The 121,896-nt window shown below is 41.9% G+C and overlaps 4 protein-coding genes across 7 annotated transcripts; 1 reads left to right on the top strand and 3 right to left on the bottom strand.

Moving 5' to 3' along the window:
* Positions 1-2,424: 2,424 nt before the first annotated feature.
* On the bottom strand, positions 2,425-28,317 carry LOC121624531 (signal transducer and activator of transcription 5B-like). The gene is made up of 19 exons (XM_041962277.1): positions 28,185-28,317; positions 23,614-23,748; positions 22,741-22,897; positions 20,868-20,957; positions 20,480-20,657; positions 19,923-20,053; positions 18,036-18,187; positions 17,562-17,717; positions 14,382-14,561; positions 13,966-14,053; positions 12,936-13,058; positions 12,650-12,742; positions 11,676-11,882; positions 11,350-11,444; positions 9,551-9,693; positions 9,181-9,336; positions 8,958-9,009; positions 7,345-7,452; positions 2,425-6,711 (listed from the first exon to the last, which is right to left on the bottom strand). Exons 2-19 carry the CDS (start codon positions 23,739-23,741, stop codon positions 6,588-6,590), a joined length of 2,361 nt encoding a protein of 786 aa, XP_041818211.1. The 5' UTR covers positions 23,742-23,748; positions 28,185-28,317; the 3' UTR covers positions 2,425-6,587.
* Positions 28,318-32,326: 4,009 nt separating this feature from the next.
* LOC121625121 (caveolae-associated protein 1-like) lies at positions 32,327-63,432 on the bottom strand. Its single transcript, XM_041963178.1, has 2 exons — positions 62,625-63,432; positions 32,327-36,951 (listed from the first exon to the last, which is right to left on the bottom strand). Exons 1-2 carry the CDS (start codon positions 63,153-63,155, stop codon positions 36,076-36,078), a joined length of 1,407 nt encoding a protein of 468 aa, XP_041819112.1. The 5' UTR covers positions 63,156-63,432; the 3' UTR covers positions 32,327-36,075.
* Positions 63,433-68,828: 5,396 nt separating this feature from the next.
* On the top strand, positions 68,829-95,400 carry atp6v0a1b (ATPase H+ transporting V0 subunit a1b). Of its 4 annotated transcripts, none has more exons than XM_041962024.1 (21): positions 68,829-68,948; positions 69,150-69,228; positions 69,489-69,586; positions 70,260-70,388; positions 70,495-70,577; positions 70,991-71,117; positions 71,312-71,394; positions 72,163-72,256; positions 73,056-73,268; positions 74,126-74,276; positions 75,611-75,750; positions 76,061-76,224; positions 76,867-76,957; positions 77,538-77,656; positions 77,886-78,102; positions 78,761-78,868; positions 80,002-80,109; positions 82,722-82,739; positions 85,788-85,905; positions 86,111-86,282; positions 94,136-95,400. In XM_041962024.1, exons 1-21 carry the CDS (start codon positions 68,832-68,834, stop codon positions 94,227-94,229), a joined length of 2,523 nt encoding a protein of 840 aa, XP_041817958.1. In that variant the 5' UTR covers positions 68,829-68,831; the 3' UTR covers positions 94,230-95,400. The 4 variants fall into 4 exon arrangements, with proteins under 4 accessions (XP_041817958.1, XP_041817956.1, XP_041817959.1 ...); XM_041962022.1 differs by having other exon boundaries at positions 79,909-80,109; XM_041962025.1 differs by lacking the exon at positions 82,722-82,739.
* Positions 95,401-98,956: 3,556 nt separating this feature from the next.
* On the bottom strand, positions 98,957-104,547 carry LOC121625329 (1-phosphatidylinositol 4,5-bisphosphate phosphodiesterase delta-3-A-like). The gene is made up of 7 exons (XM_041963412.1): positions 104,542-104,547; positions 102,037-102,180; positions 101,669-101,855; positions 101,282-101,460; positions 100,127-100,262; positions 99,328-99,477; positions 98,957-99,242 (listed from the first exon to the last, which is right to left on the bottom strand). Exons 1-7 carry the CDS (start codon positions 104,545-104,547, stop codon positions 99,082-99,084), a joined length of 963 nt encoding a protein of 320 aa, XP_041819346.1. The 3' UTR covers positions 98,957-99,081.
* Between the last annotated feature and the right edge of the window lie 17,349 nt (positions 104,548-121,896).

The raw sequence follows: 121,896 nt of genomic DNA, 5'->3' as shown, positions 1-121,896 counted from the left end.
TGACTTCCATGATTAATAAGACTACATTTAGACTATGACAGTAGCTCAGTCCATACGGACTTGTGGACTGTGGACAGGTAGTGGATTGGTGATGGGGTGCTGTGTGATGCAGCAGATCCATCGCTCTGATGTCTCTCCACATTAGTTGCATTTGTGCAGGTTTCTGTGTGTGTTCAGGCCAGGGTATAAAATTACTAACAGGGTGAAGAAATTAATTTCCTCGAGGGGACAAATGAAATTGTTATCTGTATCTGTAATGTATTCACATTCATCGCTAATGTTTCTGCACTGAGTGACTAAAGTAAAAGTCATGGCTGCAGAACTTCAGCACTGGGACAACCAAGATGCAATGAAAACAGAGTGGTGGGCACAACATCTGATGAGGTTGTAGTAAAGCTTAACACTGATGTCTGAAACCACAAATCCGTCAGCCAGAAAGACCGCGTGGCCTCTGAGCAGCAGCGGTAATCCTGCCGGATCACACATGGTGCAGAATGTTCTGACAGATCCAGCTGTGAAGCAGCGGAACGTTTCAAATCGCAGAACGACCAACTGCCCTCAACCTTTATTATCTCTGAACATTATTTTACATCATACACACACATCTTCAGCTCTTCAGTCTTGATCCAGAGGTCTGCAGACAGATGAAGTCACACTAACCTGAACCCAAAGTGGAGAATAAGGAACTGGAGAGGTGTGGGCCGGTATCATCTAAGGACAGCATGGATATATCCTACTAGCCTATCAGCTCATTTTTTCCTTCCCGAGTCTGTTTAACTCATTTAATTGATTGAATGATTAGTCTTTTGCCCTGATGCCCAGGTCGGACGACCGATTTGCACATCAGGACCACTGCGGGCCTCCTAGTAGGTGACTCATAGAGCCCCCTGTTCTTCTCTCCCTCTCCATCTGGATGTATTCCTGTCCCACCAAGGCATGTTTCTAACTTGGCTTCTTCCCCTGGAGCAGGCATGTCCAAACTATTCCATAAAGGGCCATGTGGCTGCAGGTTTTTGTTACAACCAGCCAAGAGGTCACCGAATTATCAGCTGAAGACTGAGATCAGCTGATGAAATGAGTCCAGCCTGGTGCGCTCCTCCTTGGTTGGAATGAAAACCTGCAGCCACACGGCCCTTAAGGAATAGTCTGAACATGCCTGCCCTGGAGTCTTTGTGCTTTCTCATCTCGCAGGTCCACATGGAGAGCGGCAGAACCTGGACTATTGATTACAGCTGCATCTCCTGCAGCATCCACTGCAACCTCTTTTACCATTAACTATACTACACTATTTATCTAATAATGGTAGTATAGCTCGTTGCAGTGAATGTAGAGAGGGTGTCTGCTTCCCGGACAACAAAGAACAACAGAATCAGCAGCCTGAAGAGTCTGAAACGAGTGGAATGAGCCTATAAAATGCTCACCAGCTTCTAACTGTGAAATCTTAACATGCAGTGAGTTATTAAAACCCTGAGATTCCTAGAAGAGATACTGAGAACACATCTATGGCTGTGGTGGGGTTAGAGGTTGGGGTTACCTCTCAGGACCTCACCTGTGAAAATACAGAAGTATTCAAAGCTAAATGTATCAAAGCTCAAAAAGTGCTTGTTATAGAGATAGCATGTTATGGCCCCTGTCAGTTTGATATCATTATGCATTATGTAAAATATTGGATTATAATTATTGGTGTATTAATTGCTAATCAGTATTGTAATGTTGGCTGGGTAGGATTAAGATCATTTAACTATTGTACATGTTGGAGCTGTTCACTGTTTTGTAATATTTAATTAAGTATCAATTATTTATTTTGTTGCTGTTTTGTTTGAAGATGAGTTAGTTTGATTACAACATTAGTATCAATTCAATACTATTCTTCAGCGTGGTTGACATTGCTACCATTATTATGAAAAACAAGCGCTGTGTATCTTAGTGTGTTAAAGACACACAACAACTTCCCACAATACTTTATATATTTTTCTCCAAAACAACAAACGGGAAAGGTCTCTGGAGAGTTTGGCTCTCACTGCATGGTGGGAAGTCTGCACATATGTCCATCATTTTGTTTGAAACTCAATGAGTTGAGTGAACCCTCAGCTAATGTGTAAAGTAACTAGCTGCTGGAGTGAAAACTGATATATCTCTCTTAAGCTGTAGTGGTGAAAGTATTCAAGTGAAGTAGTGGAAGTAGTAGCAGTACTTTGGTGCAGTAGTTAGACCAAGTGCAGTAGTTACATTTCACCACTGCAGATGACTTCTTCTCATGCAAGTGCAAAATACACATGAAGAAGGTGCCTGCTGTGTTATGTGAGGAGAAAAAAAAATACAATGAAGTAAATATCAGATCAGACTCTGAGGAGACACTCAACAATGCAATACTTGGAAGATAATCAAATTATAAATCAATGGCAAACCACAACTGAATATGATTCATTAGAAAAAAAACTTTATTTTCATGTCTCCAATGCAAACATCAGACTTCCAGTAAATAAGAAGCTGCCAAAGAGGCCCATAGACTGAACAGAAGCCAGCAAACACACAGCTGCAGCAAGCGGGACGACTGAATTTTACTCAAGACAAACATACAAGCATGAAGTTGGTTCAAAGACAAACAGCTGCAGGTCCAGATGTACAGAGGTGCTGTATTAGCGACAACATCAAATAACTGCTGGTGTGAGCATCAAAGTGCTTGTTTGCATTTGCTGATCTAGTGCACCATCAAAGTTTGTGTTTTTATTAACAATCTAACAAAAATAATGAGAGACAAAAGTAGCTGGAGGGCTAGAAAAATATCCACTCTACACTCGAGTCATCAGGTGTTATTTGGTTGCTTTGAATCGACCTGTTTTCCACAGTGACTTTTCCTGAGATTTCTGAGTTAACTTTTATTCTGGCTGAGTTATGTTTTCTAAAAGGGATTACACATTCCTTTTGCTGAGACTGGCAGTGGTGTTCATGACAATGGCTTTAAAAAATCCTGCATGGACAGTACTGTCCCTTGACAATCAACACGGAACAAACAGACCAACAGAGCCTCTGTGTCTCCACACAGAAGAAACATTACAGGATGAACATTAATGCAGGTTTTTACTTCAGGATAACTGAGAATCTAGGAAAAGCTTCATATGCAGAACAGGATTCCGCTCGTGAATTCATCTATTGTGAGGGTGCAGATCTGACATAATGACTGTACTCTGGCAGTTTCAGAAGCAGTGCTGAACACATGGGCAACCCTGCAGGAAGTATTACAAAGTATGAGGTATGAGTATCCTCTCAAAGCAATCCATTGACAGATAGCATAGGCACAACACACCTGCTGAAAGATTTCTGGTTAAGTGGGTGAGCGCCTCAGCGTACCTGCTGGGTCGAGGATCGGCTGCTCAGGACTGGATTCAAATGTTCTATTAGAAATTGTTCGGGTTTGGATTTCTAATTTTGCCATCCTGATGTTGGTCTATTCCGCACACACCTCTTACATATTCTTGACTTCAAGTCATTCTGTTAAATTCTGATTAATGGCTTATGATGTTTGGTTAGAGTGCAGTTCTGGAAACCCTGCGGAACTCCAGTGATTTTTGTGAGGGCGACTCAGCTTTACTGAGTCTGCAGGTGGCCATGAAGTGGAGAAAATATAGGAGTGGAAATCCATGGCAACGAATTGTTGCAGTGAAACTGAGCACACATGTATAAATCCTAATTTGTTCAGTATTGTTAATGTTGAGCAAAATGTCTGGAATTTAGAAGAAAGAAGAAGGACAGGTGTTATAGTAATCTGTGCTATTATTGGGTATAAATAACAAATTACACTACTTAAACACTAACTAATCCCTCACACTTTTTATTCTGAAGGTCAGAAATCTTGCATTCATTGCGGATGCAATGAATGCATTTTCACTGTGAGCTCCTCCAAATATAATTTCCCAACTGTTGGTTTAGCAACCTATGTGCATGCATACAAATTTATAGCAGAGACACGCAGTTTGACAGACAGGGGTGAGCCAGAGAGGCAGAGGCTACTGAGTTACATTATGGGAGGGCTCGGTTCCAGTGTTTGTGGAACTTGGTCTATATCAGAGATTAAGGGAAGCTTATTTTGTCCTCTGCTGCTTCCATGTTCAGAACTTCATGAAATTGAAAAACTAATTCACTTGATTGTCCTTTAATATGAATCTGTACTTTCTAAATACTTTGAGCTACTTGTGACTGTCAGGGATTCCTTTCCATATTTCCAGCCTCAAAATTTAAACCACCAAAACAAATCTCTACAATGTTGGACAAACGTTTACCAAGGCACAGAGCACTCACTGCAGACTACAGACTACAACATCTGTATTTAGTAAACTCGGGCACAGCAACATGTACCTGAACTGAAATTTGCCCATATGTAAAATTGACAACAATTTTGTTATTTGCCATTTTAAGCCCAGTTTGATGAGGCTGGTCCACCCCAAGGACACATTTCTGGTTCTCGTGGATATTAGGACATTATCTAAGGTTAAAATAAAGTCCAAATAATAATTAAACTCATCGTTTCACCGACAAAGTGGCACAACATCAAAGTGTTAAAAGCAATAAGCAGTTATTAACTTCATGAGACCAAATTATCGCACCAAAGACCCTTTGACATTTTGCTGTAAGGCTGTGTAGTACAGGAGCATCAGAGAATAGCTGTAATACATGCAATTAAGAAAAATATTATACAAAAAGCACAGAATAATAACGGCTACAGATTTACAATTCAATTGTACAATTCAATAAAACCAGACCATGAAACCTTTGGAAAGGAGAAATAAAAAAACAACAACATTCTCTCACAAAAAGCTTAATTCCTAAGTAATAAACTCAGCCTTGTTCAGTTCAATACACTCAGGGGTTTGCTGCTACAGTCTTACTTGGTCCAGTATGACCAGTAGCTTATGGTGGCTAATGTTAGCAAACTATGAGCTCTACTTGGTTAAACCACCAAAATGTTTTCTGTAACAAGGTAAACACGGCGAACCTGATTGCTGTATCAAAAGGATTATTAACAGAAGCTCAGCGTAACACTGCTGGAAATTCATTATTATCAGAACAGAAATTAGCTGTGTGATTTTACAGCCTCAGCTCATTTCTGACTGAAATAGCACTGGAACAGCAAACAGTGTTTTATTTGTCTATGTACATCATATAGTTAAATAATTAGCTTGTACAATAATACTTCTGTCTCTTTAGAATTGAATCCTTGTTCTGTGAAACATATTGATGTATATTAAGGTTGAGGTGGGAATTGATCGTACAATCAATCAGGGATTTAATTTTCCTCAGACTAATAGTCTCAGGTGACTGAACAAATCACCTGGCTCACCTGACACCATGTGCTGCCACATCGATCAGCACATGCTTTCTGTAACTGAGCTCCCCAGTTTGATGAACCTTCTGTTGAGAGAAACACAATGAATGATTTCTGAAAGCCCAGTTCTGCACCCTGAGGCTGAAGGTTAAGCTTGGCCTGTGGTCCAGTTAAGCCCTGCTGTCTCCTGCCCTCCTGCCACCTAAACACCACTGATCCTGAGGTTAAACTGAAACCTGTTCACAAAGGGTTTCACTGAAGTTTAACTTAAAGCTATCCTGTGGAGTGCACACTCATGCACAAGAACAAACAAAACGGGGGCCCCTTCATTCATTCACTCACCCTCAGGATACAGAATCGGGGTTTAAATAACCACTCATTTTGTTTCTGACAACACAGATTTAATCCTGTTTTAAGTCCTAAGCAACAGCTCAGGTAATAACAATGCACCTGACTGAGAAACATGCTGCTGTGATGTGCTTTGACATGTTTCCTGCTTGTCCCACCCACTCACTCTCAGTCAGGTGGTCTAATGAGGACATCCTCAATTCAACTGACTCAGGAGAATCTTGGAAAATGAAGGAAAATTAAATTTGTCATCTTCCTGTAAGAACAACTTGTGGTCACAGTGGCTGATTTTCAGCAAAAGTTAGTCTCACTTTAAGTCTTTTTTAAAAGGATTTTCTGGATTTATAAGACATAATTATTATTGACAAGCATTTTTCCATATCCTGAATCTGCCAGCATTTAGTCACATTAATCCATGGTCACTGTGTAGATGAAAGGAAACCTTTCAAAGAATGAAGTGAAGCTAGTTTATCTACTTTCTGCAGTTCTAGCTAAAAGCTCATCAGGCACATATGAATGCAAAAAAACATAAAACATTCATAAAAAACAAACTTATGTCTCACTTTTGTATCAAAATTCCATTGACTCTGCATGACAGTCCTGAGAAACTACGGTAAGAGGAAGAGGACATCTACACCAGCCTCTGTCACACCAGTAACACTGACTCTTGTTCGGCTGACTTCCTTTACAGAGACACTTGGGTCTGGTGATGAATGGCCGTCTACTTGCCCGTTCTCTTCCCAAACTCCTGTGGACGGCTAAAAACGAAGGTGAATAGTGAATTGTGATGTGGATCTGCCAGAGTGGCAGGACAGTTTTTGCCGTGGCTGCAGTCCAGTACAAAGACAAGTGTGGGTGCTTCTGTTAGAAAAGATGGAGGAGACCTGAATGTGTGCCGCAGGTTCAGGTTTCAGGTTTAGGACTGCTGACTGCTCCACTGGTTGGCCATAGGTCTACGGAGCAGCTCCTCCACATGGCGGGCCACGTCCATCGAGTCGTCCAGGTCGAAGTCTCCATCTGCATCCAAAATGGTGTCACTTCTGAGAGGACAACAGAGAGAGGCACAAGACTTCCATGAGGGCGGTTCATGAGAAAATGATTCGAATGACCAATGACACCTACATACAACATATTATACATAGTCAGGCAAAATAAATTCAAAATAACAAATAAAAGTACATTTATGACCCGGCCACCACTCCCTCAAACCTACGTTAGTCAAATATGATCATGGTGGGTACATTTCATTGTTAATGGACCCAAGGATCTCCTTTCACCCCCCCCCCCACAAAAAAACTATCACAGCATCATTAAACAGGATGGAGGAGTCATCCAACTCCCAGGAAAAGACCAAGTTTTAGCACGACAGAGAGATTAATAACAGAGGCCTGGTCAAATTAACAGGACCCAAAAGGAATATACCTGTATACCTTTGAAGTCGAGGCAGTGATCAGTTTCCAAGCTGTCCCTGAAATATTACACCTAAACATAAATCTGTGTCTCACAGTTAACGCCTTTGACTCTTTCCAGTTGTTAAGTAGAGACTTTCTTGGGAAAGTGTTCTCCAGAAAGAGAGCCGAGAGGACCTGCAGATTCACCTGGTTCCTCATTTCCATTTCAGTGAGTGAACAAGAGCTTTTCCTGAGTGAACACAGGAAATGAAGTGTGCTTACATAGAAGGGTAGACACCAAAGTTGTTGGGGTGGTTCACAGAGGGAGACGCTGTCTGGTCCATGAATGTGGGCGCTCCTCCACTGGGTTCAGGGTTCGGGGTGGTGAATCTATCAGAGACATACAGGACCAGTAAAAGTCTGCACACTCCTTGTCATTCAATGGCTTGTCTTGATTTTTCATCATTATTCTATATGAATAGGGAAGGCACTAAAACAATGAAATGACACATGAAATTATGTAGCAACTGTAATCAAAGCAAAATCTGTTTTATATTTGAGCTTCAAACCTTTTGCTTTAATGTCAGCTTTGTGCACTATTTGCATTTGGACCATGAAGGTCTCATTCACGCAGTCTCCTCTGAACAGTTGCTACTTTTATGTTGATGTGGGCTCTAATCCGAGGTGCCGTTCACTGGGTGGACTGACTCTCATGTCATGATGGGCTGTTGTTCCTCTTTACTTAGTTGAGCAGTTTCTGCCATAATTACTGCAGTAGTTGAATAGAGCTATTGACTATACACCAATACTACCTTGGCATGGCACAACTCATGATCTCAAATGTACCGATAAGGCAAGAAACACCACAAATGAACTTTTGACAAGGCTCACATGTTAATCACATGTCAACCGCCTCATGAAGCTGGTTGACAGAAAGCAAGATTGTGCAAACCTGTCTTCAAAGCAAAAGGTGGCTGCTTCCAAGAATCTAAACCACAAAACAGATTTTGTTTTATTTACAGACATTTTGTTTTTAACACCAGTACGTGTGTTTCAGTGTTTAAAGTCACTTTTCTAGCCCCTTCCTATCAGCCCTCAGTGATCCTGCACAGTTTGATAACATCCCATCTGTATGTGTTGCTACAGTAACACGACACATGCAAGACAATCATTGTGTGTCTTGAAAGAATACGAGACATCCATCTATTAATAAGGCTGGGTGGTATGATGGTAGAGATTTGGCAATATCGTTTCCACTGTGGGAGCTATGCCTTAAACAGTACACTGGCATTCAGTGTATGCACTGCCACGCTGCTGCACAGCGAGTGGACTAGTTAATGACATTGCACAGAGTGTAGCTGGTTCTTACTATTTTCTGTTTGCCTGTATATTGTTATCCACTCTTTGTTTGAAAATTCAGATATGTCCAAATATACGTAATATTGATATCAAAGCAAAAACAGCCATTGTTATGGATGAGCCCCCCCCCTTACATTTGAAACAGTTAGTTTTACTGTGTTGTCTTATGTGAGGCAGTAGTTTTTGTTCATATGGATGTTCCAAATTAAAGAAGAAAGTATGTGATGTAGTATATGATATGGTTATTTGAAAACATTATTCATTTAATTTATATAACAGTTACTATACCATGATAAATACTGCTACCATGATCCGAAATTACATATGCCCTGATAAAAGATTTTGGCCATATCTCCCACCCTTATCTTTCATATGTGAAAGTGGTTTCTATCCAGATGGCAGTGTGCTGCATTGTCTTTTTGGGATTCAAATACCAAATCCGCAGTAAACTTCAGGTATTTGCTACTTATTCAGTCCATTTGAAGCAATTTAGTTTTCCTGTGGAAGATTTAGAAACGAGAAAAAGGACAACTTACTCTGGCACAACCTGTTTGATCTGTGGTTTTACGTATCCATCCACTGCCTTTGCTGCAAGAGAGACATACTGCCTTCAATAATTTTAACATAACCGTATCATCCACAGGCGTTTAAAGGCTGCCGCTGAGTTCTATAAAAATAAGTATATATAAAATCGAGGAAACGCATGCTATTTGCAGTGATGTGTTGACGTAAATATAAGTAAGCATTGCTGATACATACAGAGTGGAGGGGTGTAGTACTTGGCGAAGACTTCGTCTTTGGGCCGGTCAGGGTAGAGAAACAGAAGGTGGTTCAAGTCGCTGATGCGGTCAGCCAGGGATCGAATGGAGAAGTCCTTGGTTGTATAAGGCAACAGATTCCAGACGAGCCTCTCACCTAAACAAACACAGGAAGACCCAAGATTTACAATCACTGTATTTACCAAGGCTCACAATTAAATACTGTTGCAGAGGTTAAGAGAACACATATGGTACCTTGCTCGTGCATATATGAACACATAAGCACACAAGTGGAGCAAGGGACTGATACTGACAGGAGGAAGTCGTACTAAGAACAAACCAAATGAATGAAGAATTAGTTAATGTAAAACCTGGTTTGTTTGGGTTCTCAGCCACCCAGGCGATGGTGATGCCTCCGATCTCTGAGTCACTGAAGCGCAGCAGGAAGGTGCCGTTGGGTTTGGACAGCAGCATGTCCTGTGCCTGCTGCTTGTTTACGAAGCCCAGGATGGCCCTATACACACATATTCACATACCATGTGAGCCAGTGCATCAAAGCCACAACTTTTCTTTTCTAGCTTCTTCTTCTAGATTAAATTGTTCCTTTTTAACATAAACACAAGCTTTCACCTGTTCATTAAATGCACCATAATCTCTGGTGAAAGTGATTTTGTTTCAGCATTTATTATTATTTGAAGGGGAATTACACCCATTTTATACATCAAAGTGTGTTCCAGGTGTTGGGGAGTAATACTGCAAACGTGAAGTAAGTAGAATAAAGTGAGCTATGTGAAGTCTAAAATAAGATAACACTTAATAATCCCCCGCTAGGGAAATTAAACTGTTACATGCAGCAAGCGAAAAAAAGATAGGACATCAGAGGATCAAAATACTCAATAAGAAATATACAGAATAAAAAATAGAACAAACAGCTTTGTATCTGTACATTATATAGAGGATTTTAAGAATACTGGTGCCACAAGAGTACAAAAAATATGTTGCCTTCCTTCAGACAAAAATGGAAAATAAATACAGTGTTAATAGTATTGCACAGTAGATGAAAAAATATAAAAACAGTTAAAAAAAAAGAAATATAGCACAAAAAGTAAAGGATTCAGGACAAAAAACATCAGTACATTAGTGCAGAACAGTAGGTTTATGATGCTGTGATGGAAAACAACATCAGCTCAGTCTTATGTTAAGTGATGCTGAAGTTGAATAATCTGACAGCTGTTGGTGTGAAGGACCTGCAGTAGCCTTCCTTAGTACAGGGTGGATGCAGCAGTCTGTTACTGAAGGAGCTGCTCACAACCCCCACTGACTCATGCAGGGGGTGGGAGGGGTTGTCCATGTGTGATGTCAGCTTTACTAACATCCTTCTGTTGCCCACCTCCTCGATTGTGGCCAGAGGGCAGCCCAAGACAGAGCCAGCTCTCCTGACCAGTTTGTACAGTCTCTTTCTGTCGCTCTCAGAGCTTCCAGCCCCAGCAGACCACTGCGTAGAAGACTGCAGATGCCACCAGAGTCATAAAAAGTTTTTAACAGTGTTCTTCATACCCCAAAGGACCTCAGACTTCTCATCAGATGGAGACGACTTTGTCAATTAAACTTGACAGAATGTGTTAATTATAGGCCTCTGTTCCTTTTGAAGGTCCAGTGTGTAAAATTTAGGCTGATCTATTGGAAAACGATGAAAGAAATGTAATATAATATTTGTATGTTTTCATTTTGTGTATAATCACATGAAAATACGTCTTCGAGAGTCCACTATGTTACCCCGCCATGTTTCTACAGTTGTCCAGAATGGACAAACCAAACATTGACTCTAGGGAGGAATTTTCATGTTTTTAGTGGCTTGTGTTACAGTGTGACTACACGTGCTGTTGGCTTGAGTTGTCCATATGATACTTACCTCCCACATCTACCTGTGGACTGTCTTATTATCTTCTGTGCGTACCTTCTTTCTTACCAGTGTGTTGCCATGATTTTACTTACGTTCATTTTTACTGTTCCTTATTTCAGGTTCACACTCCTTCATATTAAATCTGTCTAAAACAACTACTACCTGTTCGTTGGAAAAATGGTATGAGGAGGAGTTTAGCTGGCTTTCAAAACTCATTATAGGCTATCCAGGAGAGGACTGGGGAAAAACAGTACATTTGTACATTACCCATCATTCCAGTGAGGCTTGAGATGTTTCTTCATGAGCTCTACAACTCCATCAAACCACTGCCAGAAGGTGAAGTTGCGTCCTGGTAAGCTTTCCTGTACAAATGAAATATACTCCATCAGTATGTTTCCATGCACACAAGAAGACAGATTAGGCTGGTTAATAACTATATTTTTCTAGCCTTTAGTCTTTCTGTTTTTATGCACATTTGCTCACATGTCATAGCATTTGTAATGTGCATTGGGAGAAAGGATTCTTTAGTGAGAGCACAGCCTTTCCACAGTGTAAATGTGAAATGTGAAGCAATGTAAATGAGCTGGCCTCACCCGGTTGAACTGGGCCCAGGATATGGTCATGTTGCGGTAGTCCTCAGGGTTGTTGCTGCTGCTTGTAAAAGCCTTCTGAGCCAGGAAGACCAGGTTATCCTCTGACAGGCCACGCCCACTGTGCATCTCTGCCTTGTACTTCATGTCGAGAGCCTCACACAGCTGGGGCCACAGCACCTTGTCCGGCACAATGAATGGCACCCTGCCCTGAGAAGACAAAGACGTGTGGTGGATACAGGAATGAAACAAGGCAGTGGAGTTCAAATTCTGAATCTCTCAGTTTATTTGTTCACTTGTCTCTCACCACATTAACCATTATTGCTAGGACAAAATATGGGACAATTACACTGAATGGCCCAATGGGGGGCACTACAGGCCAAAACGAAGAAGTAAGTACATTGAGAGTAATGAAATACATTTAATGCAATAAATGAAAAAAGTCATGAAGCAGATATGTGGCACCAGATTTTGACTGTGGCTTTAAAGAACAACTCTGATATTATCTATTATGTCTTTTTGTCAACAAAAAGACCAAAACAATGTGTGAGTCAGTCTCTCAAATATAGCAGCAATGATTAGAAATTAAATGCCAAAACATTTACTGATTCCAAATTCTCGAATTTCAAGATTTGACACATTTGCCAAACATGACAATAATGTATGTTTGTAGTTTTGGATGGTTGGTTGGACAAAGCAAAAGATCTGAGGATGTCACTGCAGGGTATGAGGAAATGGAACTGGCATTTGGCATTGACGCACGCACACACGCACACATGCAACTCTGCAGGACAAATTCATTGATGAGTTTGCTCTGCACATGGAATTGTTTGATAAGAAAATATAGAATATAACTAAAATGATCCTTTAACAGCATATTAACCTAATACCTGACAAACATTACTTGGTATGGTCACCACCTGACATGGTCAAAAATTAGTGTACAAAAAGACCACTGTGGAAAACAGTCAACTAACCGGCTCAGCAAAGGCGTTGTCCCACAGCACCGTTGCCGTGGCATTGTTGTCCTGACTACCATGAACGATCACTACCACAGGCAGCGATAAGGTCTGCAGGTTAAAAACACAAGATGGTGTCAGATTAAAAATTAAGAGCCTTCTGGATTCATTCAGATGCATTATTAGGTGCTTCATGCTGAAAAGTAAGTAAAGCTGATCATTAAATTATCAAGCAAGAGGCCCAGTGCTGTTCAGCTGTGTAGATCAAAGTGTAAATCAAACAGCAAATGTCCCATCTGATTACTTTGACATGGAAGACCAGCTCATTGCCCGCTACGCTGAACTGTGATTCAAACAGAACTGTGAACTTCTCCTCCGTCACTGACTCTGCACCTCGACGGTCCGAACGCTTGATCCGCTTCAGTGACTGTAAACACACACACGCACACACACAGATACACAGTGGAGACATGAGAAGTGATTAATAATAATAATAATAAACTTTATGTATGTGGCATAATTCATGCATAAAATGCAACACAAAGTGTTTAAAATAGAAACTCATAATAATAACATGTGTGATAAAACAATAAAAAGAAGGAAATGAAAATAAAAGATAAAACAGCCGTCAGGCAAAAAGAAAAGACACTTCATGAGAAAGTGATGTTAAAAAATGTGTCTTAAGATTTCGTTTTAGGGTGTCAACAGGTCAAAGGTCTGCCTCTGGCAATATTCCTTAAATAATAGAAGCACACTTCATCCGCATTTCTAGAGTGATGATCAAACTTTAGGTCTCCTTAACTACTAATAATCGGTATCCGCCCTGAAAAACCCATATCGGTCGTTCTCTAGTTTGGATGGGAGGGATTGTATTATATTTGAGGACTAAATATGACCATATTATTCACAACATTAGATGTAATTTCTGAATGGAAAGAGTCATCTACAGAAAGTGTTGCATCATGGCTTGTTTGTAGCCTTAATGTTGTAAGGCTAGCGAGCTTCTTCAAGTCAGGTTACAGCGAGTCTGCTGGTTTTTCGTCCCTACAAGTAAAACATCTTACCTGCAGTAACAAGTCAGGGTTCAAATCATTAGACAAGAATTGTCGTGTCATAGATGATGACGATAACAAAATGATTATTCTGACCACTTGACCATGTGACTAACGTGTCAGCTAAGGTTGAGAAAAAGCAACATTTTGAAAAGTTATTAAGTCGGTACAAGCCAAAAAAAAAAAAAAAAGTTAAAATGTTGGTTGGCTACTAATAACTAATAAGTAGTATCAGTAATATATCACACTTACACTCCTAAAAAGATAACCAATAGCGCTCACCATGTTTCTGAAGTGTGCACTGAGGGTGCCAGTGGTCTGGTGATACTCCATAACACAGTTGTTGTTGAGGATTTCTCCACTGCTTTCACTAACAGGACAAAAGAAAGCAGTTAAAAAGGATTACCACATTCTCAGTGACTGTAGCTGGAGACATCTTCACTGAAGTAGGATTATACATTTAAAATACTGATCTCACATGATTACTAAACCACCACGAAACTATTACTTCTACTTGTTTAGTATCTACCAATTAACATTTTCATTGGCTTTTAAAACCTGCTTTAGTACCTGCTATAATCACACATTATTTTTGCCTTGTATCATTCATGTGTCTACCAATGTGTTTTACCAATTAATTTACTGTTTTATCATTATTATCAATATCACAAGTCTGCATGCTGGCATGTGCCCCTCACCTGTGTGTGCTCTCATTCTTCAGCAGAGCTTTGGCCTGCTGCTCGCTAACAATGACAGCCTTGACCTGAGGTGGGTTCATGTGGACGTTGAGCTTCCCACCCACCAGAAGGCGCACTGTGGCTGCAAACTTGGTCTGGGTTTTTAACACCTGGGGTGGCTGTTTTTCAATGATGAAGGTACTGAAGAGAAGAGGGGACAATGATGGATCTGTCAACATTTTCTCTCATGACAGGATCTGATCATGGACATTAGCTGAGACTGAATATGACTTATTTGTGGACCATTCAATTTTACTTACAATGATATTAATTCAGGGGAAGGTGGGAGCTATTCAGTTCATTATCTGATGAATATTTAAGCAAGTTAAAGAATTACTACTTCAAATAGTCCATTATTTGAGCATTTTAAGTTTTTACCAAGTGAATGTAAGGTTGTAGTTGTGGTCAACATGTTCCTGATTTGACAAAAACTCAAAAGGATGCCTGCATTGGGATAAATAGGGCTTTCCACGAGGATATTGAGTAGCCAGCTGTATTCAATACAGCAGTACTTCTACGGTAGTTTTCCCAAGTAGCATGTCTCATGTGCACATACACACACATTCATATAGAGCATGTCAGAGAGGGACTAAAAAAACAAAACGCAACACACAAGAGCGATGTAGGAAACACTGCACTAGCAGCTGTACTGCTGAATGGGTCACACAAACATTAGATGACTTGGGATGAAAATGGCAAGATACTGTCCTAGTCAAGTGACACTCACTGGAAAGAGAAACAGAAAGTGAATATGTTTAGGCGAGCACGAGAGAGAGGTGGGAGAGTTAACTTTACTCAGTAATTGTGCAATGTAATGCTAGTGTAATTCTGTGGTTAAGCAGCAGTGTAGATGGAACTACACTGCTGACTGAGTCGCTGATAAATGTGACAAGCAGAGTTTAGAGAGATAGTATGTGTGTGTGGCCTGTATGAAAGGGGTAAAAAGATATTGGGTGTTTGAGAGGTGACCAATAGGACACATACAGATGGGTGACAAATGAAAGGAAAAACCATTAACGTAAGGTATTGGGCCACCACATGCTGCCAGAAGAGCTTCAATGCCCCTTGGCACTGATTCTACATGTCTCTGGAACTCTACTGGTGGGATGGGACACCATTTGACAAAAGATATCCCCTCATTTGATGCTGTGAGGATAGTGGTGGAGAGACAACTCAAATCAGGATAGAAATGTTTTATCATAGGTATCAAGGTGATCAGCCAGAACAACTTTGTACTGATTTACAGTGACACTTCCCTCTAAGGAAACAAGTGGACCCAAACCATCCCAGCAAAATGCCCCCCACTGCCCCTATTTAGCTTGATAGTGCTATGGCTTGTTCAAATTTCAAAGCTTTACAAATACTTGACTCCTCAAACCTTGTTACTGTTTGCTGGGACAGAAGGCTGTAAGAAGATAGCACAGCGCTGTCAGGTAGCCATTCCCTCAGTTTGTAATGTACACTGGAGGTCAGGTTGAGGACTGGAAGACTAAGAAAACTTTCTGAGGAGAACTGCTCATAGGATTGCTGGAAAGGCACCTTTCCTGCATCCTGACCACAAAATTCAGTGTCAGTAATAAAGTGTTTTTTCTTTTTCCAGAATACATCAGGAAACAAGTCCTGTGGAATGATGAAGTTCTCCAACTGCAAAAGCACGGTGGTGGAATGATCATGCTTTGGGCTTGTGTTGCAGACATAGGCATGAGGAACATTTCACTGGTAGATGGAAGAATGGATTCAATTAAAAAACAGCTAATTCTCCACGCAAACAACAGATGGCTGTGGCTTTGGGCAAGATACTGAACCCCAAATTGCTCCCTGTGCTGTGTCATCAGTGTGTGAGTGTCCAACTGTCTAACTCAAGGATGAACTGATGAGACTTTGGTGGTCAAAGGTCACTGTGACTACACAAAATACATTTTTGAGCATAACTGAAGCATTAAGACCCTAATTTTGACAAAATTTCACACATACACTTCATAGGACAAAATGAGGAAGTGATGACATGTCATTTCCAAAAGGTCAAAGATCAACTTTACATTATAATGTTTGGCAAAACTACTTTTCTGGCCATTATTCAATGACAAGTGACCTTTGACCAACAAAATCTAACCAGTTCATCCTTGAGTTCAACTCCAACCTCTGTTACAAATTTGAATTTCCTAAGTTGTTCCTGAGAAAATGGGACGGATCAATGGACAACCCAGAAACACAATGCCTCTGGCCACGGCTGTCGCTGGTGCGGAGGCATACATAAAAATGTGCTGAGGATTATAAATGAATCTCGGCAAACAGGCATCTTCCCCGATGCGTTTAAAACAGCTGTTGTAAAACCATTACTAAAGAAAGCCAACCTAGATAGTAATGCACTCACTGACCACACGCCCATATCCAACCTTCCCTTCATCTGAAAGATACCGGAAAAGATAGTTTCAGTGCAAATGAACTCCTTTTTTAAAGAAAATAACATTGTAGAGGAATTTCAGTCAGGCTTTAGAACAGACCACAGCACTGAAACTGCTCTGACTAAAATAATCAGTGACCTCAGTCTAAATTCTGATGAAAATAAGCTCTCAGTTCTTGTCCTCTTTGATTTAAGTGCAGCGTTTGATACGACTGACCATGATATCTTAATCAATGGTCTTGAACAGTTGGGTTGGTCTTTCTGACTGTGTGTTAAACTGGTTTAAAACATTCATCAAAGGGAGGAAGTTTGACGTCAGTCTTGGAGCTCATCTGTCTGAGAAACATGACATCTGTTTTGTTGGTTGCAGGGAGCTGTGCCCGGTGACATCATTAGATCATAGTTACGCAGATGACACACAGCTGTACATTGTACATACTGTGCTGAACCAAATGAAGCTACAGCTATAGACTCCATTAATAACTGTCTTGACAATAAGTAAATGGATGAGAACACTTCATTTCTTGAAGTTTAATGAGGACAAAACTGAAATCCTACTTGTCAGCCCAAAAGCAGCCCAATCCAATTCCACAAAGTAGATGTAGACTGGACAGGCAAATTTCCCATGACCACACCAGAAACTTCACAAGAGTAAAGACCTAGTGCCTGTTGCACAATCAGAACAGACTGCGTTGGGGCCTCCATAAAACACTGAAGAGGTAAAGTCTATTTCTCACCTGGTAACCAAGGCGGAAATGATATCAGTGATGTCAGCATTGAGTTTGCTCAGTAGCTCTTCCATGGGGCCTGGCAGAGGAAGTTGCTGGGTTAGATGTTCACAGCGCCGGATCTGCTGTCGGTTCTGCCAGATCAGGTCAGCCAGTTTCTCACACCTGGTGGACAGGGTGAGGATGTGGAGACACCACCACAGTGTGAAGGGGAAGAGAAGAAAATGAAGCTGAGTTCTTTTATGTGAGTATATTTGTGGATATATGTGTATGTATATCCTATTTATTTTCTGTTCTTAATAAATATATAGGAAATATGCTTTATTACAGTTAACGCCTCAACTGAAAGAAAAAAAAATCAAAACTTTCTACATCACAAAAAATAATGCATTTGCTTGAAGTTGGTAAAATGATTTAATAAAATCTCCACCTTATAATATAATATGCTAGTTGAAATAATTAATTAGCATGTCCAGTATATACCAGGACTGGAGGACATCGAGCCCCCCCTCATGAGGACCCCCGTTGCCAGCCAGCTGCTGCCTCCTCTTCCACTGAATAAGCTCTTCATCCAGGATCAGAGTCTGCTGCTTCCTCAGCAGTGCCAGGGTCTTCTGGTGTTGTTCTGACAGGTCCTGCAAACACATCGGCAACAACATGCTGAGAAACATTTGCATGAGTACCAGTCAGTATGTTAACACACACAAACAAATACAGGGAAAAATTGGGTTGGCCGGAAACTGGGCAGCATGTTTACGTGCACTGTAGTAACCTTATTGCAAAATCCACTTTTATGTGATGCTGTGTTTACTGTCAGTACTGCCACAAATTGCCATCAGAGAAAACTGCTATTTTGGGCGGCCGTGGCTCAGGAGGTAGAACAGTTTGTCCACTAATCAGAATGTCAGTGGTTTGATCCCCTGCTGATCCAGTCAACATCTTGAAATGTCCTTGGACAAGATATCGATTTATCGATATCGATTTAGAACAGTCACTACTGCTGTCATTACTCCTCCAATGCTTAAGTCCCACCCATGGCATTGATTGGCTCTTCATGTCATGATGCCAGACGAATCAGTCAACTCGATGAAGTTCACGCATTCAAAGATCTGAACCCAGACAGTCGCTGTTTTTCTGTCTGTTTGTTGAAAACTGTGTAGCAGATTTCTGATTCTCTCAGATCGTAAGGTTCAGAGAGACATGTGATTATGAATTAGTATGACCAGGAATTATACACAAGTGCACTTAATTTATTGCATTTTAATGAAATACAATAAATTCAAAATAAGAAATAAAGGACGTTTAATGAAATGGATAGGAATTAATGAATAGAAGCACTATTGTTACCATTTATGACGCAAGATACGATACGATTGTGACAGATACAGCAGCAGATTGATGTTACACAACTATTTTTTAATTATTTTTTTCGGTTGCACTCATTAAAAGACCCACACCATCTGCCTCTGGCTGCAGGTGCTGTGAGTTAACATTGTGACAACATAATATGATCTCCATGCCTTCATTTGATGAGGTATTGTTATCATGTCTCACTGTGACTGGCTCAGCCGTTTCAGGGCTATGAGAGTGCATTTACTGATCAGCACACCCTCAAATTACATATATATATATATATATATATATATATATATATATATTCCAGTTCATCCACACTTGCACTTTGCGCTGCTGCCCAGACTACATGAACCAAAACAACAGTTGGAGACAGCCCGAGGCTGACCACTCTGTGCTTGCCTGATTAAAACAGGCTACTCTCTGTGTCAGTTTTAGGTGAATTTCGGGAGAGAAATCGATACAATTCACTGTTGCATTCAAACACTGGAACACCACACGTGACTGATCTGATAAGGTCCTGTTAATATCTACAAACTATGATTACTTCGGCAAGATTTAAGACAACTAACTACAAGTAATCACACCCCATAGCCTGCAGAAGCTAGAGTTATCTGATGTATGGAATGCCTTTTGAAGGTTGATTAAAACAATGCCTGTATATAACTGACTGTCCACAGCTGATTCTGTCAGGTGACAATAAGATTGTTCAGAGAATTATTAATATCACATTCAGTAACTGGTGAGAGTGTAAAAAACCCTATTGAGCAAGTTGAGGGGTCTTGTAAATACCTTTCTTTTCCTGGAAATACTACAAAGTGCTAAAATCACTCACCAAATCTATTTTGGTGGCTGTTTATATAGCTGCACGCCGGCGCCAAAGTTAAGTCTCTGTGTCAGACACACTGCCTAAATCATCGGTGTGTATACAATACTGTATGTGCCAGCCTTTATTATCGCAGAGCTAGAGTTTGTGTGTGCGGGTGTGTGTGAAATGTGGGTGCCGTGTCTTCATACAAGCCTGTATTTCTGTAGCGTGCTGGCCTCTCTGGTGAGCCAAGCCTCCACAGTGGCCCTCTTGCTCTGTAGGGTGGTCTCCCGCTGGGAGCGCTCAGCTGGAGGCAGTGACGACAGGCTGCTCAACTGGCCTAACAAAGCAGAAGACAGGCAGGGCATTACAAACACCAGCCAAGTCATATGGTCTTGGTAACTTTTAACCAGCCCCTGGCTGCCGATTGTTTTCTGCAATACGACATGTCAGTCAAACAGGCTGGTGGTCGGTCCTCCTGGGAGGCCAGAGACACAAACCACCAAAGTGGAGCTATAACAGCTGAAACAAAATCAGAGGGCTATCAGATCTTCAGTTGATCTTCTTTGGTTTAAACAGGAGTGGAAAATTAGATTGTGTTGCATTTTGTATTAGGTGAATTTACTTCAAGATATGAGCCAACAATTGGTTCGAGGGGCTCTTAGCATAGCCATAGACTGGGGGTTGTAATGGTGTGTGTATTTAACTACATGGCTTTCTACCCCTAAGCATGTCTTAATGTTTGTGTGTGTGTGTCTGTCTTTACCCTGGATGCGCATGTTCTCCTGGTACTGGATGATGAAGTACTCCTGACTGTGTTGCAGCTTTCTCAGTTCATTCTCAGTCTCCTGTGTGGCCAAGCGGAGCTCCTCAAAGGCCTGGTTGATCTGCTGGTGGCGCTGGGACAGACTGTCCATGGCTTGTCCTCCACTCCCACAGCTGGCCTACACAAAACATTTTAAAAGGTCCAGATGTTGCCTTTTTTTAAAAAAAAATCACGTTTTTTTCTCTTGGTCCCTTCACTTTGGTTCTACCAACACCATGACACTAATACATGTCATTTATTTTTGTGGATAATGGCCACTAGGATTTTTTCATCTTCTTCCAGATGTGTAATTCTCTCCCTTATCCCTGAAAATCCCTTCAGTACTTACATTAGTAGCTTCTTGAACCAGCCTCTGCTCTGAGTGGAGGATGTGTTTTATGCAGCGCACCAGCTCCAAAGGACAGCGGTCATAAGTGCTCTATTAACATATCACAGACAGACAGACAGACAGAGAGACAGACAGACAGACACACACACACACAAAAGATATTCATAAGATTAATATAAGATCAATTCAATGCAATAACACACCATTGCCAAGCTCTTGCTAGAGCTCTTTCTCTCCAGCTAATTTTCAATGCTCTGCTCTTTATAAAGTGAGACAGGACCGTGGACCACTACCAAAGAATGATTCCTTGGCAAAAAAGTAAAATAATAATGATCTAATTTTATAGAGTATTACTCCCTGTCACATCCCCAAAAACAAATTTTCAACATCAGTAAGCATAGGAACAGGCCAGTCATTTTTTTAGTAGGTAATCACAATGAAACAGGGACCAAATAATGTGTAAAGTTGCATTTTTTTAGTTTGTTTAAGTTTTTAGCTTGCTTGCTTGCTCTCTGACATTTTCTGTCTTGTATCAGGGCTTATTTTTGCGCTGGAAAGAGAGATATCATGACTGAACCAAAACTGACTGATCCGTGAACTGGTATGTCAACCTATGGAAAGATGTGATCTTTGTTCTCAATCTGTATCTTCTGGCATGCATGCTGAAGCACACTGGAACAATTCCACTCCCCTGCCAGTTAGCTGTCAATATAAAAATGCGATACGGTGAAAAAAACACCCTTTTTAATGTCAACATTTATGGGCCACGCTATGTATTAACATCATGAACAACATCATAAACTGCAACAATACAAGGCAATATTTTATGTTTTGACAATTAAATGATGTAAATTCTTTCAGTCTCAAAAAACAAAACAAAACCACAGACATTCAATTATGGAAATTAATATTTGAAGAGTTTCATTATCCAACATAATTCAATCATTTAACGTTTGGTTAAAACGCTGCTTCTCTGATGTCTACCTTCTCTCTTTCAAATCCAACTCAGTGAATTAAGTGTTTATTTCAACCAATGAACAATGAAGTTGGTGGTGACTGTTGGAACGGTGAAAGACGAACCAAAAAGGTTTTGGTGAGTTTCACTTTGTTTCTGTCAAGTTTGAATGAAGTGTGTTCTACGATTACGAAATTACCGTTTCTGTCAGTGAAGTCTGGTGGCTTTGGTGAGAACAAACAACAGCTGTTTCTAGTTAAACAATAAATGACCTTTCTCTTAAGCAAATAATTATTTCTGGTCATCTTTCCATAATGTTGCCAGACACCTAGAATAACAACATCAGAGCCTGTCAGAGGCAAAAACTTTAAGTGGATGTACTTTGACAGTGCGTACATGGAGAGATAACATTGCAGCCCGATGTGCAGCTGACAGCAGCTACGCTCTCGCTCAATGCTGAGAAAAACTTTAAAAAATATTATCTCCTATTAGTCAATTGGACACAAAAACATAGGAAAATAGGGTCCATAATCAGGCAATAACTGACCACAATCCCTCCCACTGAAATCTTCAGGACAGGCAACAATTTACAATAACAGATTGGCAAAAGCCCTTTTCCATTGTAGTAAGATGTTACAGAAAGTCTTTAGGAATCTTGACACTGATAGAACTCTTTGAGACTTTTGTTTTGTTGTTGTTTGCATCTTATGGCTCAAGAATAATAAAAAGACACTGAGGTGGGTCAGTGTTTGTGATGCCTAGAAAATGCTTTCACTGTCTATGGGATTTTTTTGTGTGTGTGTTTCAGTGGGCATCACATGAGTTGCAATTCTAACTGCATCAAATTCAGCATGATGATTCCTTGACTGGTAAACAAGGTTTTGGGGCAGGGTCATTTTCCCAGTAGCTGACTGGTACCTTGAGCTGGTTTGCATAGTGGCCCAGCTTGATCTTAAGCAGAAAGCCATCCTCTCCTCCCTGAAGCTGGGCTTTCCTCTGCAGCTCTGCCACCAGGTTGTCCAGCAGACGCTTGGCTTTGGCCTCCTCGGCTGGGTTGTCCAACTCCACTGAATCCCTGTGATTGGCAGGAATAGATTTTTAGATTTTTAATCAACCCAATGGCAATGTCAAGATCAGAGCTTCTTCACTAAGACTAGCTGTTGACAGTCACTTTGGCTGTCACAGGACCAAATAATTTACATAAACTTTGCCAGTTAAACATCTGAAATGAAAATTTAACTTCTAGCGTATGACAGGATGTTAGGATAATAGTGGGACTTTGCACAGGGGCTCATAATCTCTGCAATGCAACCAGGTACAAGGCTGGTCACCATGTTTCCAAATGCAGCTCTTAAATGGACAAGATCTTATGGTCAAATACAAAAAGCTATGGCTCAAGATGTGAAAGGATGGGCAGATTAGGTCAATGTAACAAATATACACTTCAGTTTACTTGGCACCCCTATCTCAAATGAATGCAGTCTAATGCAAACACTCTTCTTACAGAGGTGTTGATTTGAATGATGTCACTTGTGGTGCTGTTGAATTGCATTGTGTTATACTGACAACTGCTTATGAAATTTGTAGTTCATTTGATTTAAATGCTGCATGAGATTTTAGGCTAAGACAGGAATACTATTCTGGAGCAATTATTTAAGATATTTTTTGGTGATTATAAGGGATTATTTCTATGATATTATAGTACCTTGTTTTTTGACAAAGAAAGACCAAAAAAAGATGGATTCTGCCATTGAAAAAACAAAATAAAAAAGATCAAGGTCTACTGCATACCAGAGCTGGCTCTCAATCCACTGGGCCAGGTAGTGTCGCACCTCGATGGGGAAGTGCTGGCCGTACAGTGCCTGCATCTGGTGCAACGCCTCACCCTGCAGCTGCTGGGCCTGGATCCACATTGCCATGGTGCTCCTGTGGAAGCAGGAGCATGGCAGGAGAAGAAGCCAGGGAAAGGGTGAGGGGGAGGGAAAAGCAATAATAAGTAGAGTAAAGAGTTTTAGAGTTATCACAATGTTACAATGAGAACAGCACTGATAAAATGCCTTTCAGTCCAAAGAACGTCTTCAAGATAGAGGAAACACAAAAACGCAAACCAAAATGTGCCAAACTGTTGAGCAGTCACGGGTCAGTCAGGTCATGTAAGGGTTGTAGGGGTCATCTGATATGGTTTGTTCAGATATTGATAACGATTATTGGTAATCAAGGGGGCCAATAGATGTTTGGAACTAATATGCATTTGCAGGGGTGTTTGAATACCACAAACTCTAAAGTGAACAAAGAACTTTTCAATCGAATCTTAAACCAAAAAATGCAGGGAGCCCCCAACAGCATTACTTATTAAGATGAGTAAAGACTAACTGAAGTTAACAAAGTAAAAAAACAAATAAAAAACTTAATTTCATAAAACTAAAACTAAATAAAACTATGTCTAAAATCTTGAACAACAATATCAAGCAACTCTCTACAAGAAACAGGTTGTCACACCGTGGTCAGCTTTGTCTCATCTTGGTTTTCGGTCTTGTCATTTCCTGTTTTATTTTGAAAGTCTAACTCAGGTTATCACCTGGAGGCTAATGGCCAGACCAAACGCCTCAACAAACAGCTGGAAACCGGCCTCCGGTGCCTAGTGTCCCAGAACCCCTCTAAATGGAGCAAACACCTGGTCTTGGTTGAGTATGCTCATAATTCACTACCCACTTCAGCTACTGGTTTTTTCCCTTTCAAATGTGTTTATGGTCATGACCCCCCCAGTATTCGCCGACCAAGAGCCCGAAGTCCTGGACGGTCTGGTAGCCGGTCCTAGAGGGGGGGATTCTGTCACAGCGTGGTGAGGTTTGTCTCGTCTCGGTTTTCTGTCTTGTCATTTCCTGTTTTATTTTGAAAGCCTAACTCTCCTCTCGTTTCGGAGCACTTGTCCTTCCTCATGTGTCACCGGTGTGTCCGCCCTGATTACCCATTGTCTCCACCTGTTCCTCATTACCCTCCACGTGTTAAATAGTCTGCTTCTCCCTTGTCTTGTGTGAGAGTGTCTTTGTCCGCTGGTCGATTCACCCGAGCCTGTCCATGTTCCTTGTCCACAGCCACAGAGTTTTGCCTTCATAAGCCTTTGTTCCTCTTTGTGAGTGTTTTTTGTTTGTAAGTTTAATAGTCTAGTTTTTGCCTTCCTGTCTTTGTTTGATCATAGCCGTTTTGTTTTTTGTTTGATGGTATTAGAGATTCAGTGATTGCAGTCCTCCTTGTTTAAGGAGTGAATTTTGTTTTGTTAACTTTTCTAGTGAGGTTCTTTCCTTTGTTATGTTTGTCATTTTCATAGCCTTTGGTGTTCTTCCTCCCTTGGGAGCGATTTTTGTTCATTAAGTTTTATAGCCATTGTTGTTCTTGTCTTCTCCTCCTTACGGAGCAATTTTTGCTATATTGTTCTTTTCATTGATTTGTATTGTTAATCTTTCATTAACCCTAGGTTAATTTCATAGCCTTTGCTTTAGACTCAGCGAAGAGGTCTTTGGATTGCGTTTAAATAAACCTGTGTTATTTGACATCTCTGCATCCGAGTCCTCCTTTGAGTCCCGGCCTGACAGAGTCAGTGACAGCTTTGGACACACTTTAATAACGTTACTAGTAACAGCTGGTCATGAGTTGAGACTGTGTATGCAAGGCTCTGGTTAGTATTATCAATTAACCTTATAGCCTTTTTCAACCCTACAAGAGTGACTATAATCGTACGTTATTATCAGCATCAGAATCAGCCATGACGCTGGTTTGAGTTTCCATTTATGTTTTCACATAAGCTTTTCTCGTGTCTGGCAAAGTATTAGTGAGAGTATTTTATATTCTACATTTAGTGATTGTAATGGTCTCCAGTATCAATCAAAAGATGATCTTTGTCTGGTTTGGGAAGCAGTGTTATTATACACTGCTTTACAGTTACAGTAATTTTTCAGGGTTTTAACAGGGTATAAAGGCTCCCTTGGTCATATTAATATATAATTGGTATGTTTAATGGACAATTTTCTGATTTTAAATTTGAAGAATTCCCATTTTGTACACATAATCTTGAAAATGTCACCAGCAACTGCTCCCACTGATTGACAAAAGGTTTCATCTTTCAATAGATTTCAACACTTAACAATTAGCTTTCCAATAACCACATGGTTGATGTTTTTATTCTTGTAGACTAGCAAGGGTGATGACTATCACTTTGTGGTCTGAGAAAGGAGCGTAGCTGTTAAATGTTGCAGAAACAAACTGCAGCGTAGGGAACGAGGTGTACAGTATATTCTTTTTGGTAAGGATACATATAGAGCTAGACACCAATGACATTAAGTTGTTTGCATGAATGTGATATTGCTTTAAAGCCTGAGTTGGGGTATTCTTGGTGGTAATTGTTTAAGTCACTGCCAATAATGCAAATTGCATGTACACAACTTTAAGTAAATCTAATCTCCCTATTGCCTTCTCCAAAATTTGCCATTGTCCTCATGAGTCATCACCGAGCCTCCACAGAACCGAAACATAGCCCTCTTTTTCATAATATTACTAGAGAAACTGGTTTGAGGTGAATGAAATTAGTGGTTGCAATTAAAATTGTAAAGAAAGAAAAAACATTCATTCCTCATTACATTCAGTTAATGGAGGAGACATTGTTGGTGAGCCTAATTAATCTAACCTAACCTGTCTTGATCACATTAAAAGTTGTATTCAATTTGTCATAGATGTGAAATTGAAGAGCAAAGTGAAGCATAACTCTACCTAGCCTACATGAGACATGGTTTTCAATTTTGGAGCGGTATGTGTGTGCACCTTTGTCAACTGAAGCCAAACAAACTGTGTGCTTTGGGCTCTGGAAAGAAAAAAAAAAAGCCTACTGTTCAGACTTTGTCCTGTGTGCAGAGAAAGCAGGAAGCATCATGAAGGAGTGGCTTTGAGGCTTCCTCTTATTTGGTTTGAGATTTGTTTGGGCAGCATGAGTGCACAAAAATGTAAATTATGCTATATTACTAGATATCAGCATTGAGGTACAATTACATTCATTATTTTGCAAAGGCATACTAATGTAAAAAAACCCATTTATTTATGAGAAAGTTTCAGAGTGACAGACACAGAGCATCCCCGTAACCATAGTAACTCAGTCTCACCGCTGCCTGCCTGCACATGATGATGAGGAGAGGGGAAATGCCGTGCTCAGTTATGAAGATGCTTTTCACTGTGTGACAAACTGGACGTGTGGCACAGGAGTGTGTGAGAAACAGTCAATGACTGACTGCTGGAAGCCCTGTTTCAAGGTAAAACCACATACTTGACAACCCATTAGCTACCATTAGACAACAGCTAACATTCAACCTCTTCCACCTTTGATAGTATTACATGATACAATAGGAAAGGAGTAAATTAATTTTGATAAATATATAACATATATGTATATATATAACAATGCATATCATTCAAGTAACGGTAGCTAGAAAGTGGCTGAATACTAAGGCAGGCTGTTGTCTAACAGCAGCTATTGAGTTATCAAATACGTTGTTTAACCTTAAAATGTGGCTCAATGGCCCTCTGGATTCTCACTGTTCGTCTCAGTTGCTGATCAATCAGGAAGTGGTGAAATGACAGCAATTTGTCAGATTCCCTATGTTTACATCACTTGCAACCTAGAACAAAGTAGTAGGCCTACCACACTATACTACCAGTGACAGCATTGAGCTTCCCACCCTGAGCGTGACGTCAGAGAAAATGGCCACCGTGTGAATCTGGTCTATAATGACAGAATCCATTGAGTAATATGAAACTTACGGGGGGGGGTTCCACCCCAGTGCTAGCAATGTTTTCACAACTGTCAGACCTAACTGTTAGAAGTACAATTATTTTCTAAGATACGGTAAGGCTAATTAAGGAATTGCTTGGTGTGCTAAATTTCGAAACAATTATTCCAAAAACATGACCTGTATTTTCACATATGACATATGATATATAACATTGGTGTTACTTTCTTAGGCAACACAAGAAAGCGGTCTGCAGCAGGGAAGCCAGCTCTCTCAACAAGTTTGAGACATAACGTTACCTTAGCTTGCTAACATGACTGCTCCTTGTTAAGCAGATGTATGCAGCAAACTTGCAAGTGGAAATGTCCGACTATTGACGAACAGATGTACGGATGAGGTGGAGGGTGGCGAACGTGAGTTAGTTCAGTGGTAGAACACAGCGCAACGTTAGCTATATAACGAAGAGTTTATCTTCGTATTCTACTAGCTAGCATTATCGGAAAGCTCACCGATACAGTATAGCGCCCCACCAAAACTTCACTTTCATGAGCCACAAGTAGTTAACAACTAGCTACGTCTTAAACTCACCTTTTAAGAGTCCGTAGCACACCTTACAGAAGCACCATGGGCGAGCGGCAGATAGCGCACACACTCACACACACGACTGTTAAAGCTAACACAGGTTAGCTGACGTACATGTCACATTTCCAACTAACGCCACTTTATCGCCTTCTCGTTTCTGGTAAAGCAGCTGTTGTTGACAGGATCATCCCTGAATGAACGTTAAAGACAGCTTCCGATTTGAAATTTCAAAATAAAAATCTTCTTAAACCACAACGATGTGTCGAATCGGTTTATTGTCCGGTTGTCGTGTTTTTGTTGCTAGTTTACTATGTGTATAATAGGCTACATGTGAATGGTTGAAGGGACATTTTCTTCTAATTTTCGCCTAATAAATGTAAGGATAACTATTTTTACATTTTATTTTGTCACAGTAACTCTACACTTCCGGTCGTCTCATGCTATCTTCACACAGCTTCATACAGCCCAGTGCCGTTGAAAAAGAGAGTTGCGACACTACCATTGACCTCTGTTGGAATTTGGGAATGCGGTAATTGTCTGGGGGCAAAACACTGAGGAGCTCCAGCACTGAACTCCACTCACTTCGCAACTTTTCACCAGCTGCCTCAGTTGGTCCGTAATAATCTCAAATTATTTGTAGTTATTGGCTCTTGGTTGGCATGCAAAGTTTATCTTCACTCATTAGAGTTGTTGTCACAGTTAGCAACACTTAGTTAAGTACCCCTGATTGCAATTAATGGTAGGTAACTCAAGCAGACAACACGACTAACTTGTATCTAGCAAGGTTGTTGTTCAGTTCAGTCATTACACACATCCTTTGTTAGGCAGTGCATCAGTGATGGCTGCTAAGGTCAGCAGCATGTATGGGGATGGTCACTGTAAAAAGAAAACGTAACCGCACATGGTTAATTACTTATCTGTTTAATTAATGTTTTATTTTATTTTTTTTTTCTGTTTAAGAACTGAAATGTGAAACCATGGGAGACTGACTTTGCCTCCCGAGCCAGTCATGTAATTGCCAGAAACGGCCTCTCCTCCAAAATAATCACTACCTGAATCACCACCTCTGAACAACATAAACTAAACATTATAACCTTCACAAAGACAGAGTTTTTTGCAGGACTATTAGCCTGCAGTAGGTTCACCTCTGTGTATCTAATAAAATGGCATCTGTAAATGCTTATAGGCTTCATAGAAACATGCCAAAATAGTGTAGTAGTGCAAATACCAAATACCATAACACCTCTGAACATTGAAAGTGTTCTGTAAGAGAGGTTGGACTCACCAGTGTAAGATATTTCTCCCATCCATCAGCCCCTTGCATGTAAAGAAATGTAAACACCTGAAACTAAAATATCTTCAGGTAAACCGAGCAGTTCTGCTGAGGAGATAAAGATGTAGCCCAGCTTTAGTTAGAGTGATGAAAACAATGATGAAACAATTGTATTTGTACATAAAGATTTTGTTGACTGCTTACTGGACCGATATCACGTAAGTGTTTTTTGGATGACATTTACATTATCTCATGATAACGTCTGTCTCATCCAGGAGGTGATAGAGAGGCGTATAAGAGCTCTGACATGATTTCTACTTTTATGAAGTTTATAACGTTCAGTTTTTGCTGACAGAGTCGGAAATGTGTAAATTCAATTCTAAATGTATTACTGAGGTCGTCCTCTTTACATACATGAGGGGAGCAGAATATTAGAAACACCCCTGAACATAATGCAGCTTGGTACAACACCGTCAACTATGACCTTGATTCATATGACTGAATTAACAAACAAACCTGAACCACCACCTGCAACAAAAAAGCAGAATTTATGGCTGAGCTATTGTATTGATTACTTTAGACTGTACAGGTGTACCTAATAAAGTGGCCACTGAGCGTCATCCCTTCAGACTCAAATCAAGGATTCCCCTGTATGCTGGGATGTGTGGTTGGGAGTGTCATCACTCAAAGCAGTGAGCCGACCTGCCATCTAAATGACATCAAATCTCCACAGTGATGACCCACAGGATGAATTGTTTCTGTGTTGTTACTTTTGTTATTAGGATTAATGTTGCCAGGGATTAACCCCTGATTCCTGATGGCGAGGAACACACTCCATGTCCACAATGTCTGAACCCTTGTATATATGGAGGAAGGAGATGTTCAGGTGTTGGCCAAACCATATCTGGAAAATGACAATTTTTGGTTATTTTGCCTGTGTCCTTCAGCACATTGGATTTGTAATAAAGCAGTGTTCAGGAGTCTGGAGTGGAGACTTTCTGCTTTAGTGGGAGGGTATTTATTGTTTGGTCATCAAATTTAAAGAATCTGCAGCATAAGAGTACTGCGAAGTGTGTGACCATATTATTTAGGTTTATAGGAACTTCTCCAATAACTTGTCGTCCTCTGAAATTAACAGTCTGTCAAATGACGATAATTAGTACATGGTTCACTTGACGCATCTAAAAATACTTACAAATTTAAGATGACAGTTTGCACTTAAGCCATGGTCACTATTTAATTTCAGACCTAACTGTAGCACTACTTGTGGTGTGGAGTTTGAGTGCCTTTGCTATCACTGTATGAATAAGCATTTGACTGTGATTCTTACATGTGTGTCTGGAGATGTTTTGAGCGGTGACCATCCAGTGAGGTTCATTGAACAGTTCTCCTTTTCTTCCTGCTGTTGCAGTGGAAGAATGCTATGGCTCGTCTGCCTCTCCTGGCCTGCTGTCTGCCATCTTTCTCTCCCTGTTGCAGGTTGAATTAGTTTTTTTGAAGACTGACCACATTGACCAAACTGGTAGCTGGTGTTCATTGATATTCACTTGTTGTTTATGTGAATGCGTTAACAGTAGGATGCGAGTAATTATGACCATAGAAACACAGGAACCATATATACATACATATTGTAAATCAGTGGTGGAAGGAGTTCTCAGATTAACTTCAGGAAAAATGTCATAATTTTACTTAAGTCAAAGTACAAAAGTATTAGCGTAAAAGTAAAGTATAAAAAATAAAACTACTCATAGTGAGGAATGGCCCATTTCAGAATAATGTATTAAATTACTGCTGTATTAGTAGATGAACTTTAATATTGCAGCTGGTAAAGGTAAGGTTTTTTTACTGTATGCACTGCAGGGTAGTTTGTACGACACACATTATGCATTAATAATGACCACAAATTGCTGCAAATATAGTCTCAGGTGTTGTCTTTCAGAGACCAGAGAGTGCTGCAACTGTCTTTCTCAGCAGCGCTGGTACAGTCCTGCCAGCTCTCCTAAGTCCACCAAAGGCCCCCACCTCTGTGATGATGAATCAGACCAAAAGAGGGCAACAGGTTAGATGAAAAGATGAGTTATGAATAATAATAAAAAAGAGCAATAAGGACATTTGTATTTAATTTTTTGCATAATTATTATTATTGCTCTAATTTTACATTTTAGATCTTTGAATTTTATTTGTTGTGTTTTCTGCTTCTTTTTCTGCTTTAAATTAATTTGGGGCTTTGTCTGGCTCTCTATCTAATATGTGATATCATATATTCTAATTGCTGTGACCAGTGGCTAATCCCATTGTCCTCTGAATATGAATACACTGTTGATGTGGGTTGTGGACAGTGACTTTTTTTAGATTTTATGTGATTCTTGTGTGATTCTTCTACAGAAGCTGAGATGGCTGTACTTGCAATTTTTTTTTTAATGCTGTTAACTTAGATTACAAGTTAGTTATTTCATTATCACAAAATAACAACACTTGTTTTTCTCCTGGCAACAATCTAATTTATGTCCCTAACTCAAGAGAAGAAAAGGCAGATTTCTCAAGATAATTTATCCCAAGAAATCAACTTCAGGAGATTCGTAAGAGCGGACAATGACACACACTCACACTGCTCTGAGGGGCTGGTTTGGGAGTTTCAAAGCAAAGCATATAATCATTTTATGATACTTATTATAATTTGCCATGATTGACAAATATTATACAAATATGTATGTAATATAAGGAAAAACACTATAAAAAGACAGTTGTCAAACTAAACCTCACATAGCATGTTGCATTAGATCATACAGATCTGCAATAAATAAGTTTTGCATCAATATTTTTTGTGCGTCCAGTCCTTTTCTGCTAACATTCAATAAAAACACAGAAATTGTGAACCAAATAGCTTTTATTAATCAAATCATTAGTGGTTAAGCAATGAAACATTATACACAAATCAGTTACCAACAAAAGCAAGGAAACAGTTAAAGGTCCAGTATGCAGGAATTAGGTGACCTATTGATCTATTCAGAAATATGTTTTCATTACTGCAATTAAGAATCATGTTTTCATGTCTTTGTATCCACAGAGGGAGCGGGTGGTGGATTTATGAATCCTACTACAGTGAAGGGACGACCCGCCCTGTCTCTCTCGCTGCCTCACTCTGCCTCTCATTATCTTGTCCTGATATTCTTACCCCAACCCTAACCAATCATCACTCCTCGTGCCCAAACCTAACCAGCCCAACTAACTAAGGCAACAAGTAGTTGCCAATCAGAGGCTCAGTCGGGCGGGTCATCCCTTTGCCATAGTATGATGGCCTGTCAGGCTTTTCAAGGCCACAGAAGGGGAGGGTGAGGTGTGGGGTACTTAATTGGTTGCAATCTGCAGCCTCACTGCTAGATGTCACTAAAGCCTACACACTGGTCCTTTAAGTGTGAACTACATTTTGTGTTCCACTGACATAGCCTCAGCTGCATGTTGTTACTGCTTTGACAGACATGGCATTGTTAATCCCCTTTAAATGGCTGAGCATTAAATGTCTGAATGAATTCTCTTCCACAATTGTGCATCAAAAAGCTATAATGCTTTATGCTTGCTGTGTAAGAGTGTCGAATTTGTCATTTGCTGCACTGTGAAATCCGTGCAAGCATAAAATTACTTTGCCCAAGAAGCTAGTCTGAATGCAGAAGGGGTGCAGGTAGCAAAAGGCAAGAGGCTCTCTGAAAATTACATGAAAATGCATGATGATCTGCATTAGCAGTGATTTTACATATATATATAAAAAAAAACACAAGTAAAACTGTGAAAGCTTGAAGTTAAACTTTTACAGTACAAATACTATGGAAATCTAGTAAGCTTTGGCAACAGTTATGTGAAACTGTGTATGCTCTTCCTTTGGATTCACAAATGTATTTTATGTCTGTCTCTGTTAGCCCTTTCACAGACCGCTGCCCTGTTCAGTCTGTACACCCCTTCATTATGCCGGTACTGGTTCCAGCCCCTCTACCCTGCCCAGGACTGTTTGGAAAATGCATAGCTGGATGGAAATTTATTTTGAGTATGCAATAAAAATGCAGTCAGAGCACAATATTCAAGAATGAAAAAAGTTTGTTCTTGAATTCATTTATGCAAGGCACTAATGAAATACCACCCGTAATGGTGAATATATAAAACACATTTATACATCTTGTTACATACAAGTAAATGTGGACAAAAAAGGAAACTTATATGGAGATATTTGAATGAAATGGTCATTTTAAAGAGAACAGTTGGACAGTTGGAGGAATGCACCTTTAATCTAGAGAAAATTATAGTGAGATGACAGGACACTAGGGGTCAGTGTCAGACCACAGCAATAACACACACTCTTGTTTTGAAGCTTAGTCCTGGCAGTAGACAGGACCTGAGAGGACACAAGTACGCGTCGCTGATGAGACACTAAACTTCTTCTACTAGAGGTTTGTGAGACATGCTGAAAGCATTGGTCCTTATCTCAGTTTATTTATGAAACACATCTTTAAATAGCACAGAACATGTTTTTAAGAAGAAAATCATGAGAAAAATTATCAAAACGAATTCCATTAGCGAGTGAAATGTAATGGACCGATGAATGAGCTGTCTCTGCCTTGTGTTTTTTCATGGGTTCTGGTTATACTTTGGGAACACTGGCAGTATAAGTTTGCATAAGAGTATCACATGAAACAAGGTGTGCTCAAAGGACAACCATTAGGCTACATTCTGTCAATAATGAAAAGGAGAGGACATTAACTTCCTGTCAGTTGTGATCACATATAAAATCATACACACTTATTTAACTGTGAGCTCATCAAAGCTGAGAAATTCCAACAGAATCACTGCGCTTCTAACTAATGACTAAATTAAGCAGAGTAAGATAACACTTCAGGATTTAAACAGCTGAACAACAAATGGGGTGGAAGGAATAATTTTGTGTCTGTGATATGTAAAATATTTTTAAAACACAAGGAATTTCTGGATAAGCACGAATATATACTCAGTGTGTGAATGAATAATTTGGCCAGTGGGAATCTGCTACCCAACAGTCCATAAGATCATTTTCTTTGTGTTCAACAAATACCAAACTGAAATGGACAGGAGGCGAGTCATTTCCACACTCTCATCCCACTAGCTGTGAGTGGTTAGCGTCTTGAATTAGAAAATTAAATGCTGACGAATTAGATTTTCTAACAGTGGGAATGATGTGTCCCCTCCCTTATGATCTCTTTAGTTTCACCTCCCTAAGTTATTTTCTTCCTCTTCCCATTTTCTTTCTTTCAGTTTTCATGATCATCTACACCGTACATACACAAACGGGCTCTAAACAAACCTTGAAGCGCCTTCGCAAATGCGGAAATATTTCCATTCAATTTTCATCATGTTTTTAGAGAACACAACCTGTAGTCAAATAAGATCATAATAAATTGTTAAATGATAGTTCAGTTTTTTTCCAACTTGGGTCTTATTTTTGCAGTTTAGGCCATCATTCCTATTGACTGATGAGATCTGGAAATGCCACAACCCATGGTCAGATTAACCTGCAAGGAGGCCCCAGTGAAAAACAAGCTTGGCACTGGGCACCTGCCGACCCCCAGTTCCTCCCACTTTATGTGTAGTGTGTGGGCCTGTGGTTTTTCTTAGGTAGAATACCCCTGGCTTTGCTCTGTGGTCATTTTTTGGCCACTTAAGGGCAGCACAACAAGCTGTAAGCACAACACTGGCATATTATCACCATATAAAGTTGATATGGTGAATGCGTTAGCAAACAGTTTTCTGTTTAAGGTATAGGTCTAGCAACATTAGCATCCATGAAGAGTCATGTTTGTGTCCACCTGGAAAATGTTTAGCCTATTTTTGAGCTGTGTCAAGTTGCACAGAGCAGATTGAGGCAGGAACCGGCATAGAAGATCTAGTTAGTTTTCAAAATAAAACATCTGGTGCGATTGTAAAAGAAGACAAAAAAAAAAGTTGGTAGAAGCACTAAAATCAAGGAAAAATGACCAAATCAATAAAAGCAAGTCAGCAAAACTGGGATGACAAAGTGCTCCGCTTCTGAAACACTCCCTGTGAGGTATGAAGCCATGCAGAGGACAGAACAGAACTGCAGTGCAGATGTGGCCTCATGGACCACATAGATGGCCCATTCCTGGTAGAATAAAAGCTTTAGTCTAATTTCTCTTTCGTTTAAAATCTAGCTAGGTCTCCACCTATTTGTAATTACAATACCCGGCTATGTAGCTGTCAAATGCTCCACTATGTTACCAGCTAGTCTCTAACGGTGTCTGTGTGCTGTTTGATGCTGAGCAAGTAGTGTACAATGGGTTTATCTGAGCCTGCTGCCTGCTGCTGTTGGAGATGAGGTTGATGAGATTAATGAGACTGAACCCCGAAAGAATGACTTGAAAGATGCAAAAACTCTGAGGCAGTTAATAATTTATCTGTGAGCTCTTCACTACCAGCAAGAAACTGATAGGATGATGGCCATTACAAAAATGAGACCCAAGTTGTAACTAACTGTAATTCTTATTTAGAAATATCAATACCCAGAATTTATTCAGTTTTTACAAAGAACCTCAGGGTTGGTACAAAGGATTTTCTTAGGATCTTGGCAAATTCCCTATTTTTAGTCTAGTCGCTGTCTCTATCTCTGTCTTCATTCTCATGCAGGACATCTTGGCTGTCCTCCTCTTCATCCTCCTCAGCCTCCTCCTCATCCCCTCCGCCATTCATCATCTCCATCTCAAGCTCCACACCGCCCTCCTCAACCTCCCCATCCACTCCACTGAAGGCCTCTGCATCTTGGGACACTTCCACCATCTCTGTGCCTTGGACCACCTCGACGGCGCCCTCGCGGATTTTCTTGACATGGAAGGTGAAGGGGGGCACCTTGTATACGGCAGTCTTAGACCGGGCGTAAACGACGTGGTCTGGCGTGAAGGCCTTCTTCATCTTGTCGCGTGATGTCTGGATCTTCTGCTTCCGCTCAGGGTTGACGCTCATGCGTGTTCCCAGCTTTCCCATCTTCTTCTCAATGTTGTGACGTGTCCTCTCCAGGTTTTCCTTGGTCTTCTGTTTGGTCTTCTCTAAATTCTCCTTGGTTTTCTGCTTGGTCTTTTCCAGGTTCTCTTTTGTCTTCTGCTTTGTCTTCTCGAGGTTCTCCTTGGTTTTCTGCTTGGTCTTCTCCAGGTTCTCTTTGGTCTTTGCTCTGGTCTTATCCATCTTCTCCTTTGAGAAGACCGTCTTCAGGGTTTGTACACGCTGCAGGCTGCTGCGCTTAATGCGCTCGGCACGAGACTCCTCAATGGCCTCCTCAATCTCGAACCCTTCCTCATCTGACGAGAGGTCCACATGGGGCTTGTCTGCCTTTTCCTCTTCTCCTTCCTCTCCGGGCTCTTCCACACCTTCCTTGAGCTCTAGCAGGCTGCCTCCTCTGCTTCCCGACACCGACTCAGAAACCTTCATCGATTTAGAGACGCTGAGTTTTGAGGGAACCTTCACTTCATCCTACAGGGGGGAGAACATAGAGAACGTTAATGCTATTTACTGTGATACATGGGACTTCAGGCAGCATGAAGAGAGCGCTGTTGAAATTTTAGTTTTAGACATGAAATTATGGTCGAGAATGGCCATCAAAAACGTAGGCTGAGAGACATCTGTTTTGCAAACCACAAAAAGTTACAAATATAGTATACATTGTTGAACGAACTGGAAGATCACAGAGAAAAATCTTGAGATTTGACACAGCTAGAACATGATTAATGCTAATGTTGTGTGTTGAGTTGATGGACTTGTAAAGCTGACATGTTTGATGCTATAAGAATTTGGCTGAGCTGACGTAAATGCATCAAGCAGTCTGGCAGAAATGTAGCATCACCGTGGGCGTGTTTGCCAGTGTTATCATCTGGTTAGGCCAAAATGCCTTTACAGGGATATAAAAAGAAGAATTTACCAGTGCCCAACTGAGTTCACGACTAAAGCAGCAACAGGATTGGAACAACCATAAACATAACAATGACATATTATCACCTTATAAAGTTGATAGGGCTAACGTGTTAGCAAACAATTGCCTATTTATGCATCCAGCAGACATGGAGGATTATTGGCATTTATTTAGAGTCGTGTCTGTGACAACCTTATAAATCTAAGTTCAATTTTCACTCTACCTTTTGCTCTTGTTTGGCCTCCGTCAACTCCTGACAAAGAATTTTTGGCAGTGCAGCTGCTAAATGGTCTGCTGTGCGTGTTTGCTCTTTGGGTGGTGGGCAAGTAGTGTTCATTTGAGACTTCTCAATGATTCAGCTGCATGCTGCTGTTAGAGTGTCCTAAAATTGGTGGGATTCAGCCAAAAGAGAAAAGTTTTGGGCTGTGAAACGAACAATGATGGAAAAGATTATAAGAAGCTCTTTCGAGCTAAGGGTAACTGTAGAGTAAAACCTTTATGTTACAACCTACGTGGTCCTTTCATCAATAAAAAAGTTCGATTTGTGCAGCTTTAGAGTTAAAATTAGCTTTAGGCTCATCTAAAGGTAAATGCAGTCCTTAGGCCGAGGTTAAGCAGGAGCATTAGAATTAGGGTTTGGTTAGCTGAATGTTAGAAACTGGCATACGCAGTGTCTTTTGGATAGTGGTATTGGTAAAAATGAATGGAATGGAATGTCCTCACAGTTATTAGATGCTTGTGTGTTTATTTGTTCATGTTCCCTTTGTATTTCTATGTGCACATGAACACACAGGCCAACTGAGGTGAGGACCGGTGGTTAACTACACAATAGAGGCATGAGAGGATGGCCGAAACAGAGATACATTTGGCAGAAGGAAATCTGTAACAAGACTCCAGGGCTCACTCTTTTATGTCATACCAGACATGACAGAGAAAAATGTCTCAGAGACAAAGGAATGAAAACATGGAAATGGAAATAGGTTGGAGGGGTGGTGGTGGTGGTGGTGGTGGGGGGGGGGGGTCTTCTGTTAAAGCTGTAGGCGAAGTGTTGAAGTGTTATGCAACAAAATCACAGTTTGAGTGCACATTTGCACATACCCTTCTGCTCACATTAATAAGATATGCACACTTTAAGTGTGTGTATAAGTACACACACTTTAAACAGACTGTGTACACACACATACACACAGAAACACACACTGGCTCGATGAAGAGGGGGGGACAGAGCTCCAGGGGGTTCCTGTCAGGATCAGGGTGAGTTGAACTTTTGTTGTCTAATCATGTTTCTGTCTGTGTGCAGGCTGACACATGCTCAGAGTCTCCCTCACAGTGCATTCACCCAGAAACATTACCTGTTCACAGAGACACAACCACCGCAAGAGAGACATGTATGAGAGCCACAGGAAGAGAAACCAAATATGGGGAGAAGTAATTATTTTGCATACGCAAGTCTCAAGTGTTGCTTTACATTTCTGACTCAAGGTAGATATTAAGTCACTCCAATGTCAGCGTGACGGAACGAGTTACTGGTGTTAATGTGTAATGGTAATGTAATGGTCTTCTTATGTCAAGTCTGAAGATTCATGACAGTGAAGAGAAAACTCACAGACTGGATATCCACTGGAGATCTGACTCTTCATTGTAATGGCCAAGCCTGGTCCTATTGTATAACACCGCCAACATTTGGCCACATGATTCGTTCATAGATTCAAATAGATCTGGTACTTTGCCCATTGACTGCTGTTTCCCCTGGCTGGAGATATTGTCGACCAATTCAGTGCTTTATGAACAGGATTAAGAATGGCGATGTTATCCTCCTAAATGGCTAACAAGCTACCAAGTTGCATTACTAAAAAAGGCAACAGAAAAATGGCCTGTGAAAAGCATCGATTGATTGATTGATCAAAATGTTCTCAGAAAAATTCTGTAAAATTTCGTATAAAGGTTGCAGCAACAGGATGGACCCATTCCATTTCATGCACTCCATGAGTGCACCACTAGTACAACCCACAGAATGTTCACATTTCTAAACAAGATATCCATACAACTTGGTCAGGGGTTGAACCCTTTTGATTTTAATGACCTTATTACCTTTCCTCTCGCTCCCCCTCAGAACAAAGTACATGCAAGAAGCAGCTCCATCATTGTGGGTGTAATAAACCTTGCAGCCTCCAAGGCCTTCTTTGGCTTTGGATGTTCAGTTTTCTTACTTAAATGTTTTGCTCAGCACAGCAGTTTTTACATCTCCTGTACAAAACACCACACGCAAAACACAAGTATGAGCTGAATCCGTTCACTGCCCTGATAAAACATTCCTCATTGCACCACTTTATGCTCTTCTCCTTTTTCCATCATCCATTCCTTCACTTGATTGGCCCTTCTATCTCCCATTCGCATTTTCTCGCCTTTCCTGATTTGCATTCTGGATAAGAAAGATGTTTTTTCTCTTTCCCTCATGTGGCCCCGCCACCTTGTAAATACAATGCTGCAGCTTGTTAATGAAGGGATGGAAAGTGGGCTGAGAGGAGGGGGTCTTCCTCTTTCCATCAGGCAAATCCTCATCCAATTGGGCTCCTGAATGTCTGCACAATGGCCAAAACTTGTATGTATTGTCTTTTCATCTCCCTCTGTCCTGCGTTTATGATCAAAACAGGAACACAGCAGAGCCAGGACAAAGGACCACAGGGAAGGGGGGGGCTAAGGTGTGGAAAGGGCAGATATTTCTCTGCTGTCGCATGAATCGAGTAATAGCACAAGTGGGATGATGCTCCGGAGTCTTGGAAAACCATCTGTTCAGCAGGAAGATGATAGCATCAAAGTGTTGGCTGGAAGGTGGAGGTATGAGAGTTGAGGGTGGGTGGCTGGGGGGGGACCTCATGTCTATTGTGTTCTGTAGCAGTGTGATGGTGGTTTTATGAAGGTATTGTGCTGTAGTATCTTGGGTAAACTTGACCTTGGATGAGGGATCTTGGCTTTCCTGAACAGCTGTGTTGACAGGCGGGGGTGCTGGAAAATACCTGCCTCGCTCAAATTCTTTACATCTTGTTTCAATCTCATGGACAATGCCGTGGGTGTTGTAAATCAATTAAGCGATGTGTGGTCCAAGACTCTGACATGGCCTCCCAGCTTGTCACAAGAGCTCTTATTAAAGGTGGATATTAGGCTTCATTGTTTGCATGCAGCCTCTTCTGGTGAGAATATGTCATTTATTTTCAAGGATAACAGAGTTTCCTGTCAAGTCTTAAAGGGATATTTTGGAAGTTTGGCTTTTGCTGCTTATGTAACGGGTACCGTAGCAACGGCACCGTGGTTGACAGATATTCTCCTGTAACACTGGGATGCAGGAGAGAAACAAGGAGACAGCTAGTTATGTCCAAGGATCTTGCAGCAATTTATTAAAGTTTCTTTATGATCAACATGCTCAGTGTTCAATGTCCTTTAAACATTTCAATGAATTTCAGTGTCCATGTCAATACAAAACAAATTATGTCCTTCAGTACAAATCCCATAGCAAAATAAATCTCTTTATCAAATACATGTTCACTTACTGTTCGGCTTAGTAGTGTTTTTAACTATTTATCACAAATGAAATACATAGACAATGGTAATATTAACCAGCTTAATGTGAAAGTTACTTTTTAACTCCTTATGAAAGTATTTAACTTCGTTTTAAATCAAGACAGTACTGCATATCACCTCCAGAACTGTTAAGTGCTTAAAATAAACCAAATTTCATTTCAACAGTCACCTTTTTTCTTCCTGAACTCACTGAGCAATAAACCATTTTAAAACTAATGGTGGGGACCTTACAGACAGCAAAATAAACAGTACACATCAAAATTGTAAGTTTCAAAAGTACTACTGAAGTGTATGTTCATGTGGGAGAAGTGTGTGTGTGTGTGTTAAACTGGCTGATTCCTACTGCCATGCACGCCATGCGTGATCACTGCACTGTTGTTTTGCTAGGTTTTGCCTGTGTTTCAAACGTACATAAACACAATTATAAAACGTCTCATTCAAAGACTACTTAACTCAAACAGTTCACTACCATCCCAAATACATTTCAGCATGGCTAGTTTTCATATTTAGAGTGCTTTTGTACATTTACCGACCTGGGATGCAGGAGAGAAACAAGGAGACGGCTAGTTATGTCCAAGGATCTTGCAGCAATGAAGCAAGACGCATACAAGACGCTAAACCCATCACCCGCCCTCGCCCCCTGCTGGTAAATAGAAAACTCAAACCAGTGCACAAGTAAATGTAAAACTCTTGGGGTACTTATTCAAAAATAATATACAACAATTTGTATCCAAAATAAAAGACAATGATTTTTTTCTTATTCTTTCCACAACACAAATGTGACACTTTTGTGGTCGTCACACTTGCATTTCACTGCTGAGAGTGAGTTGGCCTACTTAGAATAAAGACTGGAAGCAGGGGGACACAGTTAGCCTGGTTCTCCTCCTCCTACACTATGGAACACCTCCAGAACCCAGCTCCCCCTCCAGAAAAATGTGCCCAGAGGCTGCACTGATCATTAAACTTATAATATGCAAGTCCTACATGGAAACAGGAAAATTGCAAATGTAATCAAAATGAGTCATTTTGTTTGGTGTTCGACAAGCCGATCAACTGGTTACAAAATCATGACAGATTATATGTAAAAGCATTGTGGATCGGATCTGAAGTTCAGCTGCACCCAGTCAATTGAAGCAAACTAAGTGGCTCAGTCATGTCTGGGTTTGGCTGCCTGTTGATACTGAGCCTTCTGTACATACCCTTTTTCTGCTGAATTCTCATTAACTACAGGTGGTGGTTCATTACATTAAATTGATGTCTGTTGTATTTTAGCAGTGCAAATTTTCAGTTTATCAAAATACCCATTGACATGTTGTGATTGTGGGACTTGGGGTCTGTGGCCATGGGGCTGTTGCCGGATTGCCCAGTCAGTAATCCAGCCTTGTCTCACATGGATCTTATTGGGAATAACAGGGGTCTCAGGGACAGATGTTAGAATGATGGCCACCTTGGACCACAGAGAAAAAAAACCCCTAAAATAAAAGAGCCTTGGCCAGACCAGGCTGGAGTCATTTTAGGCTAATGTAATATTTTCTAGCTAACACATAACCCAGAAAAAAAGGTAAATAATATAGCTGAATCCCATTCATTTTTAAAATCTAGTGTGGCCGGACTGTTCTCTTATCTTTGATGAACAAACAGGTCATGCAAAGGCCAGGCTGCCAGAGAGGAGTGCAGGAGGTCACAAGCTAATGTGTTTGCATAAGAAGGATACAACAGAAGCTGCTGCATAGCAAGGAATTCTGTGCTGTGTGCATGTGTGTGTACGTGTGTCCAAAGTACATGGAAAGACTGTATGGGGAAGTTCACGCATTCGCCTTGGTGTGTCGGCTTCCTGACCCTCCTAATTTAATGGGACATTGTTCTTCCACGAGGCTGCTGCACCAAAGACAGGAAGGTACACTCAGAGCCATGGAAAATAGAGGAACGAGGTATGTAATGGCTCTGAGTAGTGTGTGTGTGTGTGTGTGTGTGTGTGTTTGCATGTGTGTGGATGTGTAGTACTCATGTTGTGGGGACACACTGCGTGGACTTGCCTGCCTTATGGAACGCAAACCATTGGATTGGGTGAAGACATGGGTTAGGGTTAGTCAAGTAGCGGTTATGGTTATGGTTAGGGTAACTCTTCAGAAAATGAATGTAAGTCTATGTCTAATGTCCCCAAAAGTGATGGAAACATGAATCTCTCTCTCTCTCTCTCTCTCTCTTTCTCTCTCTCTGTGTGTGTGTGTGTGTGTGTGTGTGGCAGTGGGACTACATTTGGCCTTTACCACTTGCAAAACATAGATAAGGAGATAATTTTTATATCTGGTTTGCACTTCAGTTGCAAAATAACAGTCAAGAGGCAACTTAGTTGCAAAACTAACTAAATCACAATGTGAGTGTGTGTGTGTCTGTGTGTGTGTGTGAGAGAGAGAGAGAGAGAGAGAGAGACAGACAGACAGACAGAGAGAGACAAAGAGTCAGTGTGTCCTGGAGCAATGGCAGTAGTTGTCTCATGATTTGTTTCATCATAATATGTGGCTGCGCTCTTTATCTCTTGTTATGCCCTCATGTTGTTTTGAGTGTGTGTGTGTGTTCATGGTGCACTGGGTTTCTGTAACCGCTGCTGTGTTCCACTCTCCCACCACTAATAACACACGCGCACACACACACACACACACACACACACACACACACACACACACACACACACAAACATGCACACACACACAAGCTACACTGTTGCATTGTTGACATCAACTTTCCAACTTGTTCTTTCTTTCTTTCTTTCTTTCTTTCTTTCTTTCTTTCTTTCTTTCTTTCTTTTTTTCTTTCTTTCTTCTTTTCTTTCTTTCTTCCTTCCTTCCTTTCCCTCCCCAGCCTGTCAGCACTGGACATGCTGCATGCAGTGACTCATGGCTAGTGGAAAAGTCATTCATATGAGAGGTGTTTACAGTGCTTTTACTCTGGCTCTCTCCATACCACCTACCACCCACTATGCATGTGTGCACTGGCACTTGAAGACTCACATGTTTCAGCTTTCTGGCATAATACATTACAAGTTATATAAAAATCATTATATATATATATAATATATCATGGTTATTTTCCCTTAGGACTTGTCTTTACATGAAGTGCTGAGTACCTAAATTGTGAGCACATTAAAGAGCATGGTCACATCCAAGCTAGTATCCCAGTCTGGAGTCTTATTCCAACTGTTTTCCAACTAAATGATTGCTAAAAATCTGCCAAAATTGCTAAACAAATGCCCAAATATATATTATATATATATATATATATATATATATAATATAATTTATATATAATAAACAGACAATACAAATTAAGTCATGAATAATTGCAACATCGTGCTTCATCATAATTTTTCAGTGTAACATAATTAGAAAACAATAATTCATGTGTTCACAAGTACGCTAGAATGCAGGTAGGAGGCTACGTCGAACAAATGCAACTATTAAACTGTTCTCTATCTCTGCCCTCTGCCTTAGAAATAGGGAAATAACGATGAGACAGCTCAAATAAGAAAAATAATAGGTTTCATCTTGACACTATGTCAGACTTGTGGGTGGAAAACTGCCTGGCAGAATTGCCCCCGGTTGGTTTTGCCAGGTGACAATTCCAATAAAGTTTTTTCAAACATGACCACTGCTTCCTCAACAATGTTGACAAAACTATGGAACGGCTGAGATCAGCTGGCTGATGCTCTGTGTTGTCAGCACAACGCAGTGTCTCTCTTTTCATGATGAGTGTGCATGGTGACTTCTGTGCCGCTGTCCCCCCTGCTGCCACGCAGCACAGCACAAGCCATTAGGCCCGAGCCCCGACACTTTTCGTTGGAATACACCTCATTTCTGTTTGCCAGTGTAAAGGTTGTAGTTGTTTCTTGTATGTTAACAGGTGTCGAATAAAATAAAAAGAAGTGCAGCTTGTGTTGCTTTTTGCCACAGTGTCTTTCTTTGTATCACCACTAGGAGTTGTCTGCTGTTTTAAGGGCCATACAAGAAGTTTTGCATATCACATTTACAGAACAATAAATTGTGTATCACGTACAGCTTTCTCTGAATTTATTGGTCTCCATTCACTTCTCTACAGTATGAAACTTGCTCAGTTGTGTAAGCCATCAAAGTGAACATCAAGGCTGCATTCATTCTTCTCACAGCTGCATTGTTCTTAAAGGGTCATTCTTTGCAGACATTTCACATTAATGTGTACTTATACTGCATAACTATGCAACAATATTGTAACACTGCCAAAATGTAATGCAGAATTAATGTTCGCTAATGGATTGCAAAACTCAACAATACCAGACAGATGTTAATGGAAAGCAAAGGCTAGCATTCAAAAACAGTCAGCAAGAATGTAAAGTACACATGAAGTACTTGCTACCACATTGATCTGATTATTTAAACACGGCCTGTTTTGTTCTGTGGTAATCAGCCCATTGTATAAGGAGGCCTGCGGTGTCCTGATATATTAACAACAAGCAGAAAACAGCTGCCACCCTAGTTTGCATTTGGGCATTGTACATCTTCCCCTCGTCCATTATTTTTAATGTCATCATCCAGACCTTCATGAACATTATCGCTTACATATCACTCATCCTGTTTTCCTGTCTGTGCCTGTGTGTTTCCGTAAAAGTCTCCTTTCAGAGATGTTCAGGATATTTTAAATGGGCATATTTGCACTTCCTGGGTGTGGCCAGCGAGCCACTGTAACTATCAACCAGCACAGGGAAACCATGGTAGCAACAACAATGCCCGAGCAGTTACCTCAGCCAAGTGCATGTGTATACGTCCTGTCTCAGACTGACAGCTGTCGTGTATTGTGTCTCATGTATTGTGCACATACATAAATTGGTATTACAGTTTGGTTTCACTCCGGAAAGTATACATTTTTGGACTTGCATAAAGTCAGAACCAAATGTTTTCAATTTTACTGCCTCCACTTGCAGTAAAAACATTTTGTTGTACTCGTCTCTCCATGGTAACAGTGGTGAGACTGACTGGAACTATAATCTTTCCAGATGAAAGGAAAAAGACGTTTCATTAAAAAACAGACGAGTCATGGAGCAGGCCTGCTACTGCTGGAGGTATGTGTGTGTAAGTGTGCGTGTGTGTGCGTGTGTGTGTGTGTGCGTGTGTGTGTGTGTGCGCGTTGATACACTTGAGTAGGTATGATCATATGAACGTGTGCTTGTGTAATGACAGTCTTTCTATGTGTGTGTGTTTGCATATGTGCACTTCTTTAATTGTACCTTTGTGAATGCGTGCGTTTGTGAGTATGTCGTGTGTATGTGTGTGTCTGTGGGAAAAAGCTCACCATGGAAGCTTTCCACTCTAAGCTCACACTGCACCTACTCATCAGCCCTATGTACAGAGAGAGAGAGTGAGAGAGAGAGGAATCCCGCTGTAACACACCCCTCTCTGTTTCTATTTTCCTGTTTAGACTCAAACCACCAAGAACTCCCCTACTGCTGTGGAAAAGCCAGATGTGTGTGTGTGCGTGCACACACTGTACCTGTGTGAGCAACACACACTGTACTGTGCAGTGCTGTATGAGTGCACGTTCCATTACACACACAAACAGACAATGAGGGGATTTTCCAGTAAATGTCGGAAAGCAGGGAATCCTCATGATACAACCGCTGCTGCAGAGAGGAACCGAGGCGCTCAAAGAAGCAAATGAGGACATCGAATTTCCTTTTCTGGAGCCAGCTCACTTCAGTTGAGAAAACAATCTCACCACAAAGCCCGCTCGGAGCTGTTCTGCTCTTCTGATGCTCATCAGTTTATGGAGTTTGCCAAGTTGCCATGGAAACGTAGATGTAATATTTCCTCTCCAGGAACTTGAAGGACTTCAATGAATCAGTCGTGTGATGTAATATGATTGAAAGCTCCAGAACAGAACTGAGTGACTAACCTCAGGTCACTTAACTTGGGCACTTTCCCACTCACGCTACATGAGCTCCAGAAAGCACACAAACAAAAAATGACTGAATTGCCGCCTTCCCGTTGTATGCCTCCACCAGCCAGTCAATTTGCAGTTTACATCTGTCCAGACTCATGTAGTATACTGTATGTAGTGAAGACTTTTAAGGAGTTTAATAACATATATGGAGTGTGTTTCTGGTTATCACTAATATTGACGTGTATGACTCCAGTGAATAATGTCCAGTGATGTCGTCTTCACTTAGAGACTTATTTTTCCAGAGGGGCTCAGAGGACTGAGCTTCATCACATGGTGCAACAACAATCACCTGAAGTACCAGCAGAACCAATGAGCTTGTGGTGGACTACACTGCTTTACATGCCACGACTACAGGTAAGTGAAAAAATAAGCTTGTTTGTTGATGTTGATGTTTTTTTGTTATGTAGGTGGAGCAACCCCCTTAAACTGACTGGACACCACGCCTATCCAGCATGAACGCATTGTACCGGTCAGATTTAGGAGTACACCCAAACAGAATGTCTTTGCTGCTGTCTTTTGAAAATGTGACTCTCTTTCTGCCTTTAGTCGTTCATGCAGCTGCTACGCCATGATTGCCGGTCTTCACAGATTCATCACCTACATCATTTCATCATCATCATCATGTGGCTACAGCGCAGGGCAGACACCCCTCCATTCACCCCAAAATTCCTCTGTAGAGTTCAGCACCAAAGACTTTATGTGAACATTAATCACGTGTCATATGCTATAATGAACTTTTTTTTAAATATTGTTTTCTGTCTTTCCTGATTGACGTATTTATCACTCCAGTGAGCACACTCTGTCTGCATCATCAGTAACATTAGTAAAGGCCTTGCTGATAGGCCTGTTAAGTTAAATGATATCTTAACATCCATCATACAGTATAAGAGATGGTTTACTCTGACTGGTTGATGTTGTTTTCTAACTAAAGTCTGTATTATCCATCTGATATATCAGTCTAATCCTTATGCCCACCCAGTCACACCGGCTCTTTTAGGTGATGGATGTGTAGGCATGTATTGCTTTCAACAGTCAAGGGACTGTGTGTGTGTGTCTTTAGTACATTTCTCACGTGAATGCCATGGGAAAGAGTGTGATGGTCACACAGCATAAAACTCTGGGGAGAGAACTCCATGCTCTCCTCCTGTTTTCCACTCGTCCCCTTTAATCACAGACATGGGACCAGGCAGAGAGAGAGAGATTGCTATATAAAGTGATGGCATGCCGCAGGTCCCTGAGGGGGGAGAGAGAGGGATGAGTCACCAGGCCTCTCGTTGCACTGGAGCACAGCAGAAACACTCTCTTTCCTCCCTTCCCTTTTTCTTTTTTGTCCTTATGTTTTCTTTCTCTCTGCCTCGCTTTCATCTCCTTTCATTTTGTGCTCACTCCTTCCAGCCTTCATTCCTCGACTCCTTTCTTTGTTTCTCTCCACCTTCTGTGATGTCCTGACAGTCAGGGGCGGGAGAGTAAACTTAGACTCTCAGATCGCTGAGGAATGAGACAGATCAGCGTCATAGCTCCATGGCAACCAAACAAATATTCTGATGCCAGTTGTGTGCAAGATAATCTCACTGTTCTTTTACTCTGTTTCACTTGTTCCAAGAGGTTCACCAAAGAAAGCTGCTGGTTGCATGGCAACTAGTGGCAACTCGTGAGTGATGCAGGAAGTATGTTCGTCCATGCCGGTGCTGTTAGCTACGTCAGTGATTTTGGTGGACAAGTTGGCAGGTTAATGTGGAAGTGAGGTGGAAAAGCCACTCTGGAAAAAAATGTTGTATGTTTGAGAGGAAAATGAGGTTTCAGGAAAAATGGATCAACTTTTATTTCATCACCTCGGAGGAGAGATGAAGTGATCTGCCTTAACTGAAAACAGGGGAATCCTGTGCCAAGGAATTTAAGCGTCAACTCCATTATGAGACCAATCACAAATACGATGACCTGACTCCCTCAATTAGCATTCAGTCAGCCAAACTTTGAGAACCCCTGAAATAAAGACTTACAATGCTCAAAAATCTAAAACAAAGAACCTTTTGTCATTTTCACATTCCTGTTTGTGTACAAATCAAATAAATGAGAGATGAGATATGCCCTATGTGCAATCAGTAGGTTTTTTTATTTTTGAACTTCAGACAGGGCCAGGCTAGCTGCTTCTCCTTGCTCTCAGCCTTTATGCTAAGCTAGGATAACCAGGTAACCTAACCAAACTCCAGCACCATGAAATACTGAAGTATTCCCTCAAAGCACATTCATCACATCCATTGTTAATGCATCCATCACCTCCATCCTCTCCTCTGCTGGCCACATGTGTCTCCTTGCTATGTATTTCCTGCTACCTTCCTACCTAAAGGCAGCACGGCACGTTTCATTGTGTACTGCGGATGTGGAGCTTCAGACCACAGCAGTTTCGAAACCTCTCTTCTTTGTGAAGCTTTGTAGGGATACACACATGAATCTATCCTGAATGAGGATTCGCTGAAGTGTTTCCAAGGCTGCAGACACGCGTGTGCGAGGCAGCTCTGTGACGCTTTTATTCTCGCCTCTTTCAGCTCTCACAGCAAGACACAGCTTGCTGTTGTCGACTATCACTGCAGGTTGTTTTTATGACATACTTTTGTTCGTGGGTATTCTGATCATGTACTTTCATGCAGGAGCACAGAGACACACACACATATAGCCCGCCGGAGGATGCTGTTTTTAAGAAACCACTGTCCCACATCACCTACTGCATGACTGCGTGATACAATGTCCTTTCTGGAGTTAAAGCTCGAATTCTCCATATGTGGTTCAACAAACAAATTTTACAGTCATTGGCCTCTGATCAGTCCCAGTATGACTACCTTGGTGGAACAATTAATAGTAATGATATTAATAGATTAATAGTTGCAGCTGACTCTTATGTTTTGTGACCTTGACCTTACATACAGGCACTACACCTCTGCTCTTTTTTATGCTTTTTTATATTTTACACTAATGTACCTAATTCATGACTATTATTAGTGTTAACTTTTATGTGTTTATTATCATTATTATCATCATTGTTCCTCAACAGGGCAGGGGGGCAGGGGGCAGGGGCAGGTTGGACAAGTTCATTATTGGTACAGGTCATGCCACAGTATTGTATTGTCTCATGATGATTCCCAAAATGGCAATAAAATATATTTATTAAAAAAAGAAATGCAGCCCCACAGACAACACAATCCTTGTAGTGAGTAAACACAGAACGGCATCATTAATAACGCCTTCTGGATGGATGCTATGAACCGTTCCAATGGCATATCCAATGACAGCTTTCTGCAAACGCACACGATGAGCTAACTAATCTGAATTTTTACATTTTACTTGTACACTTTGAAGTTCCATCACAACCTTTGGCTCAATTCTACTAAAAAGGCTTTGGCTGTGGGACGAGCAGCTGAAGCTTTGCAGCTTCTCTGGCCCTCTCTGGGTCTATGTACAGTTCCCCACGCTTGACTAACAGGGATGACAGCGGTCGTTCCCATGGCCACCCCGTGTTACTCCTTCCAATAACAATGGAGGAGGTTGGTGTTTATGGACAGATTTATGGAGCTGCAGAAGAAATGGCTTCTTCCTCGGCTGTTTGCTCCTGTTCTCTCTCGGTACAATGTATCCTTTGAGCGAATAGGAATGTTAGACTGCTGAGGGGCTCATTCGTACACGTGTATGGAAACTAATACTGACCACTCATTTTAAAAGGGGTACGGTGATTTTGTATTGCACTTCACAGTGTTTGGGGACATGTGCAAGAGAAGGCTAAACGGAGACTGTGATATCCTGTCTTGACCGTGACTTTTTGAATCAATTTGATTTGAATTAGAACAGAGTTTAAGGTCCTCCTCCTTGTATACAAAGCCCTTAATGGACTAGGACCAGGCGACATTGTTAAATCCCTTGTTCACTGTTTGCCCTCAAGAACTCTGTGATCATCTGCTGCTGGTCTACTGGAGGTTTCCAGCAACAGTGAAAAGATAATTGGGATGCAGGAACACACTACCTACAGATATCAGGGAAGCAGCTCGCTACACATTTTTAAAACAAAGTTTTAAAAGTTGCAAGTTGCCACTTTTCCCAAAAACTGCTGAGGTGATTGTCAGAAAACCTACTGATAAACTGATGCTGCGACATGCACACCTGTTAGTGATCTGATCCACAGAGTCTCTTACAAAACCCCTGCAGAGGTTGATTAGATTCATTCAGCATTTTGGTAAATAAGCTTTTTCACTTTGTTTTCGAGAGTGAAACCAATACTGATATCAATCTCATGTCTATTTGTGAAGAACAGACCCGGAGTGACGTGGTTAGGTGCTGGAACTGTTTCTTGAAAAACAACAGCCAGGCACAGTGACTGCGTGTGAGGTATATGATCAGATTAAGTAAATACCAAATATATGTTAGATTAAGCATAATTGGGGTAAACTGATGTTTAAATGTAGATTACTTTTAGTTGTAGTATGTGAGACCACATAGGGTCAGAGCAGGGAAAGGGACACCAAAGGTGGTAAAGTTTATAGAGGGGCTATTAGGACGTAAACCTCTCAAAGAGATAGATATAGCTTGTCGCAAAGGAAAACATTCCTCAGTGGCACATATGCCCAGAACATGATCTGGTTATGAAATGAAAAGTATGGGTGGAGTAAGACGAAATGCCATGCTATATATTGTGTTGTCTTTATGTTAAGGGCAGAGTCTTCTGATCTGACCCTGAAGCTCTCTCGGATGGCCGGCATCTGATCTGATACTGCTTGTTAATAAAGGTCTCTTTAACTCAAGCTTGTATCAGCGGAGTTCTTCCTACATCATCTTCATACCACTGCTTGGCAGGACCTGGCTGATAAACTTCACGTGCAGCTTCCTGCAGCCTTGTTGTCACAGTGTCGTCACTGACCGGGCATGGAAACACGCTCTGAAGCCGGACATGCTGCACAGAAGGACTGTGTATTGCGTAACTTCTGTCAGCTATTGTTAGATTTAGTCTTAGTGCTGAAAAGTCCATAATAGATTTAGTCATACAACGTCAACCTCATCCTCCTTAAACTCTGGACATTTTAGTAAACCATGAACTTTACTATTGTAAAGACAGTCAACATTACTTTTCAACTAGTGAAAAAGTAATGTAGCATAATTATACATCTTGTTGCTAATGTTGCTTCACTTCCTGTGTGGTGTCTCCCTTGGCTTTAGTATTCTTCAGGCTTTTTTGTAGCTTCTTTTATCTTAACAACAATGTTACCATGAACTCACTCTTCCTCTCTGCTGCATTATATTTGAAGTGGGTCCAAATGTTGACCAGTTTTTTCCGACCAGGCCCAGTTTTTGCCATTGTGTACTTTCCCCATCACGGTGTCACGTTGGCTGCGCCCCTGCAACAGCGAGGTGCAGCCAGCTCCAGGTTTGAGCATCGCTGGCGGCAGCTGGTACGCAAAGTCACTGAGCCTGCTGCTGCGGGAAACAACGCCATAGAGCACTGACAGCAAATGAAAAAAGTAAAGCTGCAGCAGAAACTCAGCTCAAGCCTGATGATAAAGGGAACTGAACACAGTATAACTCATTGAAGAAAAATGCAACACCTCCAGAAACTTAACAAATTGGACGTTTTGGACTCACCAGTGGAACAAGTTAAAGACCTGAAAGAGCTTGTTAGAGCAAGCAAGGCAGAAACAAAACAGCTGAAAATGACTGTTTCCACTTTGGAATCCAAATTTAAAACACTGAAGAACTGACTGAAGGAAACCATTGTGATCCCAAGTGAGGCAGAGGGAATACAGAGACAATTCAAAGGAGAACAATAAATCAGTCCTCTGCAAAGATTTGGCCCGAAGCAAATTGTGCACAATGTACTATTTTCCATGTGCACAGCACCGGTAAAAAGAGTGCTCTGAAGTGACATTCACACATCACTGAGAGGCCTGGAGTATTGAGTGTTTCAAACACCAAAAGAGGACGACTCGAAAGGAAAACTTGTTCAACTTGTTGTTTACCTACTATTACCACCACTACTAATACATTACCACTACGTAATTTTGTGTGTACAGTCCAATCGGTGGTCTCTTAATTAACCATAAAGGCCATGAAATGTCTGGCCGAACAGGCCATTGATCTGTCAGCTATTGCTGCTGCCTGTCATTTGTTTGGGTGGATAGGCTATTTATGGATGGACATGGATTTTTCTTTTTTGATTATGTGTCTAATTATCTCATTATGTCATTACGACTGGAGTCTGCAGTCTATCTAAGTAAGTGAAAAACACACAGAGCTACACTTAATGTTACTGAGAGCATCATTTGTTACGCTTGAACGTTCTCGCTCGACCTCAGCACCAGGACTTTGGCCAAAACCGTTTTTTGTTTTTTTGTTTTTTTTGCATAGTTTTGTTGTTGTTGTTGTTTTCTTCTAGAGCTTTTACCTCCCTTGATAATTGTTCTCATATGACCAAACTATGGAGTTGAAGGCTCTGGAAAAAAAAATGTAGCAAGTAGACCTTGAGTTAAGGATCTTTTTTATCAAGTCAATTGTTATGTTGTGATCATAATGTATTTATTAAATGTAATTAATGGTTCGATAGCCACATATTTAAGATATTAAATCTTCCTCTGAAGTGAAATCCTGAGTTTCAAACAAAGTACGTAGGCTGAAAAGAGGCTGACTCAGATTTGTATGCAGTTATTGTGGCTCTCGTAGTCACTGCACATGGCATAAACTTAAGAAGTGTTGCAGATCAAAACTAAACAATAAAATTTGCACATGTGATCCACGTGAACATTCAAGTCATCATGGAACTAGATGGTTTGGTAATCTACCACAAAAGTTCCTCTGTTCAGCACCAATAATGTAACTAGCCATGAGAGGATTCTAAGCTGGAATCATATGACACAGTAGATCATATGAGGAAACAAACTAATGTTTTCAATAACCATGGCATTTGACTGTGAGTCATCGACGTCTGACTCGTGGAAAAGCTTCTACTTAGACATAAAAATGATTTGGGGTAAGACAAGGATCTGGAAGATAATTCCTCTATTGATGTCAAGTGAACAGTATTAGAGCAGATTTGTTATGCATCTCACCACAGCTGGAAAATTCTGGTGGTGCTTTTGCACAGATGAGTTTTAAAGATCAACTGAGTATGCAAAGGTATGAAAGCAGTGCAGTAAGACTGAAACCTGGAGGTGTCTGGCAGTGGTAGACTCTCCCTTTTTATAATGAATTATTACTGTGCTGAGGCAGTCTAGAGCCTAATGTGCAATCAAGCTCAAGAGATGGGAGCACTTAGTTCCATATGCTTTCATTTTCTTTTCATGAACCCTCTGTGATTGTCATCACTTTTTGTGGGGGAAGGTTGCGATGAGCAGAGTGGTGTTGTGTTTGCTAACAACCCTCCTGCATGGAGCTCAGGAGGAGACACAGCGAGGTGCAGAGCTGGAGCAAAACAGAGGAGGAGGAGGTTCTGTCAGTCATCACGGGAACAGTAGCTCTTTGGGGAATAAGATGGATGAGCTGTGTACGCTGATTGTTAAATTACTTCAAAAAGAAAGAATATTTCAAACTGAAAATGTGCAGCTCTGTAAATGATAGTGAAAAAATGTGAAAACTCTGCAATTCTCAAAAATATGTAGAATGTGCAGGTCAGTTCATCAGCTCAGCTCGTCGATAGACAGGATATCAGTTGAGCAGGCCAATTAGATTACTCAGACCATATTGATTACATATTCTCCCAGATGGGAAACTGCATTGTGCTGCATGTGATCCAGTTTTTTTGTCATCATTGATGTTGTTCGGTCACTTGTCCAGTCATCTGGAAAGGTGCTGCTGAAAAAATAAAAAAACCACTGCACAGAACAGAGCTGCCAGACTAGCTCTGTTCTGATGTATGTGAGAAGCACAGACGACTATCATGTGGGATAATAGATTGCACTAGTTCTGTGTGTTTTTTGATACTGTGTTAATGAGGACTTCAGGAAGACGAGTGACCACTTTGTGCAAGCTAATGAGGATTCATTATAGAATTAAGGATAAGGTTACAAAAGGAGAAACTAATGACGAACATTTGAACGTCACGCGTTCACAAACAGGCTGATGTTGTGGCCTGAATGTCAACACCACTTGTCTCAGCCTGGCCTCAGATTTTCTTCAAAACCAAACAGGAACACAGTCTCCTAAAGGCTCTTTCCTTCTCACAATCAATCAAGTATGTGATATGCTATTTTTAGACGGCTCTCTTCTTCTATTTCTCTGCCTCCATAAGCCCTCTGTTACCTCCCTCTCTGTCTCCTCTATTGTCTCTCCTTCCTCCTCTCACTTTCTCTTTCTCTTCCTCCCCATTCTGTCAAAAAGCTCTCAATAATGTCCTGACCCTGTTGCCTGACATGAACACCACCCTTACCTACTGTACCGCAGCCAAAAGCACCCACCAAAAAGCCCTGCTTCCAGCTGAATCATTGTTACACACAATGTGGGCTGCAAACGGAGCTGGGAGCGTTTCTGCCTCACATGTCCATATATGGACCTGGACCGACCTGTGAGAAGAATGGCTCCACTCTTCATGAATTATCATGCAAAACATTACTGAGAGTCTGATCGCTCGCAGTCTGTTGAAATGTGGTGAAATGTGCACTTTGCAGTGCTGCAGACCTGCTTTGAATGTTTTTGAACCAGATGAACTAGAACAGTAAGTATGGAGCAGGGAGGCCACAGGTTTCTCGGGTGGTGTTAGTGGAAGCGTAGAATGGAAGGATGAGCAAAATCCCTTCTGACAGATTGTTTGTAAGATTTTCTCTCCGCAGTCCAAGATCCTGATTCCTTTGAAGGTCAGCAGAAGTAGAAGAAAGAACGAAGCTGTGGTGGAGACTGATTTAAAGTTGTATTTTAAGCATCACCCCTCTCAAGATAGGTGGCGGCGGCCTCTTTGAAATAACGTTTGTATGCATCTGTGTATAAATGTGCCTGGCAAGGTGCAAAAGTAATGATACTGAGCATTTTTTTTACTGCAATGTATTTAATTTGTTTTCCACCAAAACAGACAGTCTTGCAATGTACTATCCACTCGTACTGACGATGGCATTATTCAGCTTTTTCATGCTTGTGTTTAGGCACTAGCAGCACTTTGCTAATGTTAGGGAAACATCATGGTCTATTTTAACACAGAAAAGGTCAAGAGCAATCACAGCCTTCCCCTAACCTTAGCCAACATGCTTTTGTTGCAGAAACCTGACCACAGTCCGGACAGGAAACCTGGACTCTGGTGTCACAGTCCTGCACCGTCCACCTGACCACCTCCCTGCAGCTCCAGCTCAGCACATAAAAATGTAGTGTTTCATTCTCTCAAAAAATGTCTCTGAACGTAATCTAGGCAGCAATTGCATTTTTTTCACCACAGCCTAATTATGAACACACATTAACTGAATATTAACATAATTTCTAGAGGAGGAGTGCAAGCTGTTGGCTGGTGAGATTATTCTGCAGGGAATGTTAGCGACAGAATGATGGAGTAATATACAAACTACCCAGTGCCTTCGCTAACCAGTCATCACAACTCATTCAAGAGTATTTGCATAGCTGCTGTCTTGTGACTGACAGCAAACTGTGCAGCACTTCTGTTGCAGCAGAACAGGTTTATATAAAACTGGAGGACTGCTCTCTCTGGGTCGGCACTGCCAAAATTAAAATGTAGTTATTGGTGTTAATTCATGTGTCGAAGTTGTACTCTGCAGGAAAGCCAGATTTACTCAGCCTCTGCCAGTGGATGTGCTGATTGTGCTTTCATCTAGCCGAGATCCTGAGGCAGCCATTGAGCACAAAATGTTTATGTCTGCAGAGGAAAGACTGGTACTGAGCTGTCCTCGCGCAGAGTCATGCCCCCTCACAACGTTTGCTGAAGCTGTTCTCTGCACTTGGCCTCTCCAAGAAGATCTGCTGGTTGCAGTGATTTAATTAAAATTGACAGATTTTGAAATCTGAAATTCTGCTTTTTTAAATTCTGGCGTGTTTCTTTTTTACCAGTGTTTAAGAGAGCAACACTGGAATAAGAACAACACTGGAGTAAGAGCCATTTTCCTACATCAACACAAGATTAAGAGTCCCTGTAAAAACAAATATTCCCCATGCTCATTACTTGCTCAAACCAAGGAAACATCCAAATGACTTTAATGACACCCTTTAAAAGAACACACTGATACTGCCATGCTATTGTTTTGCAGACTGGAACCCTCCTAGACTTTAAGTCGTTAACTGCAGGCAGCTATTTTCAAAATGCAGTTGTCAGAATTGCTTATCATGAACATGCTGACTGATATTTTCTTCTTGCAGATCTGTTTTGAATTTTATATTTCAATTCAACGAGATGACCCGATTCATCAAAAGGGCGAGTTGATGAACGGTAAAATAACTGAACAAAAAAGAAAAATAATCAAGCGAGAGGGGAGAGATTAAAATGAGGGAGTAGTGGTAGAGGAACAGGGATGGTGTGCAGGGCGGGGCGGGGTGAGGAGGACACGATGTGGAGTGAATTATCCTGGTGGGTGGAGGAGCAGGGGAGAGGGAGGAACGGGGCAGTGCCTAGTTCCACATGAGAAGGAGGCAGGAGGAGGTTAGCATGGAGAGCTGGGGATGCCTGTGCAATGAATCAGCTGTCTAAATATGGTCCCTGCTGTTCATTGCAACACACCCATCCACTCCCTGCACAAAGTGGATGGACATCTCCTCTTCCTCCGGTTTATCTTCTGCTCTTACTCTCCCATGTACATAACTACACCCTCCTCTCAGCAATGGAGGAAGCTTGTCAGGTCAAAGTGTCACATATTCTCACTGCACCACATGTGCTTCTTTCTGCTACAGGCTGTAGCAGCATGCACATCAACACATTCAGGACATGGGCACACACTTGCTCTTCACAGTCACTGTCTCTAGACGCCCATCGTAGCTTTGAGCATTAAAGCCTCAGCATAATACAATTAACCAAGTCATGACAACGTGACGTCCGACCACGACTAAAGGAAATGAATGTCAGCAGTTGTTCAAAATGGCTAATAACGAAGGCAGGTTGAACATGCTCGCCGGCATGAGGAAGATGCAATGAACTGAACAAACGTTGCTGAACACATTTTCAAACAGTCTCTCCTAGCAAACGTGTTAGCAAGCAGTTGTTCAGCAGACTCTGTGCAACATCAACACGCCTGCTGCATCTCCAATACATGCAATATGACACATATGCATTTGATCTACTGGTAGTACAAAAAACCTGGATAGTGCAGCTTTAAACATTACTCTGCCTCGCCCCCTGTAGTTCTCTCTCTTTCATACGCACACTGTGGCCAGGTAAGTGCAGTATGCTCTGTTCTCTGGCAGCACATGGCCTCAGCTGTCAAGGAACTGAACACAGACGTGAGGGAGTAAATCTCGGGCTTACCGGTGATTCAGGCTTAAATGAGCCAAAGGCATACACACCCCTGCAGACACACTCAAACAGAGTCTCAGAGGAGGACAGCTGTTAATGCTAAGAGGGTCACTTCCAAATGATGTGCCTGCAGAGCTGCCACTGAGGTGTCATACAGTAGCCTGAGCTTGTCCAGCATAGCAATGACATTATGAGGTATTGTTTGCATTATTGCACAGATGGTTTTGGTTTGCCTTTGACCGATACTAGTTTTTGACTGATCATGATGATTTGTGCCAGAATACAGTATAATGGAGTCTGAGTTCTGTAAGGCTTTAGTTCAAATCTATGCATGCTTGTGTGGAATCAGGTCACTAAATCATCCTATAGACCACCAGGACGTTTTAAAGCATATGCATTGAAATGCGTATGTACATATTTATCATATCTGAGGTTGATGAAACTGGTTTTTCATAAGAAAACAAGATTAACAAAGTCAGAAATCCCATCAGTGTAAGCCTTGTTAGGACCACACTTGTGCAGGGGGCCCAGGAGGGAGTGGAGCGAAGACTGGCGGGTCGACAGCCACTAATAAAGCAGAGATTAAACACCCTACGCTCCACTACAAAGCCCTCGTGCTGTGTCCCCCCCTGTGTGAGCTGGCCCTCTGTAACAGTAAACACCACTCAGTAACAGTGTGCTTTTATTATCAGCAGAGCAGTTTAAATCAGGCGTGTCCAAATCTAAACACTACATTTCCCACCTCATACAAACCGAAAAATGTCTGGAAGAGATCAGAAATCTAAACCGTATCTGTTGCTAGGTTACACGTGTCACAAAACTACAAATAGACTCACATAAGGTCACAGACTGCAGGGACCCCTATATGGGAATGGTGATGTTGATGTTGTGTTGGAAAGTCAACATCTACAGAGATCCCTGCTGTGCGAGTGAAAAATAAATTCAAGAGTTATTTCTGTGCATTCCTTAATAATAGCAGCTGAATTAAAACCATGCAAACTTAAACTAATCCTAGTTGTGCTGGTGGCTCCCTGGTGCAACATCAAGGCCTCTGAAGATCCTCAGACCATTCTGAGAACTTATGCTACAGCAAGAATGCTACTGGTGTAATGCTTTGTATCCCTGAAATCACTTGAATACCAGTGAGGAACAAGGCTGGGATCATTAAAGAAAGCTTAAAGAGCCATGGAGGAACACACTTTGACCAGCCACCTTACTGGTAGGTGACTCTGCTTATCCAAAAACAAAACATGCTAATCATTCACTTCCATTAAAACTAATGGGCAGGGTGAATGTATAAAACATTTTTTCAGCTTGCTAATTTGTTGAAACGGCATACGTGAGAACTACAGGCTGCTCTAAACACACTGCTTTGACCGCGATGACCTCTGAAAGGAAAATCCAATATGAATGACAAGCAAACCTTTGCAGTGTGACCTAAAAACATCCACATCTGCAGGACTGTGGGAATTTTTCACGTTGGTCTGTAGTGACGTGCAAATTAAGGCTCAGTGTCCTGCTCAAGGGCACTACAGCAGAACATAAATACTAGTTAAGAAGCCCTGACACACCACACTGGCAGTCAGCCAGTGGTAAGTACATTTCCTTAAGTACTTCTTGTATTTTATTTGAGTGTTTCCATTGTATTCTACTTTAACTTCTCTATGTATACCTTGCTCTTTGCTACATTGGCCTTTTGCTTGATGAAGACTACGTAGGTTTGAAACGAGCTTTGGTCTAATGTGCTACTTTATGCTTCTACTGTGCTGCATGCCAAACCCCACATTTATTTGACATCTATATAAGGTATATAAAGGACTAGCTGATTAACATTAACTCAGCATGTCTGATAACAGCATATCTGCCAATATTCATATTTTTTTGTCCAAGTACAAATACAGACTACTACTACTACCACTGCAACTACTGCTGCAGGTGTCTTTATACGTGTGTACTTGCTGTGAATGACATTGATGTGATTGTGCATGGGGGTGTAAGTCAGGAGCATTAATGAGGCCTGTGAAAGGAAACGTATTGAAGTGTTGACACACTGTCCAAGCAGCCATATAAACAGTGTTACAGTTCACCGTGGGGGTGTTGGTGGAGTCTCCCTCCGTCTACTGCTGATTTTGAAAGAATCTGCCCTGGAAAGGCAACAGAGGAGCACAGAAAATTGAAAACAGAACAACACATTGTGGTTTACTCTTTTAATGAAGATGAATCTGGCGTTATGTCACAGTTGGCAACGGTAAACAAAGCCAGTGTTTTGAGTTAGTGAGGGAGCCAGAGATAGGCATTTCAGGGGGGAGTTTATCTTGCCACGGGGCCCAGGCAGTTGGCTAACACTAGCAGAATCCCAACCAGTTTTGTTTTTCACTGTGTGGTATTTCAGGAAGATTGTACTGGAAACTTGCAACCCCCACTTCAAGACTTTATTAGATACTAATTAAAATGTTGATTTATGGCCCTTTTAGATTGAGAAACAGTTCAGTCATCGAATTCCTTCAGATGTGATGATGGAGATTAGCTTTTTGTTGCTGAGAGCTGTGCCGTGCTCATCTGTGGGTCATTAAACACAAAATCTTGTGCTGGTATGCCAGGATGAGGTAGCCATATATATATATTGTGTTAGCATGTTAGAATGACATTAATGCACAAGCATTCACAGTCAGGCAGTCTGGGTTGCCTAAGATGGAGCTCTCATTTGACTTCTGCCCAGCTGTTGGACAGAAACTGAGAGAAGCAGAGAGAGTGAGGCTGGCCCAGGCCGTGATGTCTGAGTCAAGGGTGGAAACTCTGAATGTTCTCGCACCACTGTGCAAAAAGCTGCAAGTTATTACACATCACAGTGCAGCCTCACAGGCTAAAAAAAGCAACAGGGCTCCCCTCTGTTTCAAATGAAACATCTGCTCTTCAGAGCTCTCCTCTCTCCTGTCCCCTCCTCATGCGACTGCTCCTCTGCCTCAACAGGACCTTCAGCGTGCTTGTGGTATTTTCCGTCTTTGTTTTAAAAAAAGAAAAGAGTGAAATGACTTTCCGAAGGGATTGACTGGGCAGCCAGCGAGTTTGGCTCACATGTGAAGGCTTGTATTTTTTAGTCCTATACATAGTGTTCTATTGAAGGGAAATATCTGGAAGCCAGCTGTAGTGAATGCTGAATACCAATGTACTGCAGGTTTGAAGTGGGGCAGAGATGGTGTAAAACAACATCTGGGAGGTTAACAGTCACAAACATACACCCATGATTACTGCTTCTGTATGTTTTCTCACAAAACAATAAATTGTGCCTGTATATGTTAACATTAAAATGAACAAAGAGCATGAGGTTATTTGTATTTAGGTACTATTTTATAAAATGTCATTTATGAATACTCAGAAATTGTAGCTCATACCAAACTGGGAAATGACTGGACACTTTGAGCTGTGAGTGATGTACCCAGTAACTGTTTCCATAGGCATAGATGTGCATCAGTGGCTTTCTGAAGTTATGCTGGATTATATATTTGTTTTTTACTGCACAAACATATTAGCAACTGTTCACACTGTACATGTCTGATGTGTACTCATGTTTTACATACTGTCAGATTTATTGTCCATTCTGTCCATTCGTTTGTCTTTAAAATGCAGTGTGGTCGGGGTGTATGGTTGGCATTCAAATCACAAGAGTTTGGCATGGGTAAGCAGGATTCATGTCCTCATCCTGTGTTTGAGCCCTTCAGTTAAGGGTTAGGGTATGCTTGGTTACAAATAAATAACCATAATGTGCATAAACATCGAAGCTGCAGCACGTAGACCATAAATGTATTGAATAATCTTGATTAGCAGCAAGCAAAGGAGTAAGGGGTACAGAGTACTTTTCTGTTTCTTAAATATTATGTGTCGGGGAAAAGCATTACTTTCTGAGGGGCATGTTTTTGGTAGTGTTGCTTCAGTGATGACAGATAGTACAGCCTCTTGAGCACTTGCCAGCAGCACTTTGAGGTAACCTTTAACCACTCCCTGAAATCCCCTGCACCTCAGCAAGTTGAGTAACATCTCTGGCAAACCAACACTTTCCAGTTCGCTCCTATCAACCCACCACTGAATCATTCTCAGCAGTGTTTTTTTTATGATGTGACAGTGATATGACTTTCATACACATTCAAGAACCCAACCATTTGTTTGGTTCACCAGCGAGCCACACCCATCCCCAAACCAATAAGGTGCCAAACACGTCCTCACCCCTCAAACACACAAACCTCATGCATACATGTATTCATGCACACACACACACTCTCTCACCTGGTAGATCATGACTTTAAAGTTGCGTCTCTTCAGCAGCTCCGCCTCGTTGCTCTCCAGCTTCTTGATCTGGCCTCCTTGCTTCTCCAAGGTGGCCCGAACGGTCTTGACGTTGACGCTCACCTTGCGCACCTTTTCCATCATCTTGTTGACGCTGTTGGACGTGGTGCTGTGGCTCTTGGACAGTTTCGTCAGCTCTCCCTGGATGCTGGTCACAGAACGTTCCATCTCCTGCTGCCTGGCCTCCAGCCCACTCTGGGTCTGCTGGATCTGGTCCACCGCCCCGATGATCTTGTCAAGCAAAGACAGAACCATGACCCCGTTCGCCTGCGGGTCAAGCTTCAGCGCCTCGCCCTTGTCTTCGGCGGCATCCCCCTCTGTGCCCATGGTGGACAGCTCTTTCTTGGCTGCGGCAAGGGCATCGTCTTCATCATCTGAGGGTGGAAGGTTTACCTCGTCGTCTGAGATCTCAGTGAGAGTTTGAGGCTCCAGCTGGGCATTTGAGGATTCCAGTGCTTCCATGGCTGCCATGTCAGTGGATCTGAAGTGCACAATCAGCTATTCAACTTGTCTTCAAGACTCCTTTTTCAACTGTTTGCTCACCTGTTCTCCCTGTCTTCTCTTCTCCAGACCTCTGTTCTTTCTCCCTTCTACTTCTAAACTCAGTTATCTCTCTCCAGCGTACATGCACTCTCTCTGTCTGTCTGTCTTGTCTACTTCAAATCCCTGGAATCAGGCCAGTGTGCAGGGAAAGCCAAGCGATGCTGGATGTTACCACATGAGCGTTAGGATGTGAATACCACACTAGGCAGAGAAACCCTCCAGTCAAGCTACAGCCAGCAGGGTTTTTTTTCTCTCCAGCTCTCCAGCCTCCACCCACCCCCCCATTTTTTCCACTGGATTCTCCCCCTCTCCTCAAACTCCTCCCTCATCTCCTCCCCAAATACAGACACACACATGTCCGTAAGTCTCCGCCTACAGCTGGTAGGTCCAGCCCCTCGCTGATTCAGTAACACACCCCTTTGGTCTAGCCCTGTCCCATCAGCATGGTTGGAATAGCTAAAGCCGAGCGCACTGATCTGCTTGTATACAAGCTCAGGCACAGCAGAGGGAGGAATGTCAGGCACAATCCGTCCGTTTCCACTCCTTTCTCCTTTCTATGCAGAGCATGTTCAGCTCATGGAGGGCAGGGCTGAATTTATTCTGGGTGAAAAACACCAGGAAGGAAAAGGACATAAAGAAGCTATGAAGTGCTGGAGTAATGTGTTTCACTTATGTGGTGCGGACTCTCTTGTGGCTGACTTTTAGTCACTGGTGTGGGTCCAGCTCACACAACACTGGATCCTACATTTCCCACAATGCAATTCAATGGCATCTTTTGTTATACCGTGCCTGTATAGTAATTCCCCCCAGGTTGTAAGACAGACTTTGTGTTAATATTCTGAATTTAAACCTGAAGGCATCACTGGGAATTCATCAGGATTATTCTCTCCGACTTGACAAAGCTCCTTCAGAGCCACAGAAGACGTTACAACTGTTCAGGCTCAGTGGTACTCTTCATGCTCAGGAAATGGGAAACAAGATGACCTAGCCAAGAATGAACAGAGATCTGCATCTATCAGCAGGACTACTGTGCTATCAACCGCTGTGTTGACTGAATAATTAATACGTACAGGTTTAAGAAACACAACATGGCTGAAAATCTTAAACAAACACCAATACAGTTACTATATAGTGAGCATGGCTAAACTAAATGAAGTAATGAGTAATAATAACAAATAATTAAATAAAGCACTGCAGTGTGGATACTATTGGTACCACAACCAGCTATGAAATCCACTGTTGTGTGCACACACTTGCAGTGTCTTACACTCAGGAATAATAGCAACATGACTGCCTCTGGGTAGGCGCTGCTGGGGAACCTGGCTGTCCTGATTCTGGTACCTTTTGGTCTTCATTAAAATGGAGGAAGTAGCAGGGTAGCATGGTAGCTCCTGGCCTATGATTTTTGATGCCGTGCATTTCATTTCGTCCAGATGTTTCCTGTCTTGTGTGGAGGTGTTTCCATAAAACGCTGTTATTCCAAGGGTGTGAATGCTCTGGATCCCCGCATGAAGACATGCAGAATATCTTCCTATGATAAGGGAAACGGCTGTCTGGAAAAGAAATGTCTTTGCTGCACTTTCTTCAGCACTGCTCTGGTATTTACTTCCCTTTTCGAAGGAGAGGGGTTACACCCAAGAGTCCATCTGCTGAGTTTCTGACCATTTATGACTAAAGATAGATGGTCAGTATGACTCGTACAGAAGTCCATCACTACATATTTTGATTTGGAAACAATCAATTTTAAGTTGTTGGCTGCACACCAGTCCACTAGGAATGAAACCTTGTTTGTGCAAATTGGTCGTCGAATGTGGTATCATCAGCGAATCAGCAGACTGGGACTGGGAAATTCAGTCATGTAAGTGGTATGTATGTATGTAAAGTGGGTATAACAGCAAAGACAAAAGGCCCATGCCCTGTGGGTGGACACTTGAAGACCTTCATCATTAAGTCTGACCACCTGCTTCCTACCTGTAAGGTGGCGAAGATCCACTGACAAAAGAACAGTTGGACTCCCGGTTTGAGCAGTTTATCATACAGCCAGCATAGTAGAATCATATGCTGAGCTGTAGTCAACAAGTGGCAGTGCCACGAGGTGTTGAGGTGCCAACATGCCACGTGCCTCTGTGCCACTGGATCAGAGACTTTCTCACCAACAGGCCTCAGGTGGTGAGAATAGGGAACATCACATCATCCCCTCTGGTCCTCAGCACGGGCACGCCACAGGGTTGTGTGCTCAGCCCAGCCCTCTTCACCCTGTTTACTCACGACTGTGCTGCCATCCATTAGGGCCAACCTAACACATCTGTTCATAGTCGCATCTGAGATTAAACCAGTGCCACAGCCTTTCTGCTGTTTTTCTATGGAACAACTTCCAACCTTGTGTTCAGAAATTAAAAATGGAGGCCTAGCAGGATCTAATGGAGAAAGAGAATGAGTCAGTCCCATTGCAGACTGTAAACTCGTCTGTTCAGACTGGCCCAGACTGGCCCTTTCTCCAGCTCTTATTGTTTCTAAATGTGACGCTTGAAGCTTCACGCTTTTTTGTAGCCAGGGGTCACGGCCCGACAGCTGCAAGAGAGACATATTTTCTGATAATATATGAAATAATCAATCTCTTCTTTGTAATCCACGCAAACCCATTTACCAAAGACCACCTTCTAGTCTCTACCTTCATATTTTGCTCTATATGTGTCTCAGTGGCACACTCTGCACACATGACAATCACAAATGCACACAATTTATGAAAACCACATGGCACGAAACAGGAAGCTATCTTTGAGAAGCTGCATCTCGTAGAAGTCTGCAGCAGTAATTTATGTACATTATGGGAGTTCCATGGTTCCAGAATTGCTCCCTGGCAGCCAGCCAGTGTCCTGGTTTAAACCCTGCACCATGTGGAACTGAGGGGGGGTGAAACTCTGTCGTGGCTGTTTGAAAGAAGAATTTCTACAACATCTTGTTAGTACTGACCCAACAGTTGGCCAGCTGTGGACTATTCCACCACATCTGGTTGACCTCTGGACATTTATTAGAGTGGTTTTGACTTTACTTGAAGTAGTATGAAATTAAGTGTCATAAATATCTTACTGGTACATGATAATCATTTCATCAGATATAGTCTGGACGACATAATGATGCTGAATGGTCCCTGGCTATAGGCTCAAAACATGGATGGTGCACTTCAGGGTCAGTGCTCTAAACCCCTAAGGACATGGCTAGTGACCTCCCACTTCGAAACTAAGCAGTGGTCTAATTGGACAGAACTGAAATGACCCTTGTTAGAGCACAGGGTCTTCAGTGCTGTCCCTCTACGGAAGCACTGAGCTGGAGTTTTTATGGGATAAATTCTCTTTAAAAAGAAAAAAAAAATCCTGGCTCACCCATATGAAATTGACGGAATTTTTATATGAGTTTCCTGTTGTGATTTCCATAATAAAATATTGATGCATGATTTAGAGCAATATAATGCACCATGGCTGATTATTAACAATGTAAAAGATCTTTTAAACATTAGTTTTAGTACCAGTTGTGCAGTCAATTTTAAAAAGAAAGTGCAACATATCCGTCATATAAATCCGACATACTCTTATTTTGAAATCCTGTATTTCCGGGCACGTCTTCGGCGGGTCTGTGTGTAACTTGACGCACCAGGCTGGACCTCAGCATCCAGCATCCACGGCGTTTGACGGGTCAGAGAGTGCTGGCTGTCTGCGGGCTACGCGGTGAGTAAAGACACATTTTGAAGGTCCTCAATGTGAAATTAGATCATTTCAGTGTTTCAGACTCCGTGTCAGACAGGGAATTAACCACAATCATAATGTTGGGCTTTGAGGACGGTGGTAATAGGACGGCTGGCTCGTTCGCAGGTGCCTAATGTTTGCAGATGACACATACACCGTTGGTGTGTAACGACAAAGCATGAATATAATAGCATTCATCGTTAAACGTGACGAACAGTGAGTTATTTCACGGAGCAGGTGACAGATGTGCACACGGAGCGCGGGCCTGCTGGTAGCATCATGGCGTCCTTGAACAGTGAAGGGCAGAGCTGCGGCAGAGGGGATGCTGCGACAGCGGCGATGCTCGGCGAGCTAACGCAGGAAGGCTCGGAAAGGTTGGATTTTAGAAAGCAGGCTGTTCTTACCGTGATTTTAATGACTTGCAGTTTAGCAGTCTGGTTTTTAGGCTTCGTCACTGCGTTGTGGACGAGTTGTTATCACGAAGGTTTGTCCATCGTTCGGTCCTTCCGCATTTCGCTTCAGCATCTTCTGGAGAATTCCACTAATCCGCCATATCAGTTACCAGTGTACGAATACAAGACTTTTCATCACATACTGAACATTTGTGGTTTGTTTTTCTGTTTTTACTCTCAGTGTTTAGAATGAGTTGACTTAAGTGATTTTTTTATTCCAAGATGTTTCAATAATGTATCTGTTGGGAATGATTCAAGCTGGCTGAGGCCTCTCAAACATCATTTCCTGGTTACATATCCATCCGTCCATCCATCCATCCATCCATCCTCCATCCATCCATCCATCCATCCCTCCACTCCTGTGGTGGAATACTTCCTGCCTGAGGCCACTCAGTTAGTGGTAATTTGGTTAAATTGGTTAAAAAAAATTATTTTATTATCACTCTTGCATCAATGTTCAAACAGCATTTTGTTCTTGTTGTTCGTTGAGCTGAAGCTGATTTTAACTGTTTTATATGGGACTGCAACAAATGGCTCTTTTCATTATGGATAACACTGGAATTGTTTTCTTGTTCACTGCATTTATTGTTTAGTTTAAGACAAGGAAAAACAAAAAACCCTCACATCTGAGAAGCTGAAATGATGAAATGTTTTTAGCCATGACTTGACCCCAAATTGTTACGTTGTTGGGTAGTTAAATATTTTGTATGTATCATTTTTTCAGAGTTCAATGTTTTGTATGTGAAATCTTAATTTGCAGTGCAACTGATAACTACAGCTGTTAGATGAATGCAGTGGAGAAAAAGCAGATTATTTCCATCTGAAATGTAGGGGATTAGAAGGACAACGCATTTAATGAAACCACAAACTCACTGTTAAGCAGTGAAAAAGGGTTTGTTGGGGCCTGAGAAGATCTAGTGCAGTGGAGCTGTTGTCTATAGTAGAAATGATGAGTTAATCAATTGATTTGTCCATCAATAGAAAATAAATCGACAGTTATTTGGATAATCAATTCATAAATCAATTTTCAAGCAGAAATTGCCAAGAATTCACTGATTTTTCTTTCAGATTTGAGGATTTGCTGCTGTTTTGTCCTCATATGCAACATTTAGCTGGGTTTTGGTCATTTGGTTTGCCAAAAACACTGTTTGTTGAGATTTTATGAAAACATTAATAAAAAAAAAAGATTTGCAGATTAATTGAGAATGAAAATAATTGTTATGTAGTATTAGTTCAGTGTAGTACAATAATATACCAGTGTATATAAAAAATAAATGTTGTACACTTCCTGTTACTTCCTTTTACTTGAGCCTTTGATGATATAATCTTGACTCTAATACTTTTCCGTGTCTTGCTGTCCTCGGTGCAGCGTTTCTTCACTCTAGCTGAGTTGGAGTGTGGTTCTCGTCATGGGGGAGCTGTTCAGGAGCGAGGAGATGACCCTGGCCCAGCTCTTTCTCCAGTCAGAGGCAGCCTACTGCTGCGTCAGCGAGCTGGGAGAACTAGGCATGGTCCAGTTTAGAGACGTACGTATGAATGTTCTCATGCTACGCCACTTCTCTGAAGGCAGAAATAATCTCACTGATCAAATTTAAGCCTGTGTAAACGGCGAGCGTTCAGAGATGACATGTTTCCTGTCTTTCGTGTGACATCACACATGTACAAGTGATAGTAATGAATTAAAATGTTGTCAAAATCTTCTTTTGCCCTCTTTTTTCCACGCACAGCTGAATCCGGACGTCAACGTTTTCCAGCGCAAGTTTGTGAATGAAGTGAGGAGATGTGAGGAGATGGACAGGAAACTAAGTAAGTAATGAGAGGAATGAACACTCAGGCCCAGCCAGAGGCACAGTGCACCTCTACCCATGATCCAGTTGAACATTTTTCAGAATAACAGGGGTGTCGACAGGCAATATGTCACCATTAGCCCAACCATTGTATAATATTTGTGCACATGTCTATTCTCTTCTGTTCATGTTGTTTAATTTCATCTGGTCTGGAACATTTGGAGGAACCTGATTTTCCTCTGGTAAGGTATCGAATGATGGATTGTCTCTGCTGAACAGGGTTTGTGGAGAAGGAGATTAAGAAAGCGAGCATCCCAACTGTGGACACTGGAGAAAATCCAGAGGTGCCTTTTCCCAGGGACATGATTGATCTAGAGGTAACCAATCTGCTGTCTGTAATCATTATCACTTATCAACAATCACATGTCAGGGATCACTGATGATAAATACACAGTTGTTAGATATATCATGAGTGTACCCATTCATACTGATTTGGTGGAAAGACAGAAAAAATTTCAAGGTAAACTGTCATATTTCACGAACACTCAGCATCACCCACAGTATGAGAAGGTGTGTGACGAGGTCAGGCCAAGGCACATCATGCCCCTTCTCAGGGCTGTGAATAGCTGAAGCACAAGTGCTACCTGAAGTGTCCAGAATAGGCTTACGTCTTACACATCAAAAGAACTAGAGTGAATTTGAAGAAGGGGATAATTCAAGAATGGAAATTTTTTTGTGTACTCCACCTCATCAGCTCTGTAAACTACATACAGTTAGATAGATTTTCACTTGGATTGTCTGAAAATGCCATCAAACCTCTCACAACTGAGGGATGCAAATACGACAATCCACCATCCCAAATTCAAAACTGTAAACGATTGTTGCTTTTGTCAGTGTTTGTGTCTGATTGCTGCATGTTGATAGGAGCTTTGGAAAATACCTACCATGCCTTCTTTAAAATCAGACATCACCTTAATGCCTAAACCTTGTAAAAGCAGTCTCTCGTAAATGCGTCCATAACAGTGAGCGTCTCTTGATTGTGACTGGCAGGCCACCTTTGAGAAGCTGGAGAACGAACTGAAGGAGATCAACACCAACCAGGAAGCGCTGAAGAAGAACTTTCTAGAGCTGACAGAGCTCAAACACATACTCCGTCGAACGCAGCAGTTCTTTGATGAGGTTTGCTCATTTCAGCCTCTCAGAAATACACACACCCAGAGGCACAAGAGGTGATGTGTATGCCTCTGGAAGTCAAGTAACTGAGATCTTCCTAATGTCTTTACAGATGGAGGATCCCAACCTGCTGGAGGAGTCATCAGCCCTGATGGAGGGCAGTGAAGGGGGCCGCGGGGCCCCGCTCAGACTGGGGTAAAGCACGAGGACTGCATCAGATTCTCTAAAACACGTTCTCCAGTTGTGCAATAATGAAGCAGTCATCTGAACTGCACATGAATACATAGTTTGGTGGGCAGCAGGCTTCAAATAAAGACATTTGTAGTCGTTTGTAGTTTTATATGTTTTTTTCTTTGCTTTCTCTCACAACGTAAAGAAAAAAGTTCAGTGTTGCCTTGATAGCTGGTAGCTTCACAAGTAAACTAGTTAGCTAGCCTGCTGACTGAGGACGATTAATGTCGGGAATGAGCATTAAAAGTTGTCATTGCCGTTTATATATCAGTATTTTTGACATGAAAACTTTGTGCCACTCAAAAGGCTGACTATGAACATGACTTGTGTCGTCTTATGTGCTGTCTGCTCTGAGCACTTGCTTGTTTTGTCTGTAGGTTCGTGGCTGGAGTGATCAGCAGGGAGAGGATTCCAACCTTTGAGAGGATGCTGTGGAGGGTGTGTCGCGGTAACGTCTTCTTAAGGAAAGCAGAGATCGAGGACCCTCTGGAGGACCCCACCACGGTCAGTACGCACAGCACGCAATCACAGGGTCTAGTAAAGAAACCTATTCTGAAGGAAAAGCCCAAAGAAGCATTAAAAAAACAGTCAGACCCATTTATAACACAGAATAATTAATATATTTACATTTTAGAAACTCATCTGTGTGCTGTGTGTGTGAGTGTAGGTTTCCTAACAACTTCTTCTCTTTCCAACAGGGAGACCAAGTCCACAAATCAGTGTTCATTATCTTCTTTCAAGGTGACCAGCTGAAGAACAGGGTGAAGAAGATCTGTGAGGGGTGGGTATTACTGAGGAAGACGCCATTATCACATCACGCAGACGGTCGCTATCACTGAGTGCCACATCAGGCTTTCCTTTCATCCCCAATAACTCTTCAAGACAGCCGGCACTTTGGAGCAGTTTTACTTTGTCTGGTGTAGCAGCTCACCACAAAACGTTCCTGCATGACATTGTCTCTCTTGGAGAGTGTGACACCTCGCATCTACTTTTCTTCTCTTGACAGTCGCCGTGATGCGTGTCGAGGTGACTGTCCAATCAGTGTGACCGCTACGTGCATGTTGCATTGCATGCATTTTGGAAATTGAGAAAATGTGGATCCAGTTTATAAAAATTAGGGTTTTCCCGGCGTTAAAAGCACTTTTTTCACAGTGCCAAAGCTCAATGGACAGGAAAAAGCTATGCTGTTGTGTATTGGTAGTATGGTAAAATGCTAGGCGATGGTAAACTATTGAGAGCGTGACGTTATATGGGAAAGACAGGTTTGAACTTTTTGAATAGAAATGTGCATGCAGCATTTTCTGTTAAGCTGTCACTCGCAAGTCCCCAACTTTATATACGTGCAGTCCTAAATCACTGCAGTACCTTTTTAAAAATCTGCACTATTTGAGCAACATTTTCTCGCTGTTTTTCAACTAATCCATGCAAGACCTGCACATGTGTGCATCAGAAACATGAGACAGGAAGAAGGAAGCAGGATGGAAACAAGGAGAAGGTACAGCGTGTGTTAAATGCTGTGAGTTGACTCTGTTGGTGGGTGTTTCTCCAGGTTCCGTGCCTCACTTTACCCATGTCCAGAGACCCCACAGGAGAGGAAGGAGATGCTCGCTGGAGTCAACAGCCGCATCGATGACCTCCAGATGGTATGTTTGTCACTCTAATGGACCTTTAGCTCTCTCATTAGTAGCATTGCACACATTAAAGAAAAGAACAGAGGAAAATAGAGTAAGGTGAGGTTCCAGAGAGGGGGTTGACCTTGGAGTGACATTACCATAGCATTACCATTATTCCTTTTTTAATCGAATACTTTCAAAGGGTCTTTGTACTCATTGTTACACTGCAGCTCACTGAACAACAAGAAATTAATCAGAAACTTTGCAGAACAGGATGTTTGTGTTCAGGCTCCTGCTCGCTTTTCCTTTCTAAAATTTATTTCCAATCAAATTACAAAAGCTCTCACAGTGTAGGCGAGTGTTTTCTTGTGCATTAGTTCTCATCTGTGAAAGACCTTTGTCCTGTCTCATAGTGTTGTGATTCCCAACACTTTGCCCATATTAAGCCTGGAAAAAAACCTGGTTTTGCTTGAGAGGTCTGCTCTAATCTGAACCTGCCAGCCACATACAATGTGTTGCACTCCTCTACAATAGAGCGTTTGAGTCAGGTTGACATAGAAAATCACTTTCTGTGCATGAGCGTGACTCGAGTCTGGGAGCCAGCACAGTCAGATCAGTCCAGTTGACCCATTTGTCAACATGTTTACATCACAAATAATGCACATTCTGTATTAACTCACATTATGTTCACATCACAAAACGATGACAATAAGCAACACGTGTAGTCTCAAAGGTGACTGGATATACGCCAAAACCATTCAAACCAACCAAGACCCAGCCTTGACCAGATCTACATCCTAAAACAAATACGTCCACACTGCTACTGTAGGTGTTGAACCAAACTGAGGACCACCGTCAGCGAGTGCTGCAGGCTGCCTCCAAGACCATGCGGGTGTGGTTCATCAAGGTGAGGAAGATGAAGGCCATCTACCACACGCTCAATCTTTGCAACATCGACGTCACCCAGAAGTGTCTGATTGCTGAGGTGTGGTGCCCCGTCTCCGACTTGGATTCCATCCAGTTCGCTTTGCGCAGAGGGACGGTGAGGTTTCGCTTGTTTATTTGTTAGTTTATTTACACTGATCACATGATGATAATTACAGATTTTGAGGTCTTAGGACGAAATGTTTTTTTCAAGCAGCTTAGTAAGAGAGTGACTATTTCAATTTGAAAATTTTAATCTTATATTTTGATCTTGGCTGGCTTTTAAACCAACAATTTTACTTCTACCTGAGTTAATTGTTCACTGAGCTCTGAGTGTGATATTATAAACCACTCACACTGTCATGCTTTGGCTGTTTGCGTTCTGTCAGTACATACACAGGTCACTGATGCTGGAGAAGTATCAGCATGCAGCCGAACATACCGAGTCTCTGCTGGTGTTTAGCTGTGTTAAAGTTTGGAGATTTGAATTTTCCTCACTTCTCCTATTAGGAAATATAAGCTGTAATGATCCTACAGCTGTTGTGCATATTCAGTCCACATTTTGCAAGAGGATAAAACTGCATTTGTTACAGCAACTGCAGTTTCCACATAATTGTGGTAACAGCATCTCCTCAGCGTGCCCCCCCACACACACACTCACACTGAAGTTATTATGTTGCCTTTATGAGTTCCCACTTGCTAAACTGTAATATGATCACACCAAAAACAATCACAGTATCGACAGCAGTCGTATAATATTCAGAGCTATCACTGCAGAAAAATGAGTAACGTTTCAAACTGCTAATTACAAGAGACAAAGACAAATCAAACACCAAACACATGCATAGAGAATTTCAATTGGACTTCAAACCTGACATGATTTTTCTTTAAGTAATGAGGTTTTGTGGGGGGGCTCTGTAAGTCATCTGTAAGTCACCCCTAGTGTGGCTAATAAGTGGGGGCTTTACCTGACAGGAGAGGAGCGGCTCGACAGTGCCGTCCATCCTCAACAGGATGCAGACCAAGCAAACTCCACCGACCTTCAACAAGACCAACAAGTTCACATCAGGCTTCCAGAACATCGTTGACGCCTATGGTATTGGGAACTACCGGGAAATCAACCCAGGTCAGACAAGAATTTATATTTATCTATATTTGAATTAATTACTCATCGTATTGTTTCATATTTTGATTAATGGTCACCAGAAACTGTAATAGTTCAGCAGACAATAAGTGGTCAGGTGGTCCTTAATTGATTTCAGCAGCAGGGAAAACCAGGTCTACCAGGAAAGTACTGCAGCGTTCTACAACTGCTGCTACATATTTCAGCATTATTTAGAATTCCTGTTATATGTTGGTTTCCCTGCCATTACAAGGCTTAGGTTTAACACTCAAGCCAAATGAATGTAAAATCAATGTGGAGGCAATTAAAACTACATAATTGACTTTTTCCAAGATCTGATGGTTGTAGTTGGTGCACAGTGGATTTCTTTAGCAAATTACCTTTAAGGTTCTTCGGCTGTCGTTTAGGAATTATCAGCTCTTGCTTTTCCAGATATGGTGAGCATAACAGTCCAAACTGATGTACAATTGCATATTTTTTTATCGAAAAATGTAAAAAAAATTTAGGGGCAATGCCACTATTTGCTAATCCTTTTTGACATGTACAAATAGACAACATATCTAATGTTTGACCTCATCAACTTCACTGATTTTTTGGAAGTAGATTCTTACTCTGAATCTGATGCAGCAACACGTTTCAAACTAGTTGAGACAGGAGCAGCTAAAGACTGGGAAAGTTGTGGAACGCTCCAAAAACACCTGTTTGGAACATTCCACAGGTGAACAGGTTGATTGATAACAGGTGATGGTGTCATTGTAGGGGATTCAGGACACAACACAGCACCACACCACAGCTCTCTTTGGATCTCTTTTCTTAGACTGAATGAGTCTGTAATGACACAGCATGCGACAGGGATGGCGTCAGTTCACTCCCTCTTCACAGACTACTGGTGATACATAAAATAATGCAAAACAAAAAGTAAGAGAAGTTGGCTCTGCCTCACATGTGTAATCCATCACAGTGTGAACACAGTGGCTCTACATGTGTGAACACACAACATTAGAAAAGCAACAGTGCCCCTCACATTCATTCTATACAAATACCACAGGAAAAAATACATTACCCATAATGCTTATCTGTCTTACATCAACCTGTCAGAACACGGTCACAGTACTGTTCATTAAATATTGGAATGAAATTTAGCTGCAGAATACACCTAATCCATAAATATTAAACAAAGTTATAAAAGTTATAATAAAAGTTATTATAAAAAAATAATCTGTCCAACCTGTTCATGCTTAAAATTCAGTCGTTTGCCAGAGAGTACGCACATGAGAGGCGGTGTCCTTGATCTGAGCTTGAGCCTCTTTGTTTCATGCTCCCCTCCTGTTTTACAGCTCCGTACACCATCATTACGTTCCCCTTCCTGTTTGCGGTGATGTTTGGTGACATGGGTCACGGCGTGCTGATGACCTGCGCTGCCCTCTACCTAGTCATCCGAGAGAGTCGCCTCCTCTCCCAGAAGAGTGACAACGAGGTACAGCAAGACGTACACAAGTAATAAAGTAACTAAAGGCTTTGCAGTTCAGGGCCGGCTGTGGCTCAGGAGAGAGCGGGTTCTCCACCAATCAGAAGCTCAGTTGTCCTTTGGCCAGATACTGAAGCCCAGCCTGCTTCTGATGCTGTGTCATCTTTGTGTGAATGGGTGAATGTGGCATGTGCTGTAAAGCCATTTGAGTGGTCAAAGTAGATTATAAAACCACTATTTAAAAGCAGTCCGTTTCCCATTCAAGCTTACAGTACATATATCAGAAACACATGACATATGTTGTTATGTGTCTCTGTAGATGTTCAACATGGTGTTTGCTGGTCGGTACATCATTCTGCTGATGGGGATCTTCTCCATCTACACCGGCGTCATTTACAACGACTGCTTCTCCAAGTCACTCAACATGTTCGGCTCTGGATGGAGCGTCAGGCCCATGTTTGGCCAGAAAGGAGCCAACTGGTCGTAAGTCAGCCTCCAACTCTGCTTGGACCGATCATGTCTGAGGTGTTCCACATCCCATATCTAGTTTCTTAAATCAGTAGAGGAAGTTGAGCGTCACACCTCATTTTTGTATTTTTGTAAATATTTCCCAAAAAATTATCAAGGAATAGTTTAAACTTTTCAAAAGTAAAAGTTGAAGTACTTATGTATTAGAAATAAAAGTAAGTGCCCCCCTGACTGTTATACTATTACATGTTATATCATTTTATTATCATTATTCATCATGTTAAATTATTTTAGATAGGATTAGGTTATTTTTTCCATTAATTTATTGATACATTTTGAACCATGATTATCCATTTATTCAGTATATTTAGTATATAGGAAACTGACCAAAGCATTTTAGATATTGTCAGGAAATGACATTTTGCATGACCTTTAAGGAGCCCTCTCACAGCAGTCAGATCCATTCAGGTATTATCCACGTCCTCTCAGTTCTGTCGTCACACAACACACTGAGAGTCATGTGGTTTTATTTTACTACTGTCCTGAATGGGTTGATTCACGTACTAAAATATACTTCTGTTCTCTCTAAAACCCACAGCATGTAAACAACCTGCTGCATTTCACTGCATTCATTTGTTTCCTGCTGGTCTGTCCTAGGTTTGAGACGCTGGATGGAAATGCAGTTCTACAGTTAGACCCTGCAGTTCCTGGTGTATTCAACGGGCCTTATCCACTCGGAATTGACCCGGTAAAACCTCTACATTCACTACAACACCTAATATTAACAGCTGGCAGTTATTTATTCTGGTTAGAATTACAGTGCAAACATTACCTCTGGCTTTTAAAGGGATGGGGCTGGAAATATTCTGTATTTTCTTATAGCACTGTTCGAGGAAAAGGTCCAAACTAACAATGAATGTATCGTACTAACAAGGATTATGAGTGTAATTCTGATTTATCTTCTCCCTCTGTGCTGTAGAGCTCCTGTAGAAACACATCAGTGAGCCACACTGTTGCACTGGGTCACATGTTCTTTCATCACTGTAAACACACACACAGTCGTTAATTAATCCGCCACTGAAAATAGTCCCCAACAAATGCATTCCTTTCTGTTTGAGTAATGTTTGTTAAGAACTACAGTGACCACTTGTTTTAGGATGTTACTAATGGACTAAATGACCAATAGAATTACCACAAAGGCATAAATAATAGAGAGTTTCCAGTGTATTTGGTTTACATTAGTGCACCTCTATGCAAAAAAGAAAGATAAGGAAGAATCACGCCTTGGTAGGTCTCAGACATTTGACTCTGTTGTGTCATCTCTGCAGATCTGGAACGTTGCCACCAACAAGCTGACCTTCCTAAACTCATTCAAGATGAAGATGTCTGTGATCCTGGGCGTCATCCACATGCTGTTTGGAGTGTCTCTCAGTCTGTTCAACCACCTGTAAGTGATCCGCTGATCATCAGTGCTGAAAATTGAGGCCTGAACATTTGGGTGTCGTTATATAGTCACTGCAGTCATTATATCTCTTAATTAGGCATGTCATACATGGACATTTTCAAAATAACTTAGCTTCATTTTTTTTTTATGTGTTTACATTTTGGAAGCAACAAATGCCACACTCGATTCTCCGTCACCAGCGATGGTGTTAACTGACCCCACTGCACTGCAGGTACTTCAAGAAGCCACTGAACATCTTCCTGGGCTTCATCCCGGAGATCGTCTTCATGTCGAGCCTGTTTGGCTACCTCGTCCTGTTGGTCTTCTACAAGTGGACGGCCTACGACGCCTACACCTCCAAGGACGCTCCCAGCCTTCTCATCCACTTCATCAACATGTGTCTGTTCAACTACAATGACCCCACGAACAAGCCCCTCTACGCGGGACAGGTGCTCCCTCCCTCATCCACCCCTCTGCCTCTCCCAGCTTCCTCCCCTCCCCTCATTCTTTAGTATGGTTGAACCCTACTATAGAGGTGCACAGCAGCTAATATCAGACAAACCAACAACAGTAATGAGGTATTCTTTATTTTGTTCTGGTCAGAGGTTAGTCTCAGCTACGGAGCAGCAGCACTGGACCTGGTACTGATCTGGGGTCATACTTCTGTAGGTGTTGCTCTTGCCGACATGCGACATCCAGTTCAAAGACAGTCTTTCACACTACTGTAGTAACATTTACTCTGCAAGCCGGAGATACAGTGTAAACACATAGTCTTAGGACAATAATGTGTTTTTCATTTTTTGGCTCTGCTCTAAACTTAGCATAGCTGTGGACTGAATCAGTTCCTGATACATCTGATAAATCTGTTAGACCCATTGATCAGCATATGACTATAGTTCGATGAAAGCGACAACCAACAGCTACAGGAGAGCAAAGCAAAGCTCGTATTTTGTCGATGAGCTTTATGTAGAAAATCAGCTGTGGTTTTTTTTTTGCTGCTCCAGCAGCGACGGTTAAGACTGAGTTGGGCCTCACAGAGATCTGTTCAGGGAATTAGTATCTTCTATCACCCACACCTTGTTAACCTCTCTCTGTTTGAATCTGTAGATGGGGATCCAGGTTTTGTTGGTGCTGATTGCCCTTGCATGTGTACCCTGTATGCTGATTGTGAAAACTATGGTGCTTCGGCGTCAGCACCTGTGGAGAAAGCACCTGGTATGTGACTCTGACCCCACCTATAACCTTACTGCCACCATTGATGAATAACAATTATAACCTTTGGTATGACTTTTTTTTTTTTCAATCCTATTCTGCCATTCATTTCAACGCACCTTGTATTGTGTAATGTGTTTGGTTGTGTTACCATGAAAAATGCTTAAAGCCTGCCTTGGAAACGCTCATATATTGGTGGGAAATGTATTAGTAGTACTTTACAGAATGAGGGCACCCTGACAGCTGATCATTTGCTTGTGTATTCCTGTTCTACATCTGTATTTGGCGAGTATCCAAAACACTACATATCCAACTAAAATTGATAAAGCAGCCTGTAGCTCTCATAGCTCTCACTGGTGGTCTTAAACCTCAAAGAAATGCAGTCTCATCAGAAGACATGAATATTATGTCTTCGAAGCTTTCTGTGGCTTACATCCACAGCCCTCGATAAAGTTATATTAACGTTAGCTCTTTATAGATGCTGGTGTGCTACATGCAAGCATTTGTAGTGTGTCCCAGGCATTTTGTTAACACTCTTTTGTCTAATTTTCAGTGGGACTGAAGGTGGTTTTAGTCCATAAATCTGAACTTTAACATGCTGCTTCCAACAGGCAAAGCCAACCAGCTTCTCAGTAAGATGGTGGTTGGTGCAGAATGTTGTTCTAAAGGTGTACTAGAAAATGTAGTTTTCACCTCTTTTTTGTTGAGCTTTAACTCAACCAGTGAGATTATTTTGCCCTTTATGAATGGCTGGTGACCCCAATCAAATACTGTAATACTGGTTTAGTCTATAAAAATAATATTTCATGAGCCAAGATTTCAGTAGCTTACTATATCTTTGAGCAATTACATTCTTTGCTACCTTTTATTTACTAAGCGTCATGTTTCACAAGTGGTGGATGCATTTCATTTTGGAATGAAAGCCTCCACCTTCTGTGCTGGGTGCCCTGTTTCACTGACAAAAATGAAGGAAATAAAGGAGAAAGCGTTGAACCTAAGGCTTGCTTTAAGCTAGACACAGCTCTTGTGGCTTTTGTATCTAGTCCCAGAAGAGGGAAGAAACCCCTGCAGAGAATCTAAAGCAGTCTTTAGAGCAAACAGGCGTGTCCTCATCATGCACCGGACTCACCCAACAGGGCACGCAGAAGTTCGGAGGGGTGCGGGTGGGCAACGGGCCCACGGAGGACGAGGCTGGCATCATGGACCACGACCAGCTCTCCCAGCACTCAGAGGAAGGAGATGAGGTGAGCCCATGGAATATCAGAACACCACTGATTTAAATACCATCCTCTTCCCAACCTTGATTTTTTTTTTGACAATTTAAATTGTTTTTAGTAGGATTATTGCCCTAATGTGCTCTCACTATTATATATGGACTATTCTCTCTGTGTGGTACAGATGAAGGGGGTCACTGAGATAATACAAGATTTTTACTTCATGTTCTTAAAATGAACAAATTAGTTGTCCATTAAGAATTAAACTGGACCAGTTCAGCTTTAGAAATCAATTTTTAAAGCTGTTTGTTATAAACTAATAAGATCTGCTGCCTGTCATTATTCAGACGGGTTATTTTGCTTTTCTGTGTGCCAAAACACATGAAAAACATACCTAAAGACACCCTCTTCCTCATCATTAGCCTTTCCCTCCAGTGCCTTTTAGCGGTTGTTTTCCGCAGGACTTCAACACATGACTGTTAAATTTTGTCTCTGGACTAGATATAGACACTAAAGATTCATTGTAATTTTCAAACTTCAGAGGAACTATGTGGTGCAGGCAGTTCCCATAAAACCCAGAAAACAACAAAACCAGACAGGACTGTGACAGGACCATGACAGTACTCCCCTTTAAGGGAAGGCTCGCAGACATCCTTTCAAAAGTCCACGATGAGCCAGGTGGGTGTGGGTGCAGGGGGTGTAGAGGAGGGATTCAGGCGCAAGAATGAGGGCCAATCAAGGGTGGAGATGGGGACAACAGGTTGGTGGAGCCAGGGCAGAACCGAAAGGCAAAATAGATCAGGCGGGCGACCAAGAGGCAGGGCCGAGGGGCAGAGGAGGTGTGGAGAATGACCAGGAAGGAAGGCACAGCCACTCTGAAGGATGGGCAAGAGGATGGCCAGACATTCAAAGTGGCTCAGGACGATGACCAGGAGGCTAGACAGATGTGCGGAACTGATGGTGAAGGTGCAATGGGAAGGAGGCCGACGACAGGGCTGGAAGCCAGCCTGCCCGAGGAGCCAGGGAAACAGGAGGCTGAAGAAACACAACCACAGGAGACTCCTGCAGCTCAGGAGAAGGTGTTGGCCAGAACGCCAACTGGGAACCTGGAGCTGGATTCAATCAGGCCACCAATAGGGACCAAGGAGCAGCCAGGATCTGGCACTGGCAGGAGTCTAGCAGGCTGGCAGCTAGCTAACTCAGAAGCTGGAAGCAGGCTAGCAGGCCAGATGCTAACTGACTGAGGTGGTAGCTGGAGGCTAGCAGGCCCAGCATTAGCTGTCAGGGATGCAGGCTGGTTGCTAGCAGGCCAGGGTGTAGAGTGGAAGCTGGCTCCTTGTGGACAGACCAAAAACCTAACTATGGACTCATCATCAGGATCATTAGGACGGATGAAAGGCTGGAAAACATGTCGTGGTCCTGAGTGGTCAAGTCATTCTGCCCCAAAGAGCAGAGCAGGACCGAAATGCGGGAGACAAAAGGCAAGCAGGATCAGATGCTGAACTCTACTGAAAATAAGAAAAACGGAAACACAGGAACAGGCAAACTGACTCACAAGACTGAACTGAAAACTAAACTGAAAAACAAACTAAAGTGATGAGGTGGGCGCAGTTGTTGAGGTGAGGGCAGTGAGGTGAACGAAACAGGAGAACAAGGAGCTGATTGGCTGGGGAAAACACTGTGGGAGCCGGACAGAGCAGGCACCGATGCAGGTCAGGTGAGGGGAGAGAGTGTGGAGGGAAGCAGACAACAGAAACCCAGAAAACAGCAAAACCAGGCAGGACTGTTACACAGTCCTGTCACACAACAGCCTAGAGAGAGAAAGGCAGGCAGGCATGGACCGGAGCAGATAAGAGATGGAATTTCCATTTCAGAAACATAAACAGCGAGGTGGTTTTCATGAGAACCAGCGAGTGGAATTTCTGAAAGTACCACCCACCCTGTTTTTTTCTATCTGTGACTCAGAGGTATGGTGTCTCCTAGGTCTCCTGAATAATAAATCTGAGTGTTTATGGTGTGATAACATATTGCATAACAGTAAAGTAATACGACTGCATTTTGTCATCATTATTCCAAGTGTATGATAATCCACAAAGGCATGACTTATCACCACGGTCATGGAATTTAATACTGCGTAATATTGAGAGCAGCAACTGACTGTAAGAATCAGTCCAGAAAACCTCCTGAATACTACAGAAATGTTAACATCCAGGTACATTGATAAATACAGGTATATCTTTCCTCCGTCTGTCTTGTTAGGGGTGGCCGATATGACTTTACTTTTCACTTTTTTCATGTGTGTGTTTTATGGTGTCATGGCGCTACTCTTTTCATTGTATTGGCAATGAAAAGGAATATGCTATTTGCAACACATGGCACAAATGGTTGCAACAGTCAGCAAGAGAAAGACAGAAATGTCTAAAATTACATCTGAAAATAATGAAAACACAGTCCAACCTGAGCCCAAATCTTTACCCTTTGACCCCTTAAATCTGGTTTGGATCAGGTTCCAGAAATCTATAAAAGTCAAGTGAAAGTGAAATAAACAATGCAAAACAATGATCCAAAAATAGTTGGAACCCTCTGGAGCAATGATGTTCCTGAACTCTGCCACTAACCTTTGACCTTTGCTTACTTTCAAGCACTCAGAGGAAGAGCCGGTAAGAACCTCAGTTTGGTGTCTTCTTGCATGTCTGGATGCTGTCTTGCCTGCTGTTTTTGTGCCTTCAGTGATGTTTCTTTCTGTCTTTGAACTGCGGTTGATCTGTGTAAACCTCCTGTACCTCTTTACTGTCCTCCTCACAGTGCCAGGCACGGTGATGTATGTGATCGTAAAGGTGTGTGTTTGTCTCTGGGACAAACACTCTGCAGGCCATTTCGTCAGACACTCATTATGAACTCAACATGTTTTACAAATGCAGAAAAATGCAACAGCTCTGTTTGTTTCCAGCGCAGTTTTTCATTGGTAGTTGGAAGATTCTTCTTGTGATCAGTATCATCTGTTGAACAAGGCAGAGTATGTTCAGTAAGTCTGCTAGGATCAAGAAAATGGCTCCGTTTTGAAACTCTCTTGACTTTTTAGCAAATGTCTTCATCTGCAAATGAAAATAAGATTGCAAGACTTAATGACTTGTTAAGTTTGATATTTTTGTAATGTACCCTTGAATAGAGCTGATGCCGAGACCGCTGAAGTAAGTATGAGCACTTTTGAGAAGTGCAAATCAAGGTTTAGTGCCAGTCCATAGTGCCTAGCACAGACGAAACACTTACCATTAAATATTCTGTTGTGTTGTGCCAGGATCATACCACAGAATATTGTTGCCTTCTGAGATGGTCACTGTGTCAGATTAGGCAATCATAAGGAGTGTTTCTGTCCACCTGTTTTTGTACAGATTTTAAATTTGCATCAGGTGGAAAATGTTTTGTGTGTAATACATAAAACAAACAGAAATGCCATATTTCCGTCTCATATTCTACATGGTTTTCCATCGTTTGATGTTTCACTGATGCCTGTTTAATCACATCATCTCATTGTGACCTCTTCTTCTGCAATGGTCCAAGTAAAAAAAAATCACTCAACTGACCGAAACAAGCTCAAGTTAAAACACCCATGAAGCAGAATCTGCACGCACAAGACTGAGACAAATGCCCACAAGACCAAGATCAGTCAGAGTTCAATCAATCATGAGACAGAGACAAGTGTGGGTAATACACACAGAGACGAGTACAACAGCTCTGCTCTTGACATATTATCTCATTTCTGAACTGAAAATCAGTCTGAAAGTAGTTTGTGGATGCTTAAAACTGTCTTTTGCTTTTTGTCGATCGACAGGTCCATCGTTGATCTTAATTACTGTAAACTTGTGAAATCACATGACTCCCCTCAGCTGAAATGTTTGGTCACAACAGCTCAAGTCAGAGCCACTGATGTATTTTGCCGTTATGGCATGTTAACCCGTGTTGTTTTCATTAGACCCTTTGAATGGGAACAATGAGTGCTACTTCCATGAACTCTATGTCACGGATCCAAGGACAAAAGAGAAGCATGGAAAGAGGAAGCCAGAGCAGCGCAAAGCCAAACCCAACAACGGCAACATTAAGCAATAGACCCCCATGTTTCCCCCTCCCTGCCCACTCGCACACAGGAAAGGATAGTCTTGCTCCAGGAAGGAGAGAATGGAGGAACTCTGTTGGCTTTCCACTACACAAACTGGGGAAAAAAGAAGAAACAAACTCAAATAAGCCAAACGTCTTTGCTCTTTGTGTTCTACATAATCAGAGGTAAAGGCTCAGGCAGGGGTCAAAGGGCACACTCATTAAAATGATTAGTCATTTCCACTGTTCGTGCCAAACTGACAGTACAGGAGTTCAGGTCTTTGAAAGTGAGGTTCTATGAGGTACATATGCTTCATCAGTGTATTATCTACAATAAATGGCACCCCCAGTTTGGAGAAGCAGACAGAAGAACCAGCACAAGCTGAGCAAAGTACTGCTGTGAACAGGGTCAAAAGCAAATCTGGAAAACTAAATCAGGATTCTGTCATCTCAATCAAAGAGCAAGAATTAGAGGTCCCATGTTCAGACTGAGAGAAACTCATTCGGACCTTCATTTGCTGCCTGGTTGACTATTATAATGTCAAAAAGACCATAAGATAAGTTCAGCTCACTGAGAACCCTGCTGCCAGAGTTCTAACAAGAGCACATGATCCTGATCTTAAATCCTACACTGGCTTCCAGTTACTTCTAGAAAACAGGATTTTAAAGTGTTGCTGCTAGTTTATGAATCACTCAGTGCCAGACTATATATCTGATCTCCTTGAAGAATAAAAACTCAGTAGGGCCTTTAGATGTGAGTAAGAACCAAACATGCTGAAGCTGCTTTTACCTACTATGCTGCCCATCGATGTGACCATCAACTGCTGTTCTCCTGGACCTCTGATTGACTGGTTTCTCTACTGCACCTTTACATTTGTTCCATTCCAGGCAGCTTTTTTAAATTGTCCTTTTTCTGTGTCTATTTGAGTATGTATTTTCTTGCTTATTGTTTTGAATGCCATTCTAGTACTTTTCTTTGCCTACATAAAGTACTTTGAATTGCCTTTGTGTTTGAAATGTGCAGTATAAATAAAGCCTCCTCTGCTTTATGGAGGTTCAATAAATGACCATGGAGATTTCAGATGTACCTGCTCATTACAAAACAAGCATTAGCACACTGACACAGCGATGCACTGCATCCCGAGCAACTTGGGTCAGTGTCTCGGACATGTAGCTGAGGCCAGGGATCGAACCACCAACCTTCTGATAGGTGGACAATCCTGAGCCACAGCCATCCTGTTGATGGCAGGATACATGAAAGAGTAGTGCTTTCCCCTCATTACCACTACTGAAGTGCCCTTGAGCTGTGGTGATTACGCTACATGTACACGTGGGTTACTACAGTGTATGTGTTACATGTATTGGGTGATTGCCTGCTTAACCTGGTTTTGTTGAGTAACCTGGTTTCTTGTTTGCCCTTAAAGGTACTGAGTGATACCTCTCTGGTTAAGTAAAGGTTAAAGAGTTGCAATGAGTTAATTGTGTTGCGCTAGCTCTGTCCTATAACGACACTGGAGCCGTTCCTTCTTGCTCCCAATAAAACAGTTCAATGCCACCAGATGTAAAAAGAAAACGTACCATAACCAACTAAATGTCTCGTCTTTCCGCCACAGTTTGACTTTGGTGACGTAGCTGTCCACCAGGCCATCCACACCATAGAGTACTGTCTGGGATGCATCTCCAACACAGCTTCCTATCTGCGCCTCTGGGCCCTCAGCCTGGCTCATGCACGTGAGTAAAAGCATGCATACACACACACTCACACAAACATGTATAGTTTGATGATACATATTCTCCTAGCATCATTTAAAAAGGCTGTGGATAAACTTCCCTTTCTCTACCTTATATAACTGTGAACAGTTCAGTCAATTCAGTGATACTGAATTCAAATGTGCCTGATATTTTGGTGCCAACCTTGTCATCACTGTTTGTGCAGAGCTGTCAGAGGTGCTGTGGTCCATGGTGATGCACCTGGGTCTGTCCTCCCGGAGTGGCGGCGGGTTCTTCGGCCTGTCCATCATCTTCTCTGCCTTTGCCACCCTCACTGTTGCCATCCTGCTCATCATGGAGGGGCTGTCAGCCTTCCTGCATGCCCTGCGTCTGCACTGGTTAGACACACACACACACACACATTTTTATGATGTATAAATATGAAATACTCACACACATACAGCCTACATGCATGTTACTAAATGCACAGTGTATGTGCACATTTTCAAGGTGAGCAGATGCACCCATGTGCACACGCATCACTCTCAGTAAATACTCTCACATGCCGACACAGTGAATCCCACATTGATAGAAAACATACACCCAGCGAGCTGTCATTGTTCACCTCTTGAACCAAGTATATCTGCCAAAGCTGCAGTTTTACATGCACATGAGGAATGCTAACGACATGAAACATTCCTGACCGAAGGCGGTTTACCAAACTGTGAGCCTACAGGGCTCCAGATGAACTCACACCCTCCAGCTCCATCGCCTCCTAGCACCACCTTAACCCCACTGATCCAGCGTGTGCCAGTTTAAACTGCACCGACACACAGGGAAGTCAAACATTTTGGAATACAGGACATTATCTAGCGTAGGCAAGTCATGGATTGCCCTGAAACAGGACCACACCTATGTGATCACCATTGTGAAATACAGCCTCTTGGTAAAAACGTATGTATTAGCAGGTATTAGGAGTAATTATAACTTGTGAGCAGGTACTGTGACAGCTGTAATCATGAATCTTATTAATGGCTGTATTGTAACAGAAAGGATTCTCAGTAACAGTGTTTTGAGATGAGGACACAGATGGAGTACTGCAGAGAAATAAACAGAGAGGGAACTATATGGGGATCAGTAAATAAACTTAAACTTAAACTTACCATTACCATAATGTTTTATATATCACGTAAGTTGAAGCAGAGTTTACTGCTGGCTGATCAAAATACAAAGTGATATATTAGACCTTTCCTTTGCCTGGCACTGACGCATTTCTGTCTGTCTATCAGACAGAGCAGAGATTAGCAGGTGCTCCCTTCTGCATCTATTTTCTTTAATAGTCCAGACCTGGTTCTTGCTATGAACGCAGAGCCTTACGTCATGATAAGCGAAGAGACGGAGAGAATTTCTCATGTGTTTTTGTTGGAGAGAGGTGTGATTTTAATACTGGACTGCTGCAGTCAGGGCTGATTGTTATAAGAAGGTTTAAGCAGGAGTCAGGACTGTCTGTTGTTCTGTAAACTGGTGGAAAATGATCTGACCACCTTTCAAATATGAGCACAGCTGTCTTTTATCCAGACTGTGTTGTTCTTCCAAGAAACCTACAGCATGTGTTGTATAGTCCAATCTGTCTGCCGTACACATGGGCGGGCTCTGCCTTCCAGGTTGGAGTTCATGTTGTACAAAGCTCTGCTATGGAAGCGATGAAGTCAGCTGAGTTGAACCAGAGACAATATTAACACAGCCTAGAATGGGGAAGATGAAAAATCTGCAGGCTGACACCAGAACGAACAATGAAGCTTTGATCAACATGTTAGCTGCTGCTGAACCTTAATTTATGAGAGATCACACAAGTGGAAGCACCAGAAAGATCTCTCGCACCTTTAAGAAATGACAGGTATCTGTAGACGCTGCCCTCAGCTCCTGTCCCCTGAGGTGAAGCCACACTGTCTTTACAGAATCAAGCTCAATGCTTCAGCCATTACAAAGTGGCTCCATCAACGATCTTTTCTCCCATAAGTGAATGCAGAAGCTGCCAGTGGCCCACAGAACGAGGCTGTGGTTATACTGTGGTCTCACTGGGCAGCTGCCGGGCTCCAGTCTGTGTTACTGCATGAATGTGACGCTCTTTGTTAATAAAGCAGCAGGGTGTCGGCTCAACAGGCCTCCACTAAGGTTAAAAAGAGTGGTGGAGTATTTTTCACAGAGGTGAGCGAATAGTCGTATTCAAAGTAAAGGGCAGTCAACCTGGACCCTCGGCTCTGCGTCCACTCTTCACACACACATGCTGATGAGTTATGTGCTCAAACACACACACACGCAGACACACACACACAGAGCGCGGTGGACTGGAGTGTACATTAGGTACGAACATTTTTTCCAGCTCCGCAGCTGCGTGGAGAGGCAGATGAGAGGATCTCTCATTTCTTTCCTCTTTTTAAGTGTTGCCCTCTCACAGCTCTGTCAGGCCAAATACTTGCCACGGCTGGGAGACATTCCTGGGCACTCCCCTCGCTGGCTGAGGCCAGGAAGCAGCAGGAACTGAAAATCCACTCTTAATGTTTTCCTCGTAAATGAAGACATCAGAGCTTGTCGGGATTTGGGAATTACAGTGTCCTGACTGTGGATGCAAGTAGATTTAGTGTGCTAAGGAAAATTCTGGAAATATGGTGCTCTACAGAGACCTCAAAGAAAGAAATATGTAACTAAATATATTACTAAATGAGCGGCGCTGTCATTTTCTGTACATGAATCAGAAATTAAAGTGCAGTTCACCAGTAGAAAAAGCCTGCAAGTTTGTCTTACAACCTGTAGCTGCCATAGTGTTGTTATATCCCCAAAGTTCATTGTCAGTCTGCCATGAATGCGATTGTTCCTGAATGAGCAGGCATTACAGCTGAGATTTGGTTCAGCAGTAGACATGCAGTATGAGTTAATTTAAACACAAGATACTTGTGCTCAAAAAGAGGATTCATTCTCAGTGAAGAACCTTGGAGCTCTAATCTGCCTCTATACCTGCCAAAGAGCAGTGATTCCTAACACGTCTCTGGGGGTCATCAGGTGGAAACCTCCCTTCAACAGTGTTTCGCCTACTTAGTCCCACTACACCTCCAGGAGGTTAGGCAGTGAACTCCGGCGTCCCAGAGTCACCCCCCCTAGTGCCAGTTCACACTGCTCCTACACAATCCAAACAGCACCGCCACGTTCAACTGACCCAGAGATGCTCCAGGTAGTGGCCAGTACCGATGCTACCATTTAACTATTGCTAATGCTACTGCTAACCGCTAGGAAGAACAGAAGAAGACAATACAGTTCCGATGCTACCATTTAGCTAATGTTATGTGCTAACCGCTACCTGCTAAGAGGAACAGAAGAAGACAATAACGCTAGATTCACCTATACTGTCACCTATACTAACTGCTAAGATACTATCATACTCTCACCGCTTTAGCTATTGTTAGCTGCTACAATGCTACCACAGGCCTAGATGCCACATGTAACTGCCGATTGCCACACTACCATCATCTACCCCTGCCTCTCACCAACTGCACCAAGAAAAAGCGGGGTGGGAATACAAACCCTGGTTCGGGTAGGGGATAGAAAATAAAGAGGTAGAGTCAAAAGATGAAAGTAGGGATTGGATACAGACCCTTGTTCGGGTAGGGGGTGGAAAATTTAGAAGGTGCTGAAGGTGGAGGCCTAAACCACAGACTAGATTTAACAGCCTCTTCTAACATTTCCTTCAAGAAGCAGCAAACCCTACCATTTCCTTCAAAAAGCAAACAGAGCAGGAAAACAAACCCTAACATTTCCTTCAAGAAGCAGACAAAACAGGAAAACAACCAAAAAGATCAAAAAACAAGCCAACTCTGTGTCTTACCACGCAAACTCACCTGAACAGGCCGCATGGTCCCAAAGAGAGACTCTAGCTGGCCACACCCCCACCTTATCTAAACTTCCTGGTTCTCTTCCTATTGGCAGAGCGAGAAGATGGGGCGGGGAAAGCAGAGCAGAGGAGAGGTGTCTTGTTCAGACTTTAACCTCTTCTCTTGCCGGGTTAGGCATGCATGTCCTCTGCCTGCCCCCCCACTGTCCCTATTTCACCCCCCAACTACTATTATTTCTCCTGATCCATATCCACTGACTAGACCTAGCAGCCTCATCTGACATCTCCCTCACTGTCTTTCTTTTTTTTTTTTTGCCCATGCACTCCCAGCTCCCTCAACAGTGAAACAGCTGACCCTGCAACAAAACCTCTACACCCCACTTCAACCGGACAGACCCTGGTCTTCCATCCCCTCTGCTCAGATTCTGTCTTTAAATCTGCATACTTAGTCTTCTTCCTTTCATAAGCTGCCTCCACTGAATTTTCCCAAGGGACTGTTAACTCAATAAAATACACAGTCTTTTTACTCATGGACCATAAGACAATGTCTGGCCTCAGATTACTATAAACTATTTCCTGGGGCACAACTAGCTGTCCTCCCAAGTCGACCTGCATTTGCCAATCATCAGCCCCTACCAGGCAGCCACCTCCCTGCTTTCTCCCTGACTTAGCAGCTCTATTTTTCTCCCCCTCTCGAACAAACTGCACATCTAACCTCTCCTTTCTAGAACTTCCAGAATTCACCTGCTTCCTTCTCTCCTCAATGCCTGCGGCTAAGCTTCTCAGCACCTGATTATGCCGCCATGTATACCGGCCTTGTGATAAGCTAATTCTACAACCTGACAAAATGTGCTTTAAACTTGCTGTACCTGAGCAGAGTGGGCACGATTGATCGCCCTGTACCCAGAGACTTAGGTTCTGCGGGGTAGGCAACACATCGTATGTCGCCCCTATCAGAAATTTAATACGGCCTTCCTCCATATTCCACAGGTCCCTCCAACTAAGTTTCCTCTTCTCAACACCTTCCCAATTCAACCATTGTCCCTGTTTGGCTTGACCAACTGCTTTTGCCCCTCTTAACAACTCCTCCTGCCTACGCACCTGTTCCACTACAAGCTTTCTTTTCTCCTTTAGACCTGCTTTATTCCACACTGGTTTGCCTGGGCCAAGCCCCAAGCCTCCCCGGCCAAATTGAACATTTCCTACTATTTCTGCATGCCTAAGAGCTGCCTCTGCCTCCTGCACTGCTGCCCTTGGGTTCCATTTCCTCCCCCCAGAAGGATTCGGAACCACATTGCTAACTAACATGTCCTTACTCCCAGATAATAAAAGTTCTGTCCTAACCTTAGTGCATTTAAACTCCTCTGTTAGACTGGATACTGGCAGCTGAAGCATTCCTTTCCCATACAAAGCTACATTGCTTAAGCACCTGGGAGCACCCAACCATTTTCTAATATAAGAGCTAACTAGCCTTTCCATTCTCTCTGCTACAGATAATGGGACTTCATATACTGACATTGGCCACATTAACCTAGGATACAAGCCAAACTGCAAGCACCACAACCTCAGTTTTCCTGGGAGCCCTGATTTATCTATTCTCTCCAGCCCTTCTGCAACATCCTTTATAAATTGCACAACCTGTTCAACATCATTCAGGTCCACATTGTACCACCGTCCTAGACTCTTAACTGATTTCTCCCTAATTGTTGGGATTTCCTCACCATCTATAGCAAACTTTCTATCACTTACTTTCCCTCTGTATATTGAAATACTCCTTGACTTACTAGGCTTAATCTTCATACTAGCCCACTTGAGATTCTGATTGACTTTATCTAACAACCTGGGAGGAGGTGTCAGTAACAGACTGATCTGCTCTCAGCAGCCATGTTTGGCAGTCTGACCCTGTGCAGACCACAAGGCTGACTCTCACAATTCATTTCTCCATACTGTTGTCATGTCTGTGTGTGTAAATGAAGCAACAAAGTGAAGAGTTTAAGGACTCGAACAGGCGAAGCTCTTCTCTTACTCTTATTAGCTTACTGCAAGAAAGCATTGTAGTCACCACGAGCTCATTGGTTCTGAGCTTCAGGTGATTGTTGTTGCTCCATGTGATGAAGCTCTGTATCAGTCCTCTGTGCTCCTCAGCAGGTTTCTCATTGGACATTATTCACTGGAATCAATTTCGCCAAAAAGGACACAATTCTTTTTATTAATTTCCTTCAAAGTTTCACATGGTTGTAAATGCAACTTGACTGTTTGATGGAGGCGTACAGGCAGTAATTCCAGTTAAAACTCCTACTAGCCTTTGTATTTGGCAATAATGACTGTTATGTTATACATGTTGGTAATCCTCATAAATACCCTCAGTTTCTAATGATTTACCAAGTTTACAGTTCCAAATGTTAAAAACACTTTGAAGGATTTGTATTAGTAAGTGGTAAATGGATGGATTGTGCTTCAATCCGAGTGATCAGACTGTCCAAATCTGTAAAAAGGGCAGATTTGCTTCTAACTGATCAATTAAGTTTATATATAAATATAATTTGTGATTTATTAACCATATTCAAAACCCTTAGTTACAACTCTCATAAACCCTTTATCCAGGGTGCCTTACTAGAGAGTGCCACTTTTGGAAATTCCTACATCAGCAGCAGAAAATCATACATCAGCCCCTCATTGTCATGCACTGCTCACAACACGGACACTGTTGTAATTATTGTGTTGATTTTGAGACATTTTCAGCCCGGCTGAGCACAGAATAATTCCACTGTTGTGTGGGAGGATTTCACTCACTTTATTGGAATGTGCCCTGCCTTAAAGACACAACAGCCAAATGAATTTTATCATCCTTGGTTGTCTTCAATCTGACAGGAATAAGATGAAAACCACTAACGGTGCAAACTGCACTTCAGCAGAGCTCATAAAGCCTCCTGGTTCCTACTTTAAGGATTGGAGGTGTGTTTGTGTCTTGCTGTGTCTTTGTTTTGACTGGAATGAGGGCCCGAGTGCTGTGCTCACCTCTCCAGCTACCAGGCCACACTCGGTACTGACTGGTCTGAGCTGGATTTACAAGCCAGGTCCCCTCGGACTGAACTGTTGAACTATTCATCTCAGCCAGGATGCCGCCTGCTTTCGAGCACTCTTGTCTTTTCTTTTCACATTTAAGTTGTTTATCCTTTGTCACAAGCAGCATCTATGACAACCAGTCATCTTATGATGATTTACAATTGAGCAATAAACATTTTTGAGAGAAAGTCACATCATCTCCATAAATTTTGATCATATATATACAGAGCTATACATATAGAGAGATGGTGCCGCATGAGTGGCAGCTTGCTATAGCAGCTCCAACCGCTTTTCTTTGTTTTAGTGTTTCCTTGTGTTTACCAAATTCCTTCAGCTGGGGATGAATAAAGTTGATTTTATCTTATCTTATCGTATCTTATCTTATCTTATCTTATCTTATTGTATCGTATCTTATCTTATCTTATCTTATCTTATCTTATCTTATCTTAGTACATTTTCTAATATTAAACTCATCTACAAATGCTGACATAATCAGGCCTCACAGCTGCTCAGTGACCATGTGCTTCACTGGTGCACATGTAAACAGGAAAACTGTCAGGGTTGTGTTCAAACCCTGCCTGCTCTCTCACCTACACACACCTGGCTGATTACTGCATGGAGTGGGTGTGGCTGTCGCTTTTCAGTAGAGAAAATGACGGCTCACTAAGAGTTTAAAGACCAACTTCCTGCTACTTCTACCGGCCTCTAGACCTCAACAATGTTGAGTTGTAATAAACTGAAATGATCCTTTAATGTTCTGCCCATGCAGCATGGACCACCTTCTGCCATATATATTATGTAGAAATAATGTATGGGTTTGTGAAGTGTAGGTTTTTCCATGGAATGACATACTGTGTAGTTAGAAGGCCATGATTCAAAGTTTGAGATGTTTGTAATATGACTGCACTGAATGATTCCTCCATTTTTTAAATTTTCATGTAGTTCTCTTATGAACTGCAATATATCGAGTCAGTGTATGGATCAAATGCAACTTGTTTTCTTACTTCCTGACCATGAACCAGTTTTATCAGAGTAGAGAACAGAGCTGTTCTTTGGAAAGTCACCAAAGTTGTCCATCGCAGCCTCCCAGTTCCAACAGTAATAAGCAGGAAGATTTCTGATACTGTTCAACATCCAGACGTTTTACTCATGTGAATGCTTGTTTGTTCTATGTTTACCTGGTGGAGTAATAAGGGTCAAATATGTTGGCCTTTGTGGGAATTATATCAGAAGCTTACAGTCATTTTATCACCATGTACTGTATTTTATTAACTGACAGTGTTTGTCCTCCTTTTCCAGGGTGGAGTTTCAGAACAAGTTCTACTCCGGCCAAGGCTTCAAGTTTGTCCCCTTCTCGTTTGAGAGCATCCTGGAAGGACGATTTGACGAGTGATCGGGCCACAGCCAGCAGGGCTCGCAGCCTTCCCTCCGCTCTGTGTATGTGTTTTTGTGTCTGTGCATGAGACCAAACGCAGCCCTCTTCCACCCTCTAGTGGTCATATGTGAATTCTTATTGTGTATATGAGTTATAACGTAGTCCTCGTAAAGGGTGTTTTCAATGCACATGTGTAAAGCTGTGGCTTGCTGCGGGACCATCAATGTGCTCAGCACTCAGTATGTTCACCCCTGCTGTAGTAACATCTCTCCAGCTTCCTTCTAAGATATCAATTGTCAAATATATTTGGGGTATTTGTGTCCTTACAGATGAATCCCATTTGTAGGCAGAAGTAGACAAGTCACCATTCTGCCACAGCTGTTACCTACAAACAGTCAATGGATGGTTAAGTGTCGTTTTTGCCATGAAATGACATAATATGGGGTTGAACTCCATGATTCAACATTTGCCAATGTTTGTAGCATGACTGCAAAGCAATATGATTCCTCTCAGTGTTTGATCAGTACTCCCAGAAGTCACATTTGCCACTTCCATTTAATTTCAATGTGAAAGAATCAATGTATGGATGTATCGATGGATGTGTTGGATTGTTATTATCTGACCATGACCCAGTGTTGTACTGAGAAGAAAACAAAGCTGTCCATGATGAGATGAAGACATGCTGTCCTTTGTGCTGTGATGTGTATCTTCCCTGTGCTCATTCTCTGTGAATTGTTGTTGTAAACCAGCTGAAGAAGTGAACTGATGCAGTGAATCTAAAATATCCCAGTTAACTGTGTGGCATCACTTCCAGGTGCTTCAGATGTTGGAAATATCAATCATGAAAACAATCTGATATAACTTTGCTCATCCATTGTTTTTGCAAACTGTGCACTTGTTTTTCAACATATCTTAGCTTTAATTTAGAAATCAGCTAACCCTAACCCATCTGGTCACCACACCTGTTAAGGGTTGAACATGTGGAAGTGTGCTGTCCTGCACTGAAACATCTGTTCAAGCCCAGGCACAGTTTAGATTCACAGTGACAATGAAGTGAGGCTGATCATTTCAGTCATTGTGTCAGCTTCAGAAAATGCTTCAGTTAACTTTCATTTGCAGTGTGTAAGCTTCAGAAGAAAAGAGTCTGTAAACCACACATGCAGCTGTCGTCTGTCACTGACTGGTGATATGGAAGGTAATGTGTTTGTGATGAATAATAAAACAGAAACCAGGGGATTCATCATGTATCCTGTTGTTCTCTCAGTCTGTCTGTGCAAAGCAGGTAAATCCTCAGACCCTCTGGAGCCCCAGAGGCTTCAGGGTCTCTGTGTGGCGAGTAGCTTGTATTAAACTGATTCATTACAAAACTGTGGGCTAACATGCAGCACAAAGGACTACATTGGCAAGATCATATTCATAATGTTTAGTTAATGTCCCCACTATCAATTGAGCAAATTACTTTTCCCCTCCAATAAAATAAAACTGGAGAAAACAGGCACATTTATATGTATACATACACAGATATGCAGTGATGATCGCTGGGTAACGTGTGTGGATGTTGTCCAGTGTCAGTCTCTATCTGATCATGTGACGAGATGATATGCGCGTGCTTCCTAACTAGTAAATAGCGTAATAATAGCACAAGGGCCCATCATAATGGTGTGCACTGGGGTATCATTGTGCAGCATCATTGTCCCCTCAGTCATAAATCACATTGTTCTTGATGACAACGACAGAATGACAACAGCCTGGCAGCTGTGTCTCTTTACTTCAGTATGATTCATTGTAGGACGTAAAGTGCCTCGTCTTCCATGGACTCAGTGTGTATCTGCTGACTTCTCAGTGGATCACCATCAGGTCCAAATTTCAACACTGTTTTGACGATCTAACAAACAGTTCTGATACGCTACTTAAGGTGAGGATATGTTAGTGTAGTCATATACAGATATCATCAGAAGTGCACAGTCTCATGTGAGGTGTTTTGTCAATGTTTTTGCTATGGCTTATTGTAACTTACTACTCTCAGTCTTCATGGTCACCACCTGAGCACATTTCTGTCATGGGCGTCGATGTGTTTGAGTCTATGAGCACTTTAGAAGCCTTCTTTCAAGAGTTTTATACATATTGACGGTCGTTGGACCCATCAGGGGTGGGAGTGTCATAGGACATGGAAGTATTAGTATCAACCACATGTTCCTGATAAAGGCAGACCTCAACAGGTCAAGATGTTTGTTACCAAACTCCTAAAAGCAGCACACAGAGCTTCAGGACTGAGCTTTGACTGGAGAACACTCACCCACTCACAGAGGGTTCATGGTTGGATGGAAAAGAATAAAGAAAAGGGGCTCGCCTCATAAAAAGTGGCTGCTGTTTAATGGACATTAATCAGTGTGGTTCATTGATTAATGTGTGAGTGATCCATAAAACACAATTTTACTGTTTAGTGACTTCTGTCATTGCAGGTGAAGGTAAGACCTTGTTCAAAAGAAGTTCAGATTTTAGATTTAGAGCCATAATATGACAGGTGATGATAAAAGACACCATCTGACATCATGAGGTTCTTCAGCTTTTTTCAGAAAGGTTTATTGCTTTTCTATTCTATCGTTGTGTATTACCTGTTCACATAGATAAGGTCAGGTTGATTACTATACAGCTGGTGCAACACAAAAGCAAACTGAACATACTTCAGATACAATAAATAAACAACATGTCAATGCTTTGAATTGTACACTTTCACTGTTCGTTGTCATTGCTACAGTTCAAAAAGCTTTGGTCTTCCAGCCATATCTGGAGTTCTGAGTGAGTGCAACATTGTCGGAAACAGGCGATCTGTTTGAGACTGTTAACAACCGGCACTGGCTCTAAAACTGTCCATTTACACCAATTCTACAAGAACTCTGGGATGATATGCTTTGTCAGACTGGCAAAGCAAGTAAAGATTCATCTGATAGAAATGTCTATTCAACCGTCTTCTCACGATACCAAACACAGACTGAAGCTGTTTGATTATTTCATACAACGCGTGATAACTAATACTGATCTCAAGTCAGATCTCCCTTCATCTTCTCAGCACTCGTTCAAAGTTCCTTCAAGTTTTAAGAGTCTCTGTGAGATTATGTTCATGAAAACTATTCTTGTCATGTGTAAATCAATAAAATATGAATGTTCTAAAACTCTCCTCAATGAAAGAACGCAGTATAAAAGCTTTTCTTTAACATGATAACCTACAGCAGACGATGTCGAGCCAGATTCTTGGAGATTAGAGAAACCTGGTTCCTGTAATCAGGGTAGGAGATTTGAGAAATTAGCAATTACAAATAAATACCTCCTGTAGAACTAAGATTTCTCTGTCATGTATACAGGTAACAATGTTTCTAATTAGTGTTTCAGTGGCAGTGAAAGTAAAAGTGGAGTGGCTGGATGACAGGACGGGTATTTACACAGAGTGATGCATCTTTGTATTTTCAAGAATTCCATCTAGTCCAACTGCGACAGCCACCTCCCCAACGCTTAAAACTGTAAACCACCACAAAAGTGACAACTGCCAACATAAACCTCCATGTTCTGAGCAGAAACATTACAAACACTGTTGTATAAACTGATGCTACAAAGTAACATTTGCATTTAGCAAAATAATACAGCAATCTGAAAAAACAACTCAGTCCAGCACAGCATGACGGGATATGTGGGCCATCACGAACACTCCAGCTTTCAGCTAACTCAGTGCAAAAGAGGTGTATGCATGTGTGTGTCTGTCTCACACTCTGCTCTACTTGAAGCATAAATAAACGCCACAGGTTGCTGTTACACCTGTAAAACGGAGCTGAAAAGCCTCCACAGAGCCGGTGCAGACAGCTGCATAGATTAAAACGAGAGCACACCTGCTGTGTGACACAGAATAGATGTGTAATATAAAGACAAATATAACGCTAGTTATACTGCACTTATTTTGGTTTGAAGTAACACAAAAGTACTGTAATCAGAAACGCATTACTCTACACAGACAGTAATAGGACAAAGTAACTAACTGCTTCCAAATGAAAGCAACAAGTAATAGATTACATTTGGAAAGTTATGAGACCAACACTGATTACAAAGTCTCCACTGATGTAGGCTTTCTACCAAACCAAAGTAATGTTTGACTCACATACCAGCAGGCTTTCCTGGACCAATCAGATAAAACTGACACTAAAAAAAGCTACTAAGGTTAAATAATGTCCTTCCTGCAGAGGGCTTGAGACGACATCGAGAGGTTAGCTAGTCTTATATGTTCAAAATGTGGAGACAAATCTAGCACCAAACCTTGCTCATGGTCTCACAGATTCATGTGGATTCCTGCCAGCTGGTTCAGCTGGTTCAGAATCAGCCCTCTGTTAAATGAGGGACTACACAGACGGTTCTGGCTTCAGGAACCAACCAGTCACAGTGGCTGGTAGAAATTTGTTTGAGGGACTGAGGCTGGGTGTTAAACCTAGCAAGAACAGGCAAAACGGACATTTGGTTTGCTGATGGTATTTAGCTCCCTGATTGTGTCTCAATGTTCGTGTTTTGTTCCCACACACTTGGGGAGATCGAGCAGGTAATCACAAGACTTAACATGCTGGGCTGTATGCATCACAGAACGGTGCTTTTTGCCTTCTTCATGAATTTGAAATACTGGTCAGTTTAACTGTTTTCATTTCGTCACACTCCGTAACATACAGACAGATTGAGGACACAGCTGCAACAGCTGCATGGTGGAAAAGGTTGGATCCTTTAAGTTTTATGAGTTAGAGCCCAGATCTTTTATCGTCTGAATCCAGACAGATGTGTCCCGGGATCCTCCCACGGTGGCTTCCATGCTTCACGTTGCGATGGTGGAGAGAGTGGATTAGGGCTTCTTGGCAGAAGACTTGGACGGCGACCTGGCTGGCGATTTGGCCGATGATTTCGAGGGACTGCTCTGACACGGGGTGACCTTAACATGGATGAAGATCGAGGAGGGTGAAAGGCTGGAGCCGTCCAGCTTAAGCAGTCGGACATGACGATAACCTGCGGAGACAAAGGGCAGAAGGTCAGGCGAGCACATCCCCTGCAAGCCCCCACAATACCCAAACTGCGCTGTCCCAGCACGCACCTGTACGGAGACTTGTGAAAGGCAGGGTGTACTGCCCTAAGAAGTCATTGCGGGAGGTGTAGTCGTGGTCCTCCACCATGAAGCGAACCAGAGCCAAGTCAGGGACGTGGACGGTAAAGTTAAAGGTACAGTCCCACCGCGGGTTAAAGCCTGAGCAGCAGAAAAGACAGTTACTAACAGCACCGATCAATTTTGCTTGATGAACTTCACGTAAAATCATTTTCCCCAACGTCTTTTGTCTGATGTACCCCAACCACTCTATCAGCTGACCCCTTCATCCACATCACCAGTCATCTTCCAGATGTGTGCATTTGAATTGATTTCAGACTGGATGTTAACACGGTTAATTCAGTGAGTTCCTGTTACTACCATCTGCAGCTGCATCAGCTGGATGGTTCAACCATTTATCTGTTATTTTCAGCTATTTCAAGCACTGATTACTTTTACTGAACTATTTCACCTGTTTTACTTTCAGTTATTTCAACCATTTATCCATTACCTGGAGCTGACTGTTTCGTCTTCTCCTCTCCTCTCCACTCCTTTCCTCTCCTCTCTCCACTCCTCTCCTCCTCTCCTCTCTTCTCTCCTCTCCTCTCCTCTCCTCTCCTCTCCTCTCCTCTCCTCTCCTCTCCTCTCCTCTCTTCTTCACTCCTATCCTCTCTCCTCTCCTCTCCTCCTCTCATCTCTCCTCTCCTCTTCTCTCTTCTCTCCTCTCCTCTCCTCTCCTCTTCTCTCTTCTCTCCTCTCCTCTCCTCTTCTCTCCTATCCTCCCTCCTCTCCTCCTAAGCTAAGTATTTACCATTGTTGTCGACATGATGAGTTTTCTTCTTGTTGTTGTCTATGGGAACACCATGTTTCTCTACCCACACCTGAGGGTCCATGATGGAGCTGGGCTTGTTCCATTCTGGTTTAGGCAGCTGCTGAGCTGAAATAACCTGAAATAACAGTAATAGTATCATTATACGTGGGGCAGTGAGTGAATGCTCTAGAGGCACACAGAATGTGCTCTATGAAACAAGCTTCCTCTTTGGTGACAAAAAAACCCAAAACATGTTACTCTTGTGGCTTGAGATGCAGTCAACCGCTGTTCTGCAAGTTATTGAAAATTAGTAGTTGGTTACTAGTTTCTTCTCTAAAACTTGTTATTGATACTCCTGACCACCAGAGGGCAGCAACAACTTGAGTTCTTACCTGTAAACTACACTTGTATTATTTTGGTTAGACAGCAGGGTTTGATGAAAACCCACAAGATGCTGGCTGTAAATGTTAACTGAGCTTTGTTACAGTAGTTAATAAATAATTTGTTTTTTTATTTTATACTAGAAAAATTACAATCACTCTGATGAAAAGCAAGCTTGCGTCGCCTGCACTGTCTTGGGCCACCATGAAGGTCGGGAGACGATAGATCACCAGTTGATAGATGTTTCTGCCTCCTAAAAGGAAGTTTTTCCTCACCGCTGTCTCCAAGTGCTTGCTCATGAGGGAAATGTTGGGTCTCTGTAGATAAAGAGTTTGGTCTGTACCTGCTCTATGTGGAAAGTGTCCTGAGACAACTTTGGTTGTGATTTGGCGCTATATAAATAAAACTGAATTTAATTGAATTGAATCAAAATCTAGAAGTTCCAGGAAATAGACCGCTGCTAACATTTTCATCTTCACGTAACATGAACAGAACAAGTAACAAGCCCATTTAAATTTCAGTGGTTGTAACGGAGTCATTTCATTTGAAAAAGTAATTAGTTACATTTTGACTTACCTTTCAAAAGTAGTGGAATTACAGTAATGCATAATTTTGTAATGCCAACACTGATTACAACTAGAACTAGAACCAGTGCAGTAAGAAACTTCCAGCAACGTCCATCATTATATTTCTAATGCAGTTGATTGTGGAACCTGCAGTTTCATCTGTTTTGCTACTTACTTTTGATTAAGGGCCGGTCCACTGCCATCTTACCCGAACAGTGAGCAGGACAGGTCTGTGGCCAGGACCTCCACCGACGTTCTCTGGGTTGAAGGAGATGTCACGCTGGCACATGAAAGGAGGCTTCAGGATGTACCCACACTGACCGTTCTGCAGGAACCTGCCATGGTTCAGGTCCATCTGCTCACCAGGCGTCTGGAAATTCAATGCAACTGGAGAAAACACGACACGACCGTGTTAGCAGCATACGTTTACGTTATGATTTCTGACAGTACTGCTTGTGGGGGGGTGGGATGTTGGGATATGGGTGGGACACAATGAGAGTAAAGGGGGAAAGGTAAGAACTTGTGTGTGAGCAACAACTCTTGATTAGTCTGTCTGCTGCTCTTGTGAATAAAATAACATAAAGTAAGCTTTCACCAATCTGGCAGCCTCCGTTCCACATCTCCTGAGGGTTGTAGTTTGAGGACTGGAGGCGCTGCCCTGAGGGGTAGATCCTGCTGAGCTGGTGGCTGTTGTGACGCACAAAGTGCACCCCTGGATGGGAAGGGCAAGAAAAGTCCACCAGCTCTGACAGCTCTGGACTCAGCTTAGACACACCTGGCACCTGAGATGACACACACAGGAGCCAATCACGTTGTTTACCTGGTCAGCTGGTGAACAAACTGGTCACTGTCAGTTTATCCTCATCACTATTTTCAACATTACGCGGTTCGAATGTACCAACCCCCCCCCCCAGAAAAGCCACTATTGCTAGGATGAAGGTGAGCTGGTGGAGTTGCACCCACCTTCTTATCCTCTTTCTTCGGCCTGGCTTTGCCTTCGGAGCGGCTGGCCTCCTCGTCTGAGGAGCTGAACTCTGAAGAGCTGGACGAGCCCTCCTCCACCACTCGCTCCTTCTTCCCCTTGACCAGGATTTTGTACTTAAGATCCTGCACACGCAGCAGCACATTACACACACTGTATATTAACAACTTGATATATGATATTAATAGAGCAGCTATTTCATCATGCTAACAATAAACTAGAGTTACGACTGCAGCTTCAGTCAGTGAATAGGAGACACATAATTTTTGGATCTTTTTGTAGACAAACCTTTCTTCTCTCGTCAAAGTTCAATTTTAAAGGTTTAGCCCCCATCAAATTTAAATAAAGAGGGATCTTGCACCAGCTGCCCTGCTCTGCTGCTCCATTTAAACCCATACAAAAGCTGTTTTCTGAGTCGCAGCCTGCAGGAGTGTGTCTTTTTAAATTGACCATATAGTCATTTTTCTACAGAATATCTGGACATAAAACACTTGTACATCTGGCCCAGACTTGTCCGCATCTCACAGTGTAATCGGTTTTTTGATAGCAGCTACGGTTTTGTCACAATCACAAGTTGTTCGGAAGAAACCGACAGCGAAAAAGTAGCTTTTCAAGGGAAGAGTGGAACAGGTGCAACTGTCATTTACACACACACACCGGTCAATAACCCACGCACACACATCTGCAGGACAACCAGCCTGAGAATGATTATCTTAACGAGCTCAGTCAAAACAAGGGCATTGTTTGAAAACAATCTCCGTCCAACAAACAGTTAAACTCAGCTTCAGAAAGCGCTTTGCCAAAAAGGTTGAGACAGTAGTCACACAAACGCACACACAAAAAGGGCTAACCAACAGCTAAAAAGTGATTAAAAACAAGCACGTCAAAACTGAACAGGAACAGGTAAACAGTGGGAGAGGTGCAGAGGTAATTATCAGCAGGTGGGGCAGAGCTTAGACACGCACACACATACACATTCAGACACACATATACCAGACACATCTCCATGTAGGAGCTGGTTGGGTTGCTTGTTTAAAATACTGAGGACAATTTGATAAATGTGTAGTTCAAGCAGACACACACACACAAACAGACGAAGACACACACACACACCAGTGTGCACATTCCTCCCCTCACACACAACAGAAGTAATTTTATGTGATTACACACACACACACCCACACACGCACGCACGCACATACAGGTAACTTGATTACAGAGATACACACACACACACACACACACACACACACACACACACACACACACACACACACACACACACACACACACACACACACACACACACAGAAGAATTAATGTGATTACAGCTCCTCAATCATTGCTCAGTGAAAGATGATCATGTCTATGTTGACAGAGATGGTTCCCCGGCAGTAGCCCCCCCGTGTCCCTTTCAAAATTTCCTAGAGGGAATTTTCTAGTTGAATTTTACTCTCTCCTTCTAGACTCTGCTTCAAACTGAAAAATCTCACCTTAAATCAATGGCTTTTTAAGGTCATTTTAAAATCCTTTTTTAACTTTTATTGATGGACTATAAATAAGTAACATTTACACAAGATTTTACATAGTTTTTCTGCAGTTTTAATTGCCTAACTTTGTTCATTATATTTTGTTTTTTGAAACAATGACTGAAAAATGAGGCAACTGTTTTAACACCTTTATTTTTCTTAAGTGAAAAAAAATATTTTTTCAATAAAACATTGTCCAACAGGGTTTGCATTGCAAAACAACAAGGTATATTTCACCCTGAAAAAACAAAAATTGACATGCTTCAGGAATCTTTAGTGCATCTTAAAAAATGCTTATTAGAACATTTCATTATGAAGAACAGTGTTTTTCCCTGAGGATTTAAACGTCTGTCTCTGTATCATAACCTACAAACAGCAGAGCATCTTGACACTAAAATCTGTGATATTTCACCCCTCCTTCTTTTCATGCCCACACTCACACCCGTGACCCATTAAAAATGGTTCCACGATCAGTTGATAACCTCTGGTTTAACTTGGAAAATGCTGATTTAACTTCCCCTCCTTCTTTTCTCCTTTCCCTCTTTCCTTCTTTCCATCCTTCCTCCCTCCCTCCTTGACCCAAAGACAGCAAAGGGTTAATACATGGGAACAAGTTGAAATACAAATGACATCTTTAAAACGGGAGAAACAGAAGAACATAGACAGATAGCCACGTTGACAACTGTGGTCTTTTTTTTCTTTTAGTACCCTCTTTGAAAGGACAACTCTTGGGTCAAGCTATAAGTTTGTCTCGCAGAGACAGGATTTTCGGGGACAGCTTCAGGACATCAAGCTCTAGAAGAAGCTTTTGAAAAGTGTACTTCATTTTTGGTGGCTAACTCAAGTTCATGGCATAAGTGATGCTCATCAGCAGGAGACAGGCCTTTGCAACACTTCCACACTTGTCAAGTACCTCAGTCCCCTCAACGACAATCCACACATCAGCGTTGGATGCACCTTCATCTTCTTCACACGTGAGGAAGACACAGATCCTCAGGACTTGTATGTGAATCCATGTTCAGGTGCATAGTACGGCTTAATTTCTTATTTAAGTTATAGACTAGTGTCAAAAATATCAATATTTCAATACCATAGATCCTAAACATTTCAAATTATTTCACTAAGTTTCGGAAAGTTAGAAATTGTCTTTGAATCATCCAATCATACCTATACGTTCTGTGATGAGGGTAAACCTCCTATAACTTATGAAGTGCAAACATCTAAACATTTCTTCTTACCTGAGCAGCCAGGTGGCTCTGCTTGTGACACTGTGTCAGCTGCACACAGTTGTTGCTTTGGGGAGGATAAAAAACAAAATAATACATTAAAACTACAGAATCATGAAACCAAAATAAACTGCACCACTGTCAAACCAATGCACTTTTGATAATATGCTGTAAAAATATGTTTAAAATAGCACCAGCGCTTCCCATTAATGAACTCGTGTCGTTTTTCTTTTTTTAAACAGCGCTTCACCGTCTCTCGTCCCCGTCAGTCAGCCCCTCCACCTGCCGTCTCCACCCACAAACACGGGTGCCCTGCATGGACAAGAAGAGCTGGCCGCTAATAAAGGCGCAGATTGTTCAGTGTGGCCTGCGGTCGAGCTCGCGCCCACGCGGGAGAACCTGACCACGTATACCGTCCGACAGCCCCGATAGAAACTGACTCAGCGCGCAGAGGGCAACGTTGTACTCACTGTCCACGTTGTATCAATGAATAAATAAATAAAGCCACCGTCAACTTTATATTTAAGAACGTACTCGACCGTTATTAAACCACAAAACGACGGTGGAGCTCATAGCCTGCGCACTGACCAAGCGGACAGCAGGTCCGACTGACCCCAGGGGTTCACGACCCGAATCCACAGGGGCGTTGTGTTTAGTGACCGTAGTAAAATTAACCTAAAATGATACGTGATGTGCGATAATGGCACATATTCCAGTTTATATTATCACATTATTACATTAACTCCGTTCCGTTATATATGCAGAAAAAATCGTGAATGTCTTCCATTAAACCTGACCGCTGACAACGAAGCGCATACGTCATGTATGCACGTCACAATGCGCATGCGCCACAGACAGTGACGTCATTGATCTTGCTTTGATCTTATGCTTTGATCTTACACGATGGTGTGGCTTTGAAGTTCATTATGAGTCTGCCTATATAGAATCTTTAAGTGCATATTGAAGGAAACCTGACATCAACAAGAACAAGTGCAAACAAACTATCTTTGGCGTTTGGATAACAGTTAGTGATATTAATATAGATAGATAGATATTAAAACAGTCATATTTTATTCATATTGGCAATTAACAAAGCATTAAGTGAAATGGCTGGTTCTACAACAGAAAACCTCTGCATAGAGGAGGGGACCTTGCTCGGAAACCGCTACTGGGTGGACTCTTTCCTCGGGGAGGGCGGCTTTGGTTTTGTAACGAAATGCCGCCACATTGAAACGAGCGAGGCAGTAGCCATCAAGGTCAACAAGAACCACCTCGACATGTTTTTACAAGCAAGGCAGGAAATTGCCATTCTGAAGAAGCTGCGGGGTCTGGATCCAGACACTTGCAACATTGTGAAATGGAATGGCTTTTTCTTTCATAAAGAAAATATTTGCCTAAGTTTTGAGCTATTGGATGAAAGCATTGATTCTTACATGAAGAAAACAGCTTTCTGGGATATCTCATTTCAAAGGTTGCGTGCTGTAATTCATCAGATGGCCACAGCCCTTTCCCACCTTAGTTCCCTGGGAATTGTACACGCAGATCTCAAACCACAAAATATTATGGTTGTGAACTCTGAGCAGCAGCCATTGAAAGTCAAGCTGATTGACTTTGGCCTGGCTTGTCCTGTGACTGAGGAGAATCCCGGTGGTACCCGCTTGTACAGGGCACCAGAACTCATGCTGCACTCTCCTTATACTGAGGCCATAGATATGTGGGCTCTGGGCTTGACAGTTGCTGAACTGGCCATAGGATACCACCTCTACCCCGGTAAAACAAAATACGATATGCTGAGCTTTATCCAAGAAGCTCAGGGACAGCCACCAGACCATGTGCTCGACCGTGGTCTGGACACTGAGAAATTTTTCCAAAGACAATACGACGACCAGCAACGTTGGATACTGAAGACACCGGAGGAGTTTGAATACGAAACAGGGATCCGCCCTAAAGACACAAGGGTGATCAAGATCAAGTCGCTCGATTACCTCAGGGGCTTCATAGCGAGGACAAATGGAGACGATCAACAAATGTTGGTGGATCTCATTAAAAAGATGCTGCATCTGGACCCTGACCAGCGCATCAAACCCCTGGAGGTTCTGCAGCATCCCTTCTTAACCAACAGCGTCCCACGGAGATCCTGTGCTGACTTCTGCATCGACATGCCAGATGAAGAAACAAGTAAAATCAGTGAAGTGTTATCCAGGAATCAGACAGCAGGACCAGAGAACATGAACCACAGAGTCAACATCACAACCCCCTCCCTGCCCCCTGGATCAGAAGACAACACTGGAGAGACGGTCGTCCAGCCTGAGACCAAAGCTAAAAACAGCAGCTGGTTTCGGCGCACCGTAAAATGGATCAGAGACAAAGCCCTCTACTACTTTCACCTATAGAGATGAGCAGCAACGCAGCAACTCTCCCCGCTAATCCGGGATGTTGCCCGTCTCTGCACCAGTCTTTTGCTTCCCAACTCTACATGTTCCCTTCTTTGACATACTATTAGAAAAAAATGAATTCAGATGGAGCAGCACAGTGGTGCAGTGGTTAGCACTGTCACCTCACAATCTATCCAGGTTGTGGTTGAGTTTTTCCTCACCTGTCTGCGTGGGTTTACTCCGGGTGCTCCGGTTTCCTCCCACAGTCACAGAAAACATGCAGGTTGGGTTAATTGGTTGTCTCTAAATTCACCAGGTTTGGAAATGGAAGCATGAATGATTATGTTTGATTTGATTATATTAAATTTGTTATCCTGTCCCACCTCTGGGATAGGCCCCAAAATTAAAGAAATAAATAAATAAGTCTGACAAATAAATAAAAAACAAAACCTCTATATCCTCTGTCCTCAAAGATGATGTCTTTTTAATCTACATGCCACTCATTTCATACTGCTTAAAGAGCCTTATGCTCTGAAGTCACATGGGAAAAACTTAAAACAGTTATATTGATGTCAAAGCTGGAGCAACTACTTCAGCAAGTATATTTTAACATTGAGTAAATTTCCATTTAGCTGGTGCCTCGTGCTGTTGTTGTGACATTTTATTCCTTCACTTCTTACAGAATTCAATGGTTAGAAACTCCACAGTGTTTTCAGTTCACTTAGCTGTTATCCAGATTGGTCTGTCAGTGTGAGCCACGTGCAAAGCTTTGTGTTGTGTCCATCAGGACAGCAGTAGATGATCAAAGGTCAAATCCCATTTTCAGTTGCCAACTTGCAGTCATTGGCTCCGTTATGTAAACCCATTTCAACCTCTGCTTGACCTGAACTTCACCAAGCAGCCAAGTGGAATTCAGCCATCATTCGTCACATTATTTGGACGTGTTCTTCTTCTACTGTCACATGTGAAAATGTCCTCTGTGAAAACTGCCCCTGACTTTGTCCCACCTCTGACTACTTGTGTGTTCACAGGAGGTGATACAGGGACGTCCTAATGCAAACAACAATGTTGCTGGAATAAATTTTACAGTGTCAGATTAACTTTTTTGTTAATCTGCTTTTATTCATTTATCAACTATTATTATCACTTATTTGTTTAATTTTAGGTAACTCTAAAGTATATGCAGTTTCTGTGTCAGCCATCTTGGATTATGGACATTATTGCTCCCTTCATTGCCCTGATGGGCTGCTATGCACTCTAAAGCAGGGGTCACCAACCCGGTGCCCGTGGGCACCAGGTCGCCCGCAGCATCCACATCAGAAGCCCGTAAGCCAGTTCTAAAAATAGCACTAATCACGAATTAGCTCTGTCTAAAATTTTATTTAATTGTGTTGCTATTCTTTTTGAATTACATTTGCAGTGATGTAAATTTAAAAACGAATACATAAAAACGTAAAAAAAAATGTATATCATAAAAAAAGTTTAATATACGAACTCTGACGTAGTATGGGTGGGAGGTCAGTCTAGTGCGCATGACAAACCAGCTTTGCTGAGATGAGCTCGTGAGTGCTGCAAAGATGAGGAGATGAACGCGTTTTCTACCCACAAAAACATGGCAGGAAAAAGGAAGAAAACTTATCATTTTCACAGTGAATTGGAGGAAGAGTTCTTTTTTACTAACGTGAAAGAAGTGTATTATCAAAGTGGTAGCCCTTTTCATTACTCAGTGCCCTTGAAGTAGCTCTTAGTTTCAAAAAGGTTGGTGACCCCTACTCTAAAGGCTTTGGATCTGCACTTCAGCTGTCTCACATGGACTTGGACTGTCTGTTATATGATACCTCCCTGCGGCCTTTCAGCTTTTCTTTCTTGTTCCTTTTAGACGTGCAGTGTTCCTCTGAGCCTTTAACTTTGGTGGATGTTCATTTTGCCCTCCTGATACTGTCCTGCTGTACTGACTGTCATTTTAATAACATGTGTCTCCTGCACCCAAAGTGCCTTTGATCAAACTGAAGCGTTTTCCTTAAAACCTTTTAAAAAGACGGACATTTAGCCATCCAGTGACATTATAACATGATGGGAAGTGCACTACATTGCTGTGTTACTAACGATTGTCAGTACACACCGTGTGTTTTTTCTTCTTGTACATGTGCTTAACCTGAGCATGCAAAAGAACACCGTCCTCACTGAACTTGTCGAGCTTCATCAGGTAGTAACACTTATTTTATACATGCAGTTGTTGGATTTATCACACGACCAGTATGTGCTTTTGAAAGACGAGTGCTGTTATTATTGAAGACGGCACAGAGAAAAATAACTACATTTCAATATCATTATTGTTATTTAAGACAAAGTCAAATTCAATATGCCGATTCAAACCAAACACAGCGGTTCACCTGGCAGGTGTGGGCTGTGGGAGGAAACCGGAGCACCCGGAGTAAATCCTCGCAGACATGGAGAGAACACGAGGGTGAACCCCTGAGCCACCATGCTGCCCTAATAGTGAAGGTAAATCAACCTCCAAACATCTGGAACACGTCCAACAGATCAGTGTTTCTGAATCTGTGCACACTGAAATATATGCAGGTTCACAGTTTTTTATTTTGTCCACCTCCATTTACATCAATGAAGATGGACAAAATATTGGAAACAACCTTTATTATAATGTAATCCTGTGACCTTCCTGTACTTAAAAATGAATTCATATGTTTTCTAATATCTTAGCGACTACAAATTAAATCAATCAGGTGTTTTGACTTTGATTTACCTTCACAGATCAGGACTCATATTTATCAAGCAAAAATAAAGCAGTGCCTGCAAACACAGCTGCTAAGGCCGCCCCCCCACCTTCAGCACAATTACCTGCAGAGAGTCAAGCGCTTGATGATCGTGGGCCCTGGAAATACTTGACATGACAAAAATGACAGTGGAAATATGACATGAGGTCCCTCAGCGTGCCTTCAGCAGACTTCTCTCCAAGTGAACTAACGGTGCTGTCAGACCAGGAGTCTGAGTCCCCCTGGTCCATGTCTGTGTATGAGGGGTCCACGTCTGAGCGGCCCAAGTCCCGTTCGTCCAAGCGCTCCAGTGTCACCGTTACTGGAGTTACTGGTGTTTTCCTGGTTGGATGCCACAGCGTCCTCCCGACCGCAGAGAATACCTGGGAACAGAAAACTGCCAGTAACAGAGCGCACTTCAGCTGCCGCCAAGCTCACTTCTCTCTTAATTAAGATACTGACATGTAACAAATCAATGAGACAACAATGACACTGGAGGAATGATTATAAAAGCCATTTAAAAGGATCTGGAACATTGTCAAAAGACCCTCTAGAAGCCCTTTCCTTCATTTCAACTCTTTGTTTTCTATTTTAAAGGATGAAGCGCCTCATATTATTTAGTTTTATTATTGTAAACAAATCTCATGAAAAGACCAAAGTCAACATGGCATTCCTGCTGCAGAATAAATCTCCTCAAAGCTGTGCTGTAGTTTGTAACAAACACTCATCAAAAAACAGTGAATGGAGCATTTGTGGGGACTATTTTCAGCCTCAGATTAACACTCATTTAGTGCACTAGTGAGTATTTCCAGCAGCAGGAAGGTGTATGTGGGACTGACTCCAAATGAACGACAGTGTGTGTTAATGTCAGACTCTTTCACGTGTTTCTAAAGTTGTCGGACAACAATGGAGCTCACAGAAAAAAGACACAACCCATAAAGGCTTTGGACACACACACACACACACACACACACACACACACACACAGTACTTGTCGGTCGAATCCATTCACTGTCAGTTTTGCTCGTTTCATGGAATTTGTCGACATTAAGACAAATATACGATATCACCAGAGCTATCCTTTAAGATTTTTACCCAAAAGAGAGCTACAAGATGAACCATGACTCATTGGATCCTTCAGGAGAAGTTTTGTTTTTTTAATTATTTTTTAAATGAGCTTTTCTTTGGAAAGCATGGAGGAAAAGGTGTTGAAATATTTCATGCTACTTACGAACGAAACAAACAAAAATAATCTGCAGTTCTTGCAGACATTTTAAATCAACTCTTAAACATAAATGGACAAAGCAAAAAGAGGGTTGAGAGACGTCCATTCAGGATACTAATGCTTTCTTGTTTTTTTGTGGAGTTTTTCTAATCTGACCACTTATCTATACGCATCTAACTAATTATTTTCATTATTGATAAATCTGCTGAGTTCTTCCTTGATTAATCAATGAATGGTTTGGTCTATAAAATACCAGAAAACAGTGAAAAAAAACATCACATTTCAGTGCACAGCGACTGTAGCTGTTACCAGGGAATGTTTGGCACTGTTCTTTAGAAGAAAGAAACATTCACCAAGTGAGTGCTTTCCATAGAAAAGATAGAATGGACAGAAAAACAGATGAGTGTAAAATCAGATGGAGAATAAAACTCACTTGATAATGAGAATAAGGATGAAAAACAGCTTTGAAGAAAGAGCTGCTTCCCTGATATCTCTCGGCAGTTTGTTCCAGAGCTTTCGGTCTGAATGGACAAGGGCTGCATCCCCGGTTTTCTTTTGACTGTTGCTGGAAACCTCCAGTAGACCAGCAGCAGATGATCACAGTGATCTTGAAGGCAAATAATAAACGAGGGAGTTAGCGATGAGGCCAGTGACTAATGTGTTCCAGTCATCGAGTCGGCCTGAAATAAAGGCATGAATCAGATTTTCAGCATCTGTTTGATTTCTAAATGGCCGTACTTTAGCTGTTTCTCAGGTGGAAAAATGACGTTTTTGTCACCTTGTTGATGTGGGACTTGAATCTTGGATCTGAATCTAGGAGAACACCAAGACTTTAAACCTTCGATTTCATCCAGGGAGTTAACTTCCCCTGATTATTAAACAGCACGTCTCTTTTGGTTCTAGGGCAAACTATTAGGATTTCAGTTTTGTCCTCATTTAACTTTAAGAAATGATTGCTCATCCATTTACTTATTACCAAAACACAGTTAGTAATGGAGTCTATAGCTGCAGCATCATTTGGTTCAGCACAGATGTACAGTTGTGTGTCATTTGCATGAGTATGGAAACGTACACTGTGCTCTCTAATGATGTCACCAAACACATCGGGGAAGATGCCTGTTTGCAGAGATGTATTTATAATCTTCAGGACATGACTTGAAAAGTCAAATATTATTGATTTATATATTGAACAAAACATTGGCTGACGTAGGACCTCAGAACAGAAAGAAGGACAGAAAGAAAGAAAGAAATAAAGAAAGAAGGAAAGAAAGAAAGAAAGAAAGAAAGAAAGAAAGAAAGAAAGAAGTCTATAGAAGAGAGCATTTGCCATGCCAACTGCCCTTTGATCTCTCGGTTGCCATAGCAACCACCCTTTGATGTCTCGGTTGGCAACCACCCTTTGATCTCTCGGTTGCCATGGCAACCACCCTTTGATCTCTCGGTTGCCATGGCAACCACCCTTTGAAGTCTCTGTTGCCATGGCAACTGCCCTTTGATCTCTCGGGTGCCATGGCAACCTCCCTTTGATGTCTCTGTTGCCATAGCAACCACCCTTTGATGTCTCGGTTGCCATGGCAACCACTCTTTGATCTCTCGGTTGGCATCTACCCTTTGATCTCTGGGACTGCCTTGGCAACCACCCTTTGATCTCTCGGTTGGCAACCACCCTTTGATCAATCAAACATCAAACACATCAAAGGGTGGTTGATCAGAATATGTTCTGATCAGTGGCTATGATATTGATCTATCAGACTGAGTTACAGCCTAACAACAAAACAATGTACACTGTACATTGTTTTGTTGTTAGCATGTGCTGGTTTGATTTCCTTATGTGGAGTTAATTCTTGTTGGTTCGGTTTTGTTTAGTTAGATCTTACTTTCTTTTCTGATTAGTAATTAATTATCTTTCATTGGCTGTAGCTCCTCTTTTTTCTCCTGCTCCAACGTGGAGAAGTAAGCTGCACGAGATGCCATAGTGAATCAGTGAATCTGTGATTGATTGCGGGCCCTATTTGAGGAGCTGTGTGTTGCAACTTATCCAGGATTGGTTTCACCTGGCTTGATGAATCCGTGTCTACTTATCCTGGCTTGGCGTTTGTGCAACCAATTAAGTCTGAACTCTGTTGTTTTGGATTGGCTGAGCCAGGCTCAATAACTTTTCCTGGATGTCTGAATCCTACTTTTGTGCAACAGGCCCCAGTTTTTTAGGAGTGTATGTTGTTTTGGTAGATTTTCTAATTCGATTTGTTTTTGTTGCTCAGTATCTCATTTCATAGCCATTGTGTTTATCCTCCTTCGGGAGCGTTTTTGTTTTCTAATTTCATAGCCTTAGAGACTTGTTTCTAAGCCTCAGTTGGAGCGCATTCTGTTATCTTGTTTATTCTCGTGTATATTTGTATATTGCTAGTGATTCCCCGTACTTCTTCTAGAAGTTTTATAGCCCATTTGTTTGACACGAAGCGAAGGGGTTACTTGGTTGACTGAGTCCTGGCCTGACACCTAGTCACAACCATGAGGTTCATCCTATACTCATGTTAAAGATTCTGGTGTCACACACATCTCTGAGTGGCAAGCAGTGTCCCCCTGGGAGGAGGTCTGTCCAGCTCTGCCTCTCTGGAGGTGGCTGTCTACACATTGCTGCAGCATCTCAAGCCGGGTCAGAATCTGATTACAGAGAAGACGATGTGTGTATCAGTGTGACTCTGATATTCAGGAAAGTGCAGTCAGGAAGGAGTCTTCATCATGTTAGAGATCGATGATGTCCAGTGATTTTCACAGAAAGACCAACTGGATGGTCACACCAGCAAACTGATGCTCAAAATGCAATAAACCCTATTTCTACAACCCTAATGGCTGATCTGCAGGTAGATGACTGTGGGTCTTTATTCCACAGATGATGGAGACAAGATATCCAAAGCAGTGGCCTGTCAGCAGGCAGAACACACTCATGCTGGTGTACCCCGTGGCATTATGGATCAGTTTGTGTCTGTCCTCGGCAGGGAGGGGCACGCTTTGCTCATTGACTGCAGGTAGTGCAAACATCCAATGAGAGTAGGCGAATCCAGTGTGAGTGTTTGGTGACATCGATGTGACTGGTTCCTCTCTCCTTTGTTACTATTGGCATGTTTTGCCAAAACATTTTCAAACACAGAGGAAATTCTGTGTACGTCCGCCATTATCAGCCATGTGCTTATGTGTGGTTTGACTCAGGTCCCTGGAGGCCACCCCTGTCCCTCTGTCAGATCCCGGCCTCGTCATTCTCATCACCAACTCCAATGTGAAACACTCTCTGACCGGAAGTGAGTACCCCATGAGACGCAGACAGTGTGAGGAGGCTGCCTCCATCCTGGGAAAGGACAGTCTCAGAGATGCCACCATGAAGGACCTGGAGGGTGTGAAGTCGAGTTTTTATTATCCTCTGTCAATCCATCCTGTCTCACTCTGTCTTCTTTAATTACCCTCTGCCTGCTCTGTCCCGTGACATGGACCCCTCATACACAGGCCAGCGGGGCTCAGCCTACACAGACGTGGACCAGGGGGACCATCTCCATTCATGTAAATGGAGGTGGACAAAATATAAAACTGTGAACCTGCATATATTTCAGTGTGCACAGATTCAGAAACACACATCTGTTGGACGTGTTCCAGATGTTTGGAGGTTGATTTACCTTCACTGTTAGGGCAGCATGGCGGCTCAGGGGTTCACACTCGTGTTCTCTCCATGTCTGTGAGGATTTACTCCGGGTGCTCTGGTTTCCTCCCACAGCCCACAGCTGCCAGGTGAACCGCTGTGTTTGGTTTCAATTGCCATATTGAATTTGAGTTTGCCTTATTTAACAATAAAGATATTGAATTTGAGCTCTTCTGCTCTGTGTTGTATTCAATAGCACACTGCACATTGCACTTTTACACCTTCACCTCCACCTGCACCTTCTGTGTACTTAACATTTAAGTACACACACACATACAGTTTAGTATGTTGGTACATTTCTTGGTATATTTTATTGTTTACTGTTTATATACATTTTAGTATGTTTCAGCTGCTGTCGGTTCATTTCACTGGTATATTCTATTGTTTATTGTTTAGTATATTTTTATTGTCTTAGTATATTTTCTTTTCTGGTACGTTTTTATTGCATTAACGAATATTTTTATTGCATGTTGGTTAATTTTATTCTAGTATCTTAATTTTATTTCAGAATCTTTCTTATCTTTCTATTATCTTGTTTCTAACACGGGGGTTGCAATGCAAATTTCATTGACATGTCATGCTCAATGACAATAAAGAAATCTTGAATCTTGAATCTTGAATAATAAAAGCGCTCACCATCTTTCTCTTCTGCAGAACTGGGCAAAAATGAATCTTTCATTATTGGGCAGAATTAATTTGGTAAAGATGATAATCTCCCCAAAACTTCAGTATATTCTACATATGTTACCTATAACTTTTCCACACAACCTATTAAAGCTCTATAATACAGTTGTGGAGGGGTATGTGTGGGCATGCAAAAAGCCATCTTTTAATCGGTCCAAACTTTATGCTGTCCAGGATAATGGCGGGTTATCTTTACCCAAGGTGGACTTGTACGATTATGCACTTTCTCTCTCCCAGTTAATTCAGATAAATAACTCTCCTGAAATGAGGCCATCATGGGTAGCGATTGAGGAAAGTTTATTGGTGCCCACATCTTTAGAGGCCTTTTTCACTCAGAAAGGAAGACCAGTACTATTTAAAGACCTGGTTCTGGCTTTTGTACAAGAAACCTGGTTCAGATCACACCAATTCATTAATACCAATCCTTATCTTACATCTAGAGCAGGGGTCGGGAACCAATGGCTCGGTTCCCGACCCCTGCTTTGCGCACGCGCGAGCCAGCGACTAGAAAGCCGGTTCGCAGTCATTTCAGTGGGAAAGTGGCAAACATACATGTCGTTGTGTCTATCTATTTATCTATCTATCCATCAATCACAAAGGCAACGCAGATGAGGCAACGCAGATCGAGTAGTGACAGGCACTGTTTAAGTGAGGCTGCCATATTTTGCTGTCGAAAATAGCGGTTGATGTGCGCATGCGCAAAGGGGCGCACTACGGCTTGTCGTTAATCCCGCTGTCAGCTAACTAATTTTTGACACGCTTCCGAGAAGATGGCTAAAAGAAAAAAAGACGACGAGTATCGTACTTTTCTGCAGGAATGGACAGAGGAATTTGCCTTTGTGGAGAAAGCTGGTTCTGTGGTGTGTCTAATTTGCAATGATAAAATTGCATCTATGAAGCGGCCAAATATAAAGCGGCACGTCGACACACGCCATGCTGCATTTGCATCGAAATATCCTACTTGTATTTTTAGTTTTAAACATATTGTATGGCTCTCCTGGAATTTCATTCAAAAATATGTGGTGTTCATGGCTCTCTCAGCCAAAAAGGTTCCCGACCCCTGATCTAGAGCCTCTATTTGGTTTAATAAGAAACTATTAATTTGTAAATCACCTTTCATGTAGGCTGAGTGGGCTAGTGCAGGAATTAACCAATTGGGGGATATATTTGGTCAAAATGGCTTGAAATCATTCAATGACATCATACAAGATTTTCACCTAGATCAGAAGGAGTTTTGGAGATTTTTCCAAATCAGACACTATATTAAAACTAATTTGAAAACTGGCCTAGACCCCCCATCTAGTATCCAAGAGTTATTCCTAATACCTGGCAACAGAAAAATCAGAGCTTCTAAGTTCTATGGGATATTTAGAGAGGCACGTGCGCCTCATTTAGAAGGGCTGAAACTGTGCTGGGAGAAAGACTTGGGAATTCAGGTTTCAGAGGATAGCTGGAAGAAACTGGTTGCATCTTGGTATGGTTGCTCACACGAAACGCAGTCACAGCTTATCTATTACAAGTTACTCCACAGAAGATATTGGACCCCCAGTAAACTTGCTAAACTGAAATTAGTTGACAAAGATACCTGTTGGAAATGTCAGAAGAAACAGGGACTTTAGTTCATATGCTGTATGGATGTGGAAAAAATGATCACTTGTGGGATGGGATCATTAAGCTCTTGAATGGTCTTTTTCATATTAACCCTTCTAAGTCGCCAGCTTTGTGTATCTTGGGTTTTGTACCAGATAACATAAATCTAAATGGAAGACAGAGAGTATGGGTTCGTCTAGCCACCACAACGGGTTGTAGGATAATACTAAGGCACTGGAAGTCATCTGTTGTTTTAAAGAATGGACTGAACAAATGACCAAAATGGCTTTATATGAACAGGTAACTTACAGAGTCAAGGGGAGAGAAGATATCTTTGACCAAGTCTGGGGTCCCTTTTTGCAGTATTTAGATGATGTATCTGGTTAGTCAGATATTGTGTGTTAGGTGTATTTTGTTTTTGATGTAAAAGTCAGGCATACCCAGTTGTCAAGTTAATTTTGTAGGCACTTTGTTTTTTTGTTTTTTTTTTTGTATGCTAGATGTTATGTGATATAGTTTTGTTTGTCTAGCTTATTAAAAAAAAAAAAAAGACAGAGAGCTGCCTGTATGGATGTAATGATTGCTGTAGTCAATGATTCTTATGTTCTGTTGTCTGACAAAAACATGAATAAACAAAAAAAGAAGAAAAGCTGAAAGGCAGCAGGGAGGTATCATATAACAGACAGTCCAAGTCCATGTGAGACAGCTGAAGTGAACTGTCTGTCACGTTGCAGTCCTCTCTGATGGGGAAGCTAGCTAATGTCGTAAACCTATCGAGTTGAATTTATGTATTGACGCTTACTTTTCATGGTCGCCACTTGTGTGTTGTGTCTGTAAGGATAAACGGCTTTGGCATCACACCACCACTTCTGAATCACAAAGGAAACTTTAACTTTCGAGCCAGTTTACTACTACTTCTCTGTAACAGGAGACAGTAACATGGAAAGCTGTGGCTTAGTGTGTCATACACCACGCTCTCTTTAAAAGAATATGCGTAGTGTTTAACTTGAAGAAACGGATAAACAAAAGAAATGTAGATGCATGTGTAACCAATAAAGAGAGTGTACTCAGAGTACATAGCAGTTTACCATCGATCCAGTTTATTTACAAAATTACTGGACTGAAGTTCATCTAACCTCATCACACTTCAAAGAAAATGCATTAAATCTGAACCTGAAAGGAAACTTAATTCTTAATACACTTGTTTATAAGTGCAGTTTTCTCAGTGACAAAAGCCAGAAGTTCTTCTCCTCAATAGCCCCAGGGGAACAGGATCAGTCTAGTGAGAAAGTTTCATGTCATCATGCAATACGAGGCAAGGGCACATCTCAGGTAGAGCACATCTGTATCCTGCTGCAGCAATGACTGTCTAAGCCCGCGATCCCACCAGTAACAAAACCAAACACCGGCGGTCGTAAAACAGCCGTATTACGGTGTTGTCGTAAAATTTAAAGGGACATTACATATTCAACAAACATTATAACAGCCTGAACTGGCTGAAATTAAGGCTGGGTTACACATGCAGCACATATAACTAAGTCCACCCCCCTGAGTAGTCTCTGTCTCCATCTAGTGTCCAACTGCATGTATTTCAGGATGCAAAAGCGACAGGTTGGTAATTCACTGAACGCACAAAATGTCACTGTGCCTCTCCGTATTATTTATCATCTTTCTGAAATAAAGAGTTTGCAGTGTCACAATGACAAATTTTCACCAAACAGCCAATAAACAGCAAATACAGCACTGAAAGAAACAGTAGTTTGTGTGAACACCCCCAGACGTTATCGCATAAAGACTTGGTTTTTTCTCACTTTCAAACACAACAGGCTGTGCTGACATACAGTATGCAAAACATGAAATCACACTCTCAATTCTCAGAATAAAGCCAACTCAAATTAGCTTTCAGTTCAAATGTTTATACGGATCACTCTATGAATTCAACATGTGTTTTTGAATTTGTCTTACTACACTAACGACACACCCAGGTGAGCAGCGACTGGGCAAAGTTTTTAATGTAAAAACAGCATGCACTTCTTTCCTGTTCACTGCTGAATGTCAGAATGTATTGATGTATTGTAAAATGCGGTTCACTGTTTTGTGCTTCCGATCATCAACTATTGACTTACTGTATTTTGAATGATACATATCTAATGAAGATTTTTTTTTTCTGTTATCCTGCTATAAACACTCTGTGTCTGTCTGCATTTAGAATAACTTGCAGCTTTTCTATCATGCATCTGTGTCATCGTGATTTGTACATGTGCATTATTGTGGAACTTGTCTGGACATTGATTTCTTACCTTGTCTGTGTGTCCCTGATCTGTGTGCATGTAGGTGCCAGAGTTTACCATAGTTGATACATGTTGGTCCCGAGAGCACATTGGAATAATATGGGATAGAATATTCATCCAAAACACGGAGGAGTGTGATCAGGTAGGAATTACACAGCCGCGTTCATATATGTTTTTACAGTGTGGATTTTAATTACACTTTTGCAACTTCTGGTCTTCCATATGAAATATGATGATAAAATAATTGTGGTTTATGAACTGCTGAGACTAAAAAAACGAATTTGCATCGTAATGTTTGTGCTCTCTCCTCTCACAGGCTCCCATGTATTGTGGCTATATATATATATATATATATATAATTACCTAGGAAACTTGCCTTCTTCCCTGACAAAGTGTGATAGATATTTACAACAAATACTACTAGCAGGGGGCTAGTGTGTATATATATATATATTCCATTGCATTGCTGCTGTTGCAGTGTGAACAGCAGGTCTGTGTGTGTGTGCGTCTCCAAAGCCTTAATTGGTTCTGTCCCATTTCTCTATTGCTGTCCGACAACTATTAGAAACACGTGAATGAGTCTGACATTAACACACACTGTCATTTATTTGGAGTCAGTCCCACATACACCTTCCTGCTGCTGGAAATACTCACTAGTGCACTAAATGAGTGTTAATCTGAGGCTGAAAATAGTCCCACAAACCTTTCCCATTCACTGTTGTTTGATGAGTGTTTGTTAAAAACTACAGCACAGCTGTTTCAGGAGATTACTATTATTCTGAACTATTTCTATCCATTCTGTGACTTTTGGAATATCTTTACTCAGCCATTTTTTGTTATTGCTTTTTTGCCCCCTGCTAGTAGTATTTGTTGTAAATATCTATCACACTTTGTCAGGGAAGAAGGCAAGTTTCCTAGGTAAATTAAATCAAAATTAAAGGCTAGTTCTAGGTGCATTATTGAGCTAATCTCTGTCATTACGTCCGCCCAATACTGTGAAATGCTCAGCATTCCCAAAATATATGAAAGTGACCGGCAGATACATTTCCACAAAACCTCCAACATTGACCATGTTCAGGCTTATCACTTTGGGATTGTTTGATTTTAGGGGTTATGAAAAACCTTACATTGTTCTTCCATGTGAATTCTCTCCTTAGCCCTGAGCTGGAAGTGGTGCACTGTGTCTTGCAGATGTTTAACCAGGCGCCCTCAGTTAATTCTATATCAGCTTCTTTTTCCCACCTTGATTTTATATACATGGTGGAGAGACCCCTTTCCTGTTGGAAGGCTGAGTAATCTGTGACATTAATTTATCTGAACAGTACCTTTAAATATATTAATACGATTCATTCCCCTTGCTTCAGTAGTTTTAATTGTTTTATTAAAGTAGTGTCTCATCTGTAGGTACCTAAAAAAAAGTCTTGTTGCTCTCGGTTGTATGTCAGTTGTTGAAATGTATTCAGATGTTTGCTTGAGGATATTTTACAATATGTTAATTTAAACACAAGATACTTGTGCTCAAAACGAGGATTTATTCTCAGTGAAGAAACCTGGAGCCCTAATCTGCCTCTATACCTGCCAAAGAGCAGTGATTCCTAACACGTCTCTGGGGGTCATCTGGTGGAAACCTCCCTTGAACAGTGTTTCGCCTACTTAGTCCCACTACACCTCCAGGAGGCTAGGCGGTGAACTCCGGCGTCCCAGAGTCACCCCCCCTAGTGCCAGTTCACACTGCTCCTACACAATCCAAACAGCACTGCCACGTTCAACTGACCCAGAGATGCTCCAGGTAGTGGCCAGTACCGATGCTACCATTTAACTATTGCTAATGCTAATGCTAACCGCTAAGAAGAACAGAAGAAGACAATACAGTTCTGATGCAACCATTTAGCTAATGTTAAGTGCTAACCGCTACCTGCTAAGAGAAACAGAAGAAGACAATAGCTAGATTCACCTATACTGTTAATGTTAACTGCTAGCTACCAATACTAACTGCTAAGATACTATCATACTACCACTGCTTAGGTATTGTTAGCTGCTACAATGCTACCACAGGCCTAGATGCCACATGTAACTGCCGATTGCCACACTACCATCATCTACCCCTGCCTCTCACCAACTGCACCAATAAAAGCGGGGTGGGAATACAAACCCTGGTTGAAGTAATACCCATGTTTGTCCAGTGTTTAAATCTAACATCTAACTGAGATGGTTTAAAGTCTGCATCATGTGCCACCCATCGTAAAATTCTGGCGTTTTTTTTTCAAATTTTAAATCTTTGAGTTCTTAATGCCAGATCTTCAGGGGGACTGTCATCCAGCTAGGTAGTATATCCAAGTAGTTTTTTAGAATATTATTCGCCCCACCCAGCAATGATTGCAGAGGTATATTTGTGCAGCTTAGCTCTAAGTTTTTCCATTTGGCATCATACTCAGAGTCACACCAATGGATCAGGA

The sequence above is a fragment of the Chelmon rostratus genome, chromosome 21 (assembly GCF_017976325.1).
Source record: "Chelmon rostratus isolate fCheRos1 chromosome 21, fCheRos1.pri, whole genome shotgun sequence".
NCBI lineage: Eukaryota > Metazoa > Chordata > Actinopteri > Chaetodontiformes > Chaetodontidae > Chelmon > Chelmon rostratus.
This window is presented reverse-complemented; position numbering and strand designations above follow the sequence as displayed.

What these genes read in the sequence shown, in the direction of transcription:
- LOC121624531 (XM_041962277.1), bottom strand. Translation starts at nt 23,741, where the DNA reads ATGGCAATGTGGATCCAGGCCCAGCAGCTGCAGGGTGAGGCGTTGCAC. An exon ending in AAGAATGAGAGCACACACAG is followed by an intron (nt 14,054 to 14,381) that starts GTGAGGGGCACA and finishes TTGTCCTGTTAG; the next exon opens with TGAAAGCAGTGGAGAAATCC. An exon ending in AAGCCTCACTGGAATGATGG is followed by an intron (nt 9,694 to 11,349) that starts GTAATGTACAAA and finishes ATGTGTGTATAG; the next exon opens with GGCCATCCTGGGCTTCGTAA.
- LOC121625121 (XM_041963178.1), bottom strand. Translation starts at nt 63,155, where the DNA reads ATGGCAGCCATGGAAGCACTGGAATCCTCAAATGCCCAGCTGGAGCCT. An exon ending in TTAAAGTCATGATCTACCAG is followed by an intron (nt 36,952 to 62,624) that starts GTGAGAGAGTGT and finishes TCCCCCCTGTAG; the next exon opens with GATGAAGTGAAGGTTCCCTC.
- atp6v0a1b (XM_041962022.1), top strand. Translation starts at nt 68,832, where the DNA reads ATGGGGGAGCTGTTCAGGAGCGAGGAGATGACCCTGGCCCAGCTCTTT. An exon ending in GCATGGTCCAGTTTAGAGAC is followed by an intron (nt 68,949 to 69,149) that starts GTACGTATGAAT and finishes TTCCACGCACAG; the next exon opens with CTGAATCCGGACGTCAACGT. An exon ending in GGAGATGGACAGGAAACTAA is followed by an intron (nt 69,229 to 69,488) that starts GTAAGTAATGAG and finishes TCTGCTGAACAG; the next exon opens with GGTTTGTGGAGAAGGAGATT.
- LOC121625329 (XM_041963412.1), bottom strand. An exon ending in CTGTCCTGCTCACTGTTCGG is followed by an intron (nt 100,263 to 101,281) that starts GTAAGATGGCAG and finishes CTGTTATTTCAG; the next exon opens with GTTATTTCAGCTCAGCAGCT. An exon ending in TCATCATGTCGACAACAATG is followed by an intron (nt 99,478 to 100,126) that starts GTAAATACTTAG and finishes TCTGCTGCTCAG; the next exon opens with GCTTTAACCCGCGGTGGGAC.